At 44.8% G+C, this 107,813-nt stretch overlaps 3 protein-coding genes and 1 long non-coding RNA gene across 7 annotated transcripts; 1 reads left to right on the top strand and 3 right to left on the bottom strand.

The window, feature by feature from the left end:
* Positions 1-10,170: 10,170 nt before the first annotated feature.
* Positions 10,171-43,302, bottom strand: arap3 (ArfGAP with RhoGAP domain, ankyrin repeat and PH domain 3). 4 transcript variants are annotated; one of them, XM_049028689.1, is made up of 34 exons: positions 43,090-43,302; positions 31,982-33,049; positions 29,647-29,687; positions 29,084-29,157; positions 28,338-28,411; positions 27,613-27,945; positions 26,442-26,511; positions 26,005-26,125; positions 25,503-25,687; positions 24,972-25,078; positions 24,513-24,712; positions 24,286-24,371; positions 22,427-22,609; positions 21,229-21,346; positions 20,602-20,727; positions 20,112-20,265; positions 19,744-19,846; positions 19,397-19,595; positions 19,247-19,310; positions 18,506-18,669; positions 17,533-17,745; positions 17,193-17,298; positions 16,949-17,096; positions 16,533-16,601; positions 16,084-16,158; positions 15,336-15,453; positions 14,633-14,761; positions 14,383-14,519; positions 14,110-14,192; positions 13,907-13,942; positions 13,441-13,504; positions 13,218-13,355; positions 12,999-13,037; positions 10,171-12,025 (listed from the first exon to the last, which is right to left on the bottom strand). In XM_049028689.1, exons 2-34 carry the CDS (start codon positions 32,968-32,970, stop codon positions 11,600-11,602), a joined length of 5,172 nt encoding a protein of 1,723 aa, XP_048884646.1. In that variant the 5' UTR covers positions 32,971-33,049; positions 43,090-43,302; the 3' UTR covers positions 10,171-11,599. The 4 variants fall into 4 exon arrangements, with proteins under 4 accessions (XP_048884646.1, XP_048884650.1, XP_048884648.1 ...); XM_049028693.1 differs by having other exon boundaries at positions 27,703-27,945; XM_049028691.1 differs by having other exon boundaries at positions 29,647-29,684.
* A 5,636-nt stretch (positions 43,303-48,938) lies between these two features.
* stard15 (StAR-related lipid transfer (START) domain containing 15) lies at positions 48,939-68,240 on the bottom strand. Its single transcript, XM_049029571.1, has 6 exons — positions 67,567-68,240; positions 55,269-55,416; positions 53,304-53,407; positions 52,667-52,784; positions 52,094-52,146; positions 48,939-50,947 (listed from the first exon to the last, which is right to left on the bottom strand). Exons 1-6 carry the CDS (start codon positions 67,711-67,713, stop codon positions 50,726-50,728), a joined length of 792 nt encoding a protein of 263 aa, XP_048885528.1. The 5' UTR covers positions 67,714-68,240; the 3' UTR covers positions 48,939-50,725.
* A 1,778-nt stretch (positions 68,241-70,018) lies between these two features.
* LOC125750729 (uncharacterized) lies at positions 70,019-81,729 on the bottom strand. Its single transcript, XR_007400409.1, has 3 exons — positions 81,668-81,729; positions 76,740-77,693; positions 70,019-70,121 (listed from the first exon to the last, which is right to left on the bottom strand). It is a non-coding gene; the product is annotated as an uncharacterized LOC125750729 (long non-coding RNA).
* A 1,387-nt stretch (positions 81,730-83,116) lies between these two features.
* Positions 83,117-103,801, top strand: tgfbi (transforming growth factor, beta-induced). The gene is made up of 17 exons (XM_049029175.1): positions 83,117-83,357; positions 83,725-83,823; positions 92,787-92,851; positions 93,457-93,614; positions 94,913-95,077; positions 95,678-95,824; positions 96,126-96,267; positions 96,488-96,700; positions 96,991-97,128; positions 97,347-97,492; positions 97,985-98,121; positions 98,651-98,781; positions 101,527-101,651; positions 101,879-101,981; positions 102,081-102,142; positions 102,724-102,748; positions 102,972-103,801. Exons 1-17 carry the CDS (start codon positions 83,242-83,244, stop codon positions 103,031-103,033), a joined length of 2,034 nt encoding a protein of 677 aa, XP_048885132.1. The 5' UTR covers positions 83,117-83,241; the 3' UTR covers positions 103,034-103,801.
* The last annotated feature ends 4,012 nt before the right edge of the window (positions 103,802-107,813 follow it).

Raw genomic sequence — 107,813 nt, 5'->3', positions numbered from 1 at the left:
TGCAGTTATCCACCCTAGACAAGGTGCTAATAGCAGGACAAACAGACAGACAGACAGACAGACAGACAGACAGGTACACGCACACACACACACACACACACACACACAGTCCTTAATGGGGACTCTCCATTCATTTCTACAGGAAAAGCCCTGTGTGTGTGTGTGTGTGCCTGTGCCCTGCAATGGATTGGCATTCCATCCAGGCTGCCTTATGACCAGTGCATCTTAGGATATGCTCCAGGTTCACCACACTGGATAAATGGAAGGAAGATGGATGGATGGATGTTACAACTATAGCAATATGGCTTTTGCTTCAATTATATGAATAAATCAATATTATTCAGAATATTCCCATAATGATCCTAATTAGCAATTAATAAATGAATTAACAGTCATTGACATCAACGTGAGAAAATGTGGACGCAACACACAAAATTATCCGGTTTCGTTTTACTATTTAACAGTAATGAAGTAGGGATGTGGATTGTTATTTGTCTTTGTTAATCTGTTAGTGTTCTTTAAAGAAATCACTTATAGATCATGACCCCTGTGTTTGGTCATTGAAAGATCAGGTGACAGAATTGTGAGATATTTTCATGGCAGTAGGCACTACCTGCGTCTGCTCACTGTTGGTCTCTGTCCATTTTAATCCTGTAACAAGCCACCGATGAAGGGAGCATTTCCAGGGTGTGCACATGTGGTGGTGGCGGGGGGGTAGTTTTTTGCCCCCACCCCCTTGTCCCTCACATCCCAGATTTCTCACATGCAACCCGATCCTGAACGCCGGGCCTAAGCGGGGGGGGGGGGGGGGGCAGAGTGTGGTACCTCTCTCACACCGGGCCTTTGTCTCTGGCAAAGATTATGTGGTCACATTTAAGAGTCCGAGAGAGAAGGACCCCCCCCCATGCCTCCAGTTAACCCTCCCCTTTAAGGGCCAGGCATACAACTGGATATGGCATTCTGCGCTGCGGAGGCCTGGCGCCTTCCCTCAGGTTGCTGCAGTCACCTGGTGTACCGGCCACACAGCAGGATGCACTTTCATCTTTTGTTGCCGAGGAGGGATGGAGGCGTTTTTCTTCCTTTCTCATTGCCATGCAGCTGGTTTGGGCTGGCTGTTCCCATTCCCACCCCCCAACCCCACTCCAAAGCTCCCCACCACCACTTTGTTAGTTCAAATCTTTTTTTTTTTGCAATATTCCCTATCAGGCCCCACTGTGAGAGGGGGCGGGATTCCTGACAGGAAGTCACACGGCTGGAGTCGTGCTGATTGGTCCATAGCGGGTCGGGACTTAGATGCCAAGGGGAAGACGGGCATGTGGGACATGGTGTGCAAGGGTCTCTTTTGCTGTGTGTGTTAGGTCCCTGTGTGCTGTTGAGGAGGCTTGGATCTCGATTCACCCCCCACCCCCCCACCAAAGGTGACAGAAAACACAGAGAAGAACAGGTGGGTCATGCCATGTTGTACACCCCCTGCTCCATCAGTGGCAGGTAAAGAAAAAGCACATCAAGCGCCCCCCCCACCCCTGAACCTCTCCTTAAGAACACTCTACCCAACACCCCCCCCCCCCCCAACTAGAAAACAAAGACATGGGGGGATGATCTCTGGCACAACTGGTGCCCCTCGGACGCGGCTGGTGGGGCAGCAGGACTGACGGACTCTTGTCGTCACGAAGGTCAGCGTGACGCGGAGATTAATTAAGGATGAGCGGGAGAGACCCTTGGTGTACCCAAAATGCAGCAGCGCGACGGCCAGAACAGGCCTCACTGCAAAAACCAAGTGCTGTATCGGTTCCTCAGTGAGACAAGGTGTCGACTGGAATGAGAAACATCATCTTTTCATTATACTTATGAGAACGCAATTCATAACAAATTTATAATAATTAATAACAGAGGCCAGCGAGCAGTTACAGAGTTAGCATTGTGGAAACATTGGAATTGCATCGTATGCACTGCATTGTTTATGGTCATCTAAACATATAACAAAACAAATCTCTTTTATAAGAGAAAAACAATTTAGGAAAAAGTATAGATGAACGGATGATGCATATAAAATTATACTTACCGATTAGCTAATGTTACAATTTGTAATGTAAACTTGTAATAGAGGAACAAACACCAGCAGGAAAGGAAATTCTGAAGGGGCACGTCAAACATTCACGCTTAAGCATTTTCAGCCCCCATGGGTTCTGAAACTGCGCCATCTAGTGCCCAGATGTAAGCATTTCACTGTGCACGTTTTAAATGGGCAATCACAGTGCCTTCTCTTTAATATCAACAAATTGTCAGCTGGAGGACTGACTGAAGGAAATTTAGTTTCTTATTGGTCACAGGATCTTTTAAGGTCTTTTTTGCCATATTTGGTCTTACAAGAGGCCAAACTGTTTCTTGGGCCTAGCAGTTGTCATGATCCAAAGTTAGGGATGGACATATTAGCCACATGACACTATTAGCATGTTACAGTCTGAACTGTAAAGTAACGGCACTTTATGGAGGGAAGCTCACCCCACCATCAGCTTCCATTTCTGCATCCTCCATCTCGGAGTGGGTGCGTCATGTGACACAAGGGAAAAGACAGATTAAAAAGGAATTAAAAAGCTGGGAAAGGAGAAAAGAGGCGAAACATCGGGATTATGGTGAGGATGCCGTCTTTTATACGCTGAAAGTGCTCCCCCAGATGGTGGGGAAGAATTTCCCGAAAAGGCATTCAGTTTTTTACAAAGCAATCTAATTGTGAACAAACTGTTATTGAATCGGCGGGGACCATGACCACGGACCGCAGTGGGGCTCGCTCCAGTGTCCCCACACGCTCGCTCTGACTGACCGGGTCACAAGGCGGCTGGGGCCCCTACCTCTCGGCTGCGCTGGGGGCCCTGGCGGGCAGCTGACTGACATGAGGGCCAGCCTGGGATAACAAGCACGACGGAGCAACACAAAGCCGCCTGGCCCATCGCCAGAAGGGGGGGCAGGACCCGCTCAATCGACTGTTAAGTCTGAGGAGGCGAGGAGGGGGCCGGGGGGCAGAGGGCGGGGGGGGGAGAGAAAAGCTGAATGAACTTCAGGTTTGATAAATGAAAAGGCCCCCACATTATCTAGCTGCGGAGAGTCCGAAACAGCGTGTAAGCCGGACACATATGTACAAACGGCAGCAGCAGGACCGGTGGCGGCACCGTGTTTTCGGGCATCCGGAAAGTTCCGTAAGCTTGTTTCTGAGAGGTGCACGACGCTGCCAATGGCTGCTTTGAACCTGGGGCCAAGGGGAAAGGGATGGGGGGTGGGGGTGGCAATCACACATATTGCGGCAGTGTTAAATGGCGGTTTGGAGAGCTAATGTGCAAAGCCCCGGAGGCTGGACTTCAGGTGACTGACAGCTTCTTTGCAGGTAATCTACAGCACGTGCAGGAGATCAGCCGGGGGTGGGGGGAGGCAAGGGGGGCAGGTGTCGCGTGAGATAGAGGCGAATGATGCCGGAAGTGATCTGCTCACACCTGTTAGGTTTCCCTCATGGCCTCGTGATCGGGTCGCTGGCCCGGAGCGCCGTGGACGAGCAGGACGGGGGTGTCACCATTCCGAGTGACGGCTTCACCATTCCGACCAGCGCCGGATATCAGTCATACGTAGTACCTCTGCTCCCACCCCTCATCAAAGTAATTAAAATGATGGCCACCCCAATCAAAATTTTCTGCAGGTGTCACTGGGCGACTTGCCCCCATAATTAATTTCCGCCCATGTTTTTGCTCTCCTGAGGGGCCCTTTGGGTTTCAAGCGGTGCAGAATGAACCAGACCAGAGCAGCAGTGGGTCACATGTGACATTTAGCAGCTCTTATGACCTGGGTTTAATCTAATTAATTGGCTGACATAAGCCCATAACCACATGCAAAACAGGACCTCCAGCACAGCGGGCAACAGGTAATACGAGCATCTCAGCGCTGACAGGGCATAGTCACATTCTGCTAGAATTTCCCAGGTAGAACAAAACTATACAATAATGTAGAATCTTCTGCTAATGATTTTTAATGCTCCATAAGTAGGTGGACATTTTTTCTAGGCATTTGTGTAATATCACAATAAACCACCGGGGATGTCAAGTTGAAACCACATCATTGGCTGCTGGTTCTGCGCTACAGTTAATAAATATAATATAAGCCAGTCGGACATGATAATAAGCGATATAATGATGTGAGCTGCTGCATCTGTCGGGTCAGATTAAATCCGCACCGCAGGTCAGCACTGCAGCGCGGACGGCAGCCCAGAATGCGGTCTTCCTCCTGCAGACAGTGGGTTAATGATTGGCCCCAGTCAGGCGGTAACATGTATGGAGATGAAGGTTCATTGTAACCCCCACAATGTGTGCTTGTGAGGGTGGCACTGGGCTCACTTCTGCCTTTCCTTCACTTTCCCGAGCAGACAAAGGCCCCCGAGCCAAAAGAGGCCTGCGGCGGATCGAACAAAAGCCTGTCTGCAAAGTTACAAAAATAACGAAAATAAGTTTCCAACCCATCCTAAAAGACCATAAATCACTGGCAATGTTGCACGTCCCAGTCCTGATGGGCGATTTTTTATGGATATTCACAGTGAAGGTCAGCACCTACCCGTCCCAGCCTCGATCTCAGGACGCTCCCTGAGATCAGCCCGTTTTTAAGCCCTCTGCTGTGTATACAGGAGGCATTTTCTAGCACTTTCCTTCTTGTTTTTATAGGGAGTTTCTTCTAATAAGTCTGATTTATTTAGCCTTGGGCCCTTCATGCAAAATACCAGGTTTCTCAAAAACTGAGAAGAGGTTGCCTTTTGAAAGAGAGAAATATTAAAAAGAGAGATATGAAAGTGTGCTGTTTGGCCTCGGCAGTGCGCACACCCCTTTAAGGCGCCTATGTCCCGTCTTAAGGCGTGTGAGCGGCATGCAGGCTGCTTGAGGGGCAGATTAGAGGAGGGGGCGGCCTGCCTTTGGGGCCCGACGTGGCAGGGCCTAATTAAAGGGATCGCCACTCATATATTTTATTTTGTTTGTATAAACAAGGGCAGCGTGCCGGCGATGGGCCACAGCGAGTCCTGATTATTCCTCCCCGAAGTTCGCCCATCTGTCCCGGTTTATCTGCCTCGGGTCCCTTTCAGGTCCCTGACAGGGAGCACGGGGGGGCCTGCTTCACACTCACTCACCCCCCCCCCCCCCCCCCACCAAATGTGCCCTTCCACACCAAAGCACTCTTGTATAGCTTTTTGATAGGCTTTCAATCCCCAGCCCACTGGCTAGGTTTTGTCCGTAGGAATAAGAAGCCGTGGTTTTTTTTGTTAGGGGCGTGAGTTTTGGTGGGGTGGGGGGCAAGGGGGGGCGGGGGGCAGAGGGGGGCTTTACTTTGGAGAGAGTTGTGGAGATGTAGGGAGGGCTCAGGGGCTGGGTGGAAAAAGGGCGGGGGGGCAGCGGGGGGGGTGTGGACTCACGGCGGAAAGCAAAAACTGCAGCAGATGGGGCCGATTGTGCTCCTTCCACACATTAAGGAGGAGGACATCTGCAGCAGCGAAACACTGGTGGTCTGCAGCAATTAAGGCCCCCGGGTGTAAGGGTGCGGCCAAGAGGGGAAGAGAGGAGAAGATAGTCTTGCCTGCCGGTGCATGGAGATGGAGTCAGGCTCACATTACAATGAGGCCACTCACAATAGGGGGAGCCACAAACGAGAGATGGGGGGGGGTGGAGATTAATGTACAGGGAGGCGAGCGACAACAGTCTGTGCGGTAAGGAGAGGAGGAGTTTGGGCTAGAAGGTTGGGTTTGAGTTATAAAGTGTGTCCTTTCTGCCTCTGCTGGGGTCAGTGACGGGGGGCGTTGGGTGAGGCCAGCTTAGACGTGCAGTGTTGTGGATTTAATGTGAGGCACCCCCCCCCCCATTTTGTGTTGAGCCCCTTCTCATTTTGCTAGGCTCTCGTGAGGTAACGACAAAGCCGGGTCATTCCTAGGATTATACCATTTTAATGTATTCTTTATTTATTGATCGGGTGCTTGGGGGACTGTGTGAGGCATAGGAAGAATGCAGCCACACTGTTTACAGCTGCCCCCCCCCAAGAGGATAGATGCATGCAACAATCAGATCCCTCTGTAGATTTGCATAACTCATTCTAATCCACACAGTATACAGTTGTCTGAAATAATTGGGGCAAATAACTGGATGAAGGTGCCCGTGTGCGTCCTCGCCATCAGGGCAGGAAGCCGCTCGCGCATCAAACGTGCGTTTATTTATGGACAGGCAGCGTACAGGACGGCAAAAGCTCCTGCCTAATATGCGTACATACCGTACAAAAAGAGTGACAGCAGCGAGTGAGAATTGCAACCGATCTCGCAGTTTGAAAAAAACACACTGGGAAATTTCAGCTCATTCTGTGAAACTCTTGCCAAGTCGGGCAATACAAAGGGCGACTATTGTGGTACTGATGTGGTTGTCATGGTGACAAAAGTCCACTTGGTGATGATTTGATTTGGAAAATTGCACAGTTGGTGAAAGACTGGTTAAAAAGGTTGGGGGGGGTGGTTGGAGAGGGAGGTGGCAAGAGTCATGGCAAATAATCTTATAATGACACGATGCAGCTTCCTCTAACGCTGACTATGATGGTCACATGATCACTTGGGCTCTCTCCTGTCTATCAATTACTACCAGCAGAGAATGGAGTGGAGAGCCTTTAAGTTTATTGGTTAATGCCAGCTACAGGTTTGTGTGCTAATTATCAAGTGGAAGAGTGAAATTCAGCGCCTGTTATTTGAGTGGCTTCCTCGTCTTTGATAAAAACGCGGCTCCAACAAAACTCCTAATTGCTGATAATTGCCATGTGACTCACGGAGCTGCAAGCGTCTGAAAGAGGAACCGGGACTCCGCTAATCCTGCGGTTTCTTCCCCTTTCACCTCCAGTGAATCGCAAGCCCTTCCAGTGCCAGACAGACTCCCAAGGCTCAGCAGAGGTGGCATCACTGCGAACGGCACCATTATATAAACCAGCTCAGAGCCACGGCGTCGGGAAGCTAAGGGGCCAGACTGCAGGATTTCTTTTGGTAAGTTCCAGGCTGCGTGACAGTTTCGCTCAGGAAAGATCAGCTGACAGGCTCCCTTTGGACAGTCCAGAGTCATGGCTTCCCCAGTGTTTCACTGACTACGGCTTCATTAATCATCATGTACCGGGACGCTTACACTCTCGGAAAAAGGGCAAAAATTGTACCCTTGTGATTGTACCTTTTAAGATACAGTAATGAACTCTGAGAAACAAAGGTACAAACAGCATTAATGTACCATCAAGGGTACAAAAACAATCTTCAGAGTCCATTTCTGTACTTTAAAAGGTACACTTACCTAAAGCTAAGGGTACAACTGGCAGACCCTTGAGGCTACAGCGCCAGTGACAAGCAAAGGTACACATTTATACCTTTTTTTCTGAGAGTGTACATAAATACATTACATTTACAAATTTCCAGATCTGTGTTTTACCTTCCTGTCAGATCTTCAAAAGATTCATTTGAAGTTGAGTTTTTTTAGAAGAAACACAAGAAGGGGTGAGAAGTAGTACTCCTTCTGCGGAGCCGTACAATGCGGTTGAGCTCCGAGTGCAACTTGTGCAACCTGCACAAAAGTGTTTAAATGGGGGCTTTTTTTGGCAGGCTGTGCTTATGGCGAGGTCCCACCCCGGCGGATATTAGCGGCCAGGCTTCCTTATGATTGTTGAGGGGAGAGAATCGGCACATTCATACCCTTGGTAGAGGGCACCGCTCGGTGACAAACTGGCACTAAGAATGAACTTAATCCCCTAAGCTCTTGTCAGGGCTTGTTCTGTCTCTCCCTCCCTCTCTCAGAAACAGGCTCCAGGCCCGAGACACAAAGCCGCTCGGCCGAGGAGCCCCAGCGAAAGCCGGCCTCCGGTTGCTTGCTTCTTCTACATAAACAGCACTTGACAGATCAGTTTTTTTTTTGTTGTTTTCCTTTTTTTGTGCTTGGCAGACGGGAAACTAACACTCGCTCTTTCGGGGCAGCCGACGACGTCCCCGTGCCGAAAGGCTGTGTAGGTAGCTGCTAACAATGGCGTGCTGGTTATGCTCTCCTGTTTCGATTACAGTTCTCCTTCTGGTTTCAGAAACAGAATTTTGTGAACCGATAAAAACAACGCTGTTAGGTACAGAAAGCTGCCTGACGGCCGCATGTGAAAAGGTTTTCTTCGAGAATCTAAGATTAAACCCTGGACGATCCCTTCGATCCTGTTATCCTGCACTGAGTTGGTTAACCTTCTCCATCACCCTGTCAAACATGCGTGAAGCAATCAGGCCACGAAACAATACAATTTCAATTTCTGAAATGCGTAACAACTCGTGGCTATTTTTTCTTTCTTTCTAAAGGTCACCTAGATGCGATAATCACACATTTTCACGTCTCTTTTCCGCATTCACCTTCCTTTTGGTCTCAAGTGACCTTTGACCCTTTCAAGCACGCCTCTCAAAGGCACCTTTAATCTTATAAAGACAGGTATGTCATGCCTGGGATTTCTAAACAAGAGGGTTAAGGAAGAGGTAAATCCTAGCATAGCTCCCCCCACCTCAGGCCTTACAGACCAACTGCTCCTATTAAGCAATAATATGAACCCAGCCCGAGGCTTGGGGGAGAAAAGTGTTGTCAAAAATGAATAGCCCCCGCACAGGAAAACATAATTAGCTGAGCTAAAGGCCACAATGGGAAGAAAGATGTTAGTGTCAAACTGTACAAAAAGGATAAAATGCCCGAATGATGACACAAAGCCCCTGTATATCCATTCACTCTACATAACAGTGCCAGAGAAAGTCATTTTGGGGAGAGTACAATGTGTGTTTGGGGGAAATAAAAATGGATTTAGTGTTGTTCGGAGCTGACAGGATCATAAATTATTCCACATATTGTGCATTCATATCTTAGCAGTGTGTGAGCGACCTCCAGAACAACAAGAATATACTGAACCATCATACCTTCAGTGTCTGATGTAGTTTAATATTAATTGAATTTGTGCAATGTGGATTAATCTTTTAAGGTATGAGGATTTTCCCCTTATATTAAGTGTTAATTGTAACAGTAACACTTTACTTAAGGCCATGATTTTAGACATTTATAAACACATTCATACTGCATTATAATGCATTCATAAAGCATTATAAACATGGCTATAAATATTTATAAAAAGGCATAACACATTATAATCATGTTTATTATGCATTATAAATGTCTTATGAAGCTCTAATTTATAATGCACTATAGATACCTTTATAATGCAGTACAAATCATCCTTAATGCCATACTAACCATTAATGTGCATTACGAAGGCATGAAATGCGAACTGTAAATAAATGCAAATTGAAGATTTCTCTGCTCTCAGCCTGGAGTGTCCCAGGTCACTGAGATTCATAATTAGACCAGGCTCATCTGTATGCCTTGTTTATGCCGGGATTACGTCAAGAATATCTGACTGAATTATTTCATATTTCCCGCTCACAGGAGGGATGGTGGAATATACATAGAAACAACGAGGACAGAGGACATCAAACAGGAAGAATCTTTAAAAAAATCCCAACAAGAATATTGCATGAGCTTCTATTATCTTGCCAAATACTGAAGACAGAACTGGAATCCCACCTCTGTTTGTACAGCTCCTCTTTAACATGAAGGCACACTTCTCAGACTCAATTGTCTGGTTAACTGCTGGACATCAGCAATGACTCAGTATTCTGCACAATCAGGCTGTACCCTGCTGCAGAACTACATCAGGTAAAATATTACAAAAACACGTGGAAAGTAGGGGTCTGGTGAATTTTGCATCCATTATAAGTTCGTGGGCACAAAAGCTCCAAAAGCCTCGCGGTTTTCACACATTTCATTTGAAAAATGTGTAATGTGATTATGCAACATATAACAGAAAATAAGTGACTTAAGTCTGCACTCGATGGATAGAAACGTTTGTTGGAAGATTGACGGATTTTTGGCAAACAACGGCCGGTCCCAGTTCCCATTAATCACTGTGTATAATTAATTATCTACGCAACCCAAGTCGCTATTTTCCTCCGAACCAACCTGCTTAATTCGGAAATTAAATTGAACTATTAGTGTTTAAAAGAAATGTTTCAGAATATTGCTTTCTACAATACATCGAGCACAGCAACAATGCGATTTTCAACAGGCGACGAAAGGTTTGTAGTCTCTTTACTTAAACACACACACTTAGAAAAGAAACCATTTAATATAATACAACATGTAAAAACTCCTTCATTTGAGCTACACATTATATGACAAAACAAGAGCTAGGTAAATCCCAAAAGTATTGTAAAACTATACAGTATTTACAGTTAAGCAGAACATGTAAGGCAGTGTCCCGTTGGGAATGCAGCCGAACGACAGCTAAAACGAGTTAATAGCAAAACACTATCAGTATATAGAAAACAACGATACAACGGAGTGAAAGAATCAACATTCAATCATTACATATTTCTAGCTTTTTTTTGCAGGTAACATTTGATCTTCTCCGTCAGTTCAGATACACTGTGCGCGACTCTTGGCTGGTCTCCGTATTTTGACGTTCGTTAAAAGGCACAAATAGTTATTAAGCATGTTTAAGATTGTGTACTACATTTGTAAAGTCTAAATATGCTCCTTCCCTAGGGAGGGAACAGTCAACGCTATATACATCACAGAAAATGAGCTTATAGGACATTTAACTTCCATACGTGCCATTAAATCACTTTTGCAAAACATTCTTAATTTTATTCCTGAAGATTTTTATTTGTTAAACTGATAGCAATCACCCCCCATGAATATGAATTTTATATATATATATATATTTATTTATTTATCGATAGGAGTTAGCGGCAAAATAAATTTAGGCAGTTAAATTTTTGTCTTATATTGGTTACAAGTGTCACCCAGTAATGTCTGGTTCCAAGGCAATTGTTTAACCTTGTACTCTGTTTTAATATAAAACCCCGGCTCAACTCTGCCCCCTCCTGTACAAATACACGAATGAACCTTACACAGGTGTTCAAATGCAACAGGCGTAATTTGAAAGTGATGCAATCTTCGTAAAATTTTTGCATGCTGCAAATACTAACATCGTCATCACTCCCAAAGGCGTCTGCTTTGTGTAATTCGGAATGCTTGTAGTGTTCACAATTTTAAGCTAATATACAGTGTGTCTTTCTACACTCCCATCTAGCTGATATTCGCGTCACAGTGTATTTCAAACTACCAAAAAAAAAAAAGTTATTCTAAAAAATACCGTTATTCTATAAAATAAATAAATAAATACACAGGCCGTAAAGTATATTTCAATATGCAAAAAGGTGTGAAACTGGTTCACATGCTGGCAGGGGGTGAGTGACTAAAAAAAGAAAAGAAAAAAAAAAATTAATTCATGGTCCTAAAAGGACATGAAATAAGCGAATGTGGTGAAAGTTGTTCTGTCACTAACACACATGGTGCCACTATGGCCGCATCCATGAAGTTTAGTTGAGAGAGAAGGTTATACATGCTTTAGTGCCACTAGATCCAGTGTTGTTAAAGACACTATGGCAGCCAAGGCTGTCTGGCAAACTCTTGGGGTATCTGTGCCATTCGCTCATTCAAAGTCCCTCCAAATCCCCGTCCTCGCCTCCGTCCGCAGCCTCGCCCTCGATCTTCCTGCTGAAGACCGTGCTGAGCTCCTGCAGCAGCATTACCTGGGATCTGTCACTGGGCTGTGGAGGCTTCCTCCTGGGTGTGGCTTGCAGTGCCAGGCCGGCGTCCAGAGGCCGGGGCTCGTCCCGGTACAGGGTGTCCAGCGAGGAGGCGGGGGGCAGCAGACGCACGGGGTTGGGCCCGATCATACGGTCCAGGGACGCCGTCTTCCTGGCCACCAGGCTGCTCGGCCTGTCCGGCGCTTCCTGAGTCTTGGAGCTGGCAGCCTCTGGCGATCCGAGCGCCGGCAGACTGAAATCACCCACTTCCTCATACAATGGCTCCGGACTCTCTGCTCTCTCCTCGAATGAATCCTGCTGCATCTTCATAGGCTGAACGTGGAGGGGGGGGGGGGGGAACGGGGTCAGTGTCATGAACTGAGAGCTGAAGCTCTTCTCCAAGTTTCTGCGCATGCAGGAATGTTCACAGAACTGCACACGTGCACGTTAATGGCGGGAATTAGTAGTGAAATTGTGGCATCACCCTGTCAAGTAGATGCCTGTAGGATTCAGCACCTAAATTCACTGCAGAAGGTAAATCAAAACACGACTGTGATGGAACACAATCCTGCATTTGCTGGGAAATACTGCAGTTCGGAGGAGGAAGAAAGATGATGTCTTTATGACACAAGCATTCAGCCCTAACTACCCTCTGAAGCACGAGACCATTGTTTTAGCTTCACAACCTGCAGCGGGCTGCAGACAAAAGGAAATAAAATGCAGACAATCAGGCAGGAAATACATGGGGGGGCAGGGATGGCTTCATCCAGGATCTATAAGACCTTCCTTAAACCTCCATCTATCCCTCAAGGCGATGGCAGAACAATACAGGTCCACTGTCTACCGTCCACTACTTCCTGGAGTCCATGCAGTCAAGCAACTGCTGTTGTCATGGCAGGAAGCCCAATGGGAGACAATGCTAAATCGGTGAGATGTTATGAGGAGGATGACATTATATATGAAGTTATACAAAAAAAAAGTAAAAGCAAATTAATAAAATGCAAGTTAAACTGTAGTACAATGCATGCAAAGAACAGCAGGCTTAGTACAAACTCCTCAGAGATTAGGGTCATATCTCTGTTCTTCGGCAGAAGAAAATGTCTAGAATTTCATGCATATTCATGCTAATTTCAGCACGACACCCCCTAGGGGCTGGGGGTATCCCAGCCCTGTGGATCTACCCCTTACATGCCGCCAGCTGGATCAGTAATGAACATACTGATGGGATACAAGACTTGGCATATTAATGGCATGCAGAGACAACTGCCCAGAGGGTCATGCTGAAAACAGCAGAAGGCGTACTTACGAAGAACATGGATAGTGTCCTCCTTGCATGTAGCTTTCGCTGCAAAGACACAGGGACAGACGGGCACCAGATGAGCTACGAAAGCAGCCTAAACGTAATGCCCGGGCACCAAGGGAACCGCCAATGGAAAAGCAGAAAGCCGGAGCCCAAAAAGCACTCAGAACCAATGACTGGAGGCTTTTTAGAGCTCTGCTCTGATAGGGACCTGGAGGACATTACCAGAGTCTGATTGGCTGACAGCATGGTGGAGTTGCTTTCATCTCCTCGGATGGGCACCAGGGGCATGGTCCCGAACTTCTGCTTGGAGATGTCGGAGGTGGAGTGGCGTCTAAGCACTGGGGCCTGGAGGTCATCATGCTGCAGGAGACACCGACACGTTAAATAAGGGCCGTGTAGACCTGGAGGCTGATGGCGGATTGGGAAACGCAACAAGGAGGTTTACCTGCGCTTTAAGAAAGTTTAACATCCAGTCCCACAGCTCCGCCTCGCTGGTACAGCATAAGTAGCTGAACACAAAATGGTTCGGGAAACATAACGTGAAAGTGTTTCCTCTCCTGAAGTACCAGGAGCCCATCAACCATCCTGGACAGTATTCCCAGCACGCTCAGCGCCCCGAGGCAAAGCGTGCTCCACCCACCGCTCGACAGAGCTTCATTCTCAGAGAACGACAACTCTCTGTTCACCAGCTACCGAACAGGTGGTGAAGTGGGTCAGCAGACTGAACTCGTGACCCCAGGGTTATAAGTTCAAACCTCAGGAGGGAAACTGCCAGTATCAAATGTTAAACTGAACATTCTTTAAGGGACAGAGTCCATCCTTCTTCGTAAGCCTTTTGTTTTTAAGACTAGAAGGGAAATTTAATTATTTGTACAATTATATCAGGAAAGCACATTTTTCACAATACTTACAGTTGCTGTTTGTCCAATAACACAGTAAATCCCCACCTGGAAAGAAATGCAGCTGTCTATAGGGTATTTGCACATGAATATATACGCCATTAGTATATATCAATCTAAAGTAAAAATGCAAACAAAAAAAAAAAACCTTATTAATTCTGTTAAAATTAACAAGAATTTTTAATTTATTTTAAATATAAAAGTGCAATATTTACTTTGTAGGTGCTTTCAGCTTCTTTCGAATCCCGATGTAAATCTTCAGCGTTTTTAACAACCACTCCTTCTCTGGCTTGTTACTCTTAAATAAGAAAGAAAAACACACGACCAAAAACTCAAAATGGCGGAAATAACCCGACTAATTGTTTGGCATAAATGCACAATCATGCAATGTTACTATAAGAACAGATCATATTTATGATGGTCTTCTTATTGGCTGGTGGTGCCGTGGGAGGTCTCTGATTGGTCGCGCCAGCACATGGGGCCTGTACCTTCTTGTCCTTCAGCAACAGCAGCTTGTGATCTTGGATCTGAAAGGTGCGCTCCTGGAACTTATTGCCCTGCAGGAGTTTGGGCGGCTCCTCCCGACACTTGAGGACCCCGCTCTTCGCGATCTCGCTCTTGTAGGCTGCAGGCGGGACAGAAATGTCACTTCCTGAACCTGACACAACTCACAGAAGCCACAGAAATAGGCCGAGATCTAAGACAATCTCCAGAGTTGAACACTGCAAGTGGACTTACCTGTAAAGATATTAATGGCCTCTCCTCTAGGCACCTTCTTAACCAGCAAGTGGGCAGAGCTGGGATTGGCCATCTTGCACCACTGAAGGGCCTGCTCTAGAACCTTCTCCTTCGGGTGTAGGGGGCGCTCTGGGAAGAGGCAGGACAGCTCGTTCCAGGAAAAGACCAGCTCGTACAACCCAGATTTCCTTCGTCAAAGCTGAAGCACGTATTTATACGTATTGCTACTATTTGTGTAGGATTTTTCATTTAAGAGAAGCATGACCAAACTTTAATGAAAGCCAATACATATGCAGTATGAATGTATTTTAACATGATTGCTAATATACGTTTATACTACATTTATTCATTTATCTGATGCTTTTATCCAAAGTGACCTACAGTTGAGGTAAGGGTTCCAATTTGTGCTCCCTGGGATTTTAACTCACTACGTTTGCACTGTTAGCGCAGGAGATATTACACTACAAATAGAAAACAAAACAAACAAAAACAATACATGCTGCCTGTTTTTAAGGTCGCATTAATTCTTTTAGCTTTCAGTTTTGGAATTGCAATTCCTGGGTCTATCAAAACTGAAACATTGGTATAATTATTTACCGAAACTCGTTTGTTTTGTTGTTGTTTGTTCTGTCCCATAATGAACCAAAATAAAAATGAATGGACAGAATGAAAGAGGAAGCTGATGGAACAGGCGGGTCCCCACCGAGCTCTCCATCCTCTATCGCCTCAAATGTCAGCCACACGTCCTTCTCGCCAGCCGGCACGTTCCTCAGATACAGCACCTGATTGGTCAGCTCTTCCGCACACATTGTTGGGGAAACCTGTGGAGCAAACAAAGGACACTGAAGCGTGTGTTGTGGTACCGGAGTGCCACCATGTGGCTGGATGATAAAAATACCACACAGGCCAAGCGTCATTAACATCCACCTAAATATATTATGGGGTTTGAAAAAAGACTAAATCACAGCACATTATTAATAGTGTGATTAAGGTTTAAGAATCATCTTTGTTTTTCAGCTCCCCCTCTTCCTGCCAAAAATGGTTTCTCCTTATCTAATTTTCAGAATTTTTGGGCAGAATTTTCACACTGAATTTGATAACAAGCTTTTCTCAACTACAGTAATATTTAAATTGAGTCAAATGGGGAAAACACTAAAAGAACGACATTTAGGATAATGAAACACGGCGTGTGAAAAGTTATTCACAGATAATTCTAAATAAGCGGGCCACGGGTCGTCCAGTTTGCCAAATTGTGTTATTGATTTATTGGCGTTACCTTTTACCTAATAATTAGGTTTGGCCAATCTTGTAAAAACTCAGAATATGAGATATGCAGAATGCAATTGCTTTTCTGCAGTGTTCTTTAATTAGTTGAAATAAATAGCCTGCTTTCAGATTATTGGCATTACTAATATCTCAGTGATGATGACGGTGCTCTGGATTCCACTCACTTTGAGAGTGATACAGCAGTCAGGTATCTTCTTTTCAAGGTAAACCTCAATGATTAAATCGCCAGCCTGGGACAGCTGCAGAACCGGAAAAAGAAGGTTAGAACGTCCACAGAGTCAGAGGGAAAACAGAGCCTGACCACTGACACTCATTTCACACCCCTTCTAATATCAGACACGTGCCATGATTATGCCACTGAGCAAAACCCAAAATCAGCAACAAATGAGACGACCAGGACTCAGCAGTTCTTCATGTACACAGTAAACAGTTACACGATGTAATAAAATCCTTGCTCTGAAAGTCCCTTTGGCCGCCGGTAAACATGAATTAAACACAAATACAAATTAAGGTGCTTCAATAAGCCATTAAATACAAGTACACAATTATGACAAATGCGTAATGAAAATATAATGAGTGCAAAGAACTGGATTACTGGGGAGAACGGTATTACCTGAGTGTCCTTCCACGTAGTAATGAGGCTGATCTCTAATTCTATCTGGGTCTGTTGCTCTTCATCAATCTACATTCATAAGCAGACAGGGACTGGGCTTATGACAGGGTCACGTGCGCTCGGTCTTAAAGTTCCATGCTCTGTGCTTTTGACATTTTTTTCTGCTCTGACGAACGAGGTTTAAAATTACCCTGGCAACGATTAACAAACCTATGAGACGATGGAGATATATTTAGTTAAATTCAACATGCTGTCATATAGCACCTGTAACAACGCACTTGCCCCAACGCATTTAAGAGTTTGTTACTATATATGAGTGCAAAACTGTCCATAATACAGGGAGAAAATGAAAAACAGCAGAAGACAGTAGAGGAAAGGAACCAACAGGCCCCTCCCATGTCTGTGGCCATACTCACATCAAAAACATAGAGGTAGTTGTCGATGAGGTCCTCCACGATTTTCACCTCGTGCTCCCCCTTGCCGTCAGTCTGGAAGAGGCTGGGGGCAAACAGCAGCGATAGGTTCTTGGTGCACATCTGATTGAGACCGGCGCACTTCTGAACCCTGGACAAATGAGAGAGAAACTCACAGGTCAAAGGTCAATGATTTGTAAACATGGAACCCGGAGTTGCAATACCACGTGAGGTTAAGGTGACTGACCGATACAGATGACCAATCAGCGCGGCCAGTGTGGTCCTGTTCACCCGGGGCAGGCTGCGAATTACTTCCTTGTACCTGTCCAACCGCTGCGTCTTATTGGATATCTCTACAAAGGATGTATAAAGGAAAAGCGTATCTTCAGCGTGATCCCTGAAGCCACAGCCATCACTTATATACGAGTAAACAGTATACTGTAGGAACTATGTATGAGTTTCAGGTGGCTCAGATCATTGCATAAACCTAACGTGAAACTACAAACCCGCCTTTCATAATGGTTCACATCCAAATTCCTCTGTGATTTGAACTGTTCACTAGGGGGCGCTGAAGGCATGCCACTCACTTGCTGCCTCCTTCCAAAGTGGGTGCAGGTCAGCCATAAAGATGGGGTCGTCCAGTTCCCGGAAGAACCTCTTCAGTACATCCGTGACATCTTCTATGAAGTTGTCCCCTATGCGTAACTTGACGTTGCGAGCGTCCTTGCGGAAATCCTCCATGAGCAGCTTGATTCTGGTCTTGGCTCCATTCTTCCTGTATATCCCCTCATGTCCCAGTCCTGGGGAGCACAGGGCCAAGGCCCAAAATACACATTTAAAAAGCATAATGCATGCATATTTTCACCTTGGAATAGCCAAACAGTGATAAGACTAGAACAGGTAAATCAGAGGAATATTAGAAATTGTCTACTGGGGTGGCGTGTAGCTGTGGGGAGTTTGGACTCTCTGCTTGTGATTGGAAGGTCCCTGGTTCAAATCCGGCAGAGCGCTTTCGCCACTGGGCCCAGTTGCTCCAGGACCGTCTGATCTTACTTTTATTCAAAGTGATGTTCAACTGCAAAAGTATCTGCTAAATGAATAATATAGACGCAGTGTAATCTGAACCATGGAATTGATGACCAGGTGAATTTCTACCCCGAAAAAAATGTTAAGGGTAGCTATGGACCTTGGTTTTGTGTCGCTTATAGAATTTGGCCCTCGGGGAAAACAGCAGAGGACCCCTAATGAAGACATGGAGTCACAAATATAGAGTAAATTTCCAAAACAGGTTTTTGAAAAAAAAATTGTGCATTATGGAAAATTTAGGAAAGTTCCATGTTGGGTTACATGAGGACTGAATAGGTTTTGGTTCCCAAACTAACATATGACAAGGAAACCTGACTTTAGGTCATTGGTCGCTCTCATCTGAGAAACAACAGAATCATGGAGTGAGTGAGTTTCGGAAATCCGCCCTTGCATTGTGAGTGAGGCGGACGGACGAAATGGGTGAGATCTGAGGAAGGCGGGATGGGAGCCTGGCTACAGGTTCCGGCTGCTCACCGTACTGAGTGATGAATGCGACACAGCTGTCCACGATGATGGGGATGTCATTCCGGCTGAGCTGCTGGTCCCGCAGCGTGTTCCCCTTCCCCCCAGCGGCCGTCTGGATGTCTGTGGACCACAGGGAGAAGTCTGTGCGTCCCATACCCTGCAGGTGCAGGGTCCTGTAGACACAGAGGGACACGTCACCCAGGCGGGCGCCAGCGGAAACCCAGCACTCCGGCCCAGGTTAACCATACGGGCATAAACCCAGGGGTACCACGTCTGCAGGGGGGGTGGGCACCACCAAGCAGAACAACCACCCATAACCCTCCCCAGCCCATTCATCAATGTCTTTTAAATTACTGCAATTCAACAGGTAGCAACATTTCTGTATTTTATGAGCCACCAACCAGCTGTATTTCTTTATGACATGATGTCATGCGTCGCCCAGGTGCACTTAATACTCTTCACCCGACCCTAACAATGCTCTTTACAATGGTATGTTACAATGGAATGGGGCGGGATGGTGGAAATTACACCCAGGTTATAAGGCCAGTGTTTAAGCCTCAAAGTGTTAAAAAAGGTGTGTGTGTGTGTGTGTGTGTGTGCATTTAATGTGGTTTTAAAGCTTTGCGTGTGTCATTACAATTAATCATGCACAGAACTACTGACAACATCATACCAGCAGGTGTGACTGACTATTGCTCTGCTTGAGGCAATATTATTAAAAATCTGAATCACGCATAATTAAAAACTGACCTTCCTTTTTCAACCAACACCAGAATTTCTTTCTTCTCATTATTTTCGTTTTGAAATGTCACGCCTGTAAGACGAAAGCAGAACTTAGGAGGAGCCTTAACCCGCAGACACTTCTCCACAAGGTGGCGACAAAGGGAGCAGGGCCCTCACTGAGTTCCTGGAGGTGCTTCAGGTTAATGATGTCCTCAGCGGCGCCGTCACTGCTGGGACAGATGAAGAGGTTGGACTTCTGCAGGATGAAGTAGCCCTCCTTCCACTGCTGGGGGTCCAGCATGGCTTTGTAGCGCAGGATGCCCACCCTCTCGAACTCACGTGCCAGCAAACAGTGACAACTGATGGGGGTGGCAGCCTGAGGAGCAGGTAGATAAAACGTTAGCTCCCACCTCGAAGAAACCGAGCACAGGAACGACGAGGTGGCTAGTGGAAATCGTCTTATGTGACTGAATTTAGGTGACTCTGAAAGAAAGAAAAAAAATTAAAAATTAAAAATCGGTCACCTTCCCAATGGCTCGTGCCCAATTATGAAGAGAATCAGGGGTCTCCAGTCCAAACTGGTAGAGCTTCTCGGAGGACAAACACAGTTCAAATGTATAGCGGAACCTACAGCCAGTGACAAAAAGAATCAAAGACAGACAGATCTTTATTGCCCAAGAATATTAAACACACAAGGAATTTATCTTGCTGGGCGTGTCCTGGTATAACAACATGCAAGACAGGTATGTACACACAGAAAATTTGATATTTTTTTATGCTACAAAAAAAAGACCCAAAAGCACCAATTTAATTCATTCTGAATCTTATTCCATAAAACTGGAAAAAAATCTGTTGAGGTCAAGCAATCAAGCAGTACTTCAGAAGGACCCACCTGTCAATGAAGCCTGTGTTGTTGGACGTGTCTGGCCGGCTGACGCCTAGGCAGACGATGTCCTTGATGTCGATCTTGGCCGAGGGCTCGTGGCACCTCTCTGACTCATAGAAGAGAAGGGCTTTCTCCACTGAGCACCAGTACTTCTGAAAGTCTGTGGACGACATGACGGGAATAGAAAAACTGGAGGCATGGGAGTGAAGATCCCATTTAGCAGAAGAGCCCCAACACTCTAAAATGACATTACTCTGCAGGACCACTGACATGCTGAACAAGAGACATACATCTTCAAAGGCGTGCAATGGTAGCAATTCTAAAGCTGTATTTGGGGTGTTTCCTGGTTTATTTCCCATAATGCAGCTGGTCTTTCTAAATTGTGTTCATGCAAAAGCTCCTGTGAGGCCCTATTGTGTCCGAATCACAGAGAGACGGTCACATTCACTAGACAAACATGTGCCCGGAAGCGGTTTCTCAGCCTCTCCTCGCCTACCTTCTCTCGTCTTGCGGGATAATGTGCTTTTGTTCAAGCAGCCTGTCTTGTAGATGTAGCCAGAGTACAGGACGGGCTGGATGATCTCATCATAAACGCTTTGTGTCCAGTCTACCAGGCTGGAATCTGAGACAAGAGAGACAGAATTCACGGTACAACAGGAAATGTGTATCACTTCTGGTCTCTTACGATGCTACAAACTACAGCAATATGTTTTCACTAAAAATAAATCCCATTGCTCTGCTACCAGCAATATTCACAAGGTGCTGTTTCACATCTTATTGTACTTTATAGCGGTGCTCTCCAATCCACTCCGCGAGGACCCACAGACAGTCTACTTTCTAATTCATACTAATGGGAGTTGGGAGGGAGCAAAAATGTGGAGTCTGGCAGGGAGCAAAAATGTGGACCAACTGTGGGTCCCCAAGTATCGGTTTGGGAAACACAGTATTATAGCATCATATATCTACTTGGACAACCGAGGTTCTGAAGAAGACATTTTAGAAGAAAATTCAAGCTCTATGAATAGGTGCATAAATAAAGACTTACACAGCCACGACAGGCAGTACGCAACTCTACTCCATGTAGTGCGTGGAGTGTCATGGTCCAGAAGTTGAGGGCCCTTACCTGAGGCAGCTTGCAAACGATGGTCCGGTGACAGGCCATTAGTGTTAGCGACAGCCTCACTGAAAATATACGTGACAGTCTTGAGCAGGTTATGCTCAGTCACTGCAGTGCATAGAGCCTGTGGGCGGAACAAAGATCAGCGGTTATGACCACAGACCATCAAGGACACTCACATCCACTCATTTCTGTGGTTTCACTCCATAAAGCTTGCTTACATATGTCACCTTAGCACAGAAGGCAGGGCGAAATCAGCCTTCAAGCTGTAGTGTTTTCGCTCACCTTTATAGACATGTACTATTCTGTTGCTAATAAAAACCTAGAATTTGTATATTTTTTTTCATATTTAAGGGGACAGATTCAGCTCCCGAAATGTCCCCAAAGCCAGCCAGAGTGTAGATATCCATCATCTAGTATGATTCATTTCTGGGGAAGCAGGGTTGTCCATTTGCTCAGACACAATTATATATTTCCTGGTTTTTTTTTTGTTGGTTGTTTCGTTTTTGTAGCAATACCTCCGTTTCTACAAATCTATTTAAAGTCCTTCACAGAAAGTTCTGACACACAGGTCATTTACTCTTTCAGGTTATTCAGAGTTGACTAAGAGCAGCCAGGTTTTACAGAAAGCTAAAATGGGCACAAACTCAACCCAGAGTATGGCTTTTGGACCGGACTGGAAGACCTTTCACCTGAAAAATAAAAGTGTGCGTGTTGGGAAAACTACAACCGAAAGCTCGGCAGAAAAGAAAAAAAAAACGAAAAAAAAACACACTTCACAAACACAGCCTGGACCCCAGGCGAGTTAGTCACAGCCCCCAGAGAGGAAGCTGGAGGGACATTATGTACCACTGAGAGTCATGAAATGCAGCACCACCCCCCAGGTGCCACGTCACCTTCCTGTACCGGGGACAACGGCCCAAGCAGTGTTTGTTTATTCAAGTCAGACCCAATATCCAAACAGACACTCAGGATTTTTAATTTTACACTTTTATCTGTGTAATTTTTCTGAGCAAGGTGCCATTTCTCAGTGGATCGCACTGGACCAAGCACGTTTCGGACCTGGCAGTCCATTCCCAGGCCACCTACGGCCACGCGATAGTCGCCGTTGCACGTCTGTGCTCCTTAAAGCACTTGAGCACATGAAGCTCCTATTCCGATGGTTTGCTCGGTGTGCAACGTCTCGGTGTCTCGTCATGATAACCTTGAGCAGCTCCTCCTGAGTGTTGAAGCTGGGATGTGAGCGGCGGAAGCGTCCCTCGCGGTACTTGAGGATGACGAACTCGCGCCTTTGCTCTGGGCTGGCATCGCGGTCCAGCTCGGCGTCCACGGGAAGGTGGGCCGCCCAGAATTCATTGGCCTGGTCATTACCCAGCATAATGAAGAGCTGTGAACACAGACAAAGCCTGAATTTAATAAGCACAGGGGTAGAAGGACCTGCTTGATTGTTTGTTGTGTTTCACCAGATGGTATCCCGGTGATCAGGAGGTCACCGATTCAAATCCCAACACCGGCAGAGTTATTTCACCATAGGGCCCTTAAGCAACACCCATAACCCTCAATCGCTCCAGGGGCTGTCCGACCCTGCGGTCACAAGAAATGCACGTTGCTTCGGATAAATACAGCGGCCTCCACAACTATCGGCACGACGTCTAAATATTGTAAAAGGGGTTATAAAAAAAATCCACCTTTTGGTGAAGCAGTTTCATGTCACCCTGAGCCTTTCTTTAACATAAATTTATTCCAAGAAAAAAAAAATCCTTCATCAAGAAATAATCATCTTTAACAAAAACACATGTGCTACGATTACTGGCACCCTTGGAAATTATAGTGAACACAATGTAACTGAAGAGTCTTTCCCCTGTAAATTGTACATCTTTGAGTTCAGTGGAGTGAATAGGAACCTTCAAGATGTAATCCATGACTTCCTGGTGACACAGAGCTCAGATTCCCTTAGTCATCTATCAACATGTAAAAGATAAGAGACCATACAAACCTAATGAGAAGTGTGTTGGCCTTCATAAGTCAGGGAATGGATATTAAAAAATAGCTACTTGCCTGAAAATGCCCATTTCTACTGTTAAGGCAATAATAAAGAATGAGACCAAGTAAAATCTCGGACTTACTGCAGAAGAGAGGGCCGAGGACCCTGGATGATCTGGAGAGATTCTCTAAAGAGAAACGGTCTCAGATGCCCTGCTCTGTATTCTCCAACCTTGTAAAATGTTATAGGAGACTCAGTGCTGTTATTCTGGCAAAGGGAGGTTGTACAAAGTATTAAAAGCAGAGCTGCCAATAATCGTGGCACGTGTGTTTTTGTCGAAAGTAATTATATCTTGATGAAGGATTTGTTTTTTTCCTTTCAATAAATTTATTTTAAGGAAAGGTTGGATTTTTCTCATTCTTTTCGGTGTGATATGAAACTACTTCACGAAAAGGTGGATTTTTACTAACCCTTTTTACAAATCTTTAGAAGGGGTGCCGATAATTGTGGAGGGAGCTGTAGATAAATAAAATGCTCCTGGGAGGCTGTGTGTGTGATGCAGTCTTTGAAAATGAGATTAAATCTGTATTTTAGACTAAATTATCATTCCAGGAATCACCCAAATCAAGCACACTTGTCACAGAGACCAGTGTTTCTCAACCCGGTCCGGAGCAAAAACGTGGACCGGCAGTGGGTCCTTGAGGACCGGGCTGGGGAACACTGATACACACACTCAAGGACAAAAAGGGAGTGAGCCCAGTGCCTGCATGCGGGCAGCAGTGCCTCCTACAGGAGTGAACTACAGCATCATCACTAGATACTCTTTTCCAGATAAACCTGTGCCACAATGACTAATATTCGCTCAGAATTACAAGTTACAGAATGCCCGAAATTCTTAATGGGAGACAAGACTTTAACCATAATTTCTAAATCAAAGCCTGGTTATAAGACCTTTAAATGCATTTCGCATGATTCACTCACACAAATTCATTAATGAAACACCCAGAGGGCTATGGTGGGCAGATCTGAGTCTCGCAGAGAGCCAGCTCAGCTCCTCTGAATAATAAAGCACATTTTACCTGCACAATTTCATTGCTCCACACACTTGTGTCCAGTTTCAGGCTCTGTACCTTGGAGACCATAGTGCCAAGGCTTCGGTGCTGCCCTGCAAATGAAACCAACACACAAAAACTGATCATAATAGCTACACCAGGGGCTACCTGTTAGAGAAGTGAATTATGGGAATTCAGCTGGCAAGGTGAAGACTAAGTATGTGGATGGAGGAGACTTTTTGCATTAAGCTTACCCGCACAGTTCTTGCAGATGACCACACAGAGGTTGATGGAGGCCCAGTCAGGGTTGATGGCTTTACAGTCAGCGCACATCTTGTTGGACCGGTTGGACCAGATCTTCTCCGCCACCTCATAATCAGAGAGCGTCTCCGCAATGGACTCCTGCAGGGCTTCCATCCAGTCTCTCTTCTCTCGCTCTGACTCAGCCGTGAAACTGTAGGTTGGGAGAGGAAGGACCATTGCTTCGACACCTCCAGTGTACACTAAGCCCATTGTGTCCCGCCTTGTAGGGTCTCGTTCACAATGCTGCCACACCCTCAACAATACTGAGGACCTCCCCCCACCCTCCTCTGGAATGGTCATTTTCCAGTGGAAGACAGAATTCAGTCTCTACTATGACTTTCAATCACAATGTGTCCCATTGAACTGGTAGAGGATTAGAAAATGGATTCTGACTACATTTCAAATTTTACCTGAAAACTTTGTAGGGAGTTATGAGATCAAAGCTTTTGCCCTTGCCGTCTCTAATCGTAGAGCCTCTGGCTTCTATCAAGGTGATTCCAATTCCATTCTTGAAGCACTGCATGGAGAAACAAAGAGAACCAACTACAATAAATAACATCTGAAGAGAGACTAATACTCAACTGGATACTCTTGTGATTGGCGTGCAGAGGTGGAAATTTCAAGTCCAGAAAGTACAAATCCAGACCGTGATTTAGCTTCAACATATCAGTTGAGCATAAAGAGTCACAGTCACAGAGTACTCCACTGGTTGGTTGAAACAAAACTCTGGTCTGGATTTATATTTTGAATATGGATTGCCATACTCATGTCAAGCGCCTTGGGACGACTGTTGTAAATGGTGCTCTATGAAAATAGGCCGTATTGTACGAATAGACAGACTAAGTCTGAACTACAAATATCTCCCAATGAGGAATGACTTGTCAGCACAGCATTAACCGAGAGGCCGATGGCTGCTCCGGTTGGCCAAGGCGGGTGGTCACCTGCTCGTTCTTGTACAGCCACACTTGCTCCGTGTTGATGGCAGTGTAGACCTTGGACTTGGTGCCTTTGAGCTCCAGGAAGCCACTCTTTTGACAGTGGCTGCCAGGGCCGAAGCGCGGCCGCCCAAACTCCAGCTGGTCCTTGACCCGGCCCTGCAACGTGCTGCACCACTTGTTCTTCAAGGCTAAGGGCAGTGATGGGGTGGGGAAACAGAGAGGAGGGGGACACGGAAATGTTTGGGGGTGGGGGGGGGGGGAGAAGTTGCTTTACGCTCAGCTTGGCCGGGAACAAACTCCCACACCCAGCTATCAAACCACATCCTGTGTTGTAAGGAGTCAGTGGGTCCAGGACCAAAGCAGTGAACTGCCAACTCAACTCAGCTCCATCTCAAATGACTCCTCAGTCTGCATGGAACTACTTTCAGGCAAATGTTACAAGCAAGTCCTTCTGTTTCTACCAAGCCGTGAAGTGGATTTATGTTTGCGTCAGGGAGGTCTTTACCTTCGTTATCGGCTCGGAAGACAAATGTTCTATGGCTCGTAACAACTTCAAATTTGTTATCCTTGGAGGGGCGGGCCATCTGTATGGCGGCCAAAGGAATCACACCTTTCGGGTAAACTTCCTGGGTCGGACAGCCATTTTGAAGGGAAAAAGGTCGTCAACAATGAGAACTGCCGACTATGCAGATTAGATTATCTTCACATCACTGTAACCAAGAAATATACCTCGAGGATCTAAGAGGATTTAATGTTGAATGAGATAAGGCAAGAGGCAACACAGTAAGAGATTAAGTTTCCTTGAGGGACAAGCTTTTATGCTTGGTCTAATGCCCTCATCATCTCTTTAGACAACAGTCCCTCTTGATTTTCACCGGGCCTCTGCCTACAGCTACCGCGTGTGGAAAAACACGGTCACCAACCACCACTGCATCGACTTACCTTCTCGCTGCCAAAGTACATCAGGTTTTTGCCGTCAAACTTCACGTAGCGCTTCTGGAACACGTAGTTTCTGAAACGAGAAATGTCCAAAGTCTACCAGTCAACATGCATCAACAAATCCAACCAGAAAATCAAACCAATACAATCAATGTTAGTACAGAAAACAGAAGTCATCACAGTGAGAAACTTCATTTTGTGTTTTGCTTTATTTTTAAGCCATGTGTTTTTTTTTGTAAAACCCTCAAAATAAATATGGAGTCTTACAACTGGGTTCTCTTCTGACAGACAGGTCAGAATGGACGTATGCTGAAATAGAATAATTAGACTGTCTGAGAATGAGACTGGGAGATGTGAGGCGTGTGTGGCTGGGATGGTCGTGCTGCGATACAGGGCAGTACTTTCCCAGGTCAGCCGTCATATGGAGTACAGCACACACTAGGTAGCATAGCGCTGCTGGGTGTACAGCCATGTAAAATTAATTAATTTTTACATATATTTAAGATTTTTATTTTTTTTTTTTTAAGTCAAATGTGCAAGTTGTCAAACACAACATTGGTAGTAAGTCAGGAAGAGTCTGTATCTACAGCCGCAGAAAAAAAATTAAGAAATCACAATTTTTTGTTTCACTCATTTCTCCACTTATGGGTGTGCATCTGTGAATAATATATATATATTTATTTGCGAAATGCAGCCGGGTCCTTCTCCATTTCTCATTAATGAAGGACTTCTTCCTTTCCTTATGGGACTTTAGTCCTGTTTCCTAGCAGTGCACTTCACACCTGCCCTTAATGGTTCCCATTCCTTTTGAAGGTCACTTGATGTCATCCTACAATTCATGAGAAACTGTCGGATAAATTAAAGGTCATCTATGGCATTAGAACCAACCTGAAGCAACCTGCCACTTAGTGTGACCTTCTGCCAGAAGAACCATGATTAAACCAGGATTTTAAAATGCAGATTTGTTTAAAAATATAGACCGGCCTCAATTTTTTATGTGGCTGTATAAATAATTTGCATGAATACCACAATGTTACATGTCTAAACATGCTTTTACAATGCAAACTACAAGACAACAATATCTCTCGTCTTTACACTTATAGCTCAATAACCCAAAACCCGCCCCACACCCAGAAAGTCCCAGAAAAGAGAGCAAGAAGAGCCCCACACACACCGATTTGGGAAGACAGACACGAAGCACAGACACTTCCGGAGAGGGGAGGACAGGCAGTGGGAGGAGGGGGGCAGCCTGGACGAGTCGTACCCTTGAGGCGAGAGCTTGTCCAGCCAGCCGCTGAGAACGGGGGCGACATGCTCCGACAGAGACGTGTAACTGGCATACGGCGAGATGGCCTGCTCCTCATCTGTGTCGCCAGAGGACAGCCCCAGGGGGGGCAACGAGAGGCAGCGGCCCAAGGGCGGCCCCGGGTCACCCACCGTGCAATAGGCTGGCAACTCGTGCATTACCTGCGACAAGCGACAGGACCATGGCGGGCGGAGTTCCAGCCTGAGGAGAGAGGAACGGTTTGCGTTCAGAGTCCCTTACCATGCACCTACGCAATCACATCAAGCCCCTGCAAGACTAAATAATAACTTAATTACAGGAGACCGTGGGCCTTCTGCTAGTCCAGATTACATACAGATAGATACCTACACATAAACATTCGATTCGACATTTAATAACAAAATGACCTGACAGCACAACCGCAGGGGGAAACCAACATGGCTGTCCGTTGACAGTATGTGAACGGGACACAAAGCTCCCTCCGGAAAGAGTGGAGGAGTCAAAAGCTCACACAAAGGCCTGCTTGTTAACACACGCGTAGGCTTCCCCAAGTCCAGTCATGAGATCAGTGCAATACCAGCTCTTCTCCTTATAGTGGAACGCACTCCACTTACCCAGAATCCTCTCCTTTTGTGTCCTCTTTCATTTTTGGTGCCTGGGTCTCTCCATCACTTTTAGTCCTTATGACCTTTGTGTAACCAAGTGACAAAAAATAAGGAAGTCTGGGTTCTTAGCTGCATGATGCATAGTCCTTCTCTCACACACACACACACACACACACACACACACACACACACACACACACACACACACACACACACACACACACACACACACACACACACACACACACACACACACACCTACCCAGCGCTATCCAGAATTACTAAGGCCGGCCACAAAAGCCAAAATAGCCTTTGGTTGTGGGCAGTAAAATGACAGATTATCAGTCTGTTGGGGAGCAGCACACACCTCAATGACAGACATTTTCAACCAACCCGATGCAACCATGACCTGTCAACTTGTCGTCTAGAGAAATGTCAATAAAGCAATCAAACCAAGTGCAGACCATGGGATGATGCAAGAAATGACCACTGAGATCCTCATCTAAAAAAAAAAAAAAAACACTCTCTGTTCAGAGAGAGAACATACTGTTCAGAGACCGAAATGTAAACTCATGCTATCAGTTACCAGATTCTGAGTTTTTCCCCGTGTCCATTCCCCCCCCCCCCATTCCCTCATTCAAACAAGAATGACGTTATAGGTTCTACTCAAAATGAACCTCGTCATCCACCAACCCACCCCGAAACACTGGCATTCCATATGACAAAGTCCAGCGACACCTTCATGCTAAGCTCACCTTAACATCCTGGAATCGCTGGTTCTGAAACACGGTTTCACAGTAAGGACTAATGGAATCGTCTTCGTCTGACACTAGTTCGGGAACATAAAGCAAACTGGGTTATAATATTCAAAAAAATAATAAAAAGCCACATCAGGGGTGATTGCAGAAATAGACCATTAGGGGAGATGAGCCCCAAGTAGGGCCGTTACATTCAAGATGAAGAAAGCGGAGTTAATAAAATTTGCACGAAATGTGTGCAAAAATAGAAGACAAATGCAATGTGAGCAAGCAAGTAAATAAATAAGCAAATAAAGTAAGATGGGTGGCTCAAGCCCCCCTAAATAGGGTCTAGATTTGTCTACGAGCCAATAAACATGATAAGAAAAAATAATTATAATAATGACAAAGCTACCAGTAACACAACAGCAAGGCTACCAATAAGCTTAACGGCAGGATGACTTGACGTTACAGATTAGAAATGCCATGACATCATAGGGTCACACAGGACGTGAGAACATTTCTCACTCAGATTCCTTTCTTTCTAATCAGCTATTCATAAGAGAGAGGAAAAGACTTACCCAGAATTCTTTTGGGCTGATCTGTAAAGTTGTTCGCACTGCTGCGGAAAAGACAAAAAGAATTTCCAAAGAGCAAACTGAGATCTGAGGAGCCGTTATGTTTCCAGCGACAAGAAAACTTAGTGAATGCCAACAATAAACATTTTTACAAACAAGCAATAGAGTGCCATCAGTTATAATTAATGAGGTGTCCTCATCTACGCTACGGCATCTACTCTAGCTTTCCTCTCATTCAGTTTTGTTGCTGGCTGCTACATTGACTTCCAGTGTTGAATTTCCTTCAAAATGAAATCAAAATTTATTAAAAGCTCACATTCTTCCTTTCATTTCATCTGCGGTTCCCTGACTCAATGTCACAAATTGCATCACAACCAAAAGAATTTTATTAGCTAGCTACTGTATTGCGAGTTACTTCATGGAAGACATCATGGGAGCATGTGAGAAAATCCTGAAGCAATGAAGTCCATAAAGACAGGAATGTCTTTCCACCCACAGAAGTTGTCACCATATAGAAACTACAAGGCATTCTTCCACTTAACACTCAAATAAAGAATCTCATTATCTTACATGAACTGTACTAAACAGAAAGGCATTCGTCAGGTCTGTAGTAATCCAGTGTCACACTACTGCCCCATGCTTGCCACAAAAATATTCATAACTGCCTGCTGCGTTGTTCTTTTAATTAGCTCATCTACCATCTTCCTGCCGTCAGGCTACTTTCAAGCATGAAGCACTGGCAGGCACTGTGTTGAACCACACAGGCTTTGACCGCTACTGGGACTGAGAGCTGGACGAAGGAAGGATGGATCAGGCATACACTATTCCAAACATATTGGCTGCAAGACGCTAATGTTTCCTGTAAACGGAAAGAATCGCACACAGTCACTGCTTCGGCAGGCTGTAAACGAGGGCATTTCCCGGCAGAAGCTGTCGCTGGCATATTACACAAGCCACACAGCGGTTTAGGTCCGTTACACTAGAATGTAGTAAAATGTTTCCCAGACATTGTTTTTCCTGAATTTATGACACCCTGCTGAATCTAACTGCATTTCACTTTGGATCTGACTTGTACAAACGGCAGCCTCCCCCCCTGAGCTTTTTGTCAGCAGTCCTAAAATCGTTTGGCCCAGTAGCCGAATCTCGCTGGAGTATTAAGAGCAGCCCTCTGCACAGCCACGGTCAACACGCAGTGCTAATCTTGTCCCGACAAAGAGGCAAACTGGCCCCCGCTGTTAGACATTAGACATGAAGTGGCCTATTTGGCTTGAGGAGAGGCCAGAACTGGCCATTTTGTCTTGCGGCCAGTATAGAAATGCCAGACCGGGGGTAGCGGGCGTACCGGGTTACATAGCTGCTGAGCAAAGTGCCCACACCCAGTGTTAATGACAACACTGCAGTCTCACTGTTCGTTATTCTGCAAAAAATACATTTGGGCAGCTTGTTATAGTTGCACTGCTACAACTAATTTGATTGGATAGTTTAGACTTTGAGGCCAATAAGCAATCACAGAAAATTGCCACTGGTCTGAAACATTCTTCCCATGGCCAGAAAAAAGCATTACTAACGCAGCTTAGCTAGAGGGCAACGCAGCTCAGCGCAACAGAAAAGCAAATTGCTTTGATGTCAATTCCGAATCCCAGCTTTTTGAGCTTTCCTGAGCCAGGCCACTCCATGCTCTCCGTTGAGGCTGGTTAAACCAGCTTTTTGTCCCCTCAACCTGGATGAAGTCTTGCCCTTTCACTGCCTCTAACTCATAGCCTCTTGAATGCAAAGCTGCCAAAAGATCAGGGAACAGACAAACGGACCCGTAACACAGGAAAACAAAACCAAAGCCAGGTCTTCGGCTATGGAAACGTCAAGCACCAGACACAAAATTAAAAACAGGCCGACAATTTCTATCACACCCTCCAAAATGGTGGGTGGAAAAAACGTATTCCTATTGGATACACTCCCGTTTAAAGCATTTAAGAAGACAGACGTTTGAAGTTTGTTTTCTGAGCGAAAGAAAAGCAAATACATTGGACTTTTCTGTAAGCAATTTCGTTTCTCCTTCATGTCAGTGTGAACAACCCACTGAAAAAAAATAGCTGCTGCTTGGTCTTATGATAATGCTGCTGAAATAAAAGGTTAGGTGTCTGGGCCATCACTGTCTTCAAGGGTTTTCAAAAGCACAAGAATGAAATCCATCATGTTAAATACAGGCGAAGCCAATGAAAACACAGAATGAACGACTCAAGGGATTTATGTGGCAAGTGGTCACTTTCCTGGAACGTAAGCTCCTTAGACATCTTTAGCTTTACCATTTTCTAGTCATCATTGAGAAAAATGAGCTTACCCTTTGCCCTCAGAAGAGCCACCGGAGGAGTCTTGCCTCGGCGGAGGCAGCGGAACGGGACGGTTCCAGAGAACCCCATCCCGGTGCATCGTGGAGCTCGGCGATGCACCACAGTAGATTTCATTGGAGACCATCTCTAAACCACCACTCGAAGACAGCGGGGAGAGGACAGGGCAGTGCGACGGGGGCTCCACACGACACCTGGGTGATCCGGGAGAGCAGGAACGCGGCGGAGTGGGCGGAGGCTCCTGGTCCATCCCTACGGGGGACAAGCGGCCACGAAACGTGGCAGGCGGCACGCCGCGGTTCATCCGCGGAGGGACAGGAGGAAGAAGCCCTCCCGAGTCTGGGGCCGAGGCGCAGTTCAGCAGTGGTCCGTCGAAAGAGCCTCGTTTGTAGCCCGGGCCTGGTCCCTCTGGGGTTGAGGGCTTATCACTGACTGGAGATCCTTCAAGTGTTACAAAGCACAGTGATTCCATGGAGGGTTCCCTGGGAATAAGGGGTTCTGGGCCCGTAGGTGACAGAGGAGACTCCATCTTGAGCTTGGTAAACACAGTCCTGGGCTTGGGAATCGGCTTCAACACCTCATCGCTTGACTCAACATTTGGGCCCAAGAGGGTGGATGGGATATTTGGAACAGAATTGTTACGGAGTAGCTCTGGAGGTGACTGATCACCCGGCACCGGAGACGTTAGTGTCCCCTCCACTGGGGGCGATGCCAGGTGGATGGCTGACTCAGACTGACAGCGGTCCAGCGAGGTCTCCCTCTCCCTCAGCCAGGCTGTCTGCTGGATTTGCTCGGCCAGTTTCAGGATGCGTTTCCTGTGGCCGGTGGCAGTCACTCCCAGCTGGCTCAGAGCTTCATGGTCCAGGTGGATGAAGTCCTTGGCCCAGCAGACTCCGGACTGCCGAAAGCTCTCCAGGTACTTCTCCAGGTGGATATAGGCTAACAGGGCTTCCACATCGGCATTCTCCGTCAGCATAGCCATGGCAACCAAACGCTTCAGGGACAGTAGGCATTCAATGACCAGCTAAGGCCAGGCGGCGGGAAGGATACCGCTCCCTCATCTGAAATTTTGAACAAATGAAGGAAGTGAGCGCTCCAACATGACAAACAGAAATGGCTTTCGCTCCAACGCACAAACATTTCAGGAACAACTCAAGAACATCTTGTCATCATATCATGTGAAAGGATGCTATTTTGTTCCTCTTGTCGCAGATCGATGTAACATAAGACTTAACGCCATACAGAAAAAGTACCAGAAGTCCTTCTGGGGAACCAAAAAAGGGTGGATTTTATGGATGACATCAACGTGACCTTTAGGCGAAAGGGCTCAGGGGCTTCCGACCAGCTCAAAGCGATCCATCAGACAAAGCTGCCCTATTGTTTCATTTAAAGGGACTGGTTTGCGCCCGTTTTTTTAATTACACACTGACTAGTGTCTACAGTGTGACCTAGGAACCTCTGACTGCAGGCAATGTCATTAGAAGTCCATAAATGGCAAGATTCAGAGGAAAACCTATTTAGAACCAAGGGGTGGAAATTTATGACTGAAACACTGGCAACTTCTGTTCTGGACTCAAAACACTGAAAATGAAGGAAAGATAAAAATCATTCTAGGGGGAATTTTTTTATATTACGCGGACATGTGTAAACTACTGTTTATCATGGTTTATTATACAGAATAAAGACTATGCTGTAATATCGAATAACTGCTATTTCAACTGTTTCGGTTGACTCAATTCAATTGTTTTTACGTGTTTATATTTATAAATCTGACCTGATTTAAAAACAGAAAACAGAAACATCTTAAGCAGCATCCAATTTATTTACATGCATCTAAAATGTCGATCATCTTGTGCACAACCGAAACCAGAATATCAATACCGTTAAATTAAAGGATGCTTTCGAAAGCCAGTAAAAGCTATTATTTTGACATCCTAAAAATGGGCAGTCACCAAGATAATGCACGTGCTGTTAGGTTTCATGACAGCGTAAATGTCGAAACAGCTGGAGTATGCTTTGGGTAACTGGCTCATTAGAAGATCTAAACTGCACATCAGAAGGCTGGAATGTGACAACGCTCATCCAGCCTCACAGTAATCAGCAATTATGGCCAAAGAATGCACAAGCACGGCTTAAGGTGAGACACCATACAGCTGGGTTCTCCAATTTCGGTCTTCGAAAGCCAGTCTGCAGCACAGTCTGCAGATTTCCCTGCTCCGACACATTTACTAAACCAGGTCATTAGCTGGTGGGCTGAATAAGGTGTGTCTGAGCAGGGAAATCTGCAAACTATATTGCAGACTGAAACTCCCGGACTGGAACCCTGCTATACCGGAATGATGACTGAAACAAGGCTTTCACCTTTTCATGGCCCCAAACGCAGAATTAACTCCCATATTAACAAGTACCTCCCAGTAGAGGGGGGAGGGGGTGAAAAGTTACATACATGTTCAGTAAACAACTGAACGAAACACGAAACTTAGCGAAACTCTATTCACAAAATCTAAGTATTGTTCGAACGCAAGGCACCCTTCCCTCATTGCATAACAGTCGTTATTTTACAGGCCACCAGCAGACTAACAATTAGCCATTGACAAAAAAAAAAAAAAAAAAAAAAAAAAAACAAACCCAATGCCAGTTGTGCAGCCTGACATTACAGACCCTGAGCAAACTGGGTCCAGTCTCCAGTGCTCACTACCCACGCACTCCATCACGACTTATGGATCCGCCCTGGTGTACAGCATGTGTTATAACAGAAACAGAAAGTAACCAGAAGATTACTGGCTCTGTGGTCTCTGAAGCACACTGTCAATGTGCTTCAGAAACAAACAGATTCACACTGGTGTAGATTACGGGGATTTTAAATTTTATTTTTTTTAACCCATCAGACCTGAATTAGTCGATAAGGGAGGGCAGATAAGGGTGCTAGGCCTGGGTATTCAGAAACACATGCGGCTTTGCATAAATCAGTCACCAGGAAACGCCCCTCCCCCACCCACTACCATCACCACCACTCAGAACATACAGGAAAAAGGACATTTCCTAATACTTATAAAAACATAAGGAAAATGGGGTGATGCTGATCTGCAGAAAATGGAGAACGGTGATCTGCAGCTCAGCGGGTTGGGCCTCTGTGTCTATGATTGGAAGGTCACTGGTTTGTAGAAGGTCATGTACAGTAGAGTTGGATCTGAACTCAAACCCCCCCTGAAAAAGCTCAGCGGCACCATATAAACGGCTGACCCTGCGAACCTTCACTCTCACATGCGTGCGTGTCCCAACGGAGAGAAGACGGCATATCCGAAAAGAAGCATTCCGAAGTACTCCTTCAATCATTTCACGCAAACCCCACAACGCCAGGTTAGGTGCTTCAGCCCCTCGACAGTGGATTTGTAAGGTGAGACAGAGGCTCCATGGCCCCCCAACTTATCGAATGAAGTCAAGAAGACCTGAGGTGAAGCAAAATGCTGCAATACGTCAGACTTCAAACCGCAGAGTTGTGCTGTTTTCATAGGACCACAACTTAAAAAGGGAAAAGCTTTAATCCAACCTGAACCTGGACGGCATTAGCGAGAAAACAACCCAGAAGGCAAAACAAAAAAGGACTTTCTCTCTCTCTGCCCATGTTGCAGAAAGATTACTGCGTAGAGATTCACCTTGGAACTATATGTGGGTACTCTCATACTGGCTAATTCACAACAAAATTTATAAATGAATAAAAAAAAGCAGAGTCATTAGCTTCCCCTGTTTATAAAACCCAACCCTGCTGTGTCCCACTGGGGAGGAGACAGGGGTCACATGGGTCAAGGGCCAGAAATGGGGATGCTTCATCATTGGCACCCAGAAAGGAAAAAGCAGGCACTGGGGAGGCGACGAGAAGCGGATGTGATTCACATCCTAGCCTCTTCTGAGTAGTATGCTGGCAGGTGACCTTTGCTGCCCCACAGATTGCAGTGGGGGGAGAGGGGGAGAGGGAGGAGGCAGGAAGCAAATGGGCCTAGCTGATAAAGCCTCGTTAAGGGGGGGTCTCTTTCACAGAGCAACTCTTGTGGTTATCACAACATAGTGGTTGTTGGAAAGACGGGCAAATCTATCATGAAAACCCCACCCAATGGCAATAACAGGCACCATCACCATCACCATTCGCATTTCACTGAGCCACATCTGGTGCAGCGGTTCACTTATCCTGTGTCAAGTCGGTGAGATTCTTCATTAAAAATAAATCAGGGAAAATCTAACGAAAAACTGACCTTTAAAAAAGGTCAAAAAAGGAAAAACAGCTTAAAAAAAAAGTGTGTGTGTGGGGGGAAACAAGACCTTGATGAAACTGAAATACAGGTTAAATAAACACACTGATTAAACCAAAAAAAAATTATATAGGTTGAGGATTTCACACACATGCTTTGTTTTTCAACATCTGACTCATAAACACGCATGTCGAGACTTGCAGTCAGTCACTGGTGCCCATAGCACATGGTAAAAATTGGCATGACAGGTGACCCTGGTTATGTTCAATGGCATCGTGCCGAGACTTCCCAAGAACGGCTCAAATAAATGACTTCCAACAATCTCCTTGTTATTGTCTTCTTGTGGTATGCAGACTCAGCTGCAAATTTGCAGATTGCAAATTAAATTTTAACTCCTCCTACAACACATTTGACATTAGGTATCGGACACTTTAGCAATCCTTCTGAAATTCATTGACAGATCTAGCAAACAAGACTGTAAATTACAAATCAGCTGTAATTGCATAACAGCAGGGAGAAGCTGAGATCCATACTAGCTTGATAAAGCTCTCTCAGTCTCACCCAGAAGCCATGAGAAACAGGCACCCTTAAACAACACTGCTATGCGTCCAATCGCAGCCAATCAGCCCCGGCCAATCAGCCGCAAGATTGCAGGCCTAACCCACATACCCTGCGAAAAAGGTCAAATCTGTAACTTCTGCAGTCTTAAAACCTCATGTTTGCTAAGGAACAACAGCGCAACCAGCTAAGGCATTAGAAGGAAGAAAAAAAAAAAAGAGATAAAATTGGAGCCGTTTTGCGGTTATATAAACACATAAAAACCATAAAATCGCTCAGCGCAAGGAGCAGAAGGCTGTCACAAACCGTCCCTTCCACGTCTCATCACTACTGCAACATCTCTATGTATATAAAACGTTAATATTTTACAATTATCTTTGTATGCCGTAACAATTTGGCAAAAAAGCTGCAACTGGAGAAGCAAGGCACTGAATCCCATGAGGGGCTGGATTATCGCGTACCGTCGACCCCTGGGTTCATTTCTTTAATTTATCGGCCACCGTTGGGTTTAGACCTGCTGGTGATTAGCCAACTAAGCCCCACTGGGTTAGCTTTCACCCATTAGCAGAATCCAGCAGCTGAGGAATTCTGGAAACGCGCTGTGAGCTCCAGTTCCACTTGAGAGCCATGTCTGGAAATAAACAAAGAGGATGTCACCCCTTCCCCCAACCCCCCCCAGCCACCCCCCACTTTGACTCCCCTACACCCCACCCCACCCACGTTCTCCCAGTCAGATCCGAGTGACTAATCTGAGGTCTTGCTTTCTGCAGACCTTTCACGGCTCTGCTCTTGCTCGAGGACAGCCAGCAAAAAAAACACAGGATACAGCTGTCCCTCAAAGCTCCCCCCAAAAACAAGGCCCCGCTCCCAGCCCCGACTCCCCCGGAGATAGCAGAGATGGCACCATGCGGTGGAATAGCAGGAATGGGCTTGCCGGTCAAGCCCACAGCAGGTCAGGGCTGAGTCTAGAGTGCCTACATCCTGGAAAAGTGGCCCAGGTTCTTCATGCCAGAAGTCAGTCCCCCCCCCTCGAGCAGCAGCAGGCTATGCGAGGAGCCGACCAAACAGACCCAACACCTGCAAGGGCTGAGAACCCACACCACAAAGCCTCTTTCTGGCCCTTCAAAACTTGGGAAAAGGGCGGCCTGCCTCATCTCCGTCCACCGCCAAGTTTGACCCACAGAAGACTAGTACTCATACAAGGGCTTCCTGGGAAATCAGACCTGCTTTTCGGCTTTCGTAGCCCAAGGTTCTTTCATTTCCACAGCAGATGGTGACCGTTTCCGCCAATTGTCTCGTGTCCTTTCTTTCTCTTCTTCTTTCATTGCTACTGACCACCGGCTTCTGAGCCAGAGGATGTGGAGGTGCCCAAATGAGACGTAAGGGTGCAGGGGGTGACAGGAGGCTCTTAGGACTCATATATATATAAATTAGTTTTTAAGTGTTAGGACTATATATATATATATATATATATATATATATATATTGTCCTAACACTTAAAAACTAATTTTAATTAACTTCCGAATCCAGAACAAGTTGATTACTGTCAAAATCTTCCGAGCACTGCTCCTATTACACTTTATTTAGTTTATTTCCAAACTATTTCAGCAAGTACTCTTACACACAGCAACGTACACAGCCTCAGTATCACTCCATTTCCCCCCAGCAAACAGTCATTAAACAGGAACAAAAACAACAGCGCATTTGTTTCAATGGCTGCAGACACTGCCAGAGGCACGAAGTCGCCGTAAACGCTGGTCGTTAATAGCAGACAGCAAGGACCAGTGGGAGGTATTTTTAAATCTGCAATGGAGCTCTGATATCATGCCAGGAGACAGTTCCGCTGATTGAGGGGCAGAGGTACCACACACACACAACTGATGGAGAGATCTGAATGGTCCCGGAGCTCTGGAATCTTTTTATTCACCACGTATGAAAAGTGCGAGGAATTTATTTTGGTGCAAGTGATGGCTAGAAGTGCACAATAAAACACAATCAGGACAGAAATACAAACAAAATTTTTTTGCATAAACAAGAATAGAAATGTACACATAATTAATTTTTATATGCATACATAAGTGAGACAACCAGTGGGCTTAATGCTCTTTAGCTGGATGACGCCACGTAATTTTGCAATTCTAATCGTGAAATTGTAAATTCAAAACAAACAATTTTTGATGACCCCGGGAGAAGCTCTCAAACAGACAAGAACTAGAACAGCCGATTCGCTGGGGGTGGGGGGCAAACAAAACTCCAGCGCACAGCTGCCCATGCCAGTTCTCTGTGCTGGGGAGACATGTGCAAGCAAGTTGCCCTGAGGGTGGTCATTTTCAGCATAGGCTAGGTGAACAACAATGACGTTAACTACAGGCCAACAAACAAGCCCCTATCCCACTCCAAAGAGCCGTGAATCACCACCAACTCTTACAAGCCTGTAACACAACTTCGACCGCAATACTACACAAAACAAAGAAAGACATTTAACACAACAAAGGCCATTAACACAATGCACAAAATATTAGACAATCATGTAAATGGAACCGGCTGTCAAAGCTGTACATCAGTATAAGATTAAGCAATTAAGTAAATTTAAACTTATGATTCAGTAATAAAAACCACTGATACAAAACACCTTAGATTGCAACACAGCAGTTTTTCCATAGAAAAAAACAAGCCCTTAAACTCCAGCATGTTTCAACAATACAAAATAGAAGGCAAGCTTGACATATGGCAACAGGAGATGACAGGAAATCCCATACTGACACAGACAACGTGAATCTTGAGAGTGGCACACACATGACCTAGCGCTGAAAAGAAACTTGCACTATAAACCAGGGAGGTGTTCCACAAAGCAGGATTTCTTGGTTAGTTAGGTTTAACTAGAACTCATGTTTGTCCAATAAGAATTCAGGTAAGGAGGATTTCTATTGGATGATCAAGACCTCTAGCTAAATTAAATCCAGCTAACCGAGAAATCCTGCTTTGTGGAACACCGCCCTGGAGACACTGCAGAGATGCCGCGATACTGTTCTCTTCCCCTAAAACAAAACATAAAACACGGCATCAAGCTACTGTTATTTTGTTTTCGTGATATTCTGTAGCCCGTGTTTGTCAGGGAGAGATTCAGGAGATCTTCACTGCCAGCTCATCTACATGCATGTACGCATCAGAGAAATATGAACTCTGATGACCATGATGCAACCCTGCACAAACAGAAGCGGCATGGTACAGTAGGTTAAATTTCAGCCATCGGCTCGGTGAGATTCTTCGTTAAAAATAATCGGAGCCGAACTAACGAAACTGTCCCAGCTTTAAAGAAATGTGTGGAAGCTTTCAAGAGAAAAGCGTTCGGGGGGAATCAAGGGTCTTTGGGGTACGGGGGGGGGGGGTATGCTGTATATAAATATAACAGTGGGCCACTATTGTGGAACACAATGCGATTTTGTTCCATACTCTGCCGGTGACTGGGCATGCTTGTTTGCAGAGAAGCCAGCCTCTTCCCTTGGTCACATTTTCGGCACATCAGACTGAGGTGCTCTGTTTCATTCAGATGGTCACCCAGCCCCCCCACCCCCCGTTTTCTCCTTAATTGAGAAGAACAGCCTCAGCTGCCCCATGTCCCCACAGCGCATGCACCATTTCCAGAGCCTTATCACACAGGAACACCCCCGGGTCACAAGTCATCGCCCCCCCCCCCCCCCCCCCCCACTCACCACCACCTCCACCCTGCGGCTCAATCTGAAACCTTCATCGATACCTACGCTCAGTGTTCAGATTCAAAAACTGCAACTGAAATGTCTATTGGACCGACAGGAAAATCACTCGTGTAACAGGTCGGCCAATGAGCGTGCGTGTTAGGGAAGGAGTGTGTGAAAGCTGCCTCTATCCCATAACCATGTGTGTGCGAGCATCATACCGAAATTACCAGTCATCCAAACGGAATTCTATAAATAGAGAAGAACAATCTAGTAAAATCGGTGAGCTGCTTTCGGGAGTTTTATCGGTTAACCAGTTGAATCAGGTTAGACCTCAGGTTTTCAATCACCAAATTCAGAGGCGAGGAACCTGATCCACGGAGGGCCGCTGTGGGTGTGGCTGTTTGGGATGGACCCCCAATCTGCCAATAACAGTGGGTCCCCAGGACTGGAGCCGAGAACCACTGCTTTATAATTAGCTGACTGAGAGACCTGCGCCCACATCAGCCCTCCATGGAACAGACTCCCCACCCCCGGTTTAAACCACACTATCCACTTCCTATTGCATGCGAGTCACCTGTTTCGCACGTTCCCCCCAAAAGATACCTGCTAAAGTTCAACTTTTATCCACACTTTCGTCATGACAGCGATTGTCTGTCTGCCTTGGTCTGCCAATGCAGCCAAACCCAGGTATTAAAAGCTTGCATGTGTCTTGTAACCAACCCAACAGCACCAGAAGCAAGCAGATGGAACGGCAACTGGGGCAGGCTATTAAATATAAGTGACAACTGGCCTGCTTCGTCCTTGCATCTGAATATGTAATAATACAATACCAATGCAAAATACTGCAGACTTAAAGCGGCTGGACCTTCTGATGTCAACACTATCATGTTCCATCGAATCAGCAGAATCACATTTGTATGGACTAAGAGTGCCACAGCACGTTAGCAAACTAAGCAAATTCAACACCTAACTTCTCTAACTCGGCTTATCTTCTCACAATGGAAAACTTCTTTAGCACAGTGTGAAGACGTTTCTAACCACCTACCAAAAGCTAACAAACACCTCTTCAGCGCAAGATAACGGAGATGTTTTGTTAAACTATAAGCAGACTTTTGACAAACACTTCTACACATAGCAGTGTCATCAGAACGTAGAGACATTTGTATAGTTCTGAGTCAAGGTTAATTCGCAGCCTCCACATTTAAAGTTTTTCAGTCTTTAACAGCTCTCCTTTTGATATCTGACACCTGATCACAACTTCCGGCTGAAGAGGTTGCCGCATTGAAAAGCATGTTAAGGTTAGGTGGCCTTCTGATAGCAATGAAAGGGTCATATGAAAGTGCCACAAAGTTAAATATTGATGACTTTTTGCTACTTCTCGATTTCCTGCTGATCTGCTTAGTTTAACAGCAAAAAAACGCAGCAAGTCTGCTCAATATGCACTTACTATGAAAACTTTGAAGATTAACCAAGAATTCTCCAAGGAACTTTAAATCATATTCAGTGATCTTACTAATCTCAGATTAGTCCTACATAGTTTTATTTGCGAAGATCGGAATCTATCCCTAGAATTCAATGACCCTCAAAATACAGTACTGAGCCGATGGTCTCTGAAGATTAGTACTTACAGCCAGGGCTAAACTAAATTTTTTGTTTAATTATAGTTTACAGAATAGAAAGATCTGATAAAACAAAACAAACAAACAAACAAACAGATGGAAAATAGTCCACCCGCGCAACAGCGTCTAAAATTGTCGAAAATGCGGCGAAACATTGCAAAGCAAGCGGTTTTTGGACAGGAGTCAAAGCCGTCACAAATTCTGACAGGTGATCAAAATGAATTTAACTAAGGCCATGGTATTTAAAAAAACGTAGCATACATATTTATTTATTTTTGCCACAGATAAAGACGAGCCTGGCCACGATTGTCCGTGCACTGACAGCCTGATGAAGCATGTGCCTAGGGCGTAATTGGGAAAAGTGGATTTTGGAGTTGCACGGGAATCAGGCTCATCCGTGGTAAGAAAATCTGGCCGATATCAAAAGCGACAAAGATCAGGAGGAGGGGACCGGCGGGAGCTGCGGCCAGATCGCGTGGGAGCCGCCGGAGGCTCCTGTTATACTCCCAGCATGGGAAGCGGATGCACCGAGCTCGGCCGCACTATAACATCCGTGACCCACAACCCAAAAGAGAAAGTTTAACGATAACAGATGAAGAAAACTGCGTCCCGGAGCCCGGGGAAACAGTACCACGCGATTGCCTATAAAAAAAATCCCACGGTTAACCGAACCACATCATTATCATTCCTTTCTCGAAATAGGAAGTTTTTTGTTTAAAAAAACAACAGCCGTCACTTTGTTGAACTTAAGATATAACTACCTTCATTAATTGATTAACTCAGATCAAAAGGCGAATCGGATGACATTTGGCTGATAGACTGAACTGCAAACTCACGCGATCCTATTCAGTCAGCGCACTTGCAAACTTTTCTTTCTTAAATAACTTTCCCAGACGACTATTTCGAAGTCATTTTGCTACAAGATAGATGCAGGTGGGTGGCTTTTAACTTAAAGCATAAAAAAACACGAAACCTTACCTCCCTTCATTCACTGGCTCTTGTTGCGGCAAATCTCCATTAAAAAAATAAATGCAAAATGAATCCGTTACACCCGCATTTCCTGCCAACTAAAACAGCGGATAAGATTAAAACGAAAAATATGTGGATTCTTAAAAGTGCAGGACTAGCGGCCGAACCACGACGAGGAGAAGATTGCTAAACTGAGTCTTATCAGGGAAACGGCGACTAGGTATCAACAGAGCGCTTAAAGGGCGGGGCGCCTGGGAGCAGGAAAGGCTTCGCCGACTTTTTTTAAGCCGCTCCCCTGCCTTTGCGCTCTTTAAGTGACAAGTAACTAAAGTGAACGGGCGCCGCTGCGAAGTGAGCGTCTAAGATTTTATCATTTTACTGGTGCTGTGAAATAAGCTCGGGGAGGGTGATGAAAGGGGACAGGGACTCAACATCAACTTCATCTTAGACCTGAACTACAGGAGTTGCGGGAGAATTACGAAGGTGCTCATTCCTCACGGGTCCCCTTTTGATGACGTTGTGATTTGAGGTGCCGGGCGGTGTGGTCCCACACTTTGTGAAAAGCTGATTCTATTCCAGGGTGCTATGATGGTGTTTGACACTCACCTACAAACTACAGCAGGGTGGCCGACTTTAGTTAGCAGGCTGGCGTGAGGATTTTCAATTCGAGACAAGTCTGCACACGCATTTACATATGTGACAGTTTTATTACCTTGTAAATAATCTCTAGGGTTTGCAAACTGCCCCAATACCTTTTGATGTAGCTAATTTTAGGTTTATAATGGAATAATATAGATTTGCCGTAAGATTTCTTGAGCGTGACAGTCTAAAAGTTTGAGTATGAGATGCGTGAGAGTTTGCAACCCCTGCTACTTATCAGCATCTGGCTGTGTCAATGAGTGCGTGTACACGGTTGTCAGAGATACAAACATCACTTTGTCCTAATATAACCCCTACTAGTTTAAATGCATATCAGTTAGCCTTCAGATGCATGCCTTTCTTGCTGTGATGTTTTCACTCATTTTGCTGAGTTTTAAACGAAACTGGGAATTAATTTTCCTAGTATTTTGTACACATTTTCATGATGTTTGACTTTTCAGATTTTTAGCATGTATTACATTTGATCTTATTTTGATGCAATAATGATGCTAATAATTATTTTTTCCCCCCAAGACCTTGACCGGTTAGAAGATGGATTGACGGTGATTCTTATCCGGTTGATAACATGATTAATATTATACATATAATCATTTTATTCCGATTATGCTGAGTGAGTCCCTGATCATGTGTTGCTCATATCTGCCAACACCCAGGTTTGCGTGAACCAGAATTTTCACAGTTTCTTTCTGAATCACTCTTCTGTTGATTTCACAAACCCGTTTCAGACTCTGCACACACAGAGACAGGAAGGGTAATGCTGAAGACTAGAGAAAAAAAAGAGAAGGTTGGTTGACCTCCACAAGCCCGTCTAATAGACATACAGAAAGGGGAAGAACAGCTGTGTTCTTAATTACAATGGTCAAGGTGGGGTGGGGGAGTCAAATGTGAGATTTCAGCTATGTGAGACGGTCCCTACTGGACAACTTAGGATTCATTATTGAATTAAGTGAGGCAGACGTACAATCTGTTCTCTGATCAGTTCGTATGAATTCCCACATAGCAGGACAGTGTGAGTGCCTGTGGGGAAGAGTTCTCAGGCATAAGTTACAGTGTGAATAGAAGAGCAGAAATGGAAAATCCATGCGAGGGAGACCTCCGGGCCCTCATTGTGAGAAATCGAACAACCTCCAGCCCGAGGAGTCTCCTTTCCTTCCTCAAAAACAATCTGACTCTGATGTAGACAGGAAGAAAGCCAGATGGGAAACAGGAAGTGTCTGAGACAATACAGATTCTGAGGTGTGGCTCAGAGGGTGAACGTGCACTCAGAGTGGTGGACAGCGCGAGTGTCACTTAAGCTTCTGAAGCGCCAATGTCCGCTGAGCCTCCCATTCCAAGGCTGCCTCTTCAAAGGTTTTTTTTTGGTCATTGAAAATAATGCATGTAGATTTACTAAATACGTTAGGCGCTGTCCAAGTAAAACCAAGCTCCAGTGTCACATGCTGAATGTAAAGTAGATAACCAGTTAATCGAAGTTGCTTTTGAAAGGTTCCCTGCTGAAATTTTTTATTTACCTCGGACTCTGAATGTAGAAGGCACAGATTTCATTGCTTGAGTGTATATAGACAAAGGGTAGTCAAAATAACAGCAAAATCTAATAATATTTGTATATCAAGGATCTATTAAGGATTAGGGCCATGCTTTACCATCAGAACAGCTACAGGTTTACTGTCGTAAATGTCTCGATATAAGACCATTCTTCAAGAAGTAAAGCCTCCCGTTCTTTAAGGCAGGGTTTCTTAACCCGGCCCTCGGGAACCCCCAGAAGGTTCATGTTTTTGCTCCCTCCCAGCTCCCTGCCAGAGTCCCTGGTAGGAAGCTGGGAAGGAATGAAAATGTGGACTATCTGGGAGTTCCTCGAGGACTGGATTGGGAAACACTACTTTACGGCATGGAGGAGGTGGAAGTCTAGTTTGCACTCTGCACTCCAGGACCTTCTCACAAAGGTTTGATGATTTACAGATCTGAAGGTCTTTGACTTCATCTTGGTGTTGAGGAAAGCACTGCTGGGTTTAAATTTTTCTAATTCACCTGCAATTTGGCCGTCAACTACTTGGCATCATTGCAACTGTCTGTTGCCTCATGTTGCTTTGAAAACTCATGCATCAAAGTGCTTATCTTCATACATCTGGTACAGAAGCAATGTACCGCATATTGGCATTCGTCCCAGTGACTCATCTTTGCAGCTGCATGCATAATTGTGATTTATTCACTTCAAAGTCATGAGATATTTCTGGTTTTTTTGTCCATCCGCTGTGTGTATGTGTGTGTTCAGTGTATATGTAGACATACAGAGACCAATTGACTATGGTGTCTGTATAGGTACCAGATTAAACCAGATGCATACTGAAACAAAATGGATCCAGGCTGTACTTTATAGATCAAAGCATTAGTTATCACATGTGCAAATCTAACATTATGATAACTGAATAATCTGCGTGGTGGCAGACCAAGATCAGAAACGTTGGCAGTCGTTCTGAGGACGGAAAGAGAATATAAGCCTTGCAAACGGTTCTGTTGAGGGATGCTTGTCCTAGTTTTGTAACTACTGTGTAGCGACCTCAGGTAAATTTCATGGGATCACAAATGACATGATATGGCCGAACAAGCAATTGTGAAGGTAACGTAGCATCAAATCATTTTCACGGTGAAACTCGTGGGGGTACTAGATCTGTCCACAGTGGCTTGACAAATTCTTTTTATTATAATAATAATACAAGTATATGAATTGCTTATCTAGTATATGGTTGCAGTAAGTCTGCAGCCTATGTCAGGATGCACAGGGCACATGGCAGGGGAGCACCCTGAGTAGGGTTCCTGTCCTTCACATAGCACACACGCTGACATACTACAGGCTATTTATAGCCACCACTCCACCTAATTGCATGTTTACCACCAGGCAGTAAGTCCAGAATCTGGGGGGTGTTCAGCAAAGCAAGAATTCTCAGTTAGCAGGGTTAACTTAAGCTAGAAGTTGTGATTGTCCAATGGGAATGCTCCTTAGCTAAACTCTGATTGGATGATCATGACTTCTAGATTAAGTGAACCCAGCCAAATGAGAAATCCTGCTTTGTGGAACCACCCCCCTGGAGTTTTACTTACACAAGAATGTTCTGAGGGCAGAAGGAACAATGGTTGGTTCAGAAAGATAACCAATCAGATTGGGTCAAAGCAACTGGAGAAGGCGTGGCTAACGCATCCAATTGGTTGGTCCCACCTCCTCTACAATCTGATTAGTTATCTCTCAGAACCAGTCATTGTTCCTTCAGCGCTCAGAACATTTTTCTGTAAGTAAGACTTCCATGAGCATGAAATCCACAGAACCGTGGGAACATTAGAACTCCACACAAACATAGATGGAGGTGGGATCCAAACACAATCTTGGAGGTATGAGGCAACAGAATTAGCCACTAAACCATGCCTATGCAGAAATAGAAATGCAACAAATTTATTACTCCATATACTTCAGTGAGCAGTATCCATCCATCCATCCATTTTTATACCTGCTTCTCCAATGTAGGGTCTTGGGAGTCCAGAACCAATCCCAGAGGCTTCAGGGAACAACCCAGGAGGGAGCACCAGCCCATCACAGGGCATATGCACATCATACGCATCTATGGGCAATTTCCACATACATGAAACGGAGGCAGAGACTTGAACCACAGTCTTAGAGGTGTGAGGCAGTGATGGTACCCACTGTGCATCCTGGGTGAGCAGTACTTATTAACAGGGGCAGACTAACTTCTCTGGGGGTCCCAGGCTAACATGAGTAGTGGGCTCCCTAAGGTGACCATTCAAGCTATTTTTGAAAGACAAACAAGAGTAAATTAAATATGTTGGTTAATAACCTGCTAATCAAAGCGCATCGCGCCAGCGTTAAACCTACTGAACAGGGTGGGGGCAGGAGTTCCGTTGATAAAATTCACCAAATGCGGGGAGGGTGGTATCATGAACAGACGAACAAATGGCCAAAGTTAAAATATATTATATTATAATACATTATATTTTAACCAAAATTGTTATATGAATGGTTCGGAGCGGGCATTTGATCAGCAGGGGCCCAGGGTCATTAACCCCCCCCCACCCCAAGGTCCGTCCCTGTTTATTACATTATCTGTTTAGCGGATGCTTTAACCCAAAGCAACATTTTTCTGTGGAGCATTTGGGCATAAGGGTTTTGCTAAAAGGCCCAACAGTGACATCACTCTGCTGACCCTGGGACTTCACCCCGGGGACCTTCTGATTACAGCCATGGTGCCCTAACACAGTGTTTCCCAACCCAATCCTCGGGGAATCCCGGACGGTCCAAGTTTTTGCTCCCCCCCCAGCTCCCAGCCAATCAGGAACACCGAATACCTGGACCAGTTGCACTGAGAGCTGAGAGGAAGCAAAAACGTGCACTGGGTTGGGAAACACTGCCCTATCAAATGCACCACTCTAACCCTGTTCCTGTCAGCCACCTTGCAATGTCACGTATTTCCACTACCTCTTTTCTAAATGCACTTGAAAAACCTCAGTCTGATTAATGATATTTGTTTTGTACATAGTACTTCTTCATTTGTGCCCACATGGAGCAATTCATGGAAATTACTGAGAAACTGCAATCTTTGGTACTATGCAATAAAATGATAACTGGGTTAAATTGGGGCTTGATGCATGACACTGACTGGCCTATGAGCTGCAGAGAATCTGTAAAGACTGTAGCAAAAACTAATGCACGTGGTGCAACTTTAGAAGGAACTTGGCAAAATGCTAGCTGCAAGCAGGAAACAAACTGCTCTTTTGCAGAAGGTGTCATTTCAGCTCAGACAAGGCCACGTCTAATAAGTGGCAGCCAACTGCCCTGACTGGTTCCTGTTTATTTATATAAAAGCAGAAAATTATAAAAAACCGTACATATGGATTTTTTTTTTCATCTTTCTGACCAGATAATATTAAGCACAGTTGTTTAAGCGCCCCCTGGTGGATGGCACTTACTGTGCTAATACTTTGTAATTTTAAAGCCGACCTTTGGTTAAACTGCAAGCTTCAACGTTATCCTCTGCCAGTGCTGTGTTGGTGGACATTAAGGAAACCAACTTTCATCGTTACTCTAGTTTGTGATCAGGCACGACAGTGTCAGGGTTGTGGTTCACAGATTCTAAATACTGTGAATATACGCCTTACAGAGGCACCAGGAAGAAAACAAGAAGACTGCATGATAAAATGAAGAGTCGCCCGACTGCATTTTATGACAGAGCATTGACATTGGCTCACGGTGTTCTAACATCCAGGAGAGACCTTCCCGTACATGAAAACATTACCATCGGTGTCCCTCCGTTGTCATACTCTATGACCGTGTGGATGTGGGGGGGCAGGTCCGCCTCCGAGCTCAGCATCAGCCGAAAACAGGTTCAAGTGGGGAGATAATCCATCAAGTCAAGGAAGTGTTAAATAAACAAACATAACTATTCTCGGCAAGCGCAGAAATAGGCCAACTTCCTACTCTTCATATGCACAAAATACTTCTTATTTTGGTCAGTCAAGTTCTAGATTTCTAAATCTCTAAATGAAGAACGCTACAGTTGTGAACTCTACACACGTTTTGTTTATTTTTTTTGACAGTCTTTAAAGTGAAAATCTGTTACCTAGATTGTGTAAGCTGATACGCATTTAACTACAAGCGAAACCGTGTAGCTCACTCGAAAAGTGACAGTATATAAAATGTAGATGGAAATGAAATACAAAGAATGAAAATGTGTCATATAAGATAACATTATAATAAAGGACATTTGTATGAAACATTATAAATTAGATTAGGATATTGGGGGGTGAATTTTAGTGGCCTAAAGAAATTTTAGCTAGTAAAAAATACAAAATACACAATAACCAGAATGCACAGCAAGGTCACAACACGGAAGCCATTTTGGATCGGCCTGTGTTCCGACGGTGGCCCCTGTCCCGCCTTCGTATACCTGCCTTAGGCACACTTTGTTCTGACTTAACCTTGGAGTTGACATCATCGCCTCAGATGTTCCACAGATGACAAGGAAGCCGTCTTCTGAGACGACAGGTGGAGAGTCTGAAATCCCAACCACTTTCACCCTCCCGCGTTTCTTACGCTTTCGGACATAGAATAACAGCAGCTGGTGACCATACTCAGAGTCCGGGCCTTTCCGTTAGGGCGTGGGGACGGCCATGCAGGAGGGAGTGGAGCAAGGTCTTTTTCCCGCAGCTAAGAAGAAGCTCGTCTCTGTGAATGCCCACAGCTAAGAAGAAGCTCGTCTCTGTGAATGCCCACAGCTAAGAAGAAGCTCGTCTCTGTGAATGCCCGTGCCGTTTTCATGCCTTTTCTTCCCCCACGCCCGGCTGATGGACACCTCACGGGGCCTCCCCACCCTCCTCGCACAAGGCCCCGCTTCTGTTCCTTCCGCAGGGGGGGGCCTTCATCTCCGGCAAACTGATACGTCTCATTGTCCGGCGGCACGGGAAAAAACAAAAGCCGCGAGATGTGGACGCCCATCCGTGGGAGGAGCTTCTTTGCCACCTTTGGGGAGGAGAAAGAAAGGCAAAAGAAAGCGAAGGAGGCACAGGGGAGACAGGCTTCTTGCCAGAACGTGGGAGGTTAAGGAGGCACCTTTAAGTGACACCTTCGAAGTCATTTTTTTTTGTTTAACTTTATACACTGCACTCCACTGAAAGGGAACGGGAAAAAAAGCTCAGTAACTAATCGCATGCAAAGCCACGCAGCTGACCCTAGTGTATTTGGGCTGATGTCAGGACAAAATCTGCTTCTCTCCGAGCATGCAAAGGCTAAAGCTATTACAACATATCGCTAGGAGTTCCTTAGCTACTGACAGGTTCTTATACGGCCCGGATAGGCAAGGAGAGCACAACGTTGCGACAGGAACAGAGGATGTGGAGCAAATAACTTTATTTACAGCTGCACGCATGGACACACACACGTATGTACACGAGCAGGCCGGTGGGCGGAGCCAGCGGTCATGCCTTAGGACAGGACCTCTTCGTCATCGCTGTGTTGACACTTCTCCTCGCTCAAACTGCTCTCGTCGATGTTCTCCAGCGAGTCAGCCCGCTGCAGCGTGAGGTCGGCCAGGCTGATGCAGGGCAGGGTGTTCTGCTCCGGGTACATCCAAGGCTTCAGGTTGGGGTTGTGCTTCCGTTTCCACTCGGGGTATTTCTGACAGGCCTTGTAGATCCTCTTCATAGCCTGGTAACAAGCAGTGGTCTGAGAGCAATGCAGTAGCACTAGTGACCTTACCTGGCCCAACAACCTGACACCATGTAAGGGATACTTAATTTTACCGGTATGTCATTACAAGAATTCACCACTTGGGGGAAGCAAAATTACATTTGGTAAAATTAGGCATGCATAGCGCTGGAGACACGTGAGCAAGTAATGAAAGGGTTTTTTTTTGTGCACGTTCTGCATTTTATAGGCATGGCGTCACGAAGTACACCAAGGGAAAGGTGATGACTAATAGACTAGAATACATTATGATTATGTTTCACAACAGAAATTATGCTTTCATTCGAGGTGCTGATGAATTGATTGCAGTGCATGAATTTTGTCACTTTCTGCTGTTGCCATTCAGCTGCCAAGAATTCAGCCAGAATCTGAGGCAGAATATCTGGGCAGATGGTAGGCCTTTAGTATCTGGTTTTTTTCTGGAAGCAGGAAGTTTAGTTTTTCAGTAACATTAAATTTTCAGAACCGATGAAAATGACAATGAAAGTGCTCTGCTGTTTTATTCATAAAGATGCGTCATGATGAGGTTTGTTTAGGATCTCCGTGGGATTCGCGTTTACAGCATAAACGTGCTTCCGGGAATCAAACTTTGATGCATAAATGAACTACAGCAGCAAATACAGTATACAGGGTACAGTAATGCATCCATTAACGGCTGGGATACGTTCTGAGAAATGCGTCATTAGGTGATTTCAATCTTGTACGGACATCATAGAGTGTACTTACACAAGCCTAAATGGTATAGCCTACTACACACCTGGGCTATATGGTATTGCATAAATAATGCTAAAAAGTACAGTATATTAAATACATAAAGCAGTAACATTACGTGCTGTACATAACGGTAGGTTTGTTTACATCAGCGTCACCACGTGGGTAATACGTCGCGCTACAACATTATAACGACTATGTCACTAGGCTTATTTCAGCTTCTCGTGAGACCACTGTCTTATTCGTGGTCCGTCATAGACCGAAACATCGTTATGCGGCGCAAGGCGTTATGTGCATCTAATCTCTCACGCGGTCTGTTAGGTATTTTCAGTTCATCCCTGAAAGGTGAGTGTAACAATGCAGCCTTAAAATATGGGAAGACATGTCTATAGTTACCTTTGGAGCCACAAATTGAGATACTTTATTCACCACCCACTTCGGTAAGGATCCTGCAATAATCATAATAATAATATTAAATGGGTTTTGCACAATAGCTATGGAAAAATGCATGGTAATATATTGTATTAATTGGGTGTATTAATGTTAACATAATGGCCATATGGGGTCGGAGTAAGTTGAGGCTTCTCTGAACACTGTTTCTGGTCTCTGTTGAGAAATTACCTACAGGCGCACAGTTAGACAACACCCCCCCCCCCCCTCCCCACCAGCTTCAGTTAAAAGCAAATGAATTAAACATGCATTTTGTGGAGGGCCATTTCCTAATATGGTGCACTGTGAGCTACTTTGTTATGCCGAACAAACGTTCAGTCTGCATTTAGTTAAAAAAAATGCAGTCCCTGCCTCTTTTATTTGTGCGCACAGTAGAAAATTTGTGACCTTTGTCTGAATGCAGAAGTACAAAACTGACTATGAAGTATCTACTGATAGCTCTGCTAGCAGTCTTATCATTAATAGCTGCAGCCTTCGCTCGGTGTGCAGGCTATTCACGGTGCCGAAATTGCTCCTCACCTTTTGGGTCCACCTGTGTCAGGTAGAAGAGGCTGCAGGAGTTCTCCCCGTTGGGCTGGATGAGGTAACCCGTTAAGAGAGACACTGCTCTCACGTAGTCTTTCTTTGGTGGATATTGCTGGAAGAGGACGAGTAATAAGTTTGAGATTCTAATCTCTCTCTCTCTCTCTTGTACCAGGATTTTGAGATTGCTTTAAAAACTGTATGGTGACCTACAAAGGATGGTACCACAACAGAGGGGTGCCACAAAGGTTAGAACAACTGAGTGGTATGGACCCTAAAAATGTGGAACGTAATTGGATTAGTCTGAACTGGGTGCCCAATTTGATACGCTACCACAAGGCCCAATATCACTAGATGCACCCATGCAATAATGCATTATACTGTCGTGCCTGATCACAAATTACAGTAACGGTGAAAATTTGTTTCCTTAATGCCCACCAATAGAACACTGACAGAGGATAAAGTTGAAGCTTGCAATTTAACCAAAGGTCGGCTTTAAAATTACAGGCAAAGTATTAGCACAGTAAGTGCCATCCACCGGGGGGCGCTGTCCTTTTTGTTCCTTTTGTGCTTCACCCCACTGCCTCCAAAAACCATCTGGCCACTTTGCTGACCCCTCCCTTCAGCCACCCACCGGGTGCTTGACAGAGTAGTTGATGATCAGGTAGTCGGTGCCCAGCGGCAGCCAGGACCGCATGGTGACAAAGTCACGATTCTTCAGCGGGCTGGGACACCTCCCTGGAAGAAAGCAGAGACAGGCTAACAGCACCCTGTCTCAAATGTCCGTCGGAGAGCTCATTGTCTAGCTAAGTCCTGATGCTCCAACGCATGTCTTCTTTAGCCAATAAAGTACAAAGATAAGTTAGACTTTGCAAAACAAACATTAAGGTAGGTTTTATTTGTCACAAATATCTATTGAACTGACTCCTGAACCTGAATTGATTATACAATTCCAACTGGCATTTCCAGTATAATAACATTTAGAATTCAATAACTTTGAAAAGCTTTGATTGCATCTCCTGGACACAATAACATCAGGATTCATTAACCTCAGTAATATACAGTCTCAAATAACACAGCCAGCAATCAAACTTAGCTCATTTCACCAGTTACAATTCTTTATAAAGCTACCTTTGACTAGACCATCAAATAGCCAATATCTCTAGATGCATGAAGCATTTTTTACTGAACAGATCATACTCACTTTTTGCTTCGTTCGGAAAGGTGACTACGGGGTACATGAGGAATACCTGTTCAGTATGCAAGGTGGTTGTTATTTTTTCAAACTATATGTTTCAGTCTAGGTCTTGAGTACTGAGGTGAAGCTGTGCTGATATGGATACCTTTGTGTTGTTTTTCATAGATGACCTATTAACACCTCAATAACAAAGCTGTAAAGTGATGTATGTTCACTATATGCATTTGTCCATTAATTGGATGCTATTTCTGTTTCTTGCTCGACACGGCAATGACCGGGAAGGGATCGCATGAAAGGCAAAAAGAAAAAAAACGATAATGAAGACAGGAATGAGGTGATCAGTGAGCGTAATGATGTCACCGACCCTGATATCACGGCTCTCCGCGTCCCGACGTCTCAGATCATTACCGACGAAAGCACACCTTGTGAAAGTTACCCCAGGGGCAATTTAAGTCTCAATGACTGCCCTGCCATTACAGTGTCCGCTGTAAATCAGAGACAAGCGTAAACCCCCTTCCCCCAACTCCCCTGTCCTTTCCCCACGAGTCTTCATAAAAAAACCAAGACAATTAACATAGACCACTTTAGTACCCAAACAAATGTCAACCAAGCAGTGAAAGGAGAATGTATGATCGTTGAATAGACCTTTATAATTGTGTTCAGTTGCTTTATTAAAAAGCAAATTATGGATTATTATTTTTCTGACAACAGTTGATCATTCGCGCTCAAACTATTACACTGCTTCCTTTAGTCCGAGTTGCTTGCTTTCACCTTGACAGGAAATATCGTGTTACGCAAGTGCACATTTTTAAGTTTACGCAAATACATCTTGTGTGAGGTGAAACCGTGACACCAGTTGACCATAATTTATGATATGCTGTCTTAGTAGTGGCTAAACTGTGCACAGCTATAGACAGGATGGAAGGACAGAAGCACTGAGGCCTTCCTGGTGGAGAATAAAGAAAACCTTCCCACAGAAGCCTTTGTGATGTCATTAGATGGCCCTCAAATCCACACCTATGAAACACAGAAGGAATCCATTTATCATACCAAGGAAGAACCGATGACTTAGATTTCCTTTGACAAAAGGAACAGACAATGCGACAGACAATGATATGTCCCCACAGACTAATCCCACTTGTTTGAATGATCATGTTTCTGACTGTGGGCGTCTAATGCTTTTCTGATTCAGACGGAAGCTTGCAAGACAGAGCATGTTGACGTGGAGCGATACATTATATTGTTGGGCTGTATGTATGGTACAGTATAGATATGTCACCAAAAATACCCAGGGGGGTTTGGGAAGGGTTATGGGGCTATGGATAAGAAGGTGGCAAAAAACAAACAGCTCCCCTAGTGGTCAGCTGCTTAACTACAGCAATGGCAGCCCGCAGTACTCACAGGAGTAATATCCAACGTCCGCGTTGACAGTCAGCCGCCCAATGTCGAAGGTGTCGATCATGTTGGTGTCCCATTTCTTCCGGTAGCTTGTGTCATGGAGGACGTCGTACAGTGTCTCCGCTGTGACATCCTTGCAGATGATCTTCATCTAAGAAAACACACCATGATGCTTTCAGTTAAACTCCTCCATGAAAGTAGCTAGGTTTTCATTTTGGAAAGTTCTGGAACATCACACTGCGATGCGTTTTTTTTTTTTTTTTGGCAAGAGGCTAACAGCTGTGTCTATATTTAGAGCACACTGGGACATGTGATTTTGCCGACTCAAACTTCAAATTGAGCAGAATTATGGATTAATTGTTGATTCAGCGTACCGCACTGATAAGCTTTATCTAAATTATGCTGATGTCATTTTTTAAGTGTTACCAAACCTTTTTTTTTCCACAGGACAATCGGAGACTTACGCTGAGAAACTGCGAAACTGAGAAACTGGCAACTGGTCAAGGATTATCAGATGGGTCGGGTTTCTGGTGCTGATCCTACCACTAACTCCCCCCCCCCCGATGCACCCTGATTAATTAGCACCACTAACCCTGGGTAAGACATGCTGTGACACTTTGTCCAGTGGCTGAAGGACATCGAGACCTTCAAGTCTCAACCTCGATTCAGATTTGAGGGTTGACGGTCATATTTACAAACACAATGCAAAGTGAAAACCATCCATCCATTTTCCAAACCGCTTATCCTACCGGGTCGCGGGGGGTCCGGAGCCTATCCCGGAAGCAATGGGCATGAGGGAGGGAACAACCCAGGATGAGGGGGCCAGCCCATCACCACACTCACACACCATTCACTCACACACATCCCTACATGCAATTTAGCGACTCCAATCAGACTCAGCATGTTTTTGGACTCCGGAGTACCCGGAGGAAACCCCACGACGACATGGGGAGAACATGCAAACTCCGCACACATGTGACCCAGGCGGGGACTCGAACCCAGGTCCCAGAGGTGTGAGGCAACAGTGCTAACCACTGCACCACCATTCCGCCCCCCAAAGTGAAAACATTTTTTTTTAAATGCTCAGATTTCTTGGTACACAGAACACACGTTCTTAAGCAATAAGCTTTTGTAAATACTTTCGTCAGCACATATACATCCCTTCACTGCTCTTCTTCAGAGCTGCATCTGCCTTTTTAGGCAAAGCTTTACTTAGAAGGTTCCCAGGAAAACTGATGATTATTTCACTTTCTCTGCAATGACGGTAATTCAGGGGCCTGTTCTGCCAACAGCTGCCAAGTTTGCCTATATGTGAATCCGGCTCTGGTCTTTATACACAGCAGAGCACAAAAGCATTATAAACGTTAAGCTTAAGCTAAAAATCTCAATTTCATCACAGGTGCTGCATAACTATTTAAAAGCCTCTACAATCGTGGCATGCAGACATTAGCTCTGTACACACATCTACCTGGGGGCACAGAGGGTAGGAGTCCATGATGTCGTTGTGATGCCCCATTGTGGTGTTTCTTACTCATTTTAATGTACATTGTGCTGACTGTGAAATACGCATTTGTCCACATTTGAATAATCTGTGTGGGACATGCATGAGAAAAGGGGAAATGACACAGAGGCCAGACTGAAACACACCCTCTCCCAGCTAACAGGGAACATTCTAAAGAACTTTAGCCAGCGTTACGAGAAGGTTCTTACTGTATCGTTAATGGAAGGTTATTTCCATGTTTTACATTGTAACAAAGGTTCTGTAAATGTCAGCATAACATTATTACTTGAACATCCTTTTAGCACAAATAGCGTTGAAAAATGTTGTTTGTATAATAAAATATAATTTATAAAAGTGCCATTTATTTTATAAAAGTGCTATTTTATTTGAACGTTTCCATACCTTATGAGAAATTTCATTTGTAAAACGAAAATTAGTTAGCATGGTCTACACCTTCGCGATCCGCTGCCGAATCACACGGACAGTGGTGATTACCCTTATTATGGCGCCATAAAGATCAGGAATCCGTAAATTCTGTTGCTAAATCCAATACACACAGGCTAATGTGGGGAGTTGGGTTCTGCTTAGCCATCGTAACGTTGGCAGGTGCGTCACGGAATCGCCAGCGAGGCGCTTTTTCAAGGCGCCGCAGCCTGACCAGCAGAAAGCCTCTGAGGTCACGTGACACCCCGCCTTAGCGCAGCAGTCAGGCTTAAATGAGGGACCGTGCGCAAAAAATCCAAAGAGAAAAGGGACTTTCCCAGTACATTTCATTCATTTGATGCAGCTGGGCTGTTTGACTTTGTCTCTGGAATTGCCCACCTGCTTTAGAAGTGACCCGCAGCCCAGCGGACGGGCCCGGGACGCAGCCGATTAATTCCCGGTAAAGGACACAGAGCCACGAACGCAGGGAGCAAGAAACAAAGGCTGTTTTGGAAAGAAAAGAAAACAAACGTGAGCACAGCCCACTCAGGCAATTAAATGTAATGTGTGTGGTACGGCAGCCGTCGGTATCACCTTACAAACAGCAACGCAGTAAAAACATAGAGGTGGAGCAGGGTTCACAACAAACAATGAACAGATGGACTGAATCAAAACAAACCTGTCCACCCCCCCACCCCCCCATTTCCAGCACTCGCTCTTTGTTTGGTGTGAAAAGCCAGTGTACTCTAAACAACAACAAAAGCAACAATCTGGTACCACCTGATCCTCATTTAACTCATAAAAATCTAGACTGGCATCTCAGTTCCTAACAGACACTAATTATATGGGACTGCGAATTCCGTTTGAAGACCACTGCTGTGCATTTATAAATCCTTCAGGTTAAACATTCTCTGCATAGCAGTGATAATTAAGGAAAGAGACAAATGATTCTCATAATTTACTTTGGCCGGGGCCAGAGTAACAAGAGCAAGGATGCTGAATCATGATTATGTGCAGCCAGTGTGCTCAGGCATTGTGGGTAATTTGGGCAGTCCATTAAGCAGAGAGTGAAAGCATGGATGGTTCATAGAGCATGGTCTTTAAGCTTTGCAGCGTCTGGATTACTTCAGAGGTCATACTGGATGGGGACAAGAGGTACAAATGAATGAACTTCGCCAAGAGTACAGGGATATAAATGACTGAAGTCAAAGATTCACCATCTGAACGGCGAGTGCCATTAAGATCTTCAGTCATACTGCAGAATCAATTTCGTTATAATGGGAGTCCATATTTAGCTCAACCTGCCCAGCAGCGGATTGCAGCGTATGAAGTACACAGTGAAATACCATTTCTTTTGGGCCTGCTAGGGTAGTACACATAAATAGAAATACTGTACATTAATGTATGACACTGTGTAACCTCCACCACACAATACAATACGATATAATTATAAACACTGTACCACACTGGGCTGAGAGAGTGAGGCCTGGCAGCTGACGCAAGGCCAAAACTGGCATCACCAAAACCAGAAGCATCCCAGGCGGACCCGAATACGCTTGGGGAAGCCGAGCGAGTGGCAGCCTCGTGATTCTCCTCTGCGTGTCCCTGTGCTGGCTTTTGGAAGGACACACACCAGATGTAAATCATTGTTTTCCTTGCGCTCCGAGGTCCTGCGGCAGGTTCTAGCGTGAACATGCTGTGCTATCCTCCTTGGCTCCGATCACTCTGCCACACACCAGAGCCCAAGCCTGAAAGGTGCTACGTCTGTCGCTTCCCGACAAGCCATTTTTAACACTATTATCAGAGCGACTGAAGGAAAAAGGGGGCAGTCAGACTAAAGGATCATTTACAGAGAAACGAGTTATTCACTTCCATGTGGCTCTGTTGTTGTCCTGACGCTCACTGCACTGCACTGCATTTCACGTCAGTCGGTCAAGGAAACCAACCTGAATATTTTCAGTGTGTTTTCTTTCTCCACATTTGCATAACTCAAGTGTTTGTGTGGAAAATTAATTACTGCCCCATTATATAAGACACTATAACAATGTACATAATTGTGATACAATAGGTACACAAACTACAGAGTCATGTGAGAAAACCTGTGAGAAATTGCCCTCCACATGAACAAAAGAGCGCTTCTGATGGGTACCGTTTTGTAAATAGTTTTGTTTCATCTGTGTCACATGTTGCCAAGTTTCACTGTTGCAAAGCCGTATGATTTTATTAATAGCATGTTTTCTAATTAAAAACCTTTTTCTAATGTTAAATGCAGGTATGCGATGCTTCATAAGGAGGCTCAGGAAAGCCCACGTTTTTTTATAGATAGAGATCTGACCCATTTCGGAAACTTTTCGTTCAGTGAGGGGATCGTATCCCACTGTCCCGTCAACAGGTTTTCGCTACCGACGAGAAGCAGAGGAGGGCTAGAAGTGAAGGAGGCTGGGCACGAGAGACACACATACGCAGGGAACAAATGGCGCATCACACAGGGCTAGAACATCAATTCTTTTTTTCCACATTGAATCCCTATCCGCAGGGTAGACTTTCACTGTGAATGCAGAGCCCCGCAGTCCTGCGCAGACTAGCGAACGGCAGATGCAAGGCGATCGCATATTGTCCGAGACCGACCAGCTACCACCATACGTAACCCTACCCCCATCCGTCCTCTGGCAGATTCATTATTCATGAGACCCCCTCCACCCCCCCACCCCCTTGTCTCCGAGCAGCCTCCTGACACGAACCTTATCTCGGTCAATGGACAGTTCTTAGAACAATCAATAATTCATGAGCTCAGGGGCTCATCACAAGGCCTAATAAATTATGAAAAGACGTCTATTATAATTGTTTTGCTTTCTCGGTGTTTGGGCACCAGTATCTGTTTTTATCCCGACTCCCCCCCCCACCAGAATCTCTTCGTCTGATTTTTTTTCCACATGAGGCCCTGAACTGGCCCTGATCTCCGGGGTCAGCGAGAGGCCTCCAACAATGAGCTCTCCCCTACCCATGTCTTAGCGACACCGGCCTGACACCGACTGGCTGAAGATACCTGGGTTTCAGCTTCAATGGCTTTGCGGTGTCACTGCCGTTTTCCACTTTGAATTTTTCACAGTAGCTCCTGAGAGGGAGGTCGACAGAACTGCCGCTTCTAACACCGAACCCGATCGCTAATGCTAAAGCTAAAGGACCACAGGCCTACCGAACTCTGCTACTCCAGCAAGCGTCCATTATCCCTTGCTAATGCTAACGCTAAAAAAAACCATCTGCCTACAGATCACCGGCGCAGCATAAAATTTCCTCTGTCCCTCAATGACCGACGCCGACTAATGCTCAAATTAGCATCTGTTTATTTTTCCTAGTGTTTTCAGTTTTATTCTGTTGAATCTGCACCTTTTTTACTGGTACATAAATAATAAATCAGGCCCTACGATGGCTTAGGCTGCGATGCTAATGAATAAGGTTCAGGGCTGCAAGCACCCGCGCCTGTGGGACGACCAACGGATATCGTAACTGCCGGTAGCTGGAGCAGATGTGAAATGTAAGCACAACCCGCCTGCTGTTCGACATCAGGCAGGACGGAAGGAACACGAGGTAAAGCGAAGGAAACGGATAGGCAAATACGCAACAATAGATGGAAACTGCCATGGGGACGCATGTAATCTGCTACAAAAGTGACGCATTGGGCTGTAACCTAGCCCACACACCTAAGCTTAGAAAATACTTCCCCCCTAGCCCAAGCAGTGCTGTTGATGACAAATTCTGTTACCATGTGACAGCATGTCCCCTTATGTGACGACTACTTTGTGCCACACAAGAAGACCAAATTAAATTCACAAGGATCAAATCAGGGCCTGTAATGCGTGAGTAAACCATAATTGCCGAGCAACGCCTTGCATGTGACATCACCTGTAACTAGGTTGCGAACGAATAATTATCCACTGCAAATATCATAAACATACTGTGACGGACTGGCACCCCGTCCAGGGTACCCCCTTCGCCTTGTACCCTATGCTGCACAGGGACAAAATCCAAGCTTTCTGCAACCCCACCCCCCCCCCCCCCCCCCCCCCAAGCAAGCCTGAGCAGGATAGAACAGGGGTGTGCAATTTTATTGAGAAAGGGCTTTTCGTGGGTTTTTGCAGTAACTCCCTAATAATATATAATATATATATATAACTCCATAATACTCTATAATACCAATTAGTGACCTGTTTGGCTGAAGAGTCCTCACTGCTGGGTTGGAACAGCTGACCTAAAGGTTACCCCCAAAATGCTGTATAGACACCAGCCCTTTGTGGGTAAGATTGTTCACCCCTGAGTCAGGAGATGCGTGAACTGATGTCATAAACATAGATTTCTAAGTAGCACTGGAATTCTTCACATTATTTTTAATTGCTCAAGGATGCAGTGTTAACATTCATGATCGTTGTGAGCAGCTATTGCATCATGAAGTTTCAGGGAATTCCCTGGTAGCCGGCCTTTAACCACCATTTATACACTCCTTGTGCCGAGTTGCGCACGAAGCCACGTTTGGTGTCTCTGCGTACGGCCTGAGCGATGTGTGATGTACCTTTAAAGAGCCGGGGGGCAGTGCTTCTGAACTTCAAAGGAGATGAAAGACCCACCATTCACTGTGGCTCCATAATGTTCAGGTTCATGGCCTCCTTGTCAATAAGCCACGCCGGCATAAAGCTGAAAGCCAGCGGGAATTACTTTGAAGTGTCCCTTTAGGAAAGCCCAGCTGGGAATCTTCACGTTACCTTCGCAACAAACTAAATTGTTTACATCAAATGCGGACTGCTGGGAAAGCCATTCTACCATCCACACCAGCCATAATACGATCCCTCGTGCTTTTAGAAGCATTACATTGATATTAGACATGGTATATAGAGCATGCTGGCATTATAAAGGTCTTATCTATGGTGTAATTTGCATACCTCCTTCCTCATTAGTGTTTCTCTTCAGGCAAGATAACAGTTGGCTATATCACCTGATTGATTTACATTTAAAAACAGAAATATTATCAGAATGGTATTTTGCTGGGAAAGGCAACTGGGATACAAAATGGTGCCTTAAAACCGCAGACTGCTTCTCAGGCAGTGTTAGGGGGCGCTGTGTCACCTCTGCAGCAGAAATGCACGCCTCCCTGGTCTCCCTTTAACACCCGGGTACATGAGTTTGATCTGGGAGGAGCCCTGCTTTACAAACTGGAAGCGGCTGACCTTGTGTCTTCAGAGGGACCGTAACTTACATCACTTCTGCTGAGGCGTGTTCCTCAATGGGCCACTGCTTGGTGTTGTGTCTGCTGGACTCGGTCCAGTGGCTGGATGCGGTGCGATTAGTGTAGTTAAAGGTCGACGAAAGTGAACATGTAGAAAGACACCTCGAGTGGCATCAATGCGCAGCTGGGTCCAGTGAAATTTAAACTGACGAAAACATACGCTACTCATTTAGCATTGCTATTTTTTTACTGCAGACTACAGATGGGAGAATGAGGGCAGAAGCACGTCATATGGTATTCTGCAAACATAAGTGCAGTTAAGTGCATAAACAGAGTCGCAGGCTGTACTCTGCATAGTAACATGCATAAGCATACTCACAGGCAGTACTCTGCATAGTAACGTGCATAAGCATACTTCCAGGCAGTACTCTGCATAGTAACGTGCATAAGCATACTTCCAGGCAGTACTCTGCATAGTAACGTGCATAAACATACTCGCAGGCAGTACTCTGCATAGTAACGTGCATAAACATACTTCCAGGTAGTACTCTGCATAGTAAAGTGCATAGACATACTCGCAGGCAGTACTCTGCATAGTAACGTGCATAAGCATACTCGCAGGCAGTACTCTGCATAGTAATGTGCATAAGCATACTTCCAGGTAGTACTCTGCATAGTAAAGTGCATAGACATACTCGCAGGCAGTACTCTGCACAGTAAAGTGCATAGACATACTCGCAGGCAGTACTTAGTATAGTAAATAATATAGTACGTTTAAAAAAAAAAAAAAAAAAAAAAAATCTACACTACTCAATGGAGTTCTCAGAGATAGTATTCATAGCTTGGGTCCTTATTGAGCTAGCATTGGAAATTCATTGCAGAGTCTCAAAGCACTTATGTAAGTCGCTCTGGCTAAGGGCGTCTGCCAAATCCTGTAAATGTAAATGTAAATGTAAATGTTATATCCTCTAGGGCAGAGGTGACCAATCTTATCCGCAAAGGGCCAGTGTCTATGCTGGATTTTGGGCTAACCTTTAAGTCAGCTGTTCCAACCCAGCAGTGAGGACTCTTCAGCCAATCAGTCCTTTAATTAGTAATCTAATTAGTGAGCTGCATACACAGCGGCCCCTTTGCGGGTAAGATTGGAGCCCCTAGAGCAGGGGTTGGTAAAGTATATACATTCCTGCTGGCATTTTGACCTCTGTGTGCATTGGGGGGGGGGGGGGGGGGGTCACTCCCTGTGTTATAAAAACAAAGGGCGAGTGAGTTGTGCCCTATTCTGTAACGGTGAATGTGACTGACTGTGGCATTTGGGTCGCTGCCTTTGGTGTGGGAGACAGGAGTTTGAGAGCCCCCCCCCCCCCACCTTCCCCCCCCCCTCCCCCCCACAGAAATGACTTTTCTATTTCAGAAGTGGGATAATAACACCTACATTAGACAATCCTACAGGTCAGTACTGTGCTTCATCACTCAAGCTCTGATACACCCACTGGGCCACAATGGCTCTGCGCAGGCGCCTGCAGTATACTGCCCCACGAAGGCAGAACACAGTAACTACACCAACACTGAAGCTGGTAAAAAAAGGGCTTCATAGTTTTTTGACTGTCCACTCGTATGTGTAGTAGGTATGAAATTGACAAGCATTTTCTTTAAAACCGACGATGGCTGAACTAAGATATTTTATCACAAAATAAGACTCAACCTAAAAGACCCAATTTGGGTCATAGCTCACTTCTGATGAAATATGCAGTGTTTTGTGGGTGTTTTGCCTTCATAGAGCAGTACACTTAACCCTGAGAGGCGACAGCTTATGTGCTATTAGCTTAGCCATCTTTGGGGTGCGAGTCCTGGGATTGCGTCTAACTCTGGGTCCTCCCAAGTCGCTGCAACGCTTTGACCTAAATACCGACATTCTGGGTTAGAGCTAGATGTAGATCTAGGGCAGATAAAGCCAGATTATAAAAATGTAAGCTGGCTAGCACTGGATTTCAGATAGTAATGTAGGTGTCATATAATCCAGTCACAAACTGGGTGAAAAGGATCATGCACTGCAGGCGCTGTGAGACCTCCAGTCTCTGATAAAAATGGAAAACATTTAGATGTGCTTTTTATCAGAACCTTCAGTGGCATCTCAGAAGTTATGCTGAAGGGCCTGAGTATCTGTATCAGGTATGTTAAGTTAAGGCTGCACCTAAGGTCTGGGGGTGGTGGGGGGGGGGGGGGGGGTAGAGCTCCGGGAGCAGGGCTGGGCAGCACAGGGCTGTACAATGTAATTATGTCCTTACGTCCATCTTCCAGCTGCTTATAGGACAGCAAAACACGCAGCACAGGACCAGTATGACCAGTTCAGAGAAGCCAGTTTAAATACCTGCATGAGAGCACCTACCCAGCACTGGGAAACCATGCAAACCCCCATATTTACATTACATTTTATTTATTTTTCCAAAGCAATGGACAAATTGGGAGGGCAGGGTCAGGTGGCCCCTGGAGCGGCTAGGGGCTGAGCACTTTGTCCTGTGGCCCAGCAGTGACATCACTCTGCTGACCCTAGGATTTGGACTGGTGCCCTTCCAACCACAGGCACAGTGTCCTAAGGCGCAGAGCCACACACTGCCATTTCCAGTCAAACCCCCATAACTGGAGAGGTGCTGCAGCAGTGCTGTTCACTGTGCTACCACGCCACCCACATCTGTATTGGCTGTCCTCAAAATAAACGCTGTATATTCAGGTTTTAGGGATTTCAGGATTATCTTCTGTATTTCACGTGCTTCTTAGCAGCCTAGCAGGTTTCTGTATCTACTTCCAGAGTTTAACGGTCACATGTACACATTTAACAGATGCTTTTCTCTACAGTGACATAAAAATGAGGCAGATCACATCACAAACATACAGCACCGGCAGCTTCTAAACGGCCAGTACGCCCATTAATAATCCAATGTGAGGCGGCATGTCCTCTTTCTGGCTACGGCATTAATGGTAACCCTGGCAACAGCGATGCTCAGCTGGATACGGGGAGACACACGCCGCGCCGCAGCAGGCCGAGGGCCGGCGATTCACCCCCACGAACGCCGGCGCCCCTCCCCTTTGGGGATACTCTTCGCCTGTGAGTGGGAAAGGAGGTCGTGGGGGGGGGGGGGGGGGCTCCAGAATGAACAGTAAACGCGCCAGTTCTCCCAGGCTGCTCCACCCACCGCTTCGCACTCTGTAATTACTGACAACCGGGCAGGGAATCCCCGAAGACCCAGATATGTTGTTTTCTAAAGCTACAAAAAACAACCCCCACACCCCCTAAAAAGGGAACATCTATAAGGCATCTACTTCCTCAGCGTTCAACCATATTGCACATTACAACCCCCCCAAAAAGATTCACACAAGATTAACATTCTGACGAAGCGGAAGATTGTATAAAACTCTCTTATTACTACAGTACACTTACTGAAGCCTGACACTTATCTTGACACAGTGTCTGTATAGTGTACTACACGTATGTTCATCTAGAATTCACCGATCAATGACTAATACTGAATGGTATATATTGATTTGTGCTTATTTTACACTGATTGCTTCTACACACAATCAAGGTGCTTCTGGGGTTTTTCATAAGAGACGAATGACGTCTCGCTCCCCGGCTTCTCTACAAAACCCAAAGGATGCTTCTTAACTCAGTCCTATCCGGTTCATACAGCTAAATATTTATGATATGGTGTAAAAATAAAGAATTCTCAACCGCATCTTAGGCCTGAGCTGTTGTGAGTTTAGTCTCAAATATGGTTTCAACTATAGTCTGACAGCATTTGCGAAAAGTGTTGCAAACATTTGGTGTGGAACTTAAAGTTAAAGTTTTCTTTCCGAATGACCAAAGCCGAGAGGCACATGAACACAAGGTCAGTTCCAAGTGCTGCCAAAAAAGAGAAGAGAGCCGCATGAGTAACAATGTATTCAATAAAACTGAAACGTATTGTACTCCCAGTTTCCTTAGCAACAGGCCGTAAATGGTGTAAATGGGGAGCACATTCCTCAGATTTTACTACAGCGTTACTATCATTTTAAAAAGACCATAAGCCTTCATCAGCTATTAAGAAACTTTGTAAAAACGTTCTACTTAAAGTCTAATTTCCTGATTTTGTACGGAATGAATCAACATACTACAAACATTTAGTCTTGTTCTTTTGAAAAATGGATCCATCATATTATCTGCAAACTACGACATTATTAAAATATCAAATTATTGAAATAATTTCATTATAGTGTTATTTGTAAAATACCTCTGACATTACAATTTGCAGCACTGGCAAATGCAGATTGCTTGGAATACAGTGATTTCAGGGAAGTTCAGACTTCTAAGGCAAATTCTAATACAGATAAATAATAGATAAGGTTTCCTTTTAATACAAAAGAAACAGGGCAAGTGATTGAAGGATGGATGGATGGATGGATGGATGGAGAGTGTTGTGGAGATTCCTGGCGTTCTAATAAGTGTGTAGATATTAAGCAGGTGGCTGTTAGATGTCGGTACTCTCAGCAGACTATTCCAAATCTGTGTAACTGCAATCGTTTCATCTAATGTTAACGTCTTATCATAGCCATGCAATGCTGCGTTTCAGCAAAACGCCAGAAACAGCGGCGTAAAAAATGTGACATCCATTCTTCATTTGCATAAAAGTTAATGACCCAGTAAAGAGCGCCACAGAGCATTTTATAGGCTTAGGATATAATATTACACTGCTGTAGCCTATGCACGAATGAATATTGCATATGGACGCCTTATGAAAATTATATGCCTTTCTATACGTCGGTGATAAAAGATTTTGATGGCTTCGCTTGATTATACAGTCATTAGACTACAGTAAGTGTGCGTCAATACTATCAAAGACAACTTACCTACTTAGTCGTCTGACATTACATTATAGGCAGTCACTGTATCATGAAAATGATAGATTTTTAACTCATCAATCCTAATCTCTCCTACTCTCCTAATCATCGTAATCTTATTGCATTTTACGCACTTGATCACTGTTCAATTGTGCTTTTACAGTACTTAATGTACACCGCAAATACTGAACCTCCGACATGCGCTCCGAACTTGTCTCAGTTCCCCGCACTGCAGTGCCCGCGTCCGCACAATGTAAAGCCGGTAATAAAGCAGGAAAAACGCTTGCCTTGAGCTTCTGGACAGTCTCAGAGTCCTCGTCTCTGCACCACACCGTCACTCCTCCCTTGTTGTACCGGATTATCCATCCCTCGTGGTTTTCGCACTGCTCCTTGAAAGCGGAGAAAGCGGAATCGTCCGGGATCTGCAGCGGCATTCCGTCGACTTTACACGGCGAGCACGGCAACGCGGGGACCGACCAGATGCGCTTCTGGGTGTCTATACCGGCAGGTGTATTGGGTTTTATCCAAACTATCCCTCTCCCTCAATTACTCAGACCCACGTCTGTGTTGACGCTGTTACATAAACGGCTTCCACTCCGTGCCTGTTGGTCCTAGCAATCAATTGAAAGTGTTTTATTCCGGCTGTATTTGCGTGGCGGTTTTTGCTCTTTTAAATTCCTCTCCTGCAAAGCAGATCTCGCATGCAGATAACTTTTTTTCCGGCCCTCTTCTCTGCGCTCTTTATAGCAGGTGCGCCGGCATTACTGCTGGGTTAAGAAGAGCGCATGTCCCTTGTCACCTGTCATGCAAAAGCTATATAGGCACGGCGTCGTATTACTATTATTCCGTTGCTCAGGTGAGGTAGTCATTCGGTCAGACTTCGTGAGGGACGCGGATCGCATGTCATGTTTGTTCTGCTACAGTGGATTTTCTTTCTATGGTTATTTGTTTGGCCGCTTTTGTGAGTAGCTGCAATATAAGTACACAGCTCAGGTTTCGCGACGTGTCTTTAGACCTACTCTCGCATCACTGCTCATTGTCCCACTGCCTCTCATTGCCGTTTCTTCTGTTTCTCAGCCAGAAAACCTATCCCAAGGGTTGCTCGGGGTGGGGGGGAATGGCGTCGAAGTAGAAGGACTCCAGATCTCAGTTTGCTTCGGTTATCCAGGCTATAGGTCACAATGCGGTGCTTTCAGGTCCCGTACGGATCGTAGGTGCTGAGCTGTGACACTTGCGCACCGATGCAGGTGAAATAGAACACGTCCATCTCCACATACCATGTGTTTATTCAAGCATTTAAACGGTAATACACATTAAACGGGACTCATTTTATATATTGGCATGGACCTATTGTCGTGCTTAAGATCTGCTTTTACGGATCGTTATATCAAAATCATTATTTATTAGTAGTTGATGGAGATGAGAAACAGAAATAGGTCGGTCTACGGCAATAACTGAAAGACTACGCAATGTATACGCATTCCTGCGTATGAACACAAGTTTTTGCATTAAAAAAATTATTGGTTTAGTTTCGTATCCTATTAACAAATGTGTGCTTAACTCGGGATGCTTCGGTGGAATTCCAAGGCTTAAATTGACCCCTTAGCGTGGTGGAGAGGTTTTCATGCCTTAATGATGTATGATTTAGAGCAGGGATTGCCAATTCTGGTCCTGGGGGGCCAGAATCCAACACAGTCTGCAGATTTCCCTGCTCAAACACATCTTAATCCGCTAATTACCAGTAGCCTGTACTACGAATTGGGGTTACTGGCTTATCGGGGTAACTTGTCGGATTTAAGGTACCACAGTTTAAACGGACTTCATATTCCTTCACTTACATTTTGCCCAGACTACCTTAAATCCGACAAGTTACCCTGATAAGCTACCCCGCTTCGTAGTACAGGCCACTGTGTTGGACTCTGGCTTTCAAGGACCGGAACTGGGGAACTCTTAGCTAAAGCTACACTGTCTGTATCTTGAGCTCCTGGATCTCCAGGGGTGTTGGAGGACTATGGATACCCTTGCAGATTTACTTTATAGGTGCCCCTGAATACAAAAATTATACAAATTTTACTCTGGGCATACAACCCTCCCCCCACCCACACAGGTACATCTACTGCAAGAAGACTGCTAGACTACAATCTGGCAGATGTCCCCAAAGAAAGATACCAGGAGGAGCAGGTGTGCCCAGTCTGGAATAGGGTTACCGGGACCCACGCCTGAAACCAAGCCTGAGGGTGGAGGCTGCCAGCAAGCGGCTGGGTGGCCGGGCCACCCACGTAACCCGCTCAGGCTCGGCCCGGAATGGCCACGTGGAGCCAACCCAGTCTCACCACCCACAGGATGAAAGGTGGAGTTTTGGGTTCAGTGTCATTTGGGCAGCAAGCTTGAGCTTCCATGTCCAGGATGGATCGGACCTTGGCAGCAGTCACTGGCCTTTGGAAGACACCCGAGCTAAGTGCAGGAGATAGAAAGGTAAGGGATAGATACAGCCAACCTGACCTTCACACACAGTCCGGAACCTGGAACTACACCTCTTGATCTCTGCTACTCTGGAGTTCCTCATGGTGAAAGACCTATGAGTTATATAGCTGGGGTTTTTTTTTTCCAGTGGACAAAAGGACTCTGTGGTCTCACTCGGAGACTTTTATCCTCACAAAGAGATAAAATGAAGGAGCATGACTGGGAAGAATGGCCACCCAGATCCAGTCCCAAGTCATGAGTTTTTATTGTCCTTCTGTGCAAGTCATGGATCATCCATAATACACATTCGATGCATTAGGAGGAGGATGCAGGACCTCGATCAGGTGGAGTAGGCAAGTCCTGTCCAGCTCTGGAGATACTGTCAGGAGACAGAAAGGACGATCCATAAGCAATTCCTTATTCCCGTGTTGAGAACTTGTAAAGTATCTGAGTTTGTCCATGCAAATGAAGTCACTAAGGTAGTTAAAGATCTCTGTAGAGGAAAGGATGCATGGATAGATTAAATCTGTCCAGATATATTCAAAGCACTGGGTGACTGGGGTGACATGGTTGATGCTACTCTTCAACGTTGCCTGGATGATGGGTGAAGTACCTCTGGACTGGCAAACACAGGTGGTCCCAGTTTTTTAAATGGGGGACCAGAGGATCGAGGATCACTCATCTCTCAGAAAGTCTGAGCTAGGGAGAGGAGACTAATAGTCACAGCTAGGATTCAGATGGAGCACTGAGGATTCACAGCTGTGTGACGCTTTGTGGGAACTTACTAACACAGCGTACGATGCGCACATTCTGCAAGAGGTGCTGCGGGAGTATGGGTCGGGAGGAATCCCAAAATTCACCAGAAGAGGGCACCCGTCGACCTTTATAAATTGTTGCGGTAATTATGAGTTCGATTAAACATTGTTCGATTTTCATATGCGTTTTAAAATGTTTCATGAATATGCCCGAGTGATGTTTTTTTACATCTTTTATAAACCTACATGTAATTAAAATTAAAAATTTAAAATAAATTAAAATTTAAATGTAATTATCCTAATTTAAAACAAATCGATGATAACTCGACTACAGATGTGGTTAACCATGACAAGAAAAATAACAGCTGAACGCATTTCCTAGTTTAGCTTCTTTTTAAAGTGCACAAAGCAAACATACAGTAATAACAGAATGTTGTGGTTCGGAGGGAACTTGAATGTAAACTGCAATTGAACATGTAAAACACAATAAAATTAATTAAAAGTATTCTGACTGTGTGTTTTAACTTTAGTATAAAAACACTCATAACTGTATATAGAGTGGGGCATGTGTGACGTTCTGTGGAATTATTATTAATTATTAATGTTAAAATTATATCTGTGGTATTCCTTTGAAAAAATAATAGATAAAATGAAAATTACCAGGGAATCTTTTTTAATGTTCCCTACCCTGTCCCGTTGTACAAAAGCCGAATCCTTAAATGGCTGATCTTTGCATGCTTGGCGTTACAGCCAAATACTTCTGCATTGTTTAATTCCACCTTAGAACAGATTCCTGTAACCCTAAAACAATAACACATTCTAATATTCTGAGATAATACATCAGATCACTGAAATTCTTAGCAAGAGAAGATATAACAATAAAGACAGAAAATACATGAACCTTTGGCAAACCGGCCAACAAGCCCCTTGTTGGGATTTAATAGCAGAAACTAGAGGCGACCGACTTCATCTTGCTAGATTTGAAGAGCTGGTTAACATTTTGTGGTGTTTATGAACCTCATGTACTCCTGTGCTCAGTCTTGCTGTGTCCATCATCATTTCAGCTTCTCCTTATCCTCAGACAAGCAGCCCTAACCCTCTGTTTTCCATCCTCTCTTCACATTCTGTTTATTCATCTTGGGTCAGTCTTGTTTAGTTTATGGTCCTTCCATTGAATTTCTGAGGCTGTGGTTGTATCTCCCACAAGGATAACTGACCGATGAATCTGCAATCCATGTCCCATTGGTCATTACGATGTGGGGGGTGTGTGTATATGGGGGGGGGGGGGGGGTCAGGGAGATTGCAATAGTTGGCTTTGCTTTCATGAGATTCCATTTTGGTTGTAAACAGATTGTCTGCCTGTGTTTCACAATGGCCTGTCTGCACAGGGTTGTGGTGAGCCTGGAACTAAGCAAGGGAGACCCTGGATGGGATGCCAGTCCTTCACAGTGCAAAAGTGCATTCGAACGGCTCATTCATACAAGAAGGTGATGACAGTTTAACGTCACATGCATACATGTGCTTATGAGTGCAAAATTTTGCTCTGCGTTTCTTTGGAACAGGCCCCAGGATCCACTTACAGCGTCGACTCCACTCTGCCCAGAAAACTGGTGAAAAGTGTAAAGCAGGCAGCAGATAGTGTGATGGGGGGAGACCTGGGATTCAAGACATGCTGTGACATCTGTGAAGGGCAAAGTCACCCCATAAACCGTAATCTGATGTAAGATGTGTAAGATGCTTTGAGTTAAAGAGTCAAAGGAGCAGTATGTGTATAAACCCTTGTGTTCGGCCGCCCTGTTTGCACTGGCTTATGTTTTGCACTTTAAGTCCTGTGAATCTCCTGCCTCGTCACTCGCTGCTGCACGTCACACCGCGGTCCTGGGGGCTATTATTTCATGCTACTGTATACCTGTATGTAGAAGTTAACACCAGGTACACCTTAATGCAGGAGCCCCAACTAAAAAGGGCCTCAACCAACCTTGTTTAATCAAATTTTGAACCCTCCTGTCAACAACTTTTACAGTCCCGCCCCCCCCCCACCCCCAAGTAGAAAGCAGTTGGCGGGGGGGGGGGGGGGGGGGCTTGCACCTGACAGCTGAAATAGCTCAGGGCCCTCTGACCTTGCTGACCCTGCTGTGTATGGTGACCCTGCTGTGCATGCTGACCCTGCTGTGTATGCTGACCCTGCTGTGCATGCTGACCCTGCTGTGTATGCTGACCCTGCTGTGCATGCTGACCCTGCTGTGTATGCTGACCCTACTGTGTATGCTGTGCATGCTGACCCTGCTGTGTATGCTGACCCTGCTGTGTATGCTGTGCATGCTGACCCTGCTGTGTATGCTGACCCTGCTGTGCATGCTGACCCTGCTGTGTATGCTGTGCATGCTGACCCTGCTGTGTATGTTGACCCTGCTGTGTATGCTGACCCTGCTGTGCATGCTGACCCTGCTGTGTATGCTGACCCTGCTGTGCATGCTGACCCTGCTGTGTATGCTGACCCTGCTGTGTATGCTGTGCATGCAGATCCTGCTGTGTATGCTGACCCTGCTGTGCATGCTGACCCTGCTGTGCATGCTGACCCTGCTGTGTATGCTGTGCATGCTGACCCTGCTGTGTATGCTGTGTATGCTGACCCTGCTGTGTATGCTGTGCATGCTGACCCTGCTGTGTATGCTGTGCATGCTGTCCCTGCTGTGTATGCTGTGCATGCTGACCCTGCTGTGCATGCTGACCCTGCTGTGTATGCTATGCATGCTGACCCTGCTGTGCATGCTGACCCTGCTGGGTATGCTGACCCTGCTGTGCATGCTGACCATGCTGTGCATGCTGACCCTGCTGTGTATACTGTGCATGCTGACCCTGCTGTGTATGCTGACCCTGCTGTGTATGCTGTGTATGCTGACCCAGCTGTGTATGCTGACCCTGCTGTGCATGCTAACCCTGCTGTGTATGCTGACCCTGCTGTGTATGCTGTGTACGCTGACCCTGCTGTGTATGCTGACCCTGCTGTGTATGCTGACCCTGCTGTGTATCCTGTGCATGCTGACCCTGCTGTGTATCCTGTGCATGCTGACCCTGCTGTGCATGCTGACCCTGCTGTGCACGCTGACCCTGCTGTGTATGCTGACCCTGCTGTGTATGCTGTGCATGCTGACCCTGCTGTGTATCCTGTGTATGCTGACCCTGCTGTGCATGCTGACCCTGCTGTGCATGCTAAGGTGCAACAATAAAGCCCAATGGACTCAAGTAAAAGTGCAACCCCAGGGTCTGCTGAGCACGTATGAAAAGCTCTCCAGCTTTGTTTTCTCTTATCCTCCACGCTGCCCATCAAACTTAAATAACATGTCTCACCAGAACATAGGTTTCCGGAAGGCTCTTTCCTATGTGACCATTCCCCACGTCGCATGTCTAACTGCCTGTAATTTAGCAATCCGGTGGGGGCACGTTTATCACACCCCTGACTGCAGTTGACGGCTCCGTGATTTAGGCCTCCAAGCCTGTGAGATGAAAGTCACTGGTTCAAATCCTCAGCAGAGAAGCCATGTCTCCTTTGAGCAAGACCCTTACCCCAGCGGGGGCTGGAGGGGCTTCTGTCCCAAAGCTTTACTCTCACCTCCATATATGTCTGTATGCAAAATGGGAAATGCAAAAGAAAAATATATGTTCCTGTACTTTTGGTAAATATAGCTCCTTTTTGTTTTCGGCAAAAGCTTCTGCACCTATGTTTCCAAATCTTGATATAAACCGTAATTCTGAAAATGCATAATTTGTGTCACTCCAAACCACAAGGTATGGTTGTATTTAATACCAACACCCCCCCCCCCACCCCAGGAATGATAACTCTTATTCCTGGCCTGCATCAAAGACCTTCTCCGAGGACGGGCAGCTATTCCGCTCGAAGAGGGTGTGCTAAGTGGATGGCGGTGGGGAGGGAGTATAAACAGCCAGAGAACCGTGTGGACAAAGGATGTGGGGAAAAAACCATTAAAGAAGAACCTCAGGGATGTTTGGAGGCTGACTCGAGGAGACCAGGCCGCTGAGACCGTTCCCGCATCCACCTTGTCTGGTTACGGGAGCTTCCAGAGGAGGAAGCCACAAGGGAAGGGGGTCTTTCCATGCAACCGAATCCCCCTCTCCGTCGCTCCAAGTAAAACTGCGGTCCATGACTCTGACAGGGGTGTTTATAGGAGGACTGCGCTTACGTAATGGACACATCAAACCACTGACTCCCCTCTCGACAAAGGCCTCCCCTGTGCTTAAACGAGAGCCCCCACTCGCTCATTGCTGGTCAAGCCTTTCTAGCATTTTCAGTATGGCTTTTGAAGGCCTCGCATCTTTTGGCGAAGAGTCTTGACTTTAGAGAGAGAGGCTACTACCGACTCCCTTCCCTTCTACACATTTCTAGACACGTACGCAAACACGTCACCCTTACAGGCAACATGAACGAATTCCTCTTTCCTCGTACGTGCTGTGGACCGGCCAGACTAGGAGCTCATCAACTTTAACCCGAATTTCTCGACCCAAGGTGTTTCTGGGGGTGCGCATAGAGCTGATGGCATACGTTATGGTCTTTGGGGCTTTCCACATCCTTATAAGCACCTCAAGTCTCCCTGTCACATGATTCACTCAGGATGGGACAAAATAATTTAAAAAAACATGTGATGAGAAGCGGGAATTGGGGACGATACTTGGTCCAGAAGCGAAGATTGGTTTCAACAGCTGTTGCTGAAAGTGCTACAAGGGCGTGCTGAGTTCCGTGATCTCAGGCTGGACGTTTTTTCCGGAAGCAGAGAGTAAAAGCAGAATCCAATTTCATATGACTGATAACACTTACATGAAGTAAATGACATCCGTGCTCCAAGCCAGGTCTCACACGCACAGGTTCTGGCCACGTATGTACTTCAGAGAAATAACCCTGCCAAAGCTCCAATTATACAATGCGATTCAAGTTGATCCAGACAAAACCTGGAAGAGCGTGGGACTGTGGTGCTTTTTTGCCAGCTGTTGCTGCCAGCAGCCTCATCAGTGAGGGATGAACCACTGTCGTATCCATAGTAACGTGCCCTGCTGTTGTTATTTGGCCTCAGCATGGAAGCAGGAAGCGGTACGAGACAGCAGGGAGGTCTCCGGGGCCATTAAAGAGAGCAGGAATAGCACATAATTATTTCTCCTTAAGATTCGCCGTTTCTCTGTCCGTGTCTCCTGAAAGACACGTGACAGCTGAGGATGTTACAGCGGGAGGGACAGACGAAACACCGCAGAACAAACGACCCATTAAAGGATGCAGGTGAATCTGAGAATCCCATCAGCTTATCTGGATTCGTTCCCATTTTATTGACATATATGTCCTTCCCAACATGACTTTCTCTAAGCACCTAATATAACATGTAGTACCTCCATCAAAACAAAAAAAAGTGAAGCATTTCAAATTAGCGCAGACGCAGAGGAAATTAACTTTATGCATGATGAGAGCAAACAAAAACACTTTTAATGGACAGAGAAAAGGCATCAGTGCTTGAGGGAGTCTAGGGCAAGATGCTCAATCTCACTCTGCATAATGTAAGAGTTAAAAATACGTGAAGCTGATCAAAAAACAGGCATCAGCAGGACCTTGATTTGTCACGTCCTCCTGCATCTGGCTTTATAATATGAAGCTTTATTTGCCCTTTGTACAATAATTGGTACATTGGAAATGTGTTCTTTCCCCATTTTGATCTCCGTGACACAGTTATACAAATAAGTGAGAGGCAAGCTTGGGGTCTGAGCATACGGACAGCTGTCCATCCAGTGGCCCCGGGGATGTTTTTTTATGATGGGGGGAGTAAAGGACCTTGCACAAGGGGCAACGGAAATGTGGATATTCTGCTGAGGATGGGATTCAAACCAGTAATATCTGATAACGGAGCACACTCCGCCCCCCAGTGGAAAGGCTCATGACGAACTCGGGGGAGGGTTTTCTTTAGGATTAGGGTAAGAGTGACAAATCAGAGCCAGATTCAGCAACATCCCCTGCTGGCATCTGGGCCACTCAGGAAACCCCCAAGCTGATGTGTCACTGAGGTCGGGCTTCCCCCGACAAGCCCGGCCGGATACTGCTGAGAGAAAAATGCGCAAATGCGGTGGAAAAACACACAGGACACACACACGTACGTACACACACACATACACGCACATATGTACACAAATACACAGACACGTACAGAGACACGTACACACATAGACGAAATGAGGTCTGAACTCACAGCGTCCTTTTGACGGAGACTCTCGATGCAGGGCATTAAGTGGACAGTCAGCGTTAGGGCAGCAGTGGGGCCCCTCACGGACAGATGCCCCGTTCTCCCTCTCTTACGCCAGGCTGCCCTGGGGAATGTGAACCTTTCTGACTCCTGGTGACACAGTGGGTAACACTGCAGACAGAGTCCCTCAGCGGCAGCTGCTGAACATGCCTATAAAAAGTAATACAAGAAGCAGACCTAGGAAAATGGCCGCCATATTTCATGCCTGGCTTTTAATAGCAGGTAGGATATACAACCCAGAGCCTGTTAGTGTGGCGTGTCAGTCTGTCCTGAGCTTTAAGTTCACAGAGCCTTTTTCATGGCGTAAAACTCCACGTTACACAGACCAGCAGTCGCGGGAATGCATAGCCGTAGCTGTCGCGGTACTTGTCGCGGTGGTCAAATGGTGGAAGGCGGACTTCTGTGTTTAGAAGAGAAGGGGAATGTTGACACCCCAAGGAGCAGATGCTCGTCTTCACAGCGAAACGTAAATCACTTAAGGCCTGCAATGCTTTTTGTAGCATCTTGTCTGCTTCAACAACAACGCCTCATTGTATTTTATAGCAGTCAGATGCAAATGCCGCGGTTCTATTCAGCTATAGACCAGATATTCAAATAAATGCAGTACAGATGCTCGTTAGAAACAAAGATCAGTTTTCACAATTTAAAATTGACACATTAGTTCCATATAAACATATTTGTTCCATTATGTTTTGAGATACTGGAACAAATATAAGTCTTTGTAACTGTAATACTGTTGTGTCCATCATCTTCTGGGGAATTTTAGAATAGCTGTCCAAATCTTTCTTTTGATGGAAAACCTCTCAGTGAACAATGTGCTGCTTGTTGGCTGATGATAGTTCATAGTGTCAGTTTTTCCCGCCAAGATGCCAGCATGTTAAAGTGGCGAAGAAGTCCAGCCTGTGAAAGACAGAGCAAACGATTCAGTATGAATCAAGTTTAATTAGAAATTCTAAAATAAAAAACACACGCATTGCAAACAGCCGAACAATAAAAATCTAAGAATATCAATTAGGTTTAGAGAAAACATTTTAACTAAATAGCTTTACACCACACACAGCGTACATGGTAATCCGCATGAGTACCTCAATAAAGATTCTGTAATCACAGCCTAGCGTAGTTGGGGGTGGGACACCGACGGAATGAAATCACCGTTCGGATCTTGAGCAACACCCTTAATCCCCACTTGCAATCTGGCTGGCTCTGCTTCTTTAGCTGTATGTCATTTTGGAGAAAACCATCTGCTAAATACATAAAGCATAATAAAGGGGGCTTCTTAAAAGCAGGCCTTTCTAGATCTCCAGATATCGGGGACCATCGTGTGGTGGCTCATCTAAAGGTAGCTACACACATCCTGCCAGGGATTTAAGCATAAAGATACACTGTGTGGCTCAAAGCGCTGCTGGCAGAAATATTGTTCTGTATTTCACAGCATGAAAGCACGTTTCTCTTTCCATTTCTCTAAAATATTACCCCACTCCCCAAGCCTGACAGCCCGAGGGCTTCCCAGCAGCGAGACACGTGTTATTCTTCAGTTAGTCTTTTCTTTATTAACACCTAATATATTATTCCCAAGGTGACCTCCGAGGGGCGCTGTCGGCAGTGTGTGGGGAAGCCAGGAGCACAGGTGTCCATGCTCAAGACGCGTTAATATCTCCGCGTCGATTAATTTAGCTTTCGGCGCTGGCATTGTATCAGCATTAGCCATTCATTATGAAACGTCGAGGACATTATTGTTTCTATTATTTTGTATAGAATAGTTCACATAACATTACATACTATTTTTAACTCATTCTGGTCAATGACATCATGCTGTATATGTCACACACAGACATGGGGGGCACAGTGGACTCATGGGTTAGATTCCTGCCCCCAGATTTGTGTCTGTGTGCTTTGCAGGGTCTCCCGCTGTCTTCCTGTCTAGGGCATCTCCTGCCTTGAGCCATGTGCTTCAGGCTGAGTGTGATATAATTCCGGAATCTATAAAAGATGGATGGATGAATCTATAGGTTATGTACATATTTCCTTTGTTGGGTGAGTATAAATTCTACTCAATAGCCACAGTAATGCATCCATTTTTCCCCAAGGAGTCTGAAGAACAATTAGAGAACATCCATCTGTTGGAAGTTCTGTATGCAGCTGACCAGAATATGCAGCAGAGCCGAGCTGCCAGAGTTTTTTGGCAGAGCGCCCCCCTCTGGCCCTCGCTTCTAGGACACACTCAGCACTGCTCTTAGGCTCCAGGAACACAGACACATCGCGGAGGATGGAGAGGGTTGCTGTGTTTCCCAGGTTCTCGTGGGTGCCGGAACAGGACGGAGGGAAGTACGAGATACACATTCTGGAAAATCGGCATCATCGTGAGACACGTGGCCTCAGGGCCAAGGAGACAGCTGCGGGGAAGACGTGATGAAGGGGGGGGGGGGATGTGGCCCTTGCCACCACCCATGGTCAGCTGCAGACTTGGCCTGGAGCCTAACTGCTCTGAACTTCAGCCTGCAAAGCATTTGCCCCTCCAGTATTGGGCCGTGCCCATGTGCAGCATGAACTGTACTCACCAGCAAGAGCATATTAGCTTCTCTGGGGACCCTGGGCTGACATGGCGGGGGGCGGGAGGGTGGGGCAGGTTGGGCGGGGGGGCACTTTAGCTCATTTTTGGAGCCAAAACCAAAATGTGAGAAAATTAAAAACAAACCGTGCAACGTCATTCGCCAATCAGCACATGCCGTGTCAGCATTGGAATTTACCCAATGGGGGAAGGTGCTCATGACAAAACTTGATGATCGGGGTGGGGGGGGGGTCCTGCCAGTACAATATTCCAGGGGGGGATTATTGTGCTGGGGGACTGATCGGCCAGATTAAATTAATTTCACTGTTTCATTTGATCAGTCTAGGATAGCCTATGCATTAATCCATAAAGTAGGGATCCAAAGCGAAACCTTCAGCTTCTGAACTGAATAACGAACCTGGAGAAATGCATTGACTGTTTAAAAACCCAGGTTTATTAGTTTAGGTTAAAAAAAAAAGTAATAAAAAAACATCAGTGAAAAATGAATTAACAATAAGCACTTTGTTCTCAGATGCAGCTTGAGACTTGGATGATGTTCTGGGTCCAGTGAGCTGGAGACAGTGGCACGATTCACAAACAGCGAGTCAAATGACAAGCAAAACACGCTGTGGATCTCACTGACACTCTCACATTCATACCTGCAAAGCAACAGAGATTTACAGTTTTTGGGCAACGATAAGATACTTTCCACAAGCACCCAGAAATTCAGCTGATCTTCCCCTATCCATTCCTGCTCTCCAAGAGACACACCAATACAGGTGAGGGAGCTGGATGAAATATTTAACCGGGGCCCCGAAGCAAATCTGGGGGTTAAATGCCAATATGATTAACATACCAGCTATGAGATTCGAACTTGCATCTTTCGGGACTTAATCTGTTTTTCTTCATTTATATTCTGTGTTGTCTGTGAATGTGTGCAGAAATAGTGCCAAAAAGGATTTCCAGTACATGAAGTTGTGCTTGGCCAACAAAGTGAATTCTGATTCTAACTGTAAGATCCTGACACTGCAGCCCCCAGAGCCACCAGAAGCGCAGCTGGAAATTCTGGGCTCCCTGGTAAAATCTTGCCCCCCCGAGGTTTGCCAACCAGGCATCGGTGGGTGATATGATCAAAATATCGCATCATGATTTTTTTCTGACAGGATCACGAACAGTACAAGCAAACTAATTCCCCTGCAGTACTATAAGGTAAGAAAACCTCAAAGAGAATCACACCCAGCAGATTATATCGTGAGTTTTCTTTTGAGGTGGTTAAAAATGTTCATCATGTTTCCACCTGACGTGTGAACCTTTCCGTAGCAAATTTAGCAAATAACTGTTGTTTGCACCGTGTCGGTTTTGGAAAATCCAAACGAATTCAAGGCTACCAATGATTTTTTTGCTGGGCCTAACAACTCCATGTCATCCAAGGCGCTACGTGGCCAAATATTGGGAATGTGTTGTATACTGACCACTGCATGTTGGGACGTCGGTGTGAAAGGCAGAGGAGGCACTACGACAGATTAACCTATCTGGGGGCCCCAGGCTGTCGTCCCCATTGGCACTCTGGTGTGGCCCTATAAGCATTCCGTCGCTCCCTAGGTGGGGTCAGGCCCTGATGTTTCCCAGGCGATCGCCCAGGCTTCCTGCTGCACTAATCAGCCTTGATAAGAAGCTCAGTACATTTACATAGCTTAAGCAAATATCCAGCTACATAAATGGGGAAATGTCAGGTTTTTTATGCCACATAAGCTGCAACTGGTACATCTGCACTTAACTACTGCTCTGTTACTTTAGCGTCATTTCAATGCAATGGACACAGATATTAGCCATTACTGCCATTCTTAGCCATTACTTTTAGATTGTCCTGTGCAAGATCCCTGAAAGCCAGGAAAGGTGAACAGTGCAGGCAGATAATCACTTATTAGCCTAGTGAGGCCAGCAAGTAAAAACTGGATGTAGTTGCTTGCCAATCAGAGGGCATTTCAGTTCACAAAAGTAAAAACTTGATCTTATTACATTTTGATAACTGGGGCTCTTCTAAACTATGTATGTGAATGACATTACATTAATGGTGTGCTACATTTGAGAATCTATCTTCTTTTAAAAGTTAAAAAGCACAACAAGGGAAAATTATTTAGTTTTTCCTGGGAATTTTGGGAATGAAACTTCTCGAAAATGGAATTCCGCATTAAGTACGGGACAATTCAAAAGCCAGGATCTAGGACGACTAACTAAAGTTTCCTGTCCGCCCTGCACCATTTCTACAGCACTGCTGGAATCCTGCACTTTCTCAAAAGAAATAACAGAAATGCTGAATGCTCACCTTTTCGCCAGGAACCCTTCAGATAAGACTGCCGTCTCCATCAGCATAACCCAGCAGAGAAGCGGGGGGGGGGGGGGGGGTGGAGGGGCGTGGAATTCAGGACCGGCGCTTTAACAAGGTCTAGAGTTACTTCGAGAATTCCACCCCTGCATTTTTAAGGTTTCCTTTAATCTTTTTCCGGCCCAGGAGAGGGGAGCAGCGATTTCTCAACGCCAGGCTCCTAAGTTCCATCGAGACTGTCGGCAGTTGCAGTTGCCCAGGAAGAAAAGGCTCTTTATTGCACACAGTAAACAGGAACCGTCTCCGTGGGGCTTTCCTCCTGAGGTTTGCTGCCACTTAACCTCGAGACACACCCAAGGGCCCTCATTCATACAAACTTTTACTGCCTGACTCTTGGCTCGTTCGTCGGAACAGTCAGCACCAGACATCATAATCAACTCAGCCGTACAAATGGCTGCTAATGAATTAATGCAAATTCTTCTGGAGGCAACAGTGATGTACAGTGATCTGCCGTAAGGGCCCACCAACTGGCCAGATCTGTCACCAAAGAGGAATCACGACAGGGTGCTTTGCCCTTAATGCTGCATCAGGATGTCACGCTCTTGTTGACACCCAACGCAGCTGTTTCGAGCTTCAGAGACGCATGCCGCAAGTATCAGTCACCTAAGACATTAATTACTTGACAAGCATTAGACTTTCGTCATTACAGAGGGTATAAATTTTAGCCGGTGAGCTGCACAAGGCCCCGTGACCTAGCAGTCCATTGCCTCCCTTGTATTATGGTGGTCTACAGATGACCATACAGGATGCTTTACAACCGATTTGGCCACAAACCAAACGCAGTGGTTTTTTCGGCTTGCCCAGTTACACAGTACTTTAGGGGAAGTCTGGTTGCACTGTGGTAACACAATTCAAGTAACACAATTCAAGGGTTTATCCAACAGCCACATAACCCCCCCCCCCCCCCCCCCCCCCCACCAATAAACCTTAGGTCTGCATGCTCCTGAGGAGACTCATCTGAATTACAACAGAAATCAACGTCAATAGTCCCTTTGCTCACATGAAATTATTTGGCAATTTTATCAAGGAAAAGCTGCTTGTCTTTCTTTGGGGCCTTAATCTCCGCTGTTACCGGGCAATAGGGGTTGTATGTGAAATTCACTGCATAGCGACTGCCTGTTCTTGTGGACCAACCTTAAAATTACAGCAACTACCGATACAAGTATAGATTAATTATTATAATAACATAATTCTCACTGGAACTCAGAAATAAAAAGAGGGACTGGTCGCTCAGTATAATGAAATAGCATCTGTTTCATGGCTCAGCAAAAATCCAAATGTACAACAAACCTAGAACAGTTTAGATTCGGCAGGGGATATACGCCTCATGAATAAATAGCAGCATAATGTTCGCTGCCAGAATATCTCAAATTGCGGAGCTTGTCAAGCCCCTCCCCAAGTGAAAACGTCTTTTGTCTCCGTATGTATTAAAGACGCGTCCCTTGCGTTACCTTCAACCCACAGGACCTTAAAACCGGCGCTCAGAGGGACGTTTAACATCGAAAGCCAGCAAGATGAAGCGTTTCGCTTTGTTCACCCTGGGTCTGTCTTTAATTGCGGCATTTTGCGTTGCAAAGACACCTTATCAGTCAGTGCTTCAACACAGCAGAATCAGAGGAAGACAACATGGGTAGGCAACTTTTCGTCTTGGTTACACTCAAGTGCGGGAGGTTTCGTTAATTCATTGATCTTTTGTGTTTTGCTATTTGTTAACATTGACTATTTTGCTAATATAAACTGTTCCTGGCTCAAGTTTTTGACTACTTTACGAAACAATATCCCAGAATTTATTTTAGTTTTGCTTATTTTATTTTGTTTTGCATGTTCTATATAAAAACGAACATAACAGTGCTTAACAAAGTTAAACGTCAGCATACTATGCACATAACTTTTAAGTTAGAGGTGCAGAAATAACGTTATGCATTGCCAACGTAAATAAATCTCGTACTTTTATTGTATTATTAAAGTCTAACTATGCGTGTCCCATTACTTTTTAGACCCAATGTGTGTGCAATGCAACAGATGCACGGCACTAACAAGAAGTATTTTACCAACTGCAAGCAGTGGTATCACCGCAAGATCTGCGGCAAACCGACGTAAGTAAACAATTTGTGAAAGTTATTGACCACAGCGTGTCATAAAACCTTCGCCATTTCATATGCATTTTCCCACGGATGGATTTTAATAAGTTCCAAATTCATTTAATTTCCCTTTAAGTCAATTTGTTACGGCACTCTCTGTGGAATAATAAATCACAACATTTTTAGTTGTGAAAGTATTCTGGAATCAAATTTGCATTATTTATCAGGAGATGAAATTGTACTGTGCACGTTTATACTGTTTTTAGTTATTTTGTTGTAATTTTAAGGAACTACAGCAGGCATCGGTTTCGTTCCAGTAAAGCAGAAACGATGATGACTCCAAAAACTTTTTCTGGAAAATAAAGCGAGGTGTTCACGAAAATATGTTGAAATTGCGGATATTTTATGCTTACGAGTGCAAATCTGAGTGCTTTCATTTTCAGACTTTGTATTACTGACTTGTATTCAGCTGCTAATAAAATGAACTTCATACTGTCGTCTAAGCAGATTTTAAGACAAACGTGAACCACTATCAGTAATCCATGCCGGTTACACTTGGCCATGAGCTGATGGGTTTTTTTTTTTTTTGTTAGACTTTGTGGAAAGTTTTTATTTTTGGACTAGAACAAATGGTGGACTCCAACACTGGAAGTTGATCAGAATTCAACATTACAAATGTCTTGTAAATACTTTAGTGGGAGAAATGCTTGGTGCTATAATACAGAGGTGATGCTTGGGCACAGTTTTTGTACCAGAGTGCCAACTGGAGGGTATTTAAGCATCTGTCACTTGTAGCTCCATTATCATCATCCATCCAACCATCCATCCATCCATCCATCCTTCCTTCTTCAGTCTGCTTATTCTGATATGGACGTTTCATTATTATAAGAATATAAAACTATTATACAAAATCAATGCAAAGTCACAGATGAGGAACCTCTTAATGTTTCTCTTTCATTGTTTGATTTGATTTGTTGTTCGTCGCTATAATTAGTTTAATTCTTTAATTAAAGGTCTTGAATTTAAAAATAATAAGAAGAATGAAATTGTCTTATAACACTGAATGTAGTTACGCGTTTCTTAATTATCAAGAATATGTGAAGGCTTTAGCAGTCCAAGAAGGCATTTTGTGATTCCTTGTTCTGTTTCATCAAGAGCTTACTGAACTCACTGCTTTACTGGAGCCGTCCATCGATAAACGCCTCATTTCCTCTGAAGTACAGTGATTCCGAAACATGCCAAATCTCCCAAATCAGAGCCGCACAGTTTGGGATCTCCTTGTGGAGTAATTTCTTGCACGTGTTGTGACATTCCGTCTTTTTAAAAATCTGTTCTGCATGTTTCTCATTGCAGCACATCTTATTAAAACATCATGCTGTGTGAAAATGTCAAACTCCCAAAATCTGTGTTGAACTGACATGAGTTTGTGGGCCACTTGGAATAGACTCGTTATGGGACTGAAAACTAATGCCAATAGCAATGAGCCAACTTACTCCGGACAATTGTTCTGATAATTAAAATGTTTGTTAAATATATTGATTTATCTAGTCAATTCTCATTGACCAGAGGGCTTCCACATTATTACCTGAAGTTACACATAGACGATCGGGCTTTTTATCCAAATATGAGGGGTAACTTTTAGATATGGAGATTTTGGTAACACTTTCTATGAATGGCATGTCTTTTAGAATCTATAAACACATTCATAAATGTTTATTAAAAGGCATAATGCATTATAGACATTTATGCCTTATGAATGTTTTAAGAAGCACATCTATAATGCACTATAAATACCTTCATAATGCAGTACAAAGCATCCTTAATGCTTATACTGAACATTATAATGCATTATGAAGGTGTCTATAGTGCATTATAGAGGAGAGCTTCACTGACGCTTATAAATGATTATAACCTACAGTATGATGCCTTATGACTGTCAATAGAAGAGGCTATAATGCTTTATTAAGGTATGCATTATGAAGGTATCTCTAATGCATTATAGATGGCAGCTGTAAGTAAAGTGTTACCAAGGAGTTTTCCAAAACAGCAAACCTCCTTAGTTTAAATCAGGCAAAGAATTATTCAGGTTTCTGCATGAAACATATAAAGCAGATCTGTTTCTGGATAAATGCTTGTCAATTAGCAGTGTAGCTTCTTGAGTAAAATAACAGTCCTGCATACCTACATAGTGCATTTAAACCTAATGCAGGATAAAAGCTTTTTGGAGACTTTCCAGTGGCTACTGTACTGGGGTAATAAACATGCAGTTATGGGCTGGAAATAATGCTCTCTGACAGTTTCCTGTTTTGGACAAGAATTGTCTGTTTTTTCTTCTAAGGTTTGCTGTCTATCACTGCTTTTGGTAACCGGGTGCTTTGTATTAAGTCATGTTGACATATGGGACTGGTTCAAATGAAATACTCCTCCATTTAAGGGAACCAAAATAGGCATCACTGTATTGTACCTCCAACTAAAACTAGACAGTACGATCTGCCTTAAATCCTCATGAACCTAATTTGTTCTTCAAAAGCCACAGATTCATCCTCCCCATCGACATACAACTAAAGCTGATCAGAAATTAAGAAGGTTCTTATAGCACTTACTGCTTTGGCCTACATACCTTTGCTCAGATATGTAAACAAGGTGAATGTAATGAAGGTGTGGCATTTGGAGTAAATGTTACGATGTCACCTTGTAGTTATGGCGCTTTAATCCTGTTTTGATATTACTCACGTGTAGGTCAAAGATTCCCTTCTGATATCCGGATATACCTGCACGTTTGCGTAGGGTTAATACACCCTGGGACACTACCGGATGCCGAACGGTGAGGTTTGCGGGAGACTAGGTCCACCATTGGCAGAATGAAGAGGGAGAGGAGATCACTGGAGCTTGTAATGGATACCATACGGAGCTCTCTTCATTATGCACTTTGGCCAAAAGCGGCCTATTATAGTTTAACCACCTGAGAGAGAGAAGCCAAGGGCTCTGGTTACAGACGTGAGTCCAGAATGATCCGCGAGCCGCACCGGTATTGGCACATGCTAATTTTGATTGACATCACTAACATATAACGTTTCAATGGGGGAGCCAGGTATAGTCGAAGTCATTGTGGTTGACATTCTAGTGACATGGAAGTATGCATTGGGGCAAACGCAGGTCAGATATCTGCTTTGAGAGGTGTCCTTTGTAAAGGAGTGTGAAATGGCCAGGAGAGATGTTTGAGGTTCTGTATCATGGGTATAATGTTTACTCATTGATTATGAATTGCATTTCTTTATCAATTCACCATAGAGTACTGCAGTGCATTTAAATCGTGACATTGTGCTCTCATGACTTTTTAACTGAGGTTATATTTAGCAATATAGTGCTGTGTTTATCTGAAGATCAGGGAGGTTACTGGTTTATTTCTGGTCAACAATAATTGCTCGATATATTTAACTGATGTTAAACTGATTGTGTTGACAGCCACTGAGCTTTTAACAGAGCATCCGAAATGGATGAAGCCACCATATTTTAGTTGCTTACAAGATGCCTTTTTCAGTTTGATGTGCATAGTTTCTACTGTTCGTACAGATCTTTGGACATTTACTGAAGAAATCCAGCTACTTATCCACCTGGTTTCAGGCCAGCTGCATGGTGCACATGCATCACCTGCAAGAGGTTACCTGTGAGGCATCTATGCATGCTTGGTTGCATGGGTTTGTTGCATAACTGGCTGCAGGGTAATGCGTGGCTGCCTACTTTGGGTTTCTTGCGGGATGTGAGCGATTGGCGGTTTATGACATTAATCCACAACTGCACTAAATGCACATTTCTATTGTGCACTTGGATGTAAATCACACTGATCATTAAATTGTTAGTTTGATAAAGATTTGGCTGTAAACAGATGTTACACAGAGCAGTAGCAGTCCCTCAAATAATTATATACGCAGTTTTTTTGGCTTCTTTATGCTGTATCTTCCCAATGTTTTTTCAGCCCCAACAGCTATATTGATGAAAATTAATCATTAATCATTAATTAATTGCTCCCTCCCAGCTCCCTAGTTTATTTATGTCTTTCAAACATTTTTGCTTCTAATCCCAGGCCAGTTTAGAACACACTTTTCTGCTTCCTTCTGTAGGCTTGCTAATACCTTTTAGCAAGATTATCAGCACTGAAGCCTGGCTGCATCAGGTAATCAACAGCTAGTTCTTTGTATTTCAGTACCACACCTGATACTGGCCAGTGTCGAATTTGCCAAGATAGCCAACAAAACACAGGCGAATGACCTTTAACCCTTATTAAACTTTCTATGGAGCTTTAGTGTCTCAAATTCAAGGGCCCTGTGCAGGTCACTGGATTTGGGATCTATGCTCTTGGCCATTAAGATTGTGAGTTGAGACCCCATGTCTGAGAGAGTGATCATCTCACCCCTGGGCCCTTGAGCAAATCCCATATCCAGGCCCTTAAGGGACAGGTGGCTCTGATTTCCGATCCCCACATGTACCTGCCACTTTGGGTAAAAGCATCTGCTAAATAAATATTATGTAATTTCTTAGATAAATATAATTGGGAAAAAAACTACAATCCCTACAGAGATGTTTTCATAACGACCATCTGTGGGGTGCGGTAGTCAGGTGAAACTCTTAAAACCAAATGTTATTGTACGGACGAACCATTCAGAACTTTAATAGTGCAAATGCGTTTTTACTGTGTCTGAAAATCTCTTCCCTCATCAGTTGAAAACCGGCCAAGATCTACTTTTATGGCTCATCGGAGAGATCATGCTGCTAAAGCTGATCGGTAGCTTTTAGAAATTGGCCACTTTTGTCGGAACACGCAAACAGATTGTTCCCAAGGGCGCCAGGTCTGCCGCTGAATGTATCTTCCTGACTCTTATGATTCTTCGTAACTAAGGAATCACCCTCCCGCAGTTCCCGAGAGAGGACTCGCAGGTGAAGGTGGTCTCTGTGCGAGTCGTCCATTGGCTCACAGCACGGAGGGTCTGCAGGCGTCCTCCAGGGACTCCTTTGAAGACTCCAAATACATGAGCTTTTGTCGATGCCTGGGAGTCCGCTCTGCAAACAGGCCAACAAGCCCTGTCTTTATGCGGTTTGTCTTCCGGGATGGAGGTTCCCCCAGGTCACATAAGGTGGGGGCCAATACATGGAGCCTGACCCCAGTAAGCCTGTTATTAGGGAGGGGTGATTTTCCATTCCCACCAATTACAGATGGTTATGTGTGCAACTTATAACATTAATTAAAAGGATTGTTTCTATTAATACAAATGGGAGGGGGGGGGGGGGGGGGGAGTCTCCTCACTGGGGAAATGCAAATGCAACAAGCAGATACCTCTACGACTGAGCCCACAAATCTTCACGGCACCGGAAACTGTAGCCGCTCTTCTGCTAGACAGCTTGCCCACCACACTGGGGGAGGACGGAGGAGGTGACCAGCATTTTAGTCATGTGCCTTGACTTGTTGTCTGGATTATGGCCAAGTCATTGCATGTAATCTCTGTTTTTTTCAGATAACCTCCTCACTACACTTTGATTAAAATACCAGCGTAAAATTCCAGTCTGGCCAAAGTTCTTGGATTAACTCCCTTTTTTTTTATGTTGCACGTTTTACAATCAGCCTAATTCTCTCCCGCTGGGTATAACTTTATATGATTGCCAGATATGTCAAACTGTAAAAGAGAGGTGCAGGGGTTGTACCGCGAGGAAGGACATTGAACTTCGCAATCATGAAAAGGGAGGAAGTCAGGAAACAGCCGTGTAACTGAGGGCAGGCTTTATTTGATCCAGTGATTCAGAGCATGTGAGGCTAAATTGTAATTAATTCTCATTGCATTCTAGCGCAAAACGTCAACTTGTTTCATGCAGCATGAGGCTTTCACCCTAACTGCTTACTGCAGAAGGAATTTAACTAAATTCAGAGCAATAGGATCTCTGCTTCATTTTCTCATGAAGGCAGCAGTACTGTGTCATGTAGAGATATGAACTGGTAACATATGATTTTTTTTACGTCAGCATTATCGTCAGTGACAACCTCTCCTCCGCTTTCCACTGACATTCTTTTCTGTCTCTCTTCCCTTTTTCTTTTTTTATGCAGCTTTTTGTGTACATGGTGTAGTAATGGATCGACACGGACTCTTAAGTTCCTTGGGGAGACTGTAAAATTATTAATTGAATTGAGCATTAGACATTGTCGCCATTTCCATGTCCACGCTCACTTACACATGCAGCAGATATACATTTTGCCAACATTAACAAAATGTTTTTAGTGCATTTATTCAACTAGAGATTATGTTGGAGCCACTCAGGCTGAGTGTCTTTGTTGATGATACAGTTTGTTTGATGTCGGGGTCCCCAAGCTCCGGGACGGAACCAGGACCCCCCCGGCCACGGACCACAGGGGGGTTTTGGGGAGGGGTTGGTTAAAAAATGTGTGCGTGTGTGTGTGTGTGTGTGCAGAGGGAGGCCTTTTTATATGTACATCAGTGTATTGTTTTTTTTTTTTTTCAAACCCTGTGTTTGCTGGCGCGATCTGCCAGCAGCCGGCAGCCAGGCGGCGACATGTCTGTGTGGCACAAGCCCCCTGCCCGCACCAATGCCCCCGCTCTAGAGGCAACCTGAAACCTTTCACCCATGCACTTCCTTAGCCATTGCTCTACCTCCTGCCGAGAGCCATGTGTGTGTCTGTTTGCGCCCCCCCCCCCCCCCAATTTGTTGTTGCCCTGCTGGCTGAAAGCCCCTCTGAATGGAGTTCTTTCAGCACCATGCGCCCGCAGTCGTATAAAGGTCGCCTGTTCACATGACCTCCAGGTGAGTCCTGGCAGCTGAATCTGACGTCCTCCTATTCCTGTCCCCCATCCAGAGTTTTGTTCGTTGCCTTCGAAAGCCCTTACCTGTGTATACTCTAAAACAGTGTTTCGCATCCCCGTCCTCAAGGACCCCCCCCCCCCCCCCCCCCCCGACGGTCCACATTTTTGCTCCCTCCCAGCTCCCTACCAGACATTCCACATTTTCACTACTGGGAGCTGCGAGGGAGCAAAAATGTAGACTGTCTGGGGGTTGAAGACAGAAGACCGGGTTGAGAAACTGCTCTAAAAATGAAGAGGGGGGCAATGGGGGGAAGATTTGCAAATATTTTCCATTCCTAGCCATGTCTGGTCTGGGTGCGTTTGAGAACAATGGAGGATAATGTGATTGATTAACGTAGGTTTCTCATACCAGCATACCCCAGCCTTTCAAAACGGGCATTATATAAAAAAATATATATATTTTTATTGATTGTCAGATGAAGGACATTGTGGCCAGAACTGGAGGAAAAATATGATTGAAAACATCTTTTATTTTTCTCTGTTCAGATCGTTTTCTTTATCCCAAACACCTAAGGTATATATAGTATCCATTCCATCAAATGGCCAGTGTGTTTTTCTGTGCGTTTTTCAGTCTGTTTTACTGCCAGGCTTGTAAACATTCCTTTTCTGTTTCATATGTACGTCCCGACCTGGCTGGCTGTTCAGCTCTATCTTGTCAATCGGTTACTTGGTTTTTGGTTCACTTGAAGTATATCTTTCCAACTTCCAAAATTCACTCAGTCCGTGTTTTGTTGTTTTGATGAGACCACCAGTGACCTAAAGTCACACTCCCTCATCGTGTGTTACGTTATTATAACACCATGCTTATGCAGTTGTGAAACAACTTATTTATTTGAGGCAAAAATCGCCTGAACACTAATTAAATGCTAACTCAAGATAAACCGAGGTAATTATTGGGCTATTGCAAGGTTCCATTTCACTGCTACAAGATTCATCACTGCAGTCATTGCTACTACAAATATTTATTCTAGATGAGATGTGTAAAAAATGTGAGTAATATGGACAATGTGCTAATGGTCATGAATTAACGACTTGAGAAATGGCTAAGATGTTACGTTAACCTTGTTTTGACAGTTTGTGTGAAGCTGAGAAGTTTTTTTTCTATTAAGTAAAATTATTTTTGAACAAGCTGGAATGACCACTTATGCGCAAAGACACACTTGTTCTGGATACGTCAACAAAAAAGTGAAAATGAACCGTCTTCTATAACATTTATGGAAATACGGGGTCCTGCCTTTTTAGGATTAAACAGGTTTCCTGGGCAAAGACCTGCAGCTCAATCAAATGCATCTGAGGTTGGCTAGTATGAGGGAGCTCATCTGTTCGGGACGCTTTCACTAGCTGCCACCTCTGCTCTTGTGATCGGGACGCTTTCACTAGCTGCCACCTCTGCTCTTGTGATCGGGACGCTTTCACTAGCTGCCACCTCTGCTCTTGTGATCGGGACGCTTTCACTAGCTGCCACCTCTGCTCTTGTGATCGGGACGCTTTCACTAGCTGCCACCTCTGCTATTGTGATCGGGACGCTTTCACTAGCTGCCACCTCTGCTCTTGTGATCGGGACGCTTTCACTAGCTGCCACCTCTGCTCTTGTGATCGGGATGCTTTCACTAGCTGCCACCTCTGCTCTTGTGATCGGGACGCTTTCACTAGCTGCCACCTCTGCTCTTGTGATCGGGACGCTTTCACTAGCTGCCACCTCTGCTCTTGTGATCGGGACGCTTTCGCTAGCTTCCTCCTCTGCTCTTGGCAGAATCCCATGTCTAGCTCTCGACTTCATCAGCTTCCCCGTAAATGGGATTTGCTGCTGTCGGTTCAGAAAGCTGGAACAGGCTAACCGTGAAAAATGCGCATGAGACAGAACGGCGAGACAAAGATTGTGTACACCCCAGGAGCAAAAGGGGGACAGGGTCCCAAAGTGAGTCATCTCACGCACGTGGCTCTTACAGGATTCAACCAGCCTTTGCTAGTGTAGATCCGGCATATTCCAGCTGTGATGGCACTGTGGTAAAGTCTGCGTTTGGGGCGTTGGCCTTATACACGGCCAGCAGTTAGTCACACCGGTCTATCAGCATTGCTGCAGGCATTATAACAGTGTGTTTTCTGTTACAGGATCATCACCTATGAATGCTGTCCAGGCTATGAAAGAATCCCTGGGGAAAAAGGGTGTCCTGCAGGTCAGAGGTCGTACAGATGACACTAAATACAGCCTGCTGAAGCTAGGCCTGGGTAGTAGCTAATATTGCTAACACTTTACTTAAAGCACCCATGTGTAATGGATTACACATTCCTTCATAATGCATAATAATGCATTTATAAAGCATAAACACAGCTATAACTATTTATAAAAAGGCATGACACATCATAGCCATGTTTATTATGCATTATGAATGCTCTCATCTATGTGCTATAAATACCTCCATAATGCCTTATAATGGCTTATATAAATTTATAATTGACCATTATAAATTGATATAAAGGTATATATAATGCATCATGATGACTGCTTTAAGTTAAGTTTTACTCTAACTTATACCATCATACCGTCCTGACCTACATTGCGATATCTGGAAGTTTTGCGGTATTTTGAAATCTTAAAATTCACAAACCCAAAATCTCAAAATAACGCAATATATCAAAAAATACCACAGTATACGGAAATTATTACAGCTAAGCGTATTACCGTAATGTCGCCCCAGCCGAGCTGAAGTCACCCCCAAAGGCCAGTGAAGCTGGGTCACCTTGATGAACTGTCTTCTTATTCGTTGTGTTTCTTCTTCAGCTCTACCATTGGTGAACATCTACAGAACCCTGGGCGTGGTTGACGCTACCACGACCCAGATGTACTCTGAGAGAGCCGAGCTGAAGGCTGAGATCGAGGGGCCAGGGAGCTTCACGTTTTTCGCCCCCAGCAACAAGGCCTGGGAATCCCTGTCTGCCGTGAGTCCACGATATTCCCAGATGCGGGAACAATATTATGGTCTTTCAATTGATACTTTTGCCCATCCACACGGTCGGCCTTCAGCCCATATCCTAATGGACTTTTGTATATGCCGACTTCTGAACAAGTTGTGAATTAAGTAAGGGTAAATGCATGACAAAACAGATTTATTCATAGAACTATTCTGTTCTGCCAAAGAATAAACTTTTTGCTTAGTTTCCATTAATCTGAAATTGTGTTCTACTTCTGGAATTTTAAGTAATGTTACTTATAACTAAAGACTCTAATAGCACATTGATTTGCATGGCTGGCACTATGAAAATTAATCGACACACTTCTGACCATTCAGATTTGAGAATTCAACAGTGCTGTGATATAATGCGATTTATTTGCACTGTTCCAAAGATACAAAGATTGCTGGTAAACTCAGTTTGCTGAATCAGTCAGCCAGTCACACCATGCAGATAAAGCTAAACATTTTAGCCCAAGACAGGGGGCTGGAGTTTAAATTTCAGTGTTTTCTACAATCATCTGTGCAGAATAATCGTAAATTGTTTTCTATTGACTTATTTCTGCACCTCAACCAATAACACAGATTGGTTTTCATTTTAGTCTGCTAGTTCTGTTGTTATACTGCTGTCACTGTACAGCTATATTTTTAAGAAAATTGCCCTTTATCTTATGAGATTGAACATCCATCCTTCCATCCGTTCATTTTTCATAGCTGCTTATCCAGTACAGATACACAGATCTGTCTAGAAGGCAGCACAATCCATTTTCCTTCATCGCTTGTTGAGTGCAGGGTTACGCTGAACAGTGCAGCCTATCCCAGGAAACGCCTTAGATCAGATACCAGTCTACCCCAGGGCACATACTATGGCATTATGGGTAATTCAGAGACACCAGTTCACCTAAAGCCATGATTTCGGGCTGTGGAAGGAAGCCTGAGTTGTAGGTGGAATCCTGTGCAAACACGAGGAAAATTCCTTCATCAATTCCCAAGATCCACGGGGGTGTTAAAGGTCAAACTATTCCAGTAGGTCAATTGGAGCTGAACTATACTCATTACAAGTCATATTCGCTTACACTCTTCTGCCCTAATGGTGAGTCATATTAATCTCCAGTATGCTTTTCTGCTAGTTCTGTATTTGGGATTTTAATGAATCAATATGTTGGTTTTTTTGCATTATGTTGCAAATATGAGCTCAGGCTACCAGTGCAGTGGTGTGAAGGACCACTTCAACATGAGCACTGACAGCACGGAGGGAAAGTAAGATTAATCTTTCACTTTTCTCAGGAAATCCTGGATGCTCTCGTAAGCAATGTCAACATTGAGCTGCTCAACGCTCTGCATTACCATATGGTCAACCGGCGCTTGACCTCTGATGACCTCAAGCACAACTCTGCCTACTCATCCATGTACCAGGACTTCAATGTCCACATTCACCACTATCCCAATGGAGTGAGTCATGCCCTTCAATACACCTACTTCCAGTAGTGCCTGAGCTCCGGCACCAATTCCCATTCTTGGGCAGCCTTCAATGACGGATTAAGTTGTGTTATTAAGAAGGACGATGTGAAGTCTTCACTACACTCCGAAGTTCGATTTCCCAGCTGGTGTCTTCGCTGCTTAAGCTTTAAGTTCAGATACTGTTTGTAAGTCTGAAGATGATCAATGGTTCAATTTAAAGTAGATCACGTGGTACCGCTTTACATTAAGTGCATTTGTAGAACATTCAGTGCACGTTTATGATGCATTCATAATGCATTCTTAGAACATTCATAAGCAGCATGCACAATAAGCATGCGTTAACATCCTAACATCCATTCACAGAATAAAAATTATAATAACAAGGTTATTAAATGTTAAGGTATACTTGCACACTGCTTATGAATGTTCTACAAATGCATTATAAAGGCATTATGAAGGTGCAGTTAATGTGAAGCATTACCTATCATGAATTTTAGTGGGTTAAAAACACTCCTGTTGAAAACATAGAGGCAGAGAACTTTCATGGCATTGCTGTGATGTGTTATGGACGATGTTACTTCTTCTCACTAGGTTATCACTGTCAATTGTGCCCGTCTAGTGAAGACAGACCAGCATGCGACCAATGGGATTGTCCACGTGGTTGACCGGGTCATCACAGCCATCACCAATGACATTCATTCCTTCATTGATACTGATGACAACTTAGAAACCCTGCGGGTGGGTTTAGCTCATCTTATTATATGCTTACATTTACACGGGAGCTTATGTTTCTGACAGACGTACCCCTTTTTATGACATATATCCCCATGATATATTAACACAGTTAGGTGCTGGAACGCATAATGTCAGTTCATTGTGTTGTACTATTGGAACGTTATCACTGGGACTTAAGTAACTGTTTGGCAAGATCTATTTAAGAAGCTTAAAGGTAGCCCGTTTGCTGCCAGATGTACTGTTTATGGCGACAAGATCCTATAGTAAGCGAGCCTGTGTGAGAGTGTACCTCCATATGCTTCAGACCGCAGTGGCCGCTGCTGGCCTGACATCCGTGCTGGAGAGCAATGGTGAGTACACTGTATTTGCACCAACCAATGAGGCCTTCGAGAAGATTCCACATGAAACTCTGACCAGGATTCTGGGTGATCCTATTGCTCTGAGAGGTTAGTGCTGCGCAGATCCCAAATTTTCCATACAGGTCTTACCTATTTCCACAATAGTGAGTGGTTCGGGGAGCATAATAGAGCAGTAGCACTGTTTACACAATCTCCGAGGGTGCTAGCAGAATTTCATTACATAATAATGGCGATGAAAGACCTTTGCCATATCTTTAAGCTTTTTGACAGCCTATAACTGCAAAGGCAACTCCTTGCATTTGTCCAGACCTGCTGAATTACCACATTCTGAAGAACATTCAGTGCTCTGAATCTATTGTGGCTGGCACCCCTCTGGAGACCCTGCAGGGCACCGTGCTTGAAGTGGGATGCGATGGCACTAACATGACCCTCAACGGCAAGGCCATCGTCACCAAAACAGACGTGCTCGGAACCAACGGTGTCATCCACTACATCAACGAGCTTCTTATCCCTGACTCGGGTATGACACAACCCTACAAAACTTGACCAGGCATTGCTGACATTCCCCATATAAATGAAATCATAAATGAAAAAGAAAGTAGAAGGAACTGTCGTGTGTAAATTTACCACCGTAATGCAGATTCTAATAGAAGTTACAGTCTTTGGTATGAGATGTTTGTAGGTCCAGCCCACATCCTACTGGCAGAGGTCTGTGAAACCACAGGTATACAAATAAAGCAAGCAGTTATAAACACAGGTTGTACACTCTCTTAAAATTCACCCATTGTATTTATCTGGTTCAATTTGCAGCCAAGACCCTGCTAGAACTGGTCCAGGGGTCACCTCTATCGATAGCCACGCAGCTTTTTGTTGATGCTGGATTGAGGTCCCACTTGTCTGGATCAGAAGCTTTGACCCTCTTGGCTCCTCAGAATGAAGCCTTCAAAGGTAAGGAGAGACACCATTCCTAGCCACAGGAATGTTCACAATTCATTGCAGTTCACATAGCTCTGCTGTCTCAAGATTCATTGTGGAAACAATTACTGGGTTGGCACTTCATAGCAATGGGAAATTGCAGTACCTTTTGAGGGACTGTACAGTACAGTCTAATCTGGGCTGATCAGTCCACTGCTACAGCGCTCATGCTAGCATTTCTGCTCCATTAGGCGGCAGCATGACGCTAAACTCTGAGAACAAGAGGCTGTTGAGGAACCATATCTTGAAGAAGCAGCTGTCCTCCAAGCACCTGTATGATGAGCAGATATTGGAGACTCTTGGGGGGCTGAAGCTCCGAGTGTTTGCCTACCGCAATGTGAGCACATGGAAGGGCCAAGTCATCTGTCTTTGAGTTCCAGTGGGTGCAATGGTTGATGAGGATGCTAGACTGCTTTACGCATATGTTCCCAAAAAGTAACCTTGACAGATATGTATACTTTGGAGAAGATTATGGAGAAAAATGCCCCATAGGGCATATGAATTACATCTGTGTTTTTAGCAGGGGCTAATCACCAGAAACCTTTTTTGCTTTTCACATTAGTATTCTTTCTTTTACTGTTGACTGATGAGATTTTCATTGCTTGAAGGTCGTATTGCAGGGAAGCTCAGGAGTTCACCTGCGACTGGCTTGTTTAAAACTAAACGTTTCCTGTAAGTGGTGACTTTCTCAGTGAGTGAGATTTCCGTGGTTTCACGTTTCCTCTCGGCGATGGAAAGTGGAAGACACGTCCTAGTCCTTTTTTAGGGAGACCTGTGATGTCACCATGACCCTGTGACCTCTCAAACCCCCCCCCCCCCCCCAACCCAGAACCTGTGCATCGAGAACGCCTGCATTGCCGCCCATGACAAGACTGGCCGCTTTGCCACCCTATTTACCGTGGACAAGGTCCTGACCCCACCGATGGGGACTGTCATGGATGTGCTGAAGGCGGACAACCGTTTCAGGTACCCGGAACATTCTCTGGTTGTGACTGTTCATACAATTCTTCACTCAGGTATGGAATTTAAATAGACTTTATAAGGCAAAAACAGCTAGATGCAAAATGCTGATGACCAACAACTGACATCATAACTGTATTGTATGACATCATAATTAAAACCCTGCAGCTACCTTTAATCCTAAATGGTCATAAAATCTCAGTGTGTTGAGAACTGGCAGTGTTATATTTTAATGACTTTAGCAGATTTGGTTGGGGCTCAGAGCAGCTGCTCCCCACCCACTCTCAGGGTGTCTCTCGAATGGAAATAATGGGCTGTGTCCTCATCTTCCGCTATTCATCTTCTGCTGCTCGTTCACTCAAGAGGCAACATGACCTAACTTGGTTCGACTCTCGGATGTTCCCGGGATCTCCCCCAAGTCATCAAATATCACCTCGAATAAACCTGTAGCCTGTCGAGCTGGAGGATTTAACTTTCGTTTATGTTGCCGGTGGGGAGCGAGAGGGATGTGTGGTGATTGATGTTTCCTTTTCAGCATACTGGTAGACCAGATCCAGAAGGCAGGCCTGACAGAGCTGCTGAACCAGAAAGGGTTCTTCACTGTCTTCGCTCCCACCAACGTGGCTTTCCACGGCATGAGCTCAACAGAGCGGAACAGGATCATGGGTAATCCGCCACCGCTTTTCTGCCCTAGCAGACCTCATGCCGATGTAACAGGCTCCTACCTCTCTCATGGGCGCCAACAGACCGGCCATGCTTTTGAGCGAACAAACAGTGTCATGCTGGCCTTCGGGATTGTGGGTTAAGCACTGTAGGCTGTAGCCATGTCAGCAAAAACCGACATGTTGGATAGATCATTACTAAACTGCAGCGATATAGAATACCAAGCAAGTTTTATATTCCAACACCTCCAGATTCACTTCTGATATAAACGGTGTGTTTTTCCTGCCAGGTAAACACTGCACAGTGTCATGAGATGTCTCTTGGTAGCAAGTGAGAGATGTGTTTGTCTTTCTACACCATCAGTGTGGCATAAAGGGCACAGAGGGAAGGGTCTGTTTGTACTTGGAGTGTAAGAGGAGAGTTAAGCAGAGCTGTGATTCACGGGGGCGTTTCAAGAATTACTCTCTGAAGCCATGTGTGCTTCACCTTTATTGTAATCTCTTTATTCAGGAAAATAAATCCACGAGGAAGTGACTGGGTACAAAACATCTATTCTTCTGTACAGCATGACATGTGTCAGGCATATTTCCAACAGTAGATACTTAAATAACAGAAACGGACACGAGTTTTAAAAAGGATCGTAGAGAAAAGGCCCATTGTCTTATCGGTTACTATTTTTAGCAACTGTTTTTTGAAACTTTCTGGGAAAATTAATCATACTTAAATGAAATCTCTAAAATCTGCCAGATGTCGGCATGCGGCGTGTAAGGCTTGCCTTCTGCTTATTGGGTTTCGTTTTCAAGGGAAGCCTCTCGCTTTAATAGCTTGGTGAAGATGCACTGAAATCTGCCCAGCGCTTAGGTGACCTCAGCTGCTCTGCTCTTGGGCCTGAATGCAGTGACGCATGTCAGCCGGTCTCCTCAGGCTCCTCACGGCTCCTTCACTCGCCCACAGGAACTACAGTCACCATTTTCTCGGCAACTGGAAACATTTCCTATTGGCTGTCCCCTGTTTGAGTGTTCTGTCTCCTTAGCAACAGAATCTCAACTGGGGAATCAGCAGAAAATAATATCTGACTCAGGGTTGGCTGTGTGGCTCACCAACGTACTGTATCATTTTTGTGGAAAATAATTTGCTCCAGGCCGCCTACATTGCCCAGGCCTCAGCTGTGAAGTAATCTATCTTGTCCCTTGTCCACCATTAGTCTCCATGCAGGCTTCAAAGCAGACTTCCACCTGGTTAATCATGTTTCTACTAGCCTGAATGCTAAACCATTACCCCTTATGAGACACCAGCCTTCACTGGAACAGTTTCACCCACAAACGCGGCTGCAGACCACCCTTAGGCAGCCACCCTGACTCAGCGCTTCAGGCTGGCCCTGCAGCCAAACAGCTGGTAGCGTTAGAATTCCAGTTTAGTTTTGTAGCTGACAATAATGACTGATGACTGCATCTGTTAAGATTCCTGTGTCCATGATGCCTGGTGCCTCCATGCGATTTATGCAGTTTTTTCAGTGCAATTTTTATATAATGTAACGTTTGTAATTTGTTTTCAGTAAAGATTCCGATTGTAACGTGTGTAACCTATAGTTCATCCAACGTTTATTTACGTAAATCTAAGGCAATTGCATTGAACTATATTATTCTAAATAAAATCATACAGAGTGTTCGATAAAAATTAAACAGTTAGTGGCGCTTCACAGCTACTACACTCTCCAAAGTCAGCATCCTGAGCCAACAGGCCCTGAGCATGTGTGGTGCAGTTCTGACATCACCTCGGCAGTGTTTTTGTTAAATGGGATATTGTGCTTATTATTATTATATTATATAACATCACAGGGATAAACATCCCAATGGCCACACAGTTTGTGTTCTGTTCAACTCATAATCAGTAGAGGAGGAAGCCAAAGCAGAGCTCATAATGCTTTTGGCTTGCAGATATTAATATGTAATGAATAGCAATAATGGTTAACATTCAATGCTGTTTTGTAAAATACAAATTAAATCAAAATTATAACAAAATTATATCAAAAGATGTAAGCATTCATTTCAACATATAATATTCTTTGTATATACGAATAATCTATTTAAGGTGGTAAAGGAAACTTATTCCGTTATGTCAATAATATATCTGTTTGTTTGTTTTATTTTTAAAATGCTGTGATTGACTTGTTGATGTGGTTTATTAATTTTTGATCCAGCTAATCTATTCTGTTACCAGAACTCTGTGGTGAGGTTGGATCAGAACCGTAAGCCTATTTTGTGAATATTAAATGAGTAGTTTCACTTGAGCTTCAGACCTACCTTGAACATTGTAAATCCAGCCATGAACTGTATTTTAATCTCCGGTGTTTATTTTGGAATGTGAGCGAGTCTCTAAGGGATTATTGAATAGTCTACCATGGAGTCCGCGTGGGTGTGTCAGAAATGCCTAAATGAAATACTGTACTGTCACTACAGATAATAAGGACAGACTGTCACAGAACTTGGCTGGTATCACCATACTGTTAAATAATATGGCAGCAGAGGCCTAATGCTTAAGGCAGTGTGCTTGAGGTTGTTGGTTCGGATCCCAGTCCAGGAAGATACCGCAGAGGACACGTTCTTTTGTTGTGCTGTGGTGTGTCAACAATGACGATCACTTTCACTTAACTTGCTACACTGGTTCAGGCTTCTTGCATTGGTTTGGACATTTGCTAACTAGCACATGAAGCTGAGCAGCCTGGCAGCTGACCTCTCGATGCCGCAGGTAACACTCAACAGCTGGAGAGCCTGCTGAAGTACCACATCGGCCCGAAGCTGGTGGTAAGTGGAGGAGCGGGATCCCACACCAGGCTGCAGCCGCTGCACGGGGACAGCCTAGAACTAAGCATGGTGAGATATCTCCAGGTCTGTAGGGCACGATCAGTGGCAGTACTCTGAGAAGTAGGATTTGTACCGGTTGCAGTAATAATACTAGTGGAAGGAGGAATAGCAATGCTACAAGTATTAATCCTACAATCATGGACAACTGCAAAAACATTTGGACAACTGCAAAAAATCCCATTGAGAAGCTTGACTGTTTTTTCACATGGTCCAACCTCCCCCCCCCCCCCCCGCAGAAGAATGGGACCTTGTACGTCAACAAGGTGCAAGTGACAGAAAGCGACATGATGGCCACTAACGGAGTCGTCCACGTCGTGGACACCATCGTTAAGCCGCTGCGTAAGGGCCGCCGTCGCCCTCGTCGCCTCAGTCACTTCTTACTCCTGCAGGATCCATATTAATCTCCAGCGTTTTTGTTTTTTTTTTGGTTCTTTGCAGCTGCCAGGGTTGTCAGCGATGAGACAAATGTTGGGGCAGGCCAGAGGGTGTTCAGACATGCCGTAAGTAATTCATTGAGTAATTCAGGTCCAGAGCCCTCTTATTCACCAAGACGTCTGTCTTCGTTGCGATATCCAAAGCAAAGAACTTTTGAGCCATTCAGAATCCACAAGGTTTTCTTTCATCCTGGTCAACAGACCCTGTTACATCTGTGCTCTGATACACAGGGTGTTGCGGTCACATATTTCTCATCCATGGTCCCCTTTGTTTCTTAAACCACTCTATACAGACGGGGATGGAGCCATCTGGGTTCGTTTAGTCTATTTTTCAGATAATGAACAATGTACACCTCTGCTTTCCAGCACTGAGAAAGATCAGCAGGCCTGTACAGTAAACTGTCCGCAGGCAATGTTACGGCCTGCAGATGTGATCTTACATTAAAGGGAAGCTGACATTTTTATCGAATTGCCTGCAAGCGACCCAGAGGTTAGCGACCTTAGAGCGAGTTGCCGGATCTCCTTTACATGATCTCTGTGAAAATTGCCTTTAATGTTTTTTGAGAGACAAATGGAAGCCATGGTATGTTAATATGAAATGTACGTTGTCCGCTTGAAAAATGATGTCTTTCATCTTTTCTTCACAGCCCCGCCCACAGATCATTAGAGACGGTAATACTTTGGCTACAATCTTTTTAAAAAATGAGGGACAAAGTTAGCATGAGCCCCAGGGAAACAGTCTGACAGGCTGTTCATGTGTGGCATGAAAATTCAATTAATGCATGAAATAAAACTTTAAGTCGGTAGTTAATCATTACGACCCTGAAAGCGTTTTTTTGGATCAGGGTCTGCATACAGATGGGTCTGACTGTTGATCCTTTTTCTTCGTCTACAGAGGATCTTTTTCAGAAGGTTTTGAGAAGTCATTCCAGTAGAACTGTGCATCACTCCCAGTAAGTCCACACAGAAAAACCAGTCATCCAGGAGGAAAGCAACCCCCAAGTTATGAAAATGATTCCTTCTACTATGGAATATAATCATACACTTGAACATTCAGTGGGTAACGCATCTCTATTTTCTTAAAATAAAAATGAACCAGAAAAAATGCAGAGGTTAAAATATTTTGGTAAATAAATATTTGTATGGTTGTTTTATTATGCCAAAGACCAATGTTGAATTAGCAGTACTATATTTTTTGTGCATGCTGTGTTAACGTGCATTGTCAAACCAAGAACCGTTCTTGCTTTATAAAGCAGAGTTTTAGAGAACTCGTACATGTGAAAGTACTCTTCCGTTATTCACAATGTAAAGTCAGAACCGATTATTCTCTTACTATATACTTGTAGCATGTTTGCATGGTTTAAGACTGAATCCGTTCATAGGCATTTGCTTTTCTAAGGCCTGATCATGTTTTCTCTGTTTTGTGGATTTTCTAACAAACACCCAAATCAGACACACCCATTCTATAACAAATTATCAGTGACTTGTGTGAAGGACCCCAGAAATGATTGCACATCCAAAAATAAAACAATAATTTTTTATTTGAGTGTTGCTTTGGTATTTTAAAAACACAGTAAACCAGCCTCTTTTGTGCTATGCATTTCTCATCCAGTATTGTAGCGAGGATCTTCTTCTGTATAGATACTTTCAATAGCTTATGTAGTGTCTTTGTTTAACATTTCTCCAGTAGTTACTTGAATAAACGCAAAAGCTATTTGTTATGAATTCAATTAGTCATACTGCTTTGTGTGTCTGCTTGGGGATTAAAAATAAGAATGATTTAGTCTGGCTGTCTGGACTGACGTGATTCAGAAGTGATTCTCCAAATGCTAAATTTTCTACAAATGCTATCAGAGTGTTTGGCAGTCTAGGGTTTAGTGTTAACATTTTGGGTAAGTTCCATTCACGCTACTGGCGTTTGGCTTTAGCAGTCTGGGGATTTCCCATTTTGTATTATGGGTGTTAGTGTTAGAAACTTTGTAGCATTTATTGGCTACATCTTTAGCATAGCCAGCATGGAGTTTAGGGCTGGCGGTCTGGCTGTTTTGCATTCTTATTATGGGTGTTTGTATTAGCAGTCTGGTTTGTAGCATTTATTGGCTACATCTTCAGCATCACCGGCATGGTGTTTAGAGTTGTGGTTTTGGTGTTTTGCACTGACATTATGCAATTTTAGCACTAGCGGTCTGGGTGTTTAGCATACACTTTATGGGTGTTTAGCATACACTTTATGGGTGCTGGGCAATGGTGATCTGGGTGTGGGTCCTAAAGCCTGCTGATCTGTTTTCATGCCTCCCAGGTCCCGCACAGGCGGGTGGTGGTGCCCCCATATGTGAACGATCCACTTAGAATCCAAGGCGAGACATTCCACGGCAGCTCTCAAGGTGGTGGGGGGGCAAACAGTCTCTGCCATCCATACACACTGCAGGGCCGGACGGTGGCTCCCAAGAGACTAAACGAGCGGTAATTGTGCTAGACGAAACAAAAGGTTACAGCCTCCGGGCAGCCTGCTCGCTCCCACAGCCACTCTTGGCCTGGGCTGCTTCAGGAACACACACCAGACTGTTACTGCTAGACTTATCGCAGCTTAGACAGATTCGGACGTGTTGCTGCAGACCTTTCTAGCAGCGATTTCAGCCACGTGACCAAAAGTGCAGCAATGAAATGTACTGACAAATGTTACACATTAGCAACTACCAGAAGATATTTTCCATGACACATTTTCGATGTTTAATAGTGCAGCCTGAGACACAGACACAGCCTGAGTTCGTGAGGCTGACAAATGCACATGTACGGTTTTAAGTCGACGTACATCGCAGAATATCCCGCCCTTTTAAGTCAGTGCTGATTCTTCATGCCATCAATAAACGGCAAACCATCCACTGAAGCCCATTATTTGTTATTGCTGTCAGCGGCCTGCCCGTGTTATTCGGGGGGGGGGGGGGGGTAAAGCGGGTTATTAATTTCAAACTATCCCGTTGCAGCGCTGGCATTAACTGGAGCCTAAACAAACTCCCACTCCAGAAATTTACCGTGCTCTGCAACTCCACAGCTGGGTGTTGGCCCAAAGACGGGAAAACTGTGATTCACTGGAATTCAAGAAAGACACTGAAAGACGTCGATAGCCATGTCCGCTAGTAATGGGCTTAATTGGAAGCGATGCAGTGTCCGAAGCAAATATCTGAAAAGGTCGTAGGTTTATGAAAAAAAATGAAACTAGGTAATAAAACAGGCTGTAAAATGTAGTCAAGCTGCCCTGGAGGATTGCGTGTGATACAATAAATTAAACAAATGAGAATTTAGGCTACAGTGAAATGGAAACGTTTGGTCGGAGGCTGGTTTTGAGGAGCCCACTGGCGTGATTGTGCTTGTGATCGCATGTTTGAACAGCCATCGCCCTGGTTGGGGCCTCTCTGCCTGCACCGGTTCTGGTTCAGTGCATTGGCCTTTGATATCTGGTGCCCTCGGACGCCTCAGATCTGCTCTAGGCTGCCGAGTCGAGCCGTCAGTAACATCGTAATGCTGCCCTGCTGTGCTAAAGCCGAGCAAAGCCTAAAGTGGGTAGAACAGCCCGTACCCATGTTTAATTTATGCTAAATGGAGATCGGTTATTGGATCCCTGCTGGATCCTTGCTGCTTTCTTCATATGTTCTCCACTGATAAAGACAAAGTTGCCCCCATCCCAGCTGTAATGGACTATTCCTACTTTGAGGTTTATAGCTTCCCAGCTTTCCTTTCAAACTGGAGTCCACTGGAGTCCAGTGGTATAGGTTGTTTCACTGCCAAGCAAACTGCCATAAAGTAGCCTAAGAAGAAATAGAAAACAGCATAAAACTACAAGAATATAGCAAGCCGATATTAGCGGATATCACAAATTCAATAGTTACAATGCAAATTCTAAATACAGGAAATTAAAATATAACATGTTATAATGCCAGTTCTTGATATTGAAAACTCTATTTTATTTAGTGATATTCTAAATGTTTCAATGGCAGTTGGAATTTGAACTAATTAAATACCAATTTCTCATATCAGGAGTTCAATTTTAACTAGTTGAATTTCTTTTGTAACAAACTAAAATCCCAATCTCTGAAATCAGGAATTCAATTGTAACAAGCTATAATTTAAACTGAATTCTAACTAATCTCTATTGAATTCCTACCTATAGTATCTATTGATATCAGACATTGGATTTTCAACTAGTTAAAATTTTATTTCTGATATCAAAAATTGGTGTTTTGACTACTTAAAATTGAATTCCAGATTCTAATACCAGAAAACACATTATAACTAGTTACAATTTAATTTCTGATATCAAGAATTTGCATCTTAACCATTTGGAATTGAATTTCTGATATCCTCTAGAAATGAATTAAATCTTGCCACACAAGGCTAACATTACATCTCCCCTGTCTTTGATACTATCCCACTGGAGTGGTAGACAAATTGTGAGTAGAGGTGGAAAGAGCACAGTAACGTGAACGTAGTGTAATCCCCACGCCATAATGTCACTTTTGCACAGCAGAACATTGTGTCTCATGGCTTCACACAAATTTCCAAAATTTTACTCCATATATGCACATGGTATTATACAGCTGTCACCATTTGTAGGCGGGTAAAAGGTGCCCGTATGTCTGGAGCCACATATGAAACGTGCTGTCCTTTGAGCAGCTGAAAGGTGCTCTGAAGTCATCAGGTTTAGCGTTAGCAGTAACTTCAGCATTTGGGTACTTAGCTGCGGGCTGCACAAACAGGAAGTGGGAGGAAAGAAGCGGAGTGACTCTCATTTCCACCGTGATCCAGCTTGGCAGATGCTCTCCGCTCCGGCCCCAAGGATGCCACAATTCACACAACCTCCGGTCCAGCTGTGTCCGCCCACTAATCCCTGCCCACTGCCATAGCAGACATTGACAATGTCCTGCTTGTTCCTGTCAAGAAACACCCAAGAAGGACGTGAGCAAGTGCAAGCAGACCCTGTGAGGCTGGTCAACCTACTAGGTCTCCAACTCCACCTATAAGACCGGGTCACTTTCTGCACCTGCAGACTTTATTATGATTGGGGGAGGTTATATCAAGCCCAACAGGATCATCTACAAATGACTTACTAGTCAGAAAATTGGGTCAGACAATCCCTGGAGTAATTGGGAGTCAAGGACCTTGTTCAAGGACAGTGACATGACTCAAACGCGACCTCTCGACCACCAGCACAGAGGCACACAGCGCCCCAACAAAAAGCACGGATACCACGGTAAATTGATATGTGTAACAAGCTGACGCACACAACCCCCAGATCATGAATTTCTTACTTATATTCTTGCTCTGTTGCTGATGGATGATTTGGGATTCTTTTACCCCATGCATGGAGATTGCCTAAGTCTGCTCATTGCATTTACATTTACGGCATTTGGCAGACGCCCTAAGCAAGAGTGAATAAGGTATGTGCTTCTATCTGTCTAATTGCGGTTTGTGCCCCACGTGTATTATCCACGCATAAGGATCGGCTTCCACACTGACCATTAGAGGGACCGAGCGCACAGTCCATGTGAGGTTTGCCATACTATTTTTATAGTCACTCTTTTAATTTATTTTAAAATAAAATAAACGCTGACCTTGTATTGCAATAACAAAAAGCTGAATTTACAAACAAAACTGCAATAAAAATCACAGCAAATTTCATTCTCAAATAAAGCATCTTATAAAGGAAATGACAGTGTGTAGAATCTGAACCAAATTAACA

The sequence above is a fragment of the Brienomyrus brachyistius genome, chromosome 10 (genome assembly GCF_023856365.1).
Source record: "Brienomyrus brachyistius isolate T26 chromosome 10, BBRACH_0.4, whole genome shotgun sequence".
Lineage (NCBI taxonomy): Eukaryota > Metazoa > Chordata > Actinopteri > Osteoglossiformes > Mormyridae > Brienomyrus > Brienomyrus brachyistius.
The sequence above is the reverse complement of the archived record's forward strand: the minus strand, read 5'-3'. Positions and strand labels throughout refer to the sequence as shown.

Excerpts from the sequence above, each read along its gene's own strand:
- arap3 (XM_049028689.1), bottom strand. The coding sequence starts at position 32,970 with ATGGCTATGCTGACGGAGAATGCCGATGTGGAAGCCCTGTTAGCCTAT. Across the intron at positions 18,670-19,246 it reads GTGTTGGTTGAAAAAGGAAG|GACCCTGCACCTGCAGGGTA; the intron begins GTCAGTTTTTAA and ends CTGTGTCTACAG. Across the intron at positions 14,762-15,335 it reads GATAGAGGATGGAGAGCTCG|AGCGCCCCCTACACCCGAAG; the intron begins GTGGGGACCCGC and ends GCCTCTTCCCAG.
- stard15 (XM_049029571.1), bottom strand. The coding sequence starts at position 67,713 with ATGCCGCTGCAGATCCCGGACGATTCCGCTTTCTCCGCTTTCAAGGAG. Across the intron at positions 52,147-52,666 it reads GACACAGGTGGACCCAAAAG|GATCCTTACCGAAGTGGGTG; the intron begins GTGAGGAGCAAT and ends TGATTATTGCAG. Across the intron at positions 50,948-52,093 it reads CTCAATTTGTGGCTCCAAAG|GCTATGAAGAGGATCTACAA; the intron begins GTAACTATAGAC and ends GCTTGTTACCAG.
- tgfbi (XM_049029175.1), top strand. The coding sequence starts at position 83,242 with ATGAAGCGTTTCGCTTTGTTCACCCTGGGTCTGTCTTTAATTGCGGCA. Across the intron at positions 95,825-96,125 it reads ACAACTTAGAAACCCTGCGG|ACCGCAGTGGCCGCTGCTGG; the intron begins GTGGGTTTAGCT and ends CATATGCTTCAG. Across the intron at positions 101,652-101,878 it reads ACAGCCTAGAACTAAGCATG|AAGAATGGGACCTTGTACGT; the intron begins GTGAGATATCTC and ends CCCCCCCCGCAG.